Genomic DNA, 136,865 nt, shown 5'->3' with positions numbered 1-136,865 from the left:
ACTACAAACATATTTTAACCTGAGTGCCGATAGTCTACTACTTGTATTAAATTTGATAAATATGACCACAAAACCTTTCGTGAACCTCTTCTATTCAGTCCAAGCACAGATTTCTTTCATGAATTGATTTCTTTTTGGTGAATGCATGTGGACTTGAATTTGAGGGGCAGCTGAATTGAATGCAACACCCAGTCTGCATTCTTGCCTCCAGAAATTTTTAGACAATTTATACCAATAATTTTGTTACATGTAAAGACAAAATTCAAACGAAGCTTTTGCGTGGATGCCGGAATTGAAGGTGTTAGTTGAACAAATAAGTATTTTAAGAATTATCAGGGTTGAAAACAATAAATAAGGTCAATGTGTGGGAAAAATACAAATCAAAAGAATAAAATTTAAAGAAATCGAAATATTATATAATGCCAAATGGCATTGCTTTAAAAAAGGTTTTTCCACTTGAACTTCTTGACACCGTTATCTCCTTGTCCCAATATTTTCAGGCTTGTTAAATCACTCTGCAGGTGCTAAATTAACCTATTTGCATTGATACATCCTTTAATTTACACCCCGAGGTAAAAACTCGCAATACCATATTCATTACTACAAGCCTGCAACACAAGACAAAAGGTGCCAATTTGCTCATCTGAAAGAAGCAGTTATCCTTAGAGCCTAGTAGCACATGCCAATGTTTAGTAAACCAGGGCCTAACCCTGTGGAAGATTGTTCTTACTGTATCACTCAGGACAATGGCATTCATAGAGTACAAACCTGGTCTATTTCTGTCTCAGTAGTTAGGTTTCTCTCAGCATTCTGTACTTAACAGCATTCTGTACTTGTGCGCAATAAGGATTTTTTGATTAAAAAAAAGAAAAAGAAAACTATTGTGCATGTGCATCCGAATCCTGTTTGTGATGGATTAACATCACCCTGTGCTTCCATGCATCTTGCACACGGAATCTTTGTCAAATTTGTATAGCAGCCATATATGCACAATTATGTGTGTCCTTATGTCATCCTAGAATATAAAAGAGATAAGTGTGATAAAACCCAGCCTGTGCTCAGTCACATAACAGTAAACTGCACTGCATAGACTATAAACTATTGAAATGTGGATTTAGTTTTTTCCCCCCACCTCCAGAGAATAACCTTGATTTATCACCCAATAAACTACAGAAAAAATGTGTGACATGCGAACCCAAGACGGGCATTCTAAGAGTCTCTCCCCTTCTCCTCAAATTCAGAGTTTCTCTTCACATAAGCAATTTACATTCAAGGCTTCTTAGCAGGGTGCAGTGTGTGACTGAGACTGCAAAGCACTGCATTCTGCAGTAAGATTTCTCCAGATTTCTCAGTAATCAGCACAAGGACAGGTGAATGGCTCATTTATCAGCAAAAAATGTAACAATTAAACAGAAGTAGAATGAAAAGTAAATGACTTCTAAGGTAAGGAAAAAATGTATATGTAGCCATATCTGGAGACCAGATGTGTATTTTGTATTCTTGCTCTGCTTTATTCGAACAGTTAAACAACTGTATGAAATCAGATTCTTAAAGGCAAAGTTATAGATTTTAATTAAAAGTAGGTTTTGCCAGTTCCAGCAACTCTGTATTGTGTGTGTAAGCTACTTCTGATTATTGTGTAAAATTAGAGCCCTTAAATCATTTCCAGGAGACAGAAGGTCCTGTGGTGCTATGCACTTCTTCAGAAGTCTTTATAATGCAGCAGTCTAAACACAATGAAATAAGAAGGCAAATTCAGTTATTGGATCAAGAAATACAAGACCAATCTTACAGAACCCCATCTATACTGTAGCCCAGACCCTGCCACTGGATAATCAGAAACGGACTAGGAAAAAAAGTTAGAACTAAATAAAATGCAGGACATGTCTCATCTTGGTTGTGCATTACTCTTAGTCTGAAATCCTCAATTTAAGGAGTTATGACGACAATATATACTGAGTTCTACTGGCCCCTTCATTATAAAATCACACAATCCTAAGAAGTCATCATTTATGCTTTTTTTTAACTTTTCTAAAGAAACCAACTTTGGAAGGTAAGCTTTTTCATTTCAGATCTCAATGTTTCGCACCTGAACAGAACAGCATGGCCTTTGTTGTTGGCCACTGAGTAGAAGCCACTGTTGGGAGAGAAGTCGAGGCAGTGTGCTCGGTAGATAGTCTTCCTCCGGAACATTGGGAAGTTGGAGAAAACTGTAAAGCTTGGAATGTGGACCTGGAAGGGAAGAAAGAACAAATAAAATGAAATTAATATCATATTCATGAAGGCATCTAAATCCCTTAAAAAACCTTCAAACATCTCCCACAATTCCCACAATTGTGGCTCGAGCCGCTGTTGTTAGAGGTGTGTCTCACCAGCCGGGTAGCTTCATCAGCGGCACGGGAGGCGATGGCTAAAATCTCTGAGGTGGGGTTGAAGCGCAGTGAGGTGGCAGGAGTTAGCAGGTTCATCACAGCTTTGAGTGGTTTGGGAGCAGGGTCCTGCAGACAGGCCTTCTGGGAGTAGATGTTCACCACACCAGACTGAGAGCTAAAACACACAGTCAGGCACACCAAATTACACAAGCAGACTCAAACTGAAATACGACCTCAAAAGTGCCAACAGACCATGAGGGCTGTTTAATTCCAATCTCTTTGGGGTTTCCTCAGTGATCCCGAGGACACTGGTATAGAAGTGGTTAAAGAGACTCACCCACAGGCCACATACAGGCCTTCCCTGGACACAGCGAGAGACGTCCCCCTCACACAGCCATCGTCCACAAAGCGATTCAGGCATTTACTGCTCCGCACGTCCCAAACATACACCTCACCTTCCTCTGAGATGACAAAATGTGTGCGCATACACAAATATACACACAAACACACACAATCACAGTGCTTAACTAAAAACACTGGACCAAATTTACTGACCTAGAGGATGCTCGGAATTGCAAGGCTAACCAACAGTGCTTTTAACTGAAGCTTTCCGAAGTGGCAATACTTATCAAATGGACACTTTTTAACGACTAACTAGACACATTCCTTATATGATGCAAATATGTCTATCCCATAAAGAGTCATTTGCAATGTGTGGAGACAAATGTTTCATGCACATAAATAATTAAGAACTGAAACATCCCTCAGATTAAAGAGGCTCAGTAGTATAGTGGGAATATATTTAATTCACACATTATGTCTTATACTTAAAACACCTTTCTTATAGATTTTGAGGAGTGTCTTCCCAATAATTAACACTACAACTTCAGGTTCATGTATCACATGTATATATTTGATGTTAGCTTATTTACATCTTGTTTATTGATTGAGTGGTCTGTATCTGTGCTTGTTCTGTTTTTGTTTCATTCATGTCATCATAATCCAAAATCTGGTACACCTTTGCGCTTGTCACATTTGTGTTTGAGTCTGTATATCTGTACATTTCATAAAAAAGCTTTTCTTTCCTTGTGTTCTTAAGATGTTTATTTCTTCTAAGTACAAAAAGTTAGAATTTTTGAAATGTAATTTTCAAATTGCAAACGATCAAATGCTTGATCAACTTCGTTTAAAGAAAAACTACTTTGTTCATGTGTACCCTTAAAATTCCTACTACTTCTTTCCTCACTATTTCCATTCACCATGTTTATGAAGCGACTTTGGGTTTTTGTGAAAGGCACAATATAAATCTAACCTATAGTTATTATTTTTTAAAACAAATACAAACGAGAGACCTGTTCTCCCTGTTACATAAAAGCTGATCTTCTATTTCTTTTAGCAGTGACGGAGACCTGCAGCACATACCTGAGTGGGCGAATACTTTGCCGCCATCGGCGGTAAATGCTGTGGCGCACACGTTGCCGTTCAGCTTCATGCTTCGGACCACCTCCTTTGTCTGCAGCGGCCAGCAGAATACAAACAGTCGTGTGAAACTACTGGACTGTTTACGCCAAGTGTATCCTCATCCTTCCTTTCTTCCTACATATGGTGGCACAGCTCATGTAGCTCATATTTCACATTGTATGCTGCAAGGTTAGGTTGTTGTGCTTGTAAAGAACTGTGCTTAAAAACAACAGTGATTTTTTTCAGATTTGAAGAAGATCTGCTTTCTCATTTAATTATACTTTTATAAAACTTAAAACCGGGAATCAATTTCAATGTTCTGTAAGCAGCTGAAAAAGGATATTTTAGTGTTAAGGTTGCAGCTGAAGTTATAAAAATCTGGGGTGCCATCCTCAGGGATATTTGTGCTGGATGTACCTTCATAGTCATGAGATGGAGGAAGCCAGAGGAACCGGTGAGCAGGAGAAACTCGTTGTCTGGAGAAACCTCAAACTCCTTCACCCTCTGCTCATTCAGGCCTGCATGGGAAAGAGCCATGCTGCTTATAGAGGAGCTCACAGCAAATACAACCAAGCATACATGAACACATATGCACCAAAAACCAAATGTAACACAACCAAGCACAGCTGCAACACAATGCAGATGTGACAAAAATGTGACAAACACTGCCACACTACTACACATGTGTAGCTGTAATGGTCATGCATTAGTACCCACTACATACCAACTTTCTCTCTCTATTGGGGAAAATAAAAAACCTAAAACCTAAAGCTCCTAAAGGCTTTAACACTACAAAAAGTAAATGATACATGAGCAAGTGTCAAGCTCAGTCAAAGCATGACTCTGAAAGGATAAAATATGTGTTTCAGTTAAATGACTCAAAACAAAAAGATACAAGTCAGATATGCTGACTGAGCTCAACTCTAGTCCCAACTGCTTTGTGGGGTCACTACTCACCCTGAACAGAGGGAACAGGGAGAACTTTCCCCTCCATCATGTCATAGATGTAGAAGAGCTTGTTCCTCATGCCAGTGGCAACCACCTGCTCACCATTGGCACTGAAGCAGGCCTTATTCACTGGAAATTTCTCCAAGTGGATGCTTTGGATCTTGGGGTTACTTTTCCCATCAACCTGCAGGGCAAAGTGGGAATGTTAGAGAGAAACACTTCTTTCCAGCAACCCATGCACAGAAGCAGAAGTAGGACTGACATGGGACTGCCATCCATGCAGATTCATCTGGCTTAATGTCATAACCAATTGGCTTTGCTTAAATAGTGGGAATGGTGGAACCCTGTGGGGTTGTAGGGCATGCTACCTGGAAGAGGGAGATGGAGTGATCCAATCCTGCTGTCATGATGACCTGAGCAGAGGGGTGGAACTGCACAGTGGTGAGCCGGTCCTCACCCGGCTTCTCGTTGTTGGCGTTGAGGCACTTTTTCAGCTGGGCCATGAGAGTGTACTGTTAATATCCAGACTGTAGACTGAAATCCTTATAGAAACCCAACATGTCTCCAGGACACTTTGCATACTTTTGTGTACAAATGTATAAATGTGATTGTACATTTTTAAAAACTAAACGATGGAGAATTAAAATATGATCTTGGTATGTAGAGAGTCCTTTTGGATCTGACATGGTCGCATGGAAAGAGAGCAGTAATGGCTCTGACAGTCTCATGGACAGAGAGCAGCAATGGATCTGACTTGGTCGCATGGACAGAAAGCAGTAATGGATCTGACATGGTCGCATGGACAGAAAGCAGTAATGGATCTGACATGGTCGCATGGACAGAGAGCAGTAATGGATCTGACATGGTCGCATGGACAGAGAGCAGTAATGGATCTGACATGGTCGCATGGACAGAGAGCAGTCTAATGGATCTGACATGGTCGCATGGACAGAGAGCAGTCTAATGGATCTGACATGGTCGCATGGACAGAGAGCAGTCTAATGGATCTGACATGGTCGCATGGACAGAGAGCAGTAATGGATCTGACATGGTCTCATGGAGAGAGAGCTGTAGTGGATCTGACATTGTTTCATGGACAGAGAGCAGTAATGGCCTCAGGGAGCACTAAGAAACACCTCTAACCCAACACAAACTGCTATTTTATGCCTTTGGGTTGGATCTTAAGGCATACTAAAACCAACACCCTTCTTTCATCCACATTTCATCATTAAAGGTCATCTAAAGGCATTCTAAGGTATTTTGATAGAACTGTAATCCTGATTTGTTATATGTCAAAGGATGTTCAGAGGCTGCGACACCTTAATAATCCCTTTAGGAAGGCTTGTAGATGTGCCAACGTAGTTGCCAGTCTTTCTTAATATCTCTGTGTCCTCATCATCCTCTTCTTCATCACCCTCCTCCTCTTCATTATCTCCTTTGAAACAAATCAAAACAGAAAAGACCATGTCAGTTTTCTGAATAATGGTAACAGGAAACTGAGTGTTGTCTATACAGCTACCAGGAATGTCAAGAGAATAAATATTCATTACTCAAACAAATCAGGTGGAAAAATAAATATGCTTTCATCTAACACACTGCTGATCAATAAACATGGATAATCAATACTTACTTTTTTTCTTACTTTTCCTTAAACTGCTGTCAGCCCAAGATGGAGTTCCACCCATTGCTTTCTGGAACCTGTCAGAAAGTTTAAACGGCCTCTTTGTAATGCTTCTTTTGGGCATGGTGCATATCAGTTCATTCATTCATTCATGTTGTATATCGGTTCATTTGATAACGGTACTCACTGCTCTTTCAGTCGCTGCTGGAGCTTCTGATTGGTCATTCTGGATTCTGCATCGCTCTTCTTAAGGTCTTCACGAAACCGCTGTGTCATGTCGACCCTAAAGAACAGTCAGAAAGAGCCACATTGGACCTCTGAGGAAAAGAAAGATGCCAGCAAAATGTATAATGCAAGGTAAGAGAAGATGGCATGAAAATCACCAGAGAATGTATACTACTAAAATCAGACAACTCCCAATTTTGCTTACATCAACAAGGACCATCACCATCAACAAATTGTAAACTAAAATAAAATGGCAAAAAATGTCAGCGTAGTATTTTCGGAAAGTGACACTGTGTGCCCCTATGATGCCATTCAGGTTTGAGTCCAAGCTGAGCCATATGCCAGCAGTAGACCTCCTGAAAACATAACAGACTGAATCATGGTTGGGAGAAGAGGACACCAGAGTGTGAAATGAAGTGATGCACTGGAGAGCAGAGTGCCTGCATGTTCAGCCTATTCACTGTGCAAAGTCGAAGGATTAGCGCTAAGATCACACAAAGGCTCTACAGTCCCTGCATAGTTATGACGAGCTGCATGTGCTCCCAGCAGACTGACTCTATAAAGCACTTACTCTTCAATCACACCATCGTCTTCATCCTCCCACACAGCTTTTCTTTCTGCAGGACACTGAAGACGAGACTCAGCCTCTGGCTCCGAGTCTCCTGAAGCTTCGGCACTGCTGTCTTCCTCACTCCCCTGTTCACATAAGCAGAGCGCATCAGTAAGAGTGAAATCATGGATGGAAAACAAATCTGCTTATTTGGGATCAATAAACACAGCAAAATGCAGACTAACGAAGTGTGAAAGATAATCAGTGTTACAATAACATAGTATTTAATGTAACATACAAATTACATTTATATGTATTTATGTATACAATCGTATTCACGCAGATACGTATTTCTATTCTTTACGTATATTACCCTTCCAATAACAAGGAATCCTCACCATTTACCATTAAATCAGAATAACCTTTTTTTGCAGCAAGAGCTGTCTACAATGCAATTACATGCTAGATAACAAGTCCTCAAAACCATGTACGTAACTATCTAGTGCACAAAATTTAACGTTGAATACAAATTATATTGCAAAATCCCAGATACCCAATTTACGTCTGAAAGAACGTGTAGCTAGCTAACTAGCTAATGTGGAAACCTGCAAAAGACAGGATAATTACCACTCCAAGACGTTCTACCAGTTCTTCCTCGGCGCCAAAAACGAGATCTTCGAGAAGCTTTACGGATTCATCTTCTTCACCAAGTACCTTTATTAAACGTGTGTGTTTTTTACGTTTTATTTCCTCTTGTTTAAAATTCACAGGCTCCAAGACATTATCCAAAGTCCTCTTCGACTTTTTTTTGCATTTTTTAACGACAGGCATAAACGAATCCATATTCTCATAAAGTAAACAGGGGCCTTATTCAAAAATTAAACTATAATTGTGTTCATTGGTTGTCAAATGTTATTAGCGAGCAGTCTACTTGGCTAGTAGACACATGTGGTGTTTTCCAGCATGGACGCCGGAATTCGATTTCATAACCTAAGAACTCGGAAGAAGTTTTTTTTTCTTTCTTCTTCTTCTTCTTCTTCTTCTGGTGGCTTAGTGGCGAGGATTAGCCAACGAGCATAGCGCCTCCTACTGAACGTGTGTGTGTGTGTGTGTGTGTGTGTGTGTGTGTGTGTGTGTGTGTGTGTGTGTGTGTGTGTGTGTGTGTGTGTGTGTGTATGTGTGTGTGTGTGTGTGTGTGTGTACAGCCTAGAATAAGATAATGTGGGCAGCAGGACATGTATTCTTGTGTTTAACCGTCAGTGTACTTTTAAAAAGCAGGAACTATTGAAAGCGGTGGTATTTTAAGAAAGGCAGTTTTAAAGGAGCCATGCAAATTAAATGACATTAAACATTGAGATAATACTCATTAAAATGTAACAAAAGGAAGGAAGAATTTTTTTTATTGTGTCTTGTGTTCTTATTAAGAATAATTAATATGCTTGATTCATAGTTTAAATACTATTGAACTAAGACTGTCCATCAGCTCAAACTTCATCAGACCTATTCTGATTGATGTCCATTCATATTTGATTTCTCCTTTTGTAACCACATTAGTTACTTCCCTTTGCCATAAAAGCTATAACTCTCTGCTCAGATCCCAGGCTCTGGTTATAGCAGCAGAGGGTTCCTTATAACGTGTTAGTGATGGCACTGTCTCTGTGGTAGGGTAACTATAGTCTGTTCCCTATAGGGGAATGGTAGAATATTTCCCTCAATTTTCAGTAAATGTAAATGTCAATTTCATTTCCACATCTACAGTTTGTCAGGTTTTCTATAACATAGCATGAAGTTCCTGAACTTCCTTTTGATATATTTACATTTTCCATGTGCATGTAAATATGCAAATTATGCGACATCATCAATAACATCCCACAACCACATGTTTTAAGAACCATAGACCAGATTTTCCTTCTTCGGTTCCTTTTTTGGTTTCCACTCAGTGAGCTCTGAGATATACTCTACTCCAGCACTGGGTTAGATCTACACTGCACCATCCTCTACCGTTTTTCTATATGGTTTTGCTCTTTGGACTGTTAAAAGTTAGAACTAGCATTTGCTCCAAATAGTGAAATGTTATCTCCAGTATGTATGACAAATGGCAAGTGTCTTGTCAGTAATCTTGTCTGGAAAAATATCTGGAATAAATAATAATAAAAACATTATTACCAAATAAAACAAAAGATGTTTCTTATAAAATTCTAAATAAGTGTTAGCTAGTAAACCATGTTCTAACTATTTTTTATTAGATTGAAAAGGATGTTCATGAGAACTTATTCTGGATTTTTACCCATGCAAAAAAGCTTGAGATATATTTATGTTTATTTCTGTTATCATAAGTTTATTAAAAATGAATGAATACTATCTTATCCATCTAATTATCTTTCTATAAAATGTTCACATTCACAAATGTAAAGTAACTCCAAACCTGAATTTACATTTACATTTACATGTATCAATGTCTGTAAATAAATAAATAAACTTTAAAATATCTTGGTTATGGGAATGTGTGAAAATATGGTTCAATATGTGATTCTAATTTGTAAAACATCAGATTTTTTTTACACTGCTCTGAAAACAAAATCTGCATATTCAGCAAAAGAATCGGATTTGTGCCTTCAGCCTTGAAATGTGAATATAGGCTTTGGTCCAACTGATATGTAAATCATTACAAATCTAGAAAGCCGTCACGACAAAGGCCAGTGTAATCGCCTTAAATTCATCTGATGTCTGGAATTTATTATAAAAAAAAAAAAAAAAAAAAAAAAAAAGACACGTTGTGAACAATCCGCTTGACCATTTTCTTGAACATCTCCTGCGCCTCGGTTAAGCCCCGCCCATGTCTTATACCCGCCTACAAACCTTCCACAAACCTTTATAAGCGCTCTGAAAGGGTCTTTGATTTCCTTCGGTCTTTTCGGCTCTACAAATCAAGGTTTGTAATTGATGCGGTTTTATTCGTTTTTTTGGTCTTGATCAATAATCTGGGGGTTTACCTTCAGGCTAATTTACCCGTAGCTACCCGTAGTTAGCTAGCTAACTTCCATGTCTTTGTTCACACCATAGTCATACAACTATAGGTAATGTCCTATTGTTTGTACCAACAGTATAAGCACCGTCGCCCATCGGTGTGTGTATCGCATTTAATGCTCATGTCTTTGTGTTTGGGACTCGTAGGTTAGTTCGGAAGTTGCACTATAGCTGAATGAATCAGCGTTAGCCGTGCTAACAGTAGCGGTGCACCACGCTGCTGTTTTAAATGTGACTGATTGAACTCTGGAGACGTTCCGGTATGGTAGGATTTATCGAGTCTAGTGGTTTATGCATTCATGTTAATCCGAGTGGCGCAACTTTTTTAATCTTCCTATTTTTACCTTATGTGGAAATAAAAATGGCACCAAATGCAAATGACCGAACCCTAGAGATTCACTGCTAATTGATTTGACTAAATAAATCGTTCGGTTCCACATTTGCTTAATCTCCGTCATTCGTGTCTGATTAACTCCGGATGTTTAGTTTAGACTTCCTTGTCTTCACGGATGGAAGCCGACAAGATGACCTCTTCAGTAGTGTCAGGGGAGCATGTGGCAGCAGCAACATGGCCGCCAAGTCTTTATATCATATTTCTAGGCATTTAGGTTCGCTTTTTAAAAATCCAGTAGATTCAAGTGTGAATGATCAGTGGCTGCCGTGAACCGCACACTTAAGTATAGCCCTGCTTTATATAGAGCATGTTCTCAACCTATACTTGTGTGCAAGTGCTACATAAATACCCTTTGTTTTGATGAGGCAAGCTCCACTTCCCAATATACTAAATATTTTTGGCGTTTTTGTTTACAGTTAGAACTTTAATCACATTAATTGCAAATGGTGTAGAACGCTGATGGCAGTTGATCTTTCCACCTCTTATTTCATTCTTTCCGCCTTTTATATTTCAAAGCGGAGGCTTGGTGTTCGCGTTTGCTCGTTTAAAGCCTCCGTTGTCCCATCTCCAGCATTGCTTTCTGATGATGCCCATCCTGACTACTTCACTTAACGCTTAGTGTTACTCCATAGGTTCTGTTGCAACTTGTATAGAAGAGATTTTTCTTCCATACATCTTGGTATGGAATAGTGTTGGAGCATATTGAATGCAAGCTGCAAGATTGTAAAGCCACACTTGACTTAAAACACCAATTTCTAGACTAGTTTATATAGTGAAATGGGGTTTCATTTGGTAAGATTTAGTCTTTAACTTTAAACACTGCTTAATCTCATTTGCGAATATCTTTGAGCACCAGTCTAAAAATTAACACAATTAAAATCTGCATGTTACTACAGGATCATGGCTGCCAAAACTGAACGCACCTTTGTTGCAATCAAGCCTGATGGTGTTCAGAGGGGCCTCACTGGTGACATCATCAAGCGGTTTGAGCAGAAGGGATTCAGGCTGGTGGCCATGAAGTTCCTCCAGGTTTGTGGGTGTATGAGACTTAGCCCCTCCCAATGTATTCCTCTTATTCCAGTCTGCTTCACCTAAGCATTCCATACAGTACATGACTTAAATGGGTAGTGGTAGCTCAGTGGTTAAGATGCAACTTTGATTACAAGTGAAGCTGGTTCAAGTCCCACCAAGGCCCTTAACCCTCAGTAGTTCAAGTTGTACTGAGTCATAATTTTTACATTTATGGCCTTTAGCTGATGCTTTTATCCAAAGTGACTTACAATTGATTGTGTAAAATTTAAGCAATTGAGGGATAAGGGCCTTGCTCAGGGGCCCAACAGTGGAAACCTGGCAGTGAACCAGCAGTCTTCTGATTACAAGTCAAGTACCTTAACCACTGAACTACCACTGCCATGTAACTAAGTTGCTTTGGATAAGTGTCAGCTAAATTCTTTAAATGTAAATCCCAACAAACTTATCACTTGGCATTGACTGGGTACAGTAGTGGCATTGGCATTGACTGGGTACACCCTACCTCACTTCCTGCCTTCTTGAATCTGTTGAGTTGTTGACCAGGGGTCAAATGGTAGTGTGGATATGTGGGTTCTTGCTGTAATTCTGAGGGGTACTTGTGTGGAGCCACATATTAAGCAGTAGCTAATTACCATTTGCGCTTTAATCTGTTTACTACATAACTGAAAGGTGCAGTGGTGTAAAAGTACTTCTGAAGTTTACAATTCTGTGGTTTCAGCAAAAAATGCATGTCAATATCTGTTAACTTGCGGCTTCCCAAAATTGTTTAAATGTATTGCAGTGAACTGCTGAAGTGACAAATCCATACAAGTTTAAAAAGTAGACATCTATGCCATGTGTACTTGTATTTGCTGAGCTTCAGCTCTCGTACCATAAACACACTAACTAAATTGATTGTCAGCATTTATAGCATTTAGCAGATGTTTCCAGAGTGACTTTAAAAAAAGTCTCTTCTCTTAGAATGCATACAGGTTAGTCAAAGCTACCAGTGAACTACAGTTGCTGGATACAGGTCAATGCAGAGTCAGTAATGTCAAACTGCCTAGTCATAATTCTCACTGCTCTGCTTCATAATGGCTTAGTGGTTGCATATCCTTTGAAGGTTGTTCTAGTGACTTTATTCAGAACTGATCCATGCTGAGAATTGAACACTTTATGAAAGCCTGTTTTCCAACAGGCATCTGAGGAGCTGTTGAAGGAGCACTACATTGACCTAAGGGACAGGCCTTTCTACCCTGGGCTGGTCAAATACATGACATCTGGCCCTGTGCTCGCCATGGTGAGTCCTCCTAACTTCGTGCTCCATGTATTTTGCATTTGTAATGCATCAGTGAGTCATGAACGATTTGAATGTTCTAGTTAGTTTTGTGGTGATTGTAACCGTGTGGCTAGGTGTGGGAGGGGCTTAATGTTGTGAAGACATCAAGAGTGATGCTGGGAGAAACCAATCCTGCGGACTCCAAACCTGGCACCATCAGGGGAGACTTCTGTATTGAAGTTGGCAGGTAAGCTGGCCTGCTTGGATTTGCTATATTGCACCTCTGAAGTGAACTTTGAATTGTGATCTGGTGGCTTAAATCCTACCAAGTCACTTGGACACTTGGTTCTGTTCTGAAATGTTAAGTGAGTAAAAGGATATGGTTCTGTGGTTTTAGGAACATTGTCCATGGGAGTGATTCTGTGGAAAGTGCCAACAAGGAGATTGCCCTGTGGTTCAAGCCAGAGGAACTGGTGAAATATGAAAGCTGTGCCTATTGCTGGCTCTATGAGTAAAGATGCCCTGCTTGTATGTGGTTTTTCTGACTTAACCCTTCTTTCTGGACCATTCATCCCAAAATGCTGTAGACAAGGAATTTGTACCATTTGTTATGCCTGAAGCACTTACTGAATAAAGCCACATGAAATCCTGGAGTTGTTTGTGCTGCAGTCTTAACCATGTCACTTGAAGCTGTGAGCAGCAATGATGGGTCCAAGTATGTTCAGAGTTTGAGGGGCACTATAGTAGGTTCTTGGCTCATGAGTGGGTTTGGTACTGTGAGGTAAAGGCTCTGGTTCTTCACCTTAGAAGGACCGGTTCAATGTATAATGCATTGTATATTTACAGTTTGGAGCAGATGGTCTTGTCTGTTCTGACTTGCAATAGCACTTTCTCCCTTGAAGAAATCTGTACAGACTGCTATACTACTACTAGTCTAGATCCATCAGTGACCAGCTGACAAGATGTCTGTCCCACAGTCTGTATGACTAATTGTAAACCTCTTAATTGCACCTTTTAAGATGTGCTCCTACCCCAAGTGGGAAGTGAGTGTATAGGGAAACCAGGGACAAGATTTGATCAGAATTTGCATAAAAATTCAAGAGGTTGTCCACTACAGTGTCTTCCATTACCCTTTTACTTCCAATACCAAATGAAAGGTATTGAAGCCAGTAGGATCAGCCAAATCCAGTTGCCCATAGGACTTCAAGATGCAGCAAAAAATGTAAGTTTATTTAAAAAAACATCCATAGTTCTCTTTCCAAATACATATATATTTAGATTTATACATATTTGATATAGCTTAATAAACCTCATGTTGACAGCACATATTAATGGAAGCCAAGAACATAAATATAATTAGAACACTGAACTATAAAAACCTCCATCTTGATATCCCCATAAGTTCCATGCAAAATGACAGATGTTTAGTGTTACAAATCACTATATATCATATTGCAAATACAAGAATACAAATATGAAGGGTACTGATTCTCAACTATGATCACAGTTTCTGAAGTCATTCCAACTTTTTTTTAAACAAGATCACTTAAATATATTTAGCACCAGAATACAGTGTGATGCTGTTTTCACATAAACGACTAACAGCTTGCACATAGGTTGTGTCCATAGGTATCCATCCCATGTGTCTTGTTGATGAGAATACAGGATGTTGGTTAACACTGAACTGTCTGTGTGGGTTTCCTTTGTGCTGAGATGATGGATTCCATATTCCTCTATTAACATACCCCTGGGAACAGTGCAACCAGTGTGTTGGATTCTGCTTGCCTCATTGTATTACAAGAGTTTTTGACACAGAAATGCAATTCTGGTACACAGGCCTTTGCCTGTCAACAGTCACGCCATAACATTTTACAGTATTTGTCCATCTTTTGGTCTCTTAAGCACAGTTGGAAAAAGCAAACGTGAAGAATTTATCAACCATTTTCAAAATTTCAAAGCTAAGCAGGATGCACATAAATACAAACAGCATAAGAACAATTATCAGGGCTTTCAGACAGAGTAAATATTAACCTCTTACCCCTCACTGCTGGGTAATTGACCATGTATTAACCTTATTGCTGAATGGGAGGCTTAGTAATGTCTTCAACTGTCCCAACTACTATTCTTTCTAATATAATTAACATAACATTTAATCCACATTGAGCTAATAATTATCCCAACAAAACAGACATGTGGAATACACAATAATGGCCAAACAGAGACTGAGGTCAAATGTGCCAATACATAAAAAGAGAAACAAATGTCAAGCTTCTAACTAGAGAGAGCAGTACAGACAGATTCACATCTAAAAAACACTTTCTTTATCCTGCTATAAGCAAACCAACAAACCACAAACATGAGTTCCTGAGTGTCAGTTTGTTAACATTACTGATGTATAAATTGATTTAATGGTGTGCAGTATACCTACACATATATCTTTAATTTATGTAGTATAAATGTTTTCAGCTCTGAAATAAAATTCTGTTTCTGTATGCTATTTGTACATTTTGCAGATTGATATTTTTATATTTGTTTTGTTATTCAATATTGTAGTATTTATATAGATGATCACTCTTAAAATCTTTTTTATGCCTATAAAACATTACGATAGCACCTGCATTTGCATATTGTTTTTTTCTGACTACAAATTCAACCAGCGTTTGTGGCCAAATGCAGTTCAAATAACACACATGTGGTATGTAATGAAATTCTGGCCTGTAAAAAGCCAAAGTTTTGAACAATGCTCTTTACCCGTAAAACAATCAGCATTGTCTGAAAACTCTCTATTGTGGCCAACTGTTGACAGATGTTGTTCCTGTTTGAAGTGTAAAGTTGGACAGTCTCATATGTGGCTCACTCTACAGCTTGCCATTTGACCTTTTTCATACTTGTCTGAAAAGAATGAATACTTCTGTGATTCATACCACATGACAGTCATCAGCATACAAGAAAACACTGAAAAAGACACGACCCCCCCCCCCCCAAAAAAAACCCAGCTTAAATCTCTAAAGACAAAAATAAATGATTACTGTAAACACTATTTTTGATGCAAGTTCTTATATGGCTGCTGTTTAACACAAGCGCTTTGCGCTTTACCCATCGCTTGGCCAGCTAAATATGAGCTCAACAATTTACCTACAACTTAAACCCTTGTATCTCAAAAACAGCCTTCCAATAGCAATCCTATCCTAATAAAAGAGGAATTTAAAAGGGATTGTTCACAGTGAAACTGGGACAGCAAGCCTGAAAACTGGCACAGATGAGGATCTTTTTCATTTTAGTTAGTCTTCTGATTATCAGGACTGCTCATTCATGCCATTAAGCGCTGGGCTGTTGACAGACTGCAGACACAGGCAGTCGAGTGCGTCTCAAGACGTATGTCTTACGGTTCCTGTTTGAGGAAGAAGCTGTCAGAACCGTTGGTATCCAGTAGTGAGGCATTCTGGCGAAAAGTGATCTCGCCATCGGCCTTAGCCACAGGCTCCTCCTTCAGCTGGAGAACAGCAACTACATGGGAGGAACAATATTATTACTGTAAAAATGTGTTTTCAGTTTACTTTCTTAAATACAAGGAATGAATGAATGAATGAATGAATGAATAAATGAAAGTTAGAGGGGATTAAGGAGGCCAATGAAATGTTTTATGTCAAAATCAAAAATGGGACTTTAAAGGATATAGTGAATATAACAATGGAAAACCCTGATAGTTAAAAAAAAAAAAAAAAGACAGGAGAATGACAAAGGAGTTGTTGAATCAGGCCACTGGGCCAACCACAATTGTAAAGTCAAAACAAAGGCAAAATACAACAAACACTATTTGTAGTCCCACAAGAAAGCATCTGAACCCATTTACGTTGAATTCAAATTAACAACATTCCAAATATTTTTAACTTATATTGAAATTAACTTATATTGGAATTAATAAGTAAACAGCCCCTTGCCATTCTGTCAGTTTGGTTTGATGAAAGTATTACCTGTCACGCCAGCCCTGAGATGCACTTATGAGAATAATGTAACCATACTAGAACCTTTGCAACCCAAATACTGAAGACCTCACATGACATTCTTCTATTCTGTATCTACTATTTATGTGAAGTTTTTTTTAAATTCTGTAACAAGGAAAATTGGGTCAAAATATATAATTAAATATACAGGAATATTCACTAAAAAAAAGTAAAATATTAAATAACACACTAATATTATATAAAATATTAAATAATGCACTAATATTGTTTTTAATGATATTGACATATGTAAATTGCTAATGACTCTTCTTATTAAAATACTTAAACATTATTGTTCTTGTGATACAATGCCATGTAAGACTAAACAGTAAAATGACTAAGCAGTAATATAAACTGCTGCAAGGTAAGGACTACTGTGGAAAGATGCTTTTTGGTAACTAGACATGGTAATGGATGAGCATAGAGTCAATGGAATTACTCTTATCCTGTGTGTTTTCCAGGGCAGTTACCATAACTCCGCTTATGATGCAATTTGAAAGTGACATCATTAATTTCCTATTCTATAGGCAATTCCAAAATTACCATGTTTAAATTCTAGAACTACAAAGCAGTAGAAGAGGACACTAACAAGAGAAGTTCTCATTCAGTAGTTTTGTTTTTGAAGTTATGTTGCTGACTATTTAAATATGAGTTTTACGTACAACCACCATTTATTCACAGGTATGGTGAGATTCTGTTACATTTATTGTTCTTTTATAAAAATGACAAACAGGAATATTACCTCTTTTGTGAATTATGATTATGCTAATAACATTGTTGTATGCAGGAAATCCGATAATCAACAACAACTATGGAAACTTTGTCCAAAACTACCCCATTCAAGCTTTCACACCTGAAGGTAGATTCTTTCAAAAAGAAAACGTAATCATAATCAATCACACAGCCATCACAATTCAATAACAAATGTGTAATCTTTGTTAAATTAAATGTGAAATTTAAAGTTTTAAAACATTCTGAAGATTCTCATCAATAACTTAGCATCACAATATTTTCCCCAGCCATAATGTAATGAGTGATTTAGATATACCCACTACAGACCTATGTTTCTGTTGTTCAAGGATATGGAGCCATGGTTCCTCCACTTGCTCCCATGTGGATACCATGTTATAGATATCATGCACCAGCTCAATACTTGCCCTGCCCATCTTATGGCCTGAGTACAGCAGCAGAACAACCCTGCTCAGCCTACTGCCTTGGGCAGCTCCCAACCACAGCCCCTCTTTTCCTGGCCAAAGCACACCATGAGAGCAGAATGAGCCAGGCTAAGGGTACCATGGGTTTCGATGTGCAAGACCTAGGGAGCTTTGAGGCAAAATCAAGGAAACTGATAGAGGCCAGGAGCACCTGCAAACCTGTAGCATGCGAACAGGTGGATTTGACTAATGGAGACAATGACGGAGTTAAGCCTGTTAAACCTGCAACCCCTAAAAAACCCATGATGACGGGGGACCGTGAATTGCTGAAGGCACGCAGAAAGAGGGTCTGCAGCCAAAGCAGAAAGCAAAAAGGTCTTCCTGAACATGGTAAGACACAGAGGAAAGAAAGTTTTAAAAAGGTGAAAATGCGGGGAAAGAGAGAGACGGACGATGAAAAGAACACTGGACCAAAGAGAAAGAGAAAGGAGCAGGAAAAGACTAAGATAAAAAACAGTGCAGAAACATCCAGACCAACAACCAAACTGACGCTAGTTCAGTACATGAGGGAGTCCATCCCTGTCTTCCACAAGCTTGGCCCCAAATCTCCTAAAGGTGGTTCAAATGATAAAACAGGTAAATATCTGTCAAAACCATGCAGAACCACTGAGCCAAAGGAAGCGTGTGGACTGGTAAACAGGTCTCTAGGGGTGGTGCACATACAAAAGGATGCAGCACAGTGCAGCCCTAAGGCTTTTCAAGAGGATTTGCTGTGCCAGAGTGGTTGGGAGCCGTATGTGGACCCTGACCATGGTGTGGACCTGAACGGCTGGGACTTTACTTTGGCGAGCTTGATAAACCACCTGGGCTCTTCATCTATGATGGAGTAATTCTGGGAGGACAGTAGCATCCTTGTGAACTGTTTACACATCTGTTATTTTGTATGCTGTACATACACCTGAGCCTATACTCCAATACACTTTTATGTATGGCCAATAAAATGATACATAAATAATGTGCATCATTTTTTCCTTCATGCCAAATGAAAGCCAGCAGACTGTGGGCCCACCTGGTTTGTAGTTTGCACTCAGGTCTCTATCAGCAGAGGTGAGGGGCATGTTCCCAGGAGCAGATGATGGTGTGGGTGGTGATGGGTAATCAGGTGGAGTCATGTTCTCATCCCCAGACAGGTTCCTCTGTGTCAGGCCAATCACAGATAAATTGACTGGCCTCTTACCAATAGGAATCTTCCTTTCTGAAAATTGAAAGGGAGCTTTTAGTACTAAGCCTATAATTAACAGGGGTGTTATATGACTTTGCTGTTACATGGGGGAAAATTAACAACAACAAAATAATTTATTGAAAACTGAACGAGGGTATTCAGAGTGAGGATAATAAGACCACTAATGACTGATTCGACACATTGCTGAGATTGAGATGTTTCTGTCTATTTGGTTGTTATTACTGTATGATTAGTCTTTATAATAATGGAGACTTCAATGTAATAGAGTCAGAAGTCTTCATAATAATGGACTAAGCTGTAAGATGTGAGGCTGTGTAAAGCCCCATTTTAATCACAGTATTAACAGCCACTTCACAACTCCAAGACAGCTTTGAATCCAACAACTGAGAACTGTTTGCTCGACAGGCTACCCTCACCACAAATGCAGACTTGTACGAATGCACATCATGGTGCTTTTCTTCATTAACACTTATGTAGACAATGTTACAGTGGATAAAAACAAAGATGTTTCCAAACCAGAATCTGTGGATGAACAAAGAGGTCCAAAATGTACTAAAAGCCAACAACAATGGCTGTAAATCTGGCGATCCTGCAGCATATAGCACTGCCAGGCCAAATCTGAAAAAAAAGTCTAAAGGCAGACAGATGAGTGCATATAGAGGAGGACCTCAAGAGCGCTGATACCCAAAGTATGTGGCATGGCATCTGTCCCATCACTGAGTACAAGACAAACCCTACCTACACTGTGTCACACTGGCCTATGAGGTCAACACCTTCTTCACTCACATTGATAGCGGCAACATTGCGACTAACACGCATTCCGACCACAGCACTTGAACACATTCTCTCGCTGAGCACTTATGATGTATGGCATGTGCTGCAGAGGGTCAACCTACACAACGAAAAAAGAGCACTGAAGCGCTAGCAAAGAAATATTTGGCCTGTCTTTATCTCTGGAGTCAGCCATCATAGAGTCAGTGCAAAGAAAATCACCATCAGCAACCCGAACAACTATCACACAGTTGCTCTGGCACCCACCATAATGAAGTGCTTTGAAACACTGGTCCTGTCTCACATCAAAGCCACCTTGCCTGCCTCCCTGCACTCACAACAGTTCGCATACAGGAGCAACAGATCCACAGAGGATGCCATCTCCCTCGCTCTTCGCACTGGCCTGACTAACCTGGAGAAACCGGGCACATGCGTGATGATGCTATTAGTGGATCACAGCTGCACTTTGAAAACAGTCATCCCCAACATCCCTCATCATCAAATATAGCATATAGCATCTATTCATCAGCTGGATAGTAAACTTCCTGTCAGTGTGTCCTCAGGCAGCGAGACTGGACCCCCATCTGTGCTCCACAATAACTCTGAGCACTGCATACCACAGAGCTGTGTGCTGAGTCCCATCCTCTACTCCCTATTCACACATGACTGTGCCATCGTAAAGTTTGCGAATGACAATGGTGATTGGAGATTTCTCACAGTGATGACTCAGCTTACCAAGCAGAGGTGTGAAATCTATTGAGTTGTTGTGCAGGTAACAACCTCTCCCTTAAAACCACAAAGAACAAAAAGCTAATAATCAATATTGAGTATATGCTCCAGTCTTCATAATGGACGTGGTGGACAGCATGTTCAGCTTCAGGTTCCTGTGCATCCACATTTCAGAGGATATCACATGATTCACTAACACTACTGCGGACTCACTAACACAACAACGGATGTTTCCTGAGGACGTTGAAAAAATCAGGCCTGAGCCAACATCTGCTGGTGCACCACAGAGAGCATCCTCACATACTGCATCTCTCTGTGGTATCGCTCTGTGTGGTATCTCTGTAGTATCTCTCTGATGCACAGCAACTTATAGGAAAGCTCTGCAGTGGGTCATCTCCAGTGCTCAAAAGGTCATCACGGCTCAGCTCACAGACCTGGAGGACAGTTATAGCACTCACTGCCTCAGAAAAGCAGCCAGAATCTGGAAAGTCGCCACACACTCAAGTTATTTGTTTAACCCCCTTCCGCTGGACATCTAGACTGAGGAACAGTTCTTACCCCAGAGCCATAACCATACTGAATCACTCCCTCAAGCACCCTGCACAACTGGAGAACTGATACACCCCACATCAAACTCTTAAACACACTACACTAGACCAAAGCATGCACACGCATACACACTTACACGCACAGCAACATCTCAATAAGCTACCGAGTAATAGGAGGGCGATGCTGTCAGGACTGGTACTGTTTTGTAGTTGATATATCACACTATCAGTAACAGTAAATTATTAAATTATTTTTGCCCATTTGCGCTACTTGCTAATCTACACCATTTGCCTCTTAAATTAAGAATTGCTGCATAAAAGTTGTGCATTGCTACTAATGTATACATTTAATCGCTAGTCAACAATGATTTAGCTTCCTGCAAAAAAGAGCTTTATTTATTTTTGCATGCTGAATCAAAATGTTTTCAGATTTCTCTACTACCCATATTACTCATACTCTGGTATACTCATAGGTTATTATGTACTGTATGAATAAATGAACCTAAAATGTATATTTTATGGGTTTTGCCTGCATTTGGTCTCAGGAACATCCCTTTTCTGCATCCAGCAGTAGACTTCCATCACACAGGGGAAAGTGGAGCCCCTCCATGAAGGAAATCTACTGCTGGATGCAGAAAAGGGATGTTCCTGAGACCAAATGCAGGCAAAACCCATAAAATATACATTTTAGGATTACATCTGTATACATTTTAATTGTAAAAACAGTCTTGTTTATGAATAAGTAAAACATAAATAAAGTAAAATGTAATTGCCCTGTTACTTGTTGGAAAGTTGGAAAATTCTAAAAGCACATTTGAATTCAGCATAAAGTGTACTATAAAAGGTGCACCTAGTTTAGTTTGGGGGTGGGGGTGGGGGGGGGTGGGGGAAATCTAATTTTGTTGTCCAGTTAACATTCACTACTGTCTAAAGTTTGCTCTTTCTTTATTTAAAGTGTAAACATACTCCCTGATAACACCTAACAATTACACATTTTGCTATGACTGTACAATAGTTTGTATTTGTAATTGTTTGTACAGTCTGTAAATTAAAATGCATTTATACATCTTGTATGGAAGTTGCAAACTCCAGTTTCATTGTACTTGTGCAATGTCAATAAAGTTAGCTATTCTACTCTAGTCCAGAGTAACAATAACAATGTCAATGTCATCTCTTGCTAACGACACCACAGTTATTGCCACACTACTCTACAGTAAACTGTCACCCAACCATAATAACATATATAACAACTCCAAAAACTGCTGAGTTACATTTCCTATCATCCTACTGCCATTCCCATGATGCTCTTCAGATATGAGAAATTTTGTCATCATGACAGGCAGGAGGGTGTGCTGAAGACGTTCCTGTGACTGACTATTAAGACACTGTAAGCTGAAATTCTGCCCAGCCTGCTGCTAAACAACATCACTGGTCCTGCTGAAATCAGCACCTCATCTGCATATGACAGTGGGAAATTTACAGTGTGCTACCTCAGCAACATTAAACCTACAATAAATTGTTTCAGCAGTCAAACCACACTGTGTTTTTGGTGAATTAATTTAGTGACTAACTATTCAACGTCAATTTATATTTTGACATATTTCGACATACACTGGTGTCTATTATGGAATCCGTCAAACCTGTGCACCTGCTCTATGGACATTTTAATGCACCAATAACTACAAAATAATTGCAAATATGATGTAATTATCAGAAAAAAAACAGCTGTTTAAGCAGCTGTAAGGAAACATGCCCTTAAGAAAAGCACTATTTCATAACACAAACAAAGTAAATAGCATCCATGCACCAATCTATTTATAATTTGATCCACTACAGTGCCTGCTGTCTAGTGAAAAATGGTACTTTTACATCTTTTAATCACATGACAAAGCCCTACATAACCTCCATAGGAAAAACAGGGTGTGTGTTTGTATGCGTGCGCGTGTGTGTAGGAGGCACAGGTGACAGAGATATTGTGGCAGATGACCTACTTTTCTTTTGCCCTTTGTACTGCTGGGATTTCTTCTTCTGCTTTGTAACACTTGAAGAAAGTTCCCGGAATGCTGAAAAAATGAACAAAATGTAGAGCACTTCCTGCAAAATAAACAAACAAGCTGCAACCAATGGCGCATGTTTCTACACTGCATAGAATACCAAAATAGTACACCATACTGATTTTATGCCAACTGATGCCCTCTAAAGGGGACACCTCATGTGTGACATATTGATTTGGTGCAGTGCATATAATGTGCCCAAGCTATTGACCCATGCACTGATAGCACAGGCTCACTAAACTGCAACATAGTACATTTGTAAGGTTTAGGATGTGGCCGCAGTATTGCACTTTCTGATATCTGAATGCTGGGCTCGTTCCATGCTGTTTCTTTATTAAAAGCTCTTTAACCTGTAGGCCGTCAGGAAAACATACATATTATATAAAGTATGAAAGAATGTGTTAGAGTATTATGCATGTTATTCAACTTAGAGTCATAAATTACTATTTGCAATCATTTGCATTTATGTTTTTACATTTAGTTCATTGGGACATTATTGTGACCAAACTGGGTGACCACCAGTAGGAGCAATAACAGAATGTCCTGTAATAGTTGACCTCCATCTCCATCCTTTCCTTTTTTTGTTAAAACAGAGTAAACTATGTAGGATTGAAGCAGATTGCATATCGAGCCATAACACACACTTAAGAAGATTAAGCATGCTTAACAATGCTTGTAATATTCCAAATGCCTTGTCATTTGTTAACTGCCTGTAAAAATGAGTAAGCATGGGGAAAATCTCTCATTCACAGATGTATGTTAAGTGTATTATATGCTCATTGGAACCCTCTGCTGACTGCAGTGAACTTTGGGTTTCCCAAGGATTTTCTAGAGTTTAAGGCATTTCAGATCAAGTAGGGAATATTTTGTTCAGTCTTTCCCCCATGTTTCATTTCTTCCCTTCAGCTGTATTTTCCAAGAATGTCTCATTTTTCTCCAGTTTTTGTTTGTGAATTAACCACTGGCTAGGGGACCTTTCAGTCATTTGAATCCATGCAGAAAATGGCTCAGCTACACCACTTACAAAAGTGGCATTTATGTCGGAGGGATGATAAATCACAGCAATAACAGTCTATGTAGCATAGAAAAACCGATCAAGCTAACTAGCAAAACAAACTTCAATTAAACAAAAAATACTAAAGTCATTGCAAAAGCCAATAAATAAAACAGCAGCGTGAGAGCATTTTGCTAGCCAACAAATAGAACACAAAGACATTATGGACTTCAAATGTTATTGCTACTGCAAACGCGGAGGATGGATACATGGCAAGGCAAGAACACACAGAAATGAGTCTTTAAAGCAGAGCGGGCACTCAGAGAGGCACTTATATGGGCACTCACCCTGCACTGCGGGTGGCTGTAACTGGTAGCCAGTCAGCTGGCACCAGCCCACTGGGTAGAGGTCAGGTGACTCACAGTCCACCCACTGGTCATACTCATTCTCCCAGCCATCAAAGTGGATCCTTAGCAACCTGTGTACAATGCGTGTCACCGTGGCAACACACACCAGCCGGGGCTCCATAAGGTCCACTGCCTCCAGCTTCATTCCGGGCACAAAGCCGTGGTTGGGAACATCCTACACACACAGACAAGGTAAAGAGTGTCAGAGGCAAGGTTGGCAATGTCATACACACACACGGGAAAGACATTGGGCATTGCTACTGAACAGTGCACTCTAAGCATTAGATTACACTCTAGCAGTGCACTAAAAGCTGAGACACAATAGGTTCATTTTGAAAATGGTGCAATCCAAGCAATGGGCCTCATTATACACAACTAATGCTGAAACATGAAACTAAAGTGAGAGAGCTCTGTGTGAACACTGCTTTGAACTTGTAGATCCTCAGATGGGTCCTTTTGCTTCTCAGTCAGCTTAGTCACTGAATGGAAAGGAGTCCAGTTGTACCTTGTTAAAGAGCTTCACAGGAGCTGCCACCGAGGCTGATTCGCTGAGGTAGTCGAACCATCGAAATGGGAGTTTTGTGTAACCTGGGCAAGAATGTTTACTTTGCTTCAGCAAAGTCCAAATGATCAAACATGCTAAACAGCCATGCAGGTGTCACACAGACTAAATCGCCTGCTGTCTTTTTTTCCCCCCTGGTCAAAAAAAGATGCTTCAAATCTGCCATATTCAGGCATATAAATTATGTAATTAAACTTTGATTTTATGAGTTCTGTATGATCTAAATATTCATTTCTTAGTAAAACATTCTGAATTTACTCAAACATTAATGGAGTTCAGTAATGGCAGAAGTTGTTGGAGCAGTCACGAGCCTCGCCAAGCGGGCCATACCACGGGGGGGAGTGAGCTCGATGTTGTTGATTTCACAGAAACCAGCAGGGAAGATGGATGGAGAGGTGCTATGGTAACAGAACCAGTCTGAACCATCGGCTGCTTCAGAGCCGTCAATCCCGATCATAAGGTACCCATCTGCCAGGACCTGGAAGGGTGGCAGTTGGAGAGAGAGGATGGATAAATACAAGGAACTCTGACTGATCTCAAATTTAACCAAGTCTGGAGTAATTTACATTAGAAAAGGTCAAGAAAGGTTCTTTGATAAAAATGTCATTTTGTAGGACACAAGCCCTTTGCTTTTCAGTTGGACTGCAAGAAACAACTGTTTTAAACAAAATATTTGTAAAAGACAAAACTGAATTTCAAGGTCCATTCAGGTCCTTTAAAATGGCTATTCTTTTAGAAATAATACATTGTTTAATGACAACTACCCTAATAACATTTGCAATACAATTATTTTCCAGGTACTTTATAAGACTCTGATTAAATAAAAAAATTAATTCTATCATCTTTCATTTTTGATGAAAACATTTCAACAAGCTGAAAGCAGCTTCATGACATGGAATGACATATGCACATTGAACTCAAGAACTCAAAAAATGAATTCTGCCCATATTGTGCCATGTTTGAACAGTTGAACAAATACAGGACAGTGTTCCTTCTGCTGCCAGTCCAATATTTAACATGTGAAAAACCTGGCATATATCCAACTTCAAAATCTGAACAAAGAATTAATTCTCTAGCCATCTTGATGAGAATAACAAATACAGAGATTCATTTTCTTGGTGGGTTACAGGTCCTAAATCAAGAATTCTGCTGATTATACAGTATGTGGAAAGTCATTGCAAACACAAGAATAATGTTTCAGCACCAAACAGGATTAAAATGGCAACCTACTGAATCCATTATGGTATGGAGTTCAGAGCAGAACCAACACTGATCAGTGGTGCCTAAAGTGATCACTAGTGGTTAGAAGGGATCAACATCACCTACAGGGGAGTGATCAGTATTGCCTGCCTCTTTCAGCAGTGCCATGTGATGAGTCCTTACCTTCCTCACTGTGGCAACACAGATGGCTGAGAGATTAAGAGGATCTATGGCCTCAAGCTTCATATTATCCTTAAACCAGTCACCACTCTGATCCACATCTTTCACCTATACATCATGTACAGACGTTAATTCAACAGTGTAGATTTTCGTTAATCACTGAAGATGTTTACTATTAGCAGAACATCTCCTGTCACAGAAATGGTTGATCAGTAAATCTGACATACAGTGGACATAAAAGTCTGTGCACACCTGCTCAAATGTCAGGTTTTGAGGTGTAAAAGTATTAAACGAAGATAAATAATTTCAGAACCTTTGTGATACTTCTGTGATTATAGCAATGTATAAATTACTTTGAAAAAAATATTTAAAATCATATTTATTTACCAAGATCTTTTGGTTAAGTCAATCAATAAGTCAATTAGTTTGGTATATCTTGATCTAGCAGTGTTTTTAACATTCCCCTAGTAATAGCATTCTAACTGAGTCCATTTGGACTGGATGTAGATCTGGCCTCTGCCTGGCCCATTCCAAAAACCGCGATCCTCTTTGGTGAAGCCATTCCTTTGTCGATCTGGAGGTATGCATCAGTCACTGTCATATAGAAAGGTGAAATTCTTCTTGTCTTAATCGTTTCAGCCGAAGATTTAAGGTTTTGCACTATATTTTAACGGCAATTTGAAGCTCTTCGTGACTCCTTCCAACCTAATTAAAGCCTCAGTTAATGCTGAAGTAAAGCAGCACCGAAGCATGATGTTACCCCTTCCATGCATCACCTTGGAGATGCTGTTCATTTGGGGATGTGTAGCTGTTTTTTTTTTGGCACCAATATATTTTAGTATTATGGCCAAAATGTTCAACCTTCTGGAGAGAGACTGGATGTATTTTTTGTAAACACAGGGCATGGATTTTTGGTCGTTGTTGTTAGAAAATGCTTCCATTATGCCACCCTACCCCATAGCCAAAATATATAAAAAATTCAGATGAATGCTGTCGCATATAGGGAGCAACAAGTACTTTTAATATTGCTGTAGGCCTCTTCGCAGCCTCCCTGACCTGTTTTCTCTTGGTCTTCTCATCAATTTTAGAGGAATGCCCTGTTCTTAGTAATGTCACTGCCATATTTTCTTCACTTGTTGATCATTGTCCTGACAGTATATGCAATACCTTGGATATTCTTTTGTAATATTTTTTACCAATGAGATCCCAGATCCACTTTCTATGCTCTTTCGAGCGCATGGATTTTCTAGTTAGACATTAGCTACAAAGATATTGTCAATAAAATCCTACAGGAACAGCTGTGGTTAAACAGTCACTTTAATTGATGACAGCTGTACACAAATTAGTATTTAACATGAGTTTGAATATGACTGGTTGATTCTGAACACCACCACATTATAAAAGGGTTTGCTCGTGTGCTTAAGAAGCTTGTACTTATGTAAGCTTGGTATTTTAAGTTTTTCCCCCTGAAGCATTACTGGTTGTTTGTCATATGACATGGTTTTGAAACCTGTCATTTTAACAGGGATGTATAGACTTTTATATCCACTTTTTATATCCAACATAAAAACTTTCTAAAATATTCACAGATGTGAAACATCCAGAAGTATTACCTACATTTACAAATTTATATATAGAAATTATTTGCATCAACAATAGGCATTGGTTGTCTACAGAAGCATTCACAGATGTCTGTATATGTTTCATAAATAAGTTATACATGTTATAAATATTAACACATTAACACATTGAAATAATATGTAGGGGTCAAACATCAGATATAGCCAGTAATTACATAATTAGTATGAATAAGATGATAAGGACAATAATCAGTAATTTAAAAAGGCATTTCAACTGAAACCACAACAACAAAGCTATATTATTAAAACAATCTTTAAAAAGTGCCCCACAGTGTCTACTGCAGTACTTCACCTTAGCAAACAGCTGGCCTGGGGCATCCACCTGGCCCTCCAGTTTCTTCGACACATCTGTAATGACAAAAATGCTATTAGTTTAAGTACACAATGTACCCAGGAGTCATCTTGTTCCCAAGGCCAAAAGAAGAGCACTCATTTAGGAAATAGATGAGCACATTATTAAACCCTTCAAATGTCTCTTGCTTTCTGATATCAAAGCCAAAGTCTTTTATTTATTATTCATAAACAGCATATCAGAAACATCATACTGAAATTCTTGTGGTAAAGCTCAGGGTAAATTATGGCAGACTAAGGTGAAATAACAAATGTCCATTGGTCTAATGATTTTATTGCAACAGTCCATGATTAGGTTTCAGTCACCCCCCCATTACACATAATTTGTCAACTGTGATATTAAACTCACAGCTCTGTATGGTGGCCACCATGTCACTAGTTTTAAACAACAGACAGCCTTAGTCACATGATGATAAATAATAGGCCACTACTACTTTAGCAGTAGTTCACTACTCCGAGTTCTGAGTTGAACTGGCAATCTAGTTTCCTTATGCAGCAAAGCCAAATCATTGGCTCAGTGTCCCCCGGCACTACTCTGGGAGCCGAGGGCAACTGACCGGAACGTTTGAAGCGGTGTCCGATGCTGCGAGACCACCCGATGCTGTGGATCAGCGGGCTGTACATGTGACACCAGAAGTCGTCCGATCCATCTTGGCTCTCCTCGTAGACGAGACGCAAACGCCCACCGATCACCTGCTCTACCAAAGCCACCCGCGTCCGGCACAGGTGGGTCTTATCCACCACCTCCACCCTCATTAGCTTTTTAAAGGGAATCTGCATGCTCTCCTGGACCTGTGAAAGTGTGTGTGCATGTATGTATGCATGTATGTATGTGTGTGTGTATGTGTGTGTGTGTGTGTGTGTGTGTGTGTGTGTGCGCATGTGTGTGTGTGTGTGTGTGTGTGTGTGTGTGTGTGTGTGTGTGTGTGTGACAGAGAAAGATAAAGAGACAAACAAACACACACACAAACATAAAAGTGTAATTTGATTTCAAAAGTGAAAAACTTAAATGATTAATGCCTGTCCTAGATTCAGGTTATATAAGGCCCGAGTTGGAAACTGATGTTCTGATGATCTGCAGGTCAGTGTGCATTTTGTGTGTGTGTACATTTTTTGCAACTATTGATGATTAATGTGCTTGACTCATGTGACAAGACGTGATGGAAAATGATGGCATCCTCTGTTTTCCCTAGTTTGTTGCCAGGAGAATCACATGTAATGGGAACACAAGGGGGAAAAACAAGAACCCCTGGTAAACAATGAATGAGGACGATGTGTGCAAGGCTCAACTGTGGGGTCGCTCCGAGATAATCACCTTGGCAGAGAAATTGGATGGCAGCGTCTTGGCACCAGTGAGGCGTTTGACAAGGAACACCTTCCAGTTCGACACTTTGTGCTGAATTGCTATACGGAGGACAAAAGTATTCATTCATTCAGTCATTATATTTCTAAGAATTAGGGCACAACTGAGCCTCCAAAACAGTCAGGCAGTCCTCAGCAATCACCCTTTCAACCACACTGCCAGTCCTCAACTCTTAACAACACTGAAACACAGGCTCATTAACACAAAGCAATATGGCACTGGAATTATGTTCCATTTGCAATAGCGAGCAATACAAGTTAGTCATTGTTTCTAAATGGTTTGATTTCTGTGGTAACTGTAATTACTATAACTGAACAGAAGACGGTACTCTCTCTCTGCAGAGCTGGCAGTTGGTGACCCACTCATATACCCATACAGAACAATGAGCAGGAAATCATCTAAGCTTTTTTCATACTATGAACATGACACCTGGTTTAGTTTATAGAAAATTGCTACAACATAAAAAATGGAAAAACTATTATTTTGATATTGTGCATATAACAATAGACTGAACATTCCTATGGCATAAAAAAAAAAATCAACACTGCTAGAATATGTAAGCACAAGTACTACATGTTTTGTGAATAAATAAAAAAGGTTGCCTTAAAGGCTTTAGGTTACTCATACCTGCACAACATTTGAGCCAGAGTGAGAAAACAGATTTCATAATGTCTCTTACACAGCACCGAGACCTTCAGTCTTGGTAAGACTGAGCTGAAGCTTATACCTTTTAATATTGCTGCCACCCCCCTGACATCAGAGCACTAGAGTAGTACTGGTTCAGTGAGAAACAAAAATACAGGGATTTGGCATGTTAAAAGAAGTGAGTGTTTCTTAAGAGCTTACATCTGGGTGGTACTAGGGGCTTTCCTCCAGACGCACACCATCCCACGGGGTGGATGTCAGGAACACAAAGGTTACACCAGAAATCCTGGCCAGCATCACTGTCAAAGCCCTCATATCGCAGCAAGGCCTTGAACCCTGGAGCACAGAGAACAGAGCAGAGCTGAGAGAGAGAGAGAGAGAGAGAGAGAGAGAGAGAGAGAAAGAGGTGGCAGGTGTCCGGCTCAGACCTGCTGCGACACAAACCCATAAACTGCATCACAGTGAATAACTACAGCACAGGGAAGATCAGCTTTCCTCCACTCTGTTGAGGAATGGCACAAATCATTTTATAAGTGAATTGACTCAGATGGGGGAAAAGGACTCGTAAAATGTCTGAAGCAGTTTTCATTTTGGATTACGGAACTCATCTCCAATTTTCATTTTTCCAAGCAATGGCAATTTTGTCTGACCATTATCACTGACATATAAATTCATTTTCAAGAATGGTAGGAATATGTTTTTAGATATGAATCACCTCATTAATCTGTTTTATAACTCACTGACTCACACACCCTCAGGCTACAGATAATGCACAATGTCACTGTTCAATCTAATTTTAACTTTCAAGGGTTTGTTGGAAGCTTCTCTAGATCATTATTTTGCTATGGCATTTTTCACAAGGCTTCACAGATCAGTAGGTAATATAATCCTATCTTAATTATCGTTTAATCATATAATCCTATTTTAATTATCACTTATAATTATCACTTATAATTATAATATAATCCACTCAATTATTATTTATTTCAAATCCAGAACACCAGAGCACAAATACATTTCCAATGCAGAGTCCAATTTCTTAATGCTAAAGCCCAGAAGCCCAAAATAAACAGAACGAGCCTCAACTTCCAAACTTCCAGACCTGCCAGTTTGATGATGCTGGCTATCCAGTACACCTTCATGGGAAAGCTGTTGTCAGAGTTCAGCACTTCCACCCTGAGGCCCTCTGCGATGTCTTCCCACGAGGTCCCCATGGGAGCCTGGGGCAGAAGACAGACATCATGTTTATGGGAATGTTTGAGAAGAAGAAGAAAACAAAAGGTGTTAGCAGGCTGTGTTATAGGTGGACTTGCATGTTTGAAACAGCTGACTGGTGCCCCTTTGATGTCTCCAGTCCCGATGTAATCGCCCCAGTCAAAAGTGTCCTGAGGCACGGCTGATAGGAAACAAAAAGGTTAAATGGAGAATGGCATTTCTCTCTGGTTATAAACTACAAGTTAAACAGCACTGGTGTAGTTCATTAATAGCGTAATGTAGTGCAGCAATCTGAAGTCTGTGGGTGATATTACATGGCTGTCAGTCACCAATTGATCAGCTGTTGATTAAACACTTAAGAAAGTTGTAACACGAGCAGCCATGCAAGACATTTTTTCTCAGTGGCATTATGCTTCGGTTCCTCACAGGCATCACTGAAAGGAGAGAAGAAATGTGAACTTACCTGCCTTGGTCTTCACCTGGCTGTGCTGGTTAGCCTGATACTGAGCATACGCTGCTAGTTTGGCCATCAGTGGCTGCTTCTGCAGAACTCGAGCCTTTTTTGTTGGTGGCTTGCCCTGTGAAAGGCACAAATAGAAGTTTTGAAGATTTTGCTTAAGAAATCTTTTCATCACAAGCCGAGAGGTGGGCACAGTCATGCCATGAATGCAAGGAATGCTCTTTTGTTCTTTTTCCTGCTCAGAAGATGCTACTTTCTGCTTTCTGTGTAACACAACAACTGGACATAGAGGACATAATCTATAGATTCATGCAGATGGAGCAATTTATCCCAAATTTATCTGCCATTTTCTAAGAATTCCACAATTGTTCAAGTAATCGATTTGGCAAGTGTGGGATAGGGAACTAAACACCTCCCTTAAGATACTAGCATTAATCTGTAAAAGACAAAAAACTCTTTACAGATCAGGCCCACACAAGAGACAGTAAGAACCTGAACTAGAGGGCCTATCAAGGGTCCTGAGATGAATGGACAGTTCCAGTCACTGAGGAAGTCCAGTCAGATATTAGAGGTGGACAGCCTATTAAGAGAAAAAGAGACTGGTTCACACGTATTTTTTCTGCTGCTTGTCATGTCTCATGTGACCTGTCTTCTGCCCCTATGTCAGGTTCATTCCATTCTACACAGGTGATGGGAGAAACCATCATAAAACATTTTTTAGACAGTAGAGGCAGGGGCTGACTGCTGGCTGACTGCTGCATTAGTTTGAAAATGACACAACACTCAGTGAGCAGAGCTCTATATCTCTGTTATCCCAACTTTACATGCCTCACCACACTCATGTAGTGGATTAGTAAGTCACTAATGGCTTATTAAGTACTCATTACTGCCTATCAGTTCTGTGTCTCCATGTTAACTTAAAGAGGATGCTGTCTTCCTGCACTGATTACCATGTCTCTGATGAAATTATTAACGCCTTACATTTCTTCAACTGTTAATAAGGTAGATATTGATAACGTAGTTTGATTGTTGCATCCAACTTATGATGGACATGTCTCTGTCTGTGGAGCCATGTATTCCCTGCAATAACACCCATATATAATGCAGGATGCATAATTCCTACAGGAGAAATTAAAGGAAACTATATCTTAAATGCTAATGTGGCTAATAATGAATCAAAGATTATGGGGAACACAGCATTATGCAAATGAGGGCACGCTAACTTTTTGGCATCATTTTGCTAAAGTTCTCCTGTAAAGGCATGTCATTTGATCAAACCTTCCCTGTTTCCCAAAAACTAATGATCACTCATAGGTCTGAAAGCAACCTACCTGTAATCGGGCCAGAATGCTGGCTTTCTTAGAGTTGGATGAATAGCTCCTTGAGCACGAAACACTGCAAAAACGCTTAGTTTTGGAGTAGAAGGCGTCTCTTACACCGACCATGCCACACATCTCACAGGTAGCTAAAGAAGGTGAAAGCGAGAGAAAAAAATCCTGTAATTAAAACACATAAAACAATATTTTGTTTATAATAAAACAACGCAACAGCCCTCATCCCAGACCAGCCATTTGAATAAATAATTTCTTTTAACATTTGGACTTTAATATGTGCAATAGGTAGAGCTGTAAAAATATGACTGTGTAACTTTAAACATATATAAAAATAATGGTTTTTGACCTTTACCCCCATATAAATCTGAGGTGCTAGTTCTGAATTCTAAGGACTTAACTAAGGGAGGTTTATTACAGAACCAAAGAGAATAAGCAATCAGATTTTAATTTGCATGGGGACACCAAATACATGTTTATAAAAGTTAGGATAAACCTACCTTTGATATATAACTAGATCAAAATGTCTGTAAGATTAAAGGCATATATTCAAACAAGTGAGTCCAAACTGAGTGGTATGTTTATAAATAAAAAAATAAAATTTTATACACACACACACACACACACACACACACACACACACGATATATATTTAGTATTTTTTTCAATGTAAAATAAATAATGTTGACAAGTTTCAATCTCTTTAATGGCTCAGAAAATCAGCTTAGCATTATTCATGTACATTTTCTTCTGACAATGGAAAGTGGCAATGTCAAAGTATTGCACAGATCATTCTGCCTTCTGCAGAATTGATGATGATTCAATAAATATATTAGCTATATAGAGAGAAATCCTCCTGATCAGGGTTTTGAATGACATAGCAAAGCACCTCTTGCTGAAGAAGTACAAAAAAAGATGGAAACAACATCCATATTTGCTCCAACTATCCATAAATTGTGTTTTATTTAATTAAAGATTTTGTTTTATTTAAAGTCTTATTTCTTGAAAAGTTGTAAGAAAAGGATGCGTGCCTAAAGGTAAAAATGTGGTCATCAGTGATTATTTTCCACAAGTGATCACATCTGAAACCTGCCAAGCTGTGTGCAGGCGTATGCACAGGAGGATAGTACTGACACAGACCCATGCCAGCCTTGCCATCGGGGTATGTGTACACTTGTCCGTTGGTTTTGATGACGGGTAGGCTGGCAGGGAGTGGGCACGCATCCTCATCGCTGTCCTCTGAACTGCAGCTACTACTGGACCCCTCACTGCAGCTGTCGCAGCCGTCTAAGATTCCAAATGAGTCCCGCCTCTTCCTCTCCGAACACTCCTTCTGTTCCACCTATGGGCAATAGGGTGACAACAGAGTGTGTGTATGCATGTGATCTTATGAGTGAGAGTGTATGTGAGTGGATATCTGGGGTCACCAGCAGACAGCATTTTAGTTTTTGGTTTGGTTAGATGTTTTTAGTTTAATGAAATGCAGGTTTATCGCTGTATCATCAAGTAAAATGATCCTGTCTCTCTTTAACCTTGTGTACTTCACAACTCTATAAATATATATAAATATATATCTAAAAAGATATATATATATATAAAATATATATATAAAAAACATACACTTTCATATAATGCTGAACACGATCGTTTCTTTTTTGCACATGTAAGATTACTATTTTCTACCATTTTAAGTTGTTTTGTTCTTCTGTTTAAAATAATCTGTTAGCTCAGACACTGATGCCAAGCTACATCAATCAGAAGGAATTTCCATCAGCATTCTTAACACAGTGGTTTCCTCAGCAAAACTGTTGAACTCACCAAGCCTCTTTTAACCAGCACTACAGAGTTCCCCGTGCGTGTTATTCACAACATTAACAGTATAGTAAACCGGAATAGGTGTAATACAAATTGATACAATAATGATCCTTAATCAAATACATTTACTGACAACGAAGGTACACGTACCTCTAAAGTCATCTTTTTTCTCTGCATACCGACTTTCAAGGGAGACGTGAGTAGTATTTACTAAATGTTACATACCGCAGTGTTTCCCTCTACTACACGATACGGCTGTGCACCGCCCCCCGTTTTACTCGAGTCTGCTGCTGCCGTGCAGTTTACGCAGCGGTACATGTTGAAACGACAACACACAGACGGCTTGGTGACATTTATAGGGCGCATGTCAACTGTCAACCTTTGCACCACCAAATCTAACTGCAGTGCGGCTGAGTAAGGGCTCCTATATCTGGGCAGAACTGTGCCAAATTTCACGTTTCTCAAAACAGCGATCCGAACTCTTGTTTACTCCAGCGCAAAACGTGACTATATTTATATGCGAAGGTCAGCAACTTCGCGACGGCGGAAAAAAACCCCGTTGTTTTCCGGTGAACTCCTGTTTTACTACAGGCCACAAGCACACAGCTGACTTTACTAAGACACTACTATCACAACAAAGGCTCATAGAAAACGGCTTTAGACTGTGTGCAATGCAAAATCTCTGTGCAGTTCAAGGGGGAAAAAAACCAACCTTACCGGATCCCCAGCGTTTTCCATTAGCTTGTCATGCGTATCACTGCGCTTTAATATATTTGCAGTTAAGAGAAACCGAAATAAAAATATAACTAAAAGTCAATATGATCAACTACAGCTGCATATCAACAAAATTAACATATTGTTGAACACGCATGCGCAGTAGGCGCGCCTGGAACGTGCTCATTGGTCCATAATTTTGTCCTTTTCCCCCAAAATATATTTTAATTCATAGCAGAAATACTGACACCTCTCGGATTGGAGCATCGGCAGGTCAAACGTAGAGAACGATCTTAATGACTGAGATTATCACTATATTGGAGCGCTGTTCATCAGCAGACAAACGCAGTAATGACGTGTACTTTCGATTAGAGTAATCACAGGCATCGAATGTCTAAAGGCGACTGAAAAACTAACAACACTTTGCTGTAATTACATGACTGACTACCCATGACGAATAGAGAACCTAGGAAACTGGTCGCTGCTAGATAACTACCCGGGCGAATACGTTGTCTAGATGACTGGTTCATGCTTTTCACCAACTTATTACAGGCAAAAATATTATTTATTAGGCATTATCAGATTGAATTAGAACAACTCATCAGAAATTAAAAACCTGTGAATGTTTTGTGTTATAAGCAAGAGAAACCATAGCATAATCACAAACTGGGGGAAAATGTATAAAACTACAAGATTTATTTGCAAGAATTATAAGTCCTGTAATAGAAGTGTAATACCCATGAGTCTGTAATTGTTCAAGTTCGGTTTATTTGTCACATACCTAGTCATACACAGTATAACTCGCAGTGAAATGGTGGATGCCAAGCTACATCAATTGTTTGATTAGTAGAGTAGATTATTTTGTAGTATACTTGTATTAGTAAAGGGAATTGGATTCACACCCCTCTCATGGTTGTGAGTTGCAGGGTTTCTGTTAATTAGGGGCAAAGGTGTGGGTAATTAATCAAAAAAACACAGCTCTCACAAGGCCATTGTAGCCACAGGTTTTCACACATACCACACAGGAACACACTTGATTCCACTTGTTTTAATCAATTGGTCTTGGCCTTCAAGCAGTTGATTAATATCAGTTGTACACCTGCAGGACTGGAACAAAAACTTGTAGCCACAGCTGCCCTTTAGATAAGGATGAGACTGGACACTTCTGTTTTTTATATACAAAAATAAAGCAGAAAAATATGGCCACAGGATCAAATTCGGCCTAAAAGACACCACCTCTTTGAGGTGTCTGAGCCACACGGTTTTGTGCATTTGTCTTGAAGCTGTGACATGCTTTGACCAGTAATGAATGCTGAGTTGTCTAGCCACAACCCAATCAAGGGAATTGCGGAACATAGCCTGACAGTAGACATTAGCCTGGATGGATTATTATTATTATTATTATTATTATTATTATTATTATTATTATTATTATTATTAATAATAATAATAATAATAAATCTATTTAACAATTGTTTAAAAAAACATGGAAGGGCTGTGTATGAATGTGTATGACTTTCAAAGTGTTAAATGACATGTCATGCAAATTTGCCATCAGGTACACCGGTACAGTACTATAGTACTGTAGTGCAGCTTTGAGAAATAATTTGGCAGTGCCACTCAATATGCTGTAGATCTGAAGGGAAAGGAGACTTTGTGTTGTCTTATAAGAACACCTTAAAGTAGTGCATAATAGCACATAACAGTGCATTTTATTTTGTGTACAGTGTAATCTCATTGCTATCATAAGGCCTTAGTAGTATGACTTTGTTGTATGTCACTGTCTGTAGATAGCATTTGTGTTTATACTGGGATATTCACCTCTACAGATTGAAATGAAATCAATACTAGCAACTCTGAAACAGCCCTACAGCAGTGACTATTTCAACAAACTACCTTATTTAAGTAAAACTTAACAGCTATTTTATTAAGTTTGGAACAACAGGCAAACAGCATGGTGTGTTAACTATTCTGATAAATGCCTGCTGCATGCTTCATTTATGCAGCAGTTTAAATGGAAATACAGCATTGCTTTTAAAGTATCTATATGCCTGAACCCTTTTGGGAGCTTTCTGTTGACAAGGTCTCCAACTGGCTGACTCTGAAAGTAGAAACTTGATGGCCTGCTAGTGCTAGTGCCATTAACATAAATTTCTCTCTTTACTTCATTATAACTATAAAAAAAAAAAAAAAACATTTGGAGCAATGCATGAATGTATTTTTTGTTCCTGCAACCACCACCAGCCATAAGCAAATTGAGCCACAACCAACAAAGAAAATAATATTTACATTTGATTCATTTTTATGAACTGCATAGATGAAAGGCTTGCTCCATGACTCCTGTTACAGCTCACCAAGGTTCTGACTGTTTCTTCAGTCCTACTAAACACCTAACAATACAAAACACAAGGTTCATCAAACAATATCCAAAGTATGAACAGACTAGATATCCATCAACCACTGTCTCACAAGCCTTGCTCTGCCAAAAAATATCCATTGCATATTAGAGGTGTAAAATACTTTGAGGCATCATGAAGAATTGATCCAAAAGGTAGTGATTTAACTGATGAATGTTATAATTTTTAATGATCACTTGTAGTAATACACAATAACATCTATGCTCATTTTTAGCCAAAATAATATTCTCAGGCTATTTCCAAGCATACAAAACTACCAAATCCAGGCGTCCAGTATAATGCTGGCATAGTTCTAGCCAGAGACAAGGTGTGGCAGAGCATGCCTGTCATGGAAAAGCAGAGATATCATTAACTCAGTGTCACAATTTAAAATAGTTCTAAATCATACCAAAATTGTGGTGAGTGGACTTTTCATGTTGTATTGAATTATTTCCTAAAGATTCAAATTATAAATGTGGTGATAAACCTTACTGTCAGGTTAATTAGAACAGGAAAAACATATCAAATTTGCTGTGCTTTGGATTTTCTCATTGGATTATTCTCTGGTTGCTTAAGGTAGGCTCTGAGTTCACTTACTTTTGCCTTAGATTCTGTGAAATTCAAGGCTTATTGTCTGAACCTAGTTGTTAGTTGCTTGTTATCTGTAATTACTCACTACAGGTGTAGTTTCGCCCTGACCTTAGGTGTGAATTGAGGGGTGGGCTCAGCACTTATTGAACTGACATAAATTCGCACGACTCCACTACAGACATATATATCTGTAGCGGTAATCAACATCTGGGAGGGCTTTGTTTTTGCTCTCAATCAGTTCATCTACATCTCAACTACTGGACTTCACAAACTCATCTGACTATCTTCTTATATCTCAATCTTTAATCTCATACATCCACAAATCAAGCATCTGAAATGTGTCTCTCAATTCCTGTCCACATAGCATTGAGATTTGTAGGATATCATCATAGATCTCACAATCTCAGCAACTTCACTGACTCACAACGCTTCACACCATCACATATCATGGTGGCAGGAGGGCTCTGGAACTGCCAATCTTCTGTCCAGAAGGCTGACTTCATCTCAGCATTAGCATCCCTCCACTTCCTACACTTCCTGGCTCTGACAAAAACATGGATCACCCCTGAGAACTCGGCGACTCCGGCTGCCCTGTCCTCTGCCTTTTCATTCACCCATTTGCCGAGGCATTTCAGCTGGGGTGGTGGCACAGGTTTACTAATGTCTCGAGAGTGGTGTTTCACCGCACTTTTCTTCTCTACTCTTTCCATCTCCTCTTTTGAATTTCATGCCATTACAGTGTCTTTCCCCACCAAACTTCTTATCACTGTCATCTACCGCCCTCTAGGTTCCCAAGATCACTTCATTGATGAGCTCGACATCCTCTTGAGTCAATTCCCCATTGAAGGAAACCCATTCATTCTCCTTGGAGACTTCAACCTTCCATCAGTCAAGCTGCATTCCTCCTGCATCCTTCCGCTGTTGACAGCATTCGACCTTGCCCTCAACCACGCTCCTCTGACTCACAAAGTGGGCAATGTTCTAGACTTGATCTTCACCTGCACCACTACAACATCGGACATCCCAGTCACCCCCCTCCACCTCTCGGACCATCACTTTCTATCCTTCTCTCTCTCCCTTCCTTTTCTTTCCATCCAGTCCTCCCCAACATGTTCCTACTCCTTCCGTCACAATCTGCACTCCATAACTCCCTCTTCCCTTACTTCTACTATTTTGTCCACCCTTCCTCACTCTGACACTGTCTTCTCTCTCTTTGGATACAGTTACTAATTCTTTCATTTCTACACTTTCCTCATCAACGAATGTTCTGTGCCCTCTCTCCTCTGAACCTGCTAAATCCTCGCCACCTGCCCCCTGGCTAACAGAAACACTTCATTGCCACAGGAGAGAACTAAGGACTGCAGAGAGACGATGGAGGAAACCTCACCTAGATTCAGACCTCAGCTCATACAAGTCTCTCCTTTCCAAGTTCTCACTGGAAGTAACATCTGCAAAGTCATCCTACTACAGAGAAAAATTTGAATCATCAGCATCCGATCCATGCAAGCTCTTCACTATTTTTTTTCTTCTCTCCTGAATCCAACCACCCTCCTTCCTCATTTCTTACTCCAGAGGATGTTATCACCTTCTTTGTGGAGAAGGTTGCAGCAATCCACCAGTCCTTTTCCTCTGTTCCCACTCAACCAATGTGCATTACCCAACATCCAACTCTGACTTCTTTTTTTCCTCTCTCCTCAGATGAAATTCTTCAACTCCTGACTTCCAGCAATCTGACTACATGTCTGCTGGATCCAATTCCTTCCACTTTGTTCTAGACAATCGCAAGAGATCTGCTTCCTTTCATCTCTGTCATCAACAACTCCTTATTTTCTGGATACATGCCAACTGCATTCAAAACTGCCAGGGTGGTACCAGTCCTCAAGAAGGTCACACTTGACGACTCCAATGTTACCAACTACAGACCGGTATCACTTCTTTCTTTGCCCTTGAATGAGCAGTATATAATCAATTGTCTCTTTTCCTCACCCAGAACCAACTGCATGATCCCAATCAATCTGGCTACAAACTGGCATGTTCTACAGAAACAGCACCCATAGCAATGATGGAGAAACTTCATGCTGCTAAAGCTGCCAAACAGTCATCCATTTTGATTCTTCTAGCGCTTTCAGCAGCCTTTGACACAGTGAACCACAACATTCTTCTTTTTCTTCTCTTCAGGCTTGGTGTAACTGGCTCTGCTTGGAGATGGTTTCAGTCCTATCTAGAGGGAAGGTCCTCTCAGGTGACATGGAGCCACATTCAAACCATGTAGGTGTTCCACATGGCTTAGTATTAGGCCCCCTTCTCTTTGTATACATGTTCTTTTGATGTAATATCTTCTCATGGTTTTTCCTACCACTGCTATCCCGATGACAATCAATTATTTCTTTCTTTTCCACTCTCTGACACGCAGGTCTCAAGACGTATCTCAGCATGCTTGACTGACATCGCATCATGCATGACAGCCCACAACTTGAACCTCAACCCCAGTAAAACAGAGATTCTGTTCATCCCAGGTACTCCCAACCCTTACCATGACCTCTCAGTTTCCTTCGAGAATTCCCTGTTATCACCATCCGAAGCTGCCCTTAACCTGGGAATAACTGGACAACCAGTTGTCATTCTCAACTCATGTTTCTAATCTAACCCGGTCTTGCAGATTTCTCCTTTGTAACATACGAAGGATTCGGCCCTTTATCTCAGAGGAAGCTGCCCAGGTGCTTGTACAGTCTCTTGTGATCTCAAAGCTAGACTACTGCAACTTGCTACTTGCTGGTCTTCCTCTAAGAGTCATCAAACCTTTACAACTTGTCCAGAATGCAGCAGCACGACTGGTCTTCAATCTTCCAAAGTTTACACGTTACTCCACTGCTGTGCTCCCTTCATTGGCTACCAGTAGCTGCAGGCATCAGATTTAAAACCTTAATGCTTGCCTACAAAGCTAAAAATGGACCAGCCCCCTCATACATGAGGTCAATGGTCAAAGCCCGATCCATACCTCAAGTACTTCTCACCTAAAGTATGGCTTGGCTTCAGGACTCATGGACAACAAGCATCGAGACTATTTTCTGTCCTGGCTCCAAGATGGTGGAATGAACTCCCACTTGCTGTCCAGATAGCAGAGTCCCTCGCAGTCTTGTACTTTTGTAAGTTGCTCTGGATAAGAGTGTCTGCTAAATGCCATATATGTAAACATACACAGCACTATAGGGCAGTAGCAGAGAGCCACTGACATACAAAAAAAAAAAAGTAAAAACATTTTAAGTTATGGGTGATAACTACATAAATAAACATGATTATTTGGCAGTTTGAGGGCAGGGGTAGTTCGGTTGTTAAGATACTCCACTAGCAATCAGAAGGTTATCAATTCAAGCCACACCACTGTTGGGCCCCTGAGCAATACCCTTAAGCTTCAATTACTCAAGTTGTACTCATTTATAATTGTATGTCACTTTGGATAAAGGTGTCACCTAAATGGCATAAAAATATTGAATGGAAAAAAAATCATATAAAGATGTGCTACCATCTTAAAAAATAGTTATAAAAAGTAACATATATTAAGATGCAACACACCTACACTGATAAGTATATAGTAGTATAAAACTACATATTTGATATAATTTAGGTGGCCTCCACTCTTGTGTCCCAATGATGTAAGATTTTTATCTGTCCCTAAATCCATAACTCTGGCTAAATAAATAAAGCAATAAGAATGTTCTACTCTTCTAACACTTTTCAAAACTATATGCAGGGGATATTAGACCCACCACTTAATAATCTAATTTTTTAGGGCTCATGTCAGTCACAGGCCCTTCATCTCCCCATACAGTGCATACGAATATATGCGCAACATTCATAATTGATGATGCATAGATGGTTAACCAAGTGTTTCCAGAGTGTCTATATTTTATAAAAATATATACAGGTCGAATATAAGAATTTTGGCATATAACCTACAGCACCCACATTTAAACATTAAGTGGGTTCCATAAATAAATAGCTCAATATTAATAATATTAATAAAAATTAAAATAAAGCATTTTGGCACTTTAGGTCATAAAGCTGCATGTTTGTTCTGTCTCACAGACATTTTTTCTTTTGAAATATTATAGTTATTAAGTCCTCAGATAATTTTGCATAAACAGAAAACAGAAAATAGCAAAATACTGTATTTTGAACATCAGAAGGAGAGAATATTCATTATTTTCTGCCAATATTCATGAATGTTTTTATCTATTGCAAAAATGGCTGAGTGCAAAGTGGCAACTATGTTAGCAACAATAAAGCCATAAAAAACATGATTCTGAAGTTTCTTTTGCTATTCAAACATAATACATGTACCTGGACAGTTTATTTTGTTTTTGTTGTGGTTGACTGCTCTCTGCAAACCAAATTGCTCTTTCAGGACAATAATCAATCAATAAATCTATCTATCTATCTATCTATCTATCTATCTATCTATCTATCTATCTATCTATCTATCTATCTATCTATCTATCTATCTATCTATCTATCTATCTATCTATCTATCTATCTATCTATCTATCTATCTATCTATCTATCTATCCAATCTCACCAAACTGATTCATCACATATCCTTTATGTATTTTCAATTAAAAGAAGCTTGTTTAATCATTCATTCCTTCCTCAGTGCATTTTTGCAATACTACAGTTTAGCCACTAGTGCATTTTGCTGCTTGAACAAATTGTAAATAGTTCTTATCTAGTATATATGTGAATTTCTATTTTTTTACACTGTGCTTATTCTGTTCCTCCAGCAGTAAAATACAGATGGAAATGTTTGAAGTGGACTGGGATGAAGAAAATCTCCTTATACATCTTAGTATTAGTGAAAGTAATTTGTCTAATCTATCTTCAATGTAAACATTCCATGTGGCTTCATAGTGCATAATAGCTGAGCTACATCTCACAAACTAGGCTACATGGGAGTTTATTAAAATTAATGTTAATATTTGTAAAATCTAGTCACTAGAATGACTTTTTCATGCATTTCATCCACAACACCCCAACAATAAAGATATTAAAGAAACTTGGAATAGATCTCATAAAAAGGTTAAAAATAAACAAGGGGTAATTGAGCTTACGTCACTGAGTACACGTTTACGGTGTTAAATACTGTATGCTTCTAAAATAAAATATAGTAAAACCAAAACCTATGGGTCACTCTGGTTAGTTACCAAGAAAGAAACATCTAGTGCTGTGATTGAGAATGAACATGGTGTACGCCTACATATTCTGAAGATGGAGATACGATAACATCTTTTGATGCCATATTCATACAAGGGAGTCATTTAGGCCTACGTTTGATTCAGTAATAAGATGAGACTGAGGAGGGCGACTCAGTGATCTACTAACAGTTTGTTCTCGCTAATGATGACAAACTAACTAAAAAAGTGTCGATTTGTTAATAATACAACTATTATTGCAAAACGTTTTTTTTCCTTGACGTTAAATGCAACTGTGGCTATCCAAGACCACAAACTGTCGGCTATTCTTCAGATCCCCGGGCTTTTCTGAAATAGTAAATATTATTGCACGATCGGCGACCAACTCTCAGGACCAGTAAGCTTCGATAAAATAATGCTTTTGGTCGGACTGTGTTTGCTGCCACCTCGGACCTATTCTGCGCAGAGTGACGCGGCGAAGTGCGTCTGTAGCTCCAGCCCCACTCAGCCTGCAGGAAGTGTGCGGAGCGGACTGGGGGAGAAAAGACGGCGTCGTCGCTCTCGCTTGAACTGGGGGGCAAAAATTATTATGGCGAGCGAATGAACTAGTAATTTTGTGTGCAATCCGAAACGTCGTCAACCTGCTCGGTTGTTGTGCACATCTATTTGTCGGGTAAGTCGAGCATTTTATTTTTTATACCATCATTGAAATACAGCTCGTTTGCACAGATCTTTGTGTTGATTCAAAGCTTGCTAACTGGTCAGCTATCTTCTTTTAGCTAGCGTGCTAAAGGGGTAGCGGATCTACAACCATTTCCATAGTGATATATTATCGAGTTAGGAGGATAATGCCCTCAAGATAAAAAAAAGCTTTGAGCGACATCCGGATTTTACCTTTTTGTTATTTTAATGATTCCATTATATGTGGCCAGCTATATTTTCTACACCGTAACTTCCGTTTTTTTTCTTAGCATCGTGGGGGGTTGCTAGCTAGCTATGCTGTTAGCATAGTTAGCATAGCTAGTTAGCGGGTATCACTACACCCACAAAGCCTGCAGGGTGCTGTCCGGTAAAATTTCACATTTTAAGAGTATCTGCACTTAGTAGTTGCAACACAATGGAAAGGAAATGCGAAGCATCCTCTGCGCAAATTCTGTATTTCTAACGAATTATATTGAGATATTTCATTTTTCACACTTGACCTGGCTAGCAAGTTAGCCGACTAGCTAACGTGTTTGCACAGCGAATTGCATCCGACGAATCTCTAAAAGGAATCCTGTGGCTGGACATTTCCCTCCTTCCACGACGTACATGAACGTTAATGCTATTTGTTAAGGCGATTTTCGTTTTGTAAATGTACGATATATCCAGATTTCTGGTTTAGCTCGACGCATCGGCTCGACGCATCGGCCTTGACGTTGCCTAATTTGGGGAGTCGTCCATACAGGGGAAAATAACACGGAATGTCGGCGGCAAAGCAGGGCATCTGCTTTGTCCGAAAAAAAAAAAACAGTGTTGGCGGTTGTGAATCAGATAGATCAAGGTCACAATTAATATTTTAGGATTGCAAATAATATAGCGTTTGTAAGGTAATGCATGTTTCTGTGTCTTTGAGAATTTATATTCCGTTTCCGCCAGCGGTATACACGGTCGTTAAGAGTGTTTTTCCCGCAGTATTCTAGTGAAAAAACGGCGAGTGCTTGATGGATGAGTAACTTTCTGTATAATTTATTATTTAGTTATAATAGTTTACCCGAGTTTTAATGTTTCACAGCAAGCGCTCCATTCTATAATCTAAAAAATTGACCGTGCTAGTCGCTATTGAACAAATGAGAAAAGTAAACAATTGAATCTCCAGCCGCCAGTGCGCTTTTTTCATCTGTGGTTCGCGGGAAAGCACATTTTGAAAGTTAGACTTTCTGTCTTAGTGCGTTATCTCGGCATTAATATGAAACTCTTCGTGCTTTCAGATCACACATGTTTGTCAGCCATATGAGACATTTTAATCAAAAGCAAGTGTTAACGTTCTTTTTAGTTATAAAAGGTGATTCAAACCCCAGGTTTTAGTGTGCTTCAAACAGGAATGCAGGTGAATAGCATACTAGATAATGGTCCTTTATTAACTACTAATTACATTTATATTATTGGGGAGCTTTTGTAAAAACAAACTTTGTTGGGTATCTTGGCTAGCTAAATCTCCAATGGTTAAGATGTCTTGATAGGAGTGTTACCTTTTGTCTTTCCGAACCACACTTATGCTAGCTACATATTTCTGTAAAATTGTTAATTAATATGTGACTAATTATTGTGAGAGCAAATGTTCACAATGAAATGAATTGAAGCTAGTTTAATCTGTAACATCACCTGTATCTTCCTCAATTAAGCAGACAAATTTGATAAAAGTTTGGAATGGTTGATGCTCATAGTTAAACCAGTAACTCAGAAGGTATTAAAAGAAGAAAGTTGTTAAGTTTACTTTTAATTCATGCTTCTCTTTATTTGTATGCTATTGTATTAACCTCTTTGATCTTTTAAACTGTTAATGGGTTTCATTATATAGTTTCACAAGTCTAAAGTCAGAATTCTTTGGCTCTTGGATTAAACGTATTTGCCCATTGCTTTGCCACTCAAAATGTCTTGTCTTATACACAGATTTTGCATTTAAAAAAATGTAAGATGAAAATGCACACATCTGGATTTCTACAGATGTATATCTCTCAGTATACAAAATAGTGCCCCCCCTCCACAAAAAAGCCCACACCACCTGCATGAATTTATACACACTCAAAGCAGACAGAATAACAATATCCCACGACCTAGAATTCAACTGCTCATTCTAGCACTGCATATAATTTCCTTCTGAATGTAAACAACAGATGACGGGCGACGAGAGTGGAAATATTTTTGAGAAGCTGGACCCATCTGGCGTTTCGCTACGTGGATCTTGACATACTTGATGAGACTAACGCATCCAGATGGTGTGGAGACAGAGTCCACAGGTCAAGCTGCATAGCCTGAGGGCCTGGGGGGGGGTTTTCTGCTTTCACAAGGCCCACCCCCCTCGCCTTTACACTGCAGGCTGGATGTGTGCGTCACATAGGTGACATTACATCTGGAACACTGGAGCATTCCATGATGCTGTATTGTCACCTGCTATGTTTTAGCTAGGAATCCTATAGTTTATTTGGCTGTAACAGCAATATTAGAAAATGTTTAATTTTCAGCACTCCATAGTACTTTATTTATCTGCTGTTTGTTTGTTGATTTAATAAATCCATGTGTTTGTCCACATGAAAATATAAAATGGGTTTTTGTCATGTTTCAGGTCACATAGCTGTTGCAACTTGTGGTAATACAATAGCAGTTTTTTCTTTTTTTCTCTTTTTTTTAAACCCCCCCCCCCATGCTGCCATAGATGGCCTGTCAGCCATTTTGAGTTAAAAGGTCTCACAGTGAGATGTGGTACAACCTTGGCCCTGAATTTCACATTTAAAATTCAATATTTTTTTGTTCAACAAACACTTAAAAAAACCTTACAAATTAAGTACATAAAATGGCCTGGCCAAACAACCCTATAGGCTCTGAGGGCATCAGTGTATGTTGTGGGTGACAGCAGCTTCAGATATTTGATCTGGAAAGACCGTGACTATAAATGCACTGCAAAGGAAGAACCATCACAGGATTCGTCATTCTCTGAGCTTCTTCCTTAAAAAACAAAACCATGCAAAAATAAACCTAGTTTGGGAAAAGGAAAAGTGTTTTTGCCCAAGGCCCTGACTCCCAGATGACACAGGACATTATCACTCACTGTGTTAAGGCCTTACCCATCTTTACCCTTTAATAGGCTTTACTGAGGAGTAATGAAGCAGGGGCTTTTAAGGGGTTATGTACATTTAAAATTAACAGTGGGGGGTGTAAAAAGAAGCTTGTTATCTAAATTTTGATACTCTTGACATTATGGCAGCTATCATGTTCCATTAATTAAAATTATATCCATAAATAAAAGCTATTTGTACCATAAGCCATTTTTGAAGTGTTTTGCAGTTCTCTGTTTAACTGAGCAGAAATGCTCTAGCAGTGTTTCCTAATCCAGCCCTCAGGGACCCCCACACGACCCACATTTTTTTTTTTTATCCCATCTTCCATCACAGCTCCACCAGGTACTCAGATGTGCTGGGAGCTGTGATGGAGCTAAGCTGTGGACTGGATTGGGAAACAGCATCACAGGACTTTATGATGAAAGTACGTAGGCTTGGACTTGTGTATTCAAATGTGAAGCTTTGGGTTTGGACATTCTTAAAGCTGTTTTAAAAGCCTGCTTTTATTAATTTTTGTGCAGTCTGTTTCAAGCAGTTCAGTGCTGATGTATCTTATCATCGCCATTCAAGAAAAACCCAGTTGCTTTCAAATATCAGCCGTCCCAAGTTTGGTAGGTTCATTTTCCTATAGCATTAACAAGACTAGTATCAATTCTAAGTTTAATTAAATGTTTTTATTGGTATCACAACAATAAAAATATAATCGCTATCCTAAATGCTGAAATGGTGTGATATTTTAGTTTTTGAGTTATGTTGCTCATATCCTTTGAAAACCTAAGTTGGTAAGGGCGTCATATTACACTTTAAATCATGTGAAACACGTACACCGATAGCATTGAATTGTTGCTCATTATTTATAATTTGTGTTTTCCCATAAATCTGGCAATCGATGAAAGTTGATTTAATAAGTATTTACAGGAAACAAGTTCATTGCAATTCACAAATGCACAATTTGTTGTGATGGAGAGAATTCTGGAGGTTGTTAAATGAGTAAAAGATATTTGGGAGAGTAGTTCTTCAGACAGTGCAGATAAATACTTATTTTTGATGTTTTTGCATTTTTTGTTCATAAATAATTCCTCACATATTTGGAAAGCTTTAAATGAATGTAATTCAATTAGTTTTCAACAAATGTAATGCAGCTCTGGGTAATTCTTGGGGTTAAAGCTTCCTATGAGTAATGCACTCTGACATCAGGTAGGTAGGTAAGTAGGTTCTGATTCACAATGCTCTTATGGTTGTATTTTAATGCTAATCGTCAGGTGTTAGCTGTATGATATTGTTAACAGAGCTGCCAAGCTCATTGGGTGAATTTAACTGGCAGGTAAGTTACCATGGTTGTTGGCTAACCTAACTAACCTAAGTAGTGCTGACTTGCTGTATGAAACAGTAGCTACAGTTATTAGAGAACGGTATTAAGACCTCATAAACAGGGAGAGGCAACTTTTATTCTTTGCTCTTATATTCCCCAATTATTTGCAGAACAATTAAAATTCACAGAGACTTGCAGAGATAGGGCATGTAAAATGCCCTGCATTCTGACAGCTAAGGACAGTTAAGCTCCCTGGCTTGACAGCTGTGTTAATAGATCTCCTGCAAGGAGATTCTGTGAGGTAGCAGAATGTGTCTGGAAATTTGACCTCAAGCCTTTTTCACAGGGTGCAAGAATTTGCAGACAGATAATGACAGAAATGTATGCATAACGTATTCATTCATGCTGCAACAAGAACTGCTAAATATGAATGTAATTGTTATTGAATGTGGTAAATCAATACTGCTTTTCATTTCTAAGGTCTGACCTGTTGCAAGTTATCTGTGGTGTTCTGTGATTAGAGGACAGCAAGTATTTTCCAATGGCTGACATGTTAATATAGAATTGTTAATCCTTTCTGGACAAAGATTAAAAAAAGCAAAGCTTTAGAGTTTCGCCTTCAAACTGTACTTGCAATTCATCATTTAAGTGTTGACTCTTAAGATTTGCTACATTCCTTAAAAATAAAGAAAAAATTGGAAATGTAAATGTACTTTTACTTGGATTTGTAGTAATGGTTTTAATTAAATGTTAGTGATTTTTCATGCAGATATGACTACATATATTAATTTTTTCCTGGCCACTTAAACCCATGTAATGATTTAATGGGGGCAGGGGTAGCTCAGCAGTTAAAATACTGGATTAGAAGGTTGCGGGTTCGAGCGCAACCATTGCCAGGTTACCACTCTGGGGCCCCTGAGCAGCGCCCTTAACCCTTGTTTGCTCAAATTGTACTTGGTCACAATTGTAAGTTGCCTTGCATAAAAGCTTCTGCTAAATGCTGTAAATGTAAGTGTGTGTTGCAAGCTAAATCTCAGTCTCCCTCATAGCATTTTTTTCTTTACCAGTTCATTTTTGATATCAGACAGTGACACAATATGAAGTGTGTTGAACTGAAGTTTTCTAGGCCTTATGTGCTCAGATTAATATCTATAGTTGTCTGGTGCTGAAACCAAAGTTCACATCCAAATATCTGTGTCTTTTGTGTTCAGGTGCAAATAACGCAAACTGATATCGGCTGGATCCAGATGATGACTGCGCCAGTTTTATTTTATGAGGATTGTGTGCAAAGATGGTAGACTACCAGTACAGCAGCAAGCTGGCAATATATTTGACATTGTTTAGTGATCATCTTTTAGAAAAATGGCTGTTACTTTTCTGCTTAAGACCAAAACAAACTCAATGTGATTTAATTGGGCTTTCTGTAGTCACTAAATGTTTAAAGTTTTTAATCAGTTATTTAATTCTGAATAAAATGGCGCTTCCAGTTGTTTCCTTGCTAACTGTTGGTCATGTCCTGCAGTGCTATGTGAGGGGCAAAATATTCTGTTAAACATTTGCAGAGCTGCTTTAGGGGACCTTTCGTGTTTAAAGTACGTCAGTATGACCCTTATTGTAGCATACTACATACCAAGGCTGAACAATATATAGTTTGTTAATTGTTATTGCAGTGTCGTCCTTTGCAATTCGAATGTCCCAGAAGACTGAAATATGCAAATGACCCCTGTTACAAATCACATAACACTTTGCATGCCGTGAGTATCCTGTCCAGTCTTGTTCTGGCATTCCAGATGAGAATTGTTTGGGTTTTTCTCTGAATCATGGCAACATGATTTAAGTAAAGTAACCATTTAACCATCTTATATCAAGGGTTTACCTCTTAATACTTTGTAAAGAATGTCACCATTGCAATATAACATATAGTATAATCACATTGAAGTAGTATTGTTCATGTTGTCTGATGTATCGCATAACTTGGTAAATATGATTCCACTTGTGTTCTTTGGGGTCTGCTTTGATTGAAGTTGTTTTGATTAATTTTGTTAAGTGGTTCATCCCAGCAACTTGTGTGAATTATGCAAATGTATTTGTGGATAGTGTTCAGTTGAGTTTCACATAACAGAATTTAGACTTTATCATAGGTTTGTTTGAAGGGTCTTATTTTGAGCGAATGGTGCGGTTGAATTTTTGTCCCATCAAGCTCTAAGATCATTGTTGGGTGATGTTGAATTTCCTGTTATTTACCATGGATTGTGTGTGTTTGTGTGTTTCATAAATGGTAGCGCAAAAACATAAAAGATTGTGACTTAAAAGTGAGAGTAAATGGAAAAATATAAAATTTGTTAATACATGTTAATTTAGGCCGCCATAATTAAACTAAAGAAATCTTGAATGACAGCTACTTTTTTTTGGTTAATTTGCATTGCATTACAATCAAGTAGATTGAGACATTTAGTCAGTGGGAGTGTTGTGTGTCTTTTTCGATGCATCAGGCATTTTGGTGCATTTTGAGTAAGCCAGTGTTAAAATTCAAAGTTAAAAATTGATTTCTGCTTAGACCTATCTAATGTCTCACAGCTTTTAAACATGTTATGACAACACATTTAACAAAATATTATGCTTGATATTCATTAACCATTTCCAATATTTTATAAATTTAATTATGCAGTATTTTTTATTAAATAAATTATTATTGAATTTGTAGTTGTAGATGTTGATAAGACAGATTTCTATAAAAAGAATTTCTATAATGAGAAGAAATGCTTTCAAAGTCTGAAATAGGAATACATCAAATATACACTTGGGCGGGTTGGGGGTGGACAGTAACATAGATCATAACTTTCTTGGAACAGTCCCCTGGTCAACAGTGTTTAGATTTAGTTGTTTTTTATTATACAAGTTTTAAAAAATTTTTTTTAGTTAATTCTGTAATAAAGGTCTTTCACCTTTGATGCCCAGTTATGAAGTTCATTAGTCACTTCAATATTTGTGATTAAAAACTCAGATTGAGGTATTAATATGCATGTTCAGTATAGTGATGGTTCTTTTATCAAATAATATGAACAACTACATGTCAGTGTGACTATATGCATTAAAATAATGTTTTGATATCTTTTTGTCTCTTGTATTTTCTCAGCTCCCATCTGGTGCTCCTCATCTGTCCAGACGCTCTCTGATCTGCTGGGACCGAGTGGAATTGAAAGGCTGATTGGAGAGAATATCTGCCTCCCAGGTAAAATGGCTGATACCACAGAAGCAGAGAGCTGAGCATCACACATTGCCCCCTTTCTTCTATGTTCGAGGATCATTTTATGTGGACATTTCCCCCTTCCATTTCAATTTTCTCATCATGGCTATGCATGATATGAACCGTGCCAAGGGTTACCCTTGCAAAGAATGCGACATGATATGCCCAAGTACACCTAGCCTCCTGGAGCACATGAAAGCCCACTATCACCAAGAGGGGAGTGGCAGATTTGAATGTGAACAGTGTGGACGCATTTTCAAGCATGCCAGTAGTTTGGCTTCCCACAAAAAGTCCCATGAGATGGGCTCTTTCCAATGCCCAGTGTGCACCAGAACATTGCCCAATGCGGTGGCGCTGAAGAACCACCTCCGCATTCACACTCTGTCTCCTAGTGCACAAACTGAAGAGGAGAATGAGGATGGTGTTGATGAAGATAGGGATTATGGTTTAGCACAAGATCTTTCTGACACAGGTTTCCGGGGCCACCTGAACAGCAGCGGAATGATGACGAGCCATGACCACGACAAGCAAAAATCTCCAGGATCCGAAGATGCTTGGGACAGACCCTTCAAGTGTGACCAGTGTGACAGGACCTACCGTCATCATGGCAGCTTGGTCAACCACAAGAAGTCTCATCAGGAAGGCACTTACAAGTGTACCATCTGTTACAAACAGTTCAGCAACCTGGCTGCCCTGAACGCCCATGAACGCACCCATTCAAAGTTTAAACCCCCTGGAATGTCCATGGGAAACCTTGTGCCTCAGGTGTCGTCTGAGCCTCGACCACCTGCCCCCCAAAATGATGACCTGGCAGCCTGCTTTTGCCACCTCTGTCAGGTTTCCTTGCCCAACAAGAGTGACTTTCAGGAGCACATTCTGTTGCATAATGCTGCATCGTCTTCGCTGGGTTTGACGCGGAGCTTCCCTGGGATAGTGCCCCACAATCTCAGCACTGTCCGTTCCCCAGCAGTCAACCCTTACACCCCAGCTCTTGGTGATCCTCTTCCACTTCCTCCTTTACCTGACAAACGTTATGATCAGATGCTTGGCCCTCCTGTCAATAATCCAATCTATACCTGCGCTTACTGCGGGGCTGGACATCCTGACTTGGAGAGCCTGAAAATTCACTACCTAACCCATGAACCTCATCCTACAGCACATGCTCAAGAGGGCCCCTCTATTCTAAATTCAGATGGCTTGAGCTCCAACTCCCAACCATCTGTATCTTCACCCAGTGGGGAATCCCGGTCCCAGCAGCAGTCGTCATCCATTGATGATGGTGACCGCAGATTCAAGTGTCAAGAGTGTGGGAAAAGCTATCGGCATGCTGGGAGTCTTGTCAATCACAAGCGCTCCCATCAGACGGGGCATTATCAGTGCACAGTTTGCTGTAAAGAGTATCCTCACCTTGCAGCACTTCACAGCCACCTACGCAGTCACAAATCACGCCCGAATTCTCAGAGTCTAAGTTCAGAAGGTGACTGGCTATCTTCTGAGCCTATGACTGGGCTAGACTCACAGCAGAGCTTTGTGCATTCTCAGGATCAAGAGAATGGTGCAACAACTCCCATCTCGTTACCTGGCAATCTCGGTGATGCAGCCCACTTTGTTCCAGATGGTGGCCATAGCAGTGGCCTGGATTCACTGGAATTCCATGACCGGTTTGATGGCTCTCTTGCTCAGGGCAATTCCGGCCACTCTCCTCTGCCACAGAATCATCGCCAGGCAGATCGGCATATGTGTGCCGATCAGGGCAATATGTCCAATGGGTACATGGGCAACATGGGCTTCCACAGCTCAGGGGGTGCGTCTTTACCAGCTGGCAGTGCCAACCTCAAAGAAGGCAGCCGTCAAAGACGTGGACACGATCAGTATGGAAGTGGACAGGGCAGTGGCAAGAGAATGGAAAGCAAAGAGGATGACGGAGAAGTTTACCAGTGCACAGTCTGTGGGAACCATTATGCCAGTCTTCGGGCTCTTCGTAGCCACCTACGCAGCCATGGCGTGAACCAAGGTGCAGGGCCCTCCTCTGCGCTGTCCCCCATAGGTGAGCAGGAGTGGAGAAGACGGCAAGAAGGTAGCGAGGTCAACCTACTGATCTGTAGTACCTGTGGCCAGAGTTTCACCAGAAAGCAGGACCTGCTCAATCACCAGCTGGTACATGGACCTCCCCGACCGGATGGATCCACACAGGGCTTGGGGGGCAGCAGCTCTAATGCTAATGGCAAAATGGATGGAAGGAACCACATTTGCGTTGACTGTGGCATGTTCTTTGCAGATCGCCATCATCTGATCACTCACCTGTGTCCAGGCAAGGCACGAGGCGGAACGCTGAACAAAGACATGAATGGAGCTAAAGGGATGACTGGTGGTGCTGGGACCAGCAGTGGTGGTGGCCCTGTGGATCACCGGCAGATGACTGATTCTGATGATCGGCCACACAGGTGTGACCAGTGTGGAAGAGGTTACAGGCACCCTTGCTCCCTTCTCAACCACAAGAAATCACACAAGACTGGGGTCTTCCGCTGCCTTGTCTGCCAAAAACGCTACTACAACCTGCTGGCTCTCAAGAACCACCAGAGGACTCATTTTGACTTAAAGAGGTTAGCCAGCATTGCATGTGCCCTATTATACTCTAACTGTATAGTACTCTTTGCATACTTTGACTGTGTATGTATCATGAGTTCCCCACTTGTGATAATCCAGGTCATCACTGAAAAAAATAGATTTGAATCAAATTGTGAGTGTTAAAGCAATGTGTATAACTCATATTTTCATTAAAAAAAGGATGAGGGCAACAGTCATTTTCTCTTTCTCCCACACATGCACACATGCACTGAATCTGTACTTCATAACATCTGTCCCATTTGAGCTTTTTTGTGTAGTCATCTCTCTATGTGTAAGGTCCATGCTACGTGCACTGCATTGTTGTTGTTCCTTTTGCTATGGTGAATTTTGACATTGCCCTCTCATCTGTTCTGGTTTTGTGTGTTTCTCTGTGTTGCAGGCACAAGTGTGAGGAGTGCGGGAAAGCCTTCAAGATTCAGAAGCAGCTCATCAATCACCTCCGCCTGCACGAAGAGCACAGAGCAAAGACTGGGGTTCGTGACCAACGCGTCCAAAGCATGAACCAACACAATGGTGCACGTTATGAGGGGGGGCCGTCTCAGATGCAGCCGATGAGGATGGGAGACCCCAAGATTCAAAACCCACAAATGGGCCCCAATTATGGCCAACCTCAAGGCTTTAAGAAACCATATGCTGGGGCAAGGGCCCAGCAAGTGGATGATGGTAGTGGCCGACGTCCATTTGCCTGTGACCAGTGTGGACGCACTTACCGCCATGCCGGCAGTCTGGCCAACCACAAGAACCTGCACAAGATTGGCGAGTATCACTGCAATGTGTGTAACTCCACCTATCCAAACCGACTGGCCATGAAGAACCACCTCCGCATGCATTTCGCACTCAAGAAGTACACCTGCACTGACTGTGGCAGGGGCTTCAGGAACCAGAGACAGCTTGAAACGCATACTACCAACCAGCTCTGCAAGGACCTTCCTGGTCCCAGTGTGCAGCCCCCGCCGCCCCCTAGTTACGAGTGTAACGGTTGCTCTGAGGGGTTCTCCACGGCTACAGAACTGGCCTCCCATAGTTGCAGCGCCCAGCTCCCTTCCTCCTCTGCCTCTCTAAACAGCTCCACGCTGAGCATGGAGACAGGTGACCTCGGTTCCCCCGAGCGAGAAGAGCGACCCTTCGCCTGTGACCTTTGCGGCTGCTCATACAAGCATGCCAGCAGCCTGCTGAACCACAAGAACACGCACAAGACCGGCAACTTCAGCTGCTCCTACTGCGACAAACCCTACACCAACTACATGGCACTACGCAACCACATGCGCATCCACACTCAGAAGAAGCGTCACATCTGCTCTACCTGTGGGAAGGCCTTCCGGCTGGCACGCTTTCTCCGCAACCACCAGAGGGTCCACGAGGAGGGCCACACCCGCTTTGGCTGCCCCACCTGTGGGAAGAGCTTCCAAGGTCGGTCGGGCCTGGCCAGGCACCGCTGCGGGGACAACCAGGTAGGCAACGAAAGCGGGAGGAAGGCCACTTCAAGCACGAGAGAGGGAGAAGAGTGCCGGTTCACGTGAGTTTACGTCTGTTGTTCGTGATTCTTGAAGTGAACTAGTAAAGATCACAGGTTTTTACATGTCTATTACAGGTATATGATCTCCAATCCGGCTTCCTCGGGACCATACGCGTGCCGGAATTCGGATTTTTCTGAAGTTTGGACAGTATGATTAGTGGAGACCAGATAAGTTACCCCCCTTTGCTTTCAGTTAGCATTATGCTTTAGAATATTAGGCTACCATGATTTATTAGGTAAACTATGTACTGAATAGTTAGATGTGTTTTGTGTTGTGATACAATAAAGACGGATGTCTCCCTCAGTCCCTCCTTATTGTTGTCTCATTGATACTATTTGAAAAATTATGTGGTGTAGATTGCTGCTGTCAGAACTTAGCACTGTTTTTCATATGCTCATGTGACTAGCTGGTTAAATGAGAGAGCTGAGACTATTTTAAACCGATGTGATGGTCCCAGGCATATTGGTTGTTTTTGGCCTGTCAGCAACTAGCAGACCTCGTCATGGGACTTAAATCTTTGTGTTCCCTATCCTAAAATATTAGGAGATAACTCTCAAAGTTTTTAAAATATATATATAAAAAATCTTGTTCCTTAAAATCTACATACTATTACACATCGTGAATGTCATACTAACAAATGTACATTTTAAAGTATAAAAAAAAAACCAAAACGTTTATAGTAATACTTCAGGATATACAGTTTCTCATGACCAGGCTGGTGTTCAACAGGCTGTAACCAGTGCTAGCTTTGACGAACCATATTAGCAGTTTCAGTTAAATTGATTGACTGCCTTGTCAACGCCAAACAGAATGGGTTATTTATGAATTATGTTGGTAAAAAATCCATTCGGTTCCTTGCTTGGCATATTTTTTTAAGTTCTTGTCCAGATTTGGACAGTATGTTTTGGCAGCTGGATTCAAGATCATATACCTGTACTGACCTCCATCTAGTCCTTCCTTATTTTAGTCAATTCTGAACTTTCAGAATACTTACCTTCACATTAATCTAGGTCACTAATAAGATATTGTATAGAATGAAATGGTGAAAAAGAGATTTATCTTTTTTTCCTTCCTGTGTCTCGTCTCCACAGATGTGAGCAATGTGGCCGATCCTACCGGCATGCTAGCTCTCTCCTGAACCACAAAAACACCCACACAGTTGGCATCTACCATTGCGCCGTGTGCCTCAAGACCTACTCCAACCTGCTTGCCCTGAAGAACCACCGCCGCATTCATTCAGAGACACGCCGGCACCGCTGCCCAGAGTGTGGTAAGGCCTTCCGTGTCTCCTCCCAGCTCCAGAACCACCGTCGCATCCACCAGAAGGAGCGCGAGTTCGCCTGTACACTCTGCCAGCGCACTTTCCCCAGCCAGTCCAGCTTCCGCCTCCACCTGGAGATGCAGCATGGACGAGGTCAGAAGTCCTCGCAGCAGCACCAGCACCACCACCACCACCACCACCAGCAGCAGCTGCATGCGGGGGCTTCGTCTGGTGGTGGCTCTGACCTGAGCTGGGGCTCAGGCCTGGACCTGACGTTGATGCAGGCCCAGGGGCTCGACCCCAATGGTGTCCCCAAGCATGGCCCGCCCCACCATGGCCATGGCACCGGGCGAGCCACCGGCCACCAACAGCATCACCACCAGCAGCAGGTGCAGCGTATCCACGGTGACACGGGATGCAAGTCGCACGTGTGCGACCAGTGCGGGCGTGGCTACAGGCATGCCAGCTCCCTGCTGAACCACAAGAACAGTCACAAGGCGGGCACTTACTTCTGCAACTCCTGCCAGAAAGAATTCACCAATCTGATGGCATTCAAAAACCACAGACGCATCCACACAGAGCCCAAGCGCTACCAGTGTCCGGATTGCGGGAAGGCCTTCCGTGTCTCCACCCAGCTCATATGTCACAGGCGCATCCACACCAAGGAGAAGCCCTTCTCGTGCCAGCAGTGCGACAAGCGCTTCTCCAGCAAGTCCAACCTGCGGCACCACCAGAAGGTCCACTGGAACAGCTCGGCGCCCACCAGCAGTGTCACCATGGGCGCCGCCAACTTCTTGGGTATGCCCTCTGGGCCCTTTATATAAGTTATGGTGGGAGTTGGGGAAGAAGGACTGATATTGTTGTGGAGATTTGATGCCAAGGCTTCTGGAGGTGCCAAAAACACCCCTGTCCCCATTCTCTCACTCATCAGTCATCTCTACTTACCCTAGTGTATGAGTTGTGGCTGTGAGTCTTTTTTAATTTATTTTTGTTTTTGTTTTTGTTACATTTTTTTTAAAACTCCCCCCTCTCTTTCGCTCTCTCTCCTTCTTCCATTGAGCAGGTTGTGTCTAGGTTTAGAGGACTTTCCCTTCACCTCCCTGCATGTTCCCGAAGACTTTGGACAAAACAAGGATTCAGTAATGGATCAGGACATCATTTAAGACTGTTAGTCATAGGCTTGTGTGGCATTTGTAGCCCCTCTCTCTTGTTTGTCCTGATAGGAATGTGAGTCAGTGCCCTGCTAAATTGATCCCTCCCTAATCATAAAACCTTCAAAGATTAACCATTTTACACCGCAGGTGAGACTTGATTGGTAGAGGACTACAGATTTCACGTTTCATAATTCTCTTCATGATACCACTTTGAGCAGGGTTGACAGGAAGGGAAGAGAAAGTGGGAAGAAGTTCTGATCCAGTGTTGAGAGAGGGGTCACTGTAGCTGAGGACAGAGGTTTCATCCCATGTGATTTTTACCCCCACTGCTTAGGGTCAGAGCAGTAAGTAAAGGTTAGTGAGAGTCCCATCTGTGGTCTTGCATATTAAAATCATGTCATCCCATCTTCATCCTTCCCTTGGTCACCTTAAAAACTTTCAATATTTTCAATTAAACACAACTGACTGTTGAACTAAAAAAACAAAAACAGAAAAAACATTTAAAGATGTGTAGGAACTAGGTTGGACAGTGAATAGGTCGTATTTGAAAACTGACTACAGCCGCCATGTTGTGTAGAACTCTCAAAGGTGTTCTTTTTTTTTTTTTTTGTTCTCACTTTTGATGTTCTAATTTTTTTCTAACTTGTGTGTTTCTTGCAGCACGAAGATGAGCTTCAAACCTTATTATTCTGCAGATGACAGCATTGCGCTAAACGGGTTCTCTTCTTTGCGGCATCATATGTGTGTTCCCTCCTATAATTTCAAGATGTTGCTCAGAACCCTTATTTTCAAACACTGCGCATTAACTAGCTAGTGTATAGAAACAATAGGTTGTGCTTTGAAGAAAAAAAGAAAGAAAAAGAAAAACAGGGGAAAATGTATATTAATAGGCTTGTACTGGCATTTGGTTTACCTTGTATTGTATCGTACTTCTGACTGTATTATTTACAGGAAGACTTTTATAAAAGATCACTGTAGTATGCATTTTATTTATATTAACCCTTGTAACCGAAAACGCTAGTTTTAGGACTTCCCTGTTGTAGGAGCTGTTCCAGACACCTCTTTCTGTCTGTCTGTCTCTCTTTCTATTGCTCTTTTGCTCTCTCTCTCGACCCACGAATTCCTTATGACACGGAGTCGAGGATGACAGGACTCCTAAAGAACACTTGTTATAGTGACTGTAATCGCCATTTTTTTGAGGGGGGGGTCTCCATTATTTGTTTATGCTTTTAAGACTTACTTTCCCTTGTACAATAGACAGGGACCTGTAATAATGTGTGTTTTTGATTGCAGTTCGATGAGTGTAAAGATATCACTGTATTGTTCGACCCTCCTCATGTGACATCGTGACGATCCCCTCCCTCCAAAATCCCCCTTCACATGTCAAGATTGGATGTGCCTCAGTCTCATGCTATTAACCTCACACTTTTAAGGGATGGTTTTGTGAAAATTACAATCACTTAGGCAATCTTATTTTAACATTTTTGTTACATCCTTATGGTATCCCTTCTATTTATTAGTATCTTCTTTTTATTTAATTGCATTTGACTATTTCAAGCTCCTTGAACCTATAATACCAGGGACCTCTGGTGCTAGTAAGTCCATGTATTTGGAGTGAAAGTGAAGTTGTAAGGAAAAGTGATATGACTAGAGCACAGGAAGATTGTGTGTGTGTGTATATATATATATGTTCCTATAACCTAAAAATAGGGTGGAAAAAAAGTCTAAAGTATATAACAAAACTAAGTGCGTTAATTTGGGAAGGATTGACTGAACGAATATAAGAATTATGTAAGTTTAACCTTTTTGTTTTCCCTCTTTCATGCATATATATGTACTGCTGACTATACACTTTTTTTAAACTACATTTTGATAATTCATTTCCTAACAGAACTTGTTTGGATTATAACCTTAATGCTCTCAAGTAATGAAAATAAATAGCTGGTAAAAAAGGATTTGCTGCATATTTGAGTGCTAGTCTTGGTGTCCTGTAAGTGATGACGTAATACATTGTTTTATTTCTCTTTTCCTTTCCGAGCCCACATTGAACCACCATCTTTCATTTTGAAAAAAGCCATCAGAACATACCAGAAAGAATTTAACTTTAAGCTTTGTCAATTAAAACTCCTTGTAGGGGGTAGGTTTGTTTTCTTTGGTCATAAGTCAGTGTGTTTTGTTGAAATGTACAAAGATGAGCATATCATTAAGATCTTTTATACTGTCCTGAAATACTGTCAGCCTTTATAACAAGTGACCATTAAGTCATTGTCCTCAAACGATTTTAAAATGGCTTTTGGCACAAATAACCAATATACATTTCATACAATTTAGATAAGTGGTTCTTCATTTTCACATTTTAATTCGTCTGATTACACTCCTTTTGGTCCAAATCAAAGCAGGACTGTCTTCTCTGTACAGGCCTTCTCGTTGATATTGGAGGAAGTAGTTATGCATGATATAGTATGTTCTGATTTAAAATCTCATTGAGTACATATTCGAATTATTTTTAAAAGCTGGGGAATGCAGTGGGAAAATCATGTATAAAATATAAAAACGTATTTAAACGTGCTGAAATCCAGTAGGCGTATTTCATTTCCACATACCTTGCCAATGAAAAATCACGAACAAGAGGTCATTGATTGTTTTTCCTTTAACGCGTTTGTTTTTGCCCACCGTGCTGTTTTTGGTTGACCTACAATGCTTCTTGGACTGTATAAAAAGAAAATCGGTCGTTTATCACACTGGTGCTGTTCTACTATTCAAAAGAGCATATTCAATCATTATCGGATAGCTAGAAGCAAACTTACATATAACAGCCAAGCAAATATAAATAGTGGCATATACGCGATCCAGTTTCAGATCGTAACTGGTGTCCGACGTGTCCGATTTTAGTGGTCAAAGTCAAACGCGGGACAAGACACAAAACTGGCCCTGTGGAAAAAAACTGAAGAAGCGATGAAAGGATTATAACACAGGTTTAACGGGCCACTGCAAAGGTCAGAACAAATGAAAGTCATTACAGCTGGTCATCAGCCCATGGCCTAAGGAGGAAAACTAGGTTGCGTTTTACGCTGGTAAAGTGAATTAAAAAAAACCAAACAAACCGCAGCTTGCTATTTATGGCGAGTTCTTTTTCTTCGTGCTGTTTCCGTTTTTTTCAGCGGTACGTATACGCATCACAAACTCGTGTTTCACTCAGTTGGGCTCGTCTCCTTCGTCCGCCATACTAGTCGCTGCTACTGAAGCTCAGTCCCTGGCTGCCGTGTCGGCGTGACCCGTCTGTAAGATAATGCTAAGCATTTTTTCGATAGTAAAGACCAAAGAACACCGTCCTAGGGCTTTTTAAAAATTTGTTTGCTCCCTCTAAAGTAAAGTGCGCACTTGCTAACTCTACATTTCGCTTTAAATCACTAATCGTCATGCCAATTACATTTGACTGATAGCACAATAAAGCGCACTGATTAAGTTAACTGTTAACTCACCCTAATTAAAATTCACAAAATAACTAGATTATACAATTTACAAGCGTCGCTTTAGAATTACAGGTGCTTAGACGATATGTCATTTTATATAACATTTCCATACACATGCTAATTTTATGAGGGTCATTTAAATAGCCAACATACAAATACTATATTTTATTAGCAAATACTTCCTTAAGTCTATCTATTTGTGTTGTGGATGTTTGTTAGTCAGTTATGAAGCAGCAGGTTAAAATTCCTGTGAGGAAAGTTCATTCATACTCTGTGGAAAAGATCTGTTTATCTGGGCAGTTATGTAGGCCACCACACCTAATGTAGAACTGCTGCTTTCACACTCTTCAGTTATTTACAAAATATGCTGTTCGTTTTTGTGAGCTTCTGAAAAAGAATCATGGAGACAGACAGCAAACAGCATGAAAGGCCACAACAGCAGCTGCACACTGAACAATCCTTTTGTTTATTCATTTTTTGTTTGTTTAAATTCATAATGTCTGTTGGACGGGTTTTTTCATTTTTTTTTTTTTTAATTTTAACTTAAAATTTTGACACACTTATAAAAGACAGCATCTGCATAGAGTTGTCATCTTAAAGATCCATGGAGGAATGGGAGAGAAATATAGACAGAGAGAGAGAGAGAGAGAGAGAGAGAGAGAGAGCGCGCGCGAGAGCATGGGAATAGGAAGGTAGATACTGGCACATCACACTAACTAAACTGAACAGCAAACAGCAGTACGAGAGAGGGAGAAAGAGGGACAGATAGGTCATTTCTCTCTTCTTTTTTTTTTTTACAATACAGTACACACACATACACACACACACAGAAAAAAGGGACACAAGGTGCAATTCCAGTCAAAGTTGCAGCAGTCGATTCAACTCCTTATTTCTGTCCTTTGTGTTGATCTGTTTGTGTTTTTTTCTGCCCTGTCGCCACGCTCATCCTGACAGGGGAAAAGGCTGCAGGTGGCAGGCCAAGTGGCAGGAACTGGAGCGATTTTTCCTGGCTATTGTCTCACTCGGTCACCAAATCTGCTATGATTTATGATCGGGGTGCTTTAAGATCTCTGCATGGTTGAGCCCTTTACTTAATATTGCACAGACATTTTTTTTTTGGTAAATTTAAAAACGCCTGTCAGCCTGTGTTCTAGAACCACCAGTGCATCTTTAGTGAGTCAGAAGAGCACGTTGGGTTTCCCCAGACAGAGACCATCCTCTTTCTGATATGTCAGTCATGCTACTGTTGAAAATCTTATTTTAGAAATTATCCAAATCTACAAGACTTAAAATACATGCATCACACAATGTGCCTTAGATCTGCTAAATAGTTCAGACTTGACTTCTCATACGTGGTCAAATTCAGCTGTTGTGTAAAGCAGAAGTATCTGGCATAGCTAGAGATGGTGACCAGTGATTGCCACCACTGCACTGTTTTTTTCAGTTGTGGATGCTAGTAATGGAGGGAAGCAGAGTGTTTCGGCTGAAATTAACTGATTTTAAATTGAAGCCAGAATTTGCTGCAGACAAAGTGCTTTTAAAACAGAAACTAAAAGCGATGGGTGAAGAGGAGTAGCCTATCAAAGATGAGGTTGGGTGTTAGGGCAAAGAAATTGATCAACCTTTACAACTTTGGCAGGAACAATTTAAGTAGTTTTATACATAGACATGCAGGTATTTTTTCTCTCTTTAAATTATTTACAATAATTACAAGACAAAGATCCAGTTCAGTTTGACTAAATTGTGAGCATTCAATATTCAATATTTCTAATATTATTTTGATAACACAACTCCTCAGATTTCCATTAACTTTTACAATTATAGAATTTGTTACTTTTCATTGTTTTATTATCAATTGTCAGTTATTTCAAAATTCCCCAGTCTGCAAATATCAGGGCACTTTATTTTCTGATTACAATGAAATATTCATTTATTCAGAACAGGATACTTTTAGCTGACAATATTTATAAAGGTCATTTATGTGAAATCCCAGAGCCTCTTAATGACATACCCAGTCCTCCTCCACAAGCTAACACTGGACCATGGAAACACTGTCAGAAAGCATGATGGGAAATAGCAACTGACAGAATGACAAACTTAAGAGGAATAAATCTTAAAATATCTAAGGTTGTTGGGAATCCCACAGCTCAAAGCCAACAGTGTGATTTATATGAAAGAACCACAGCTGTCAGAAATGTTCAAAATAACCTACATATTGCATGTGATAAATATGGTATGAGAACAAGTGGAGATCTTAATACTGCAACTAACATCTGTTGGTGGGCTAATGAGACTCTCAACAACCTCCTTCAGCACTGACCAGTCTCAAAGGGTAACAGGTCATGCAGATACACAAATGCTTTCTCTATGTGCATCAGGCAAGTTGCATCAAGGTGTTTGAAGGGCTGATGAACTTATGAAGAACAGTTTGTTTAAAGGCAATAAAATAAATAAATAGAAATAGATAGATAAATAAATACACAAATAAATTAATAATTAAAAATGGATAAATCTTTCGTCCAGGTCAGCACCTATTTTTGTTGTTGTTGTTGTCTACGTGTGTTTCCAGCACAGAGAAAGCAATGCGATTGGCAAGAACATGGTAAAACATTATCATAGCATAGTAATAATTAAAAAAATTAATTAAATGAAAGGAAGGTATATTGTCAATAAAAATGATCATTATCATTAAGAATTATCACATTATCATTGTCACTGACTGAAAAAAGTTGTGGTGGAACATTTCTGATAAAAAAGTTTAAAATAAAACTGAAAACTTGTTGGCTAGTAGCAAGGCATGATAAAGAGGAGAGGAGTGTATTAGAAGGATATTCTGCTGGATTTCGGGATTGGCCGCACCCATTCAGAACCGCTTTCTCTTTCTTTTTGCTGTGGGCTCCTCTTACAGAGCACACGTGCAGGAGCGTAATGCTTTGGCTTTTAGTCTTATTACTTTTTCTTATTTTAATTTTTCTCAACACAAAACTGGAACTTAATAGCTACATACCACAGATCTGCAGATCCCAAGAAGAACCCCACACGTCTTGGGTATGGGGAGACCAAGGATTTCAGACAGACCCACTCATACACAAGCATGCACTCAGATATACTCATGCTCACACACACTCTCACACAGAAACAGCTTTTTTATAAATTGCGGGCTGGGGGTGGGGTATCAGACGCATGGTGTATGAGTTCCACAAATTACAGCCTCAGCACACAATCCACAATAAAAGAATAGTCTTCACGTAGAAACGCACATCACAAGCATGATAGTAAGTGTAGGATCCAGCAGGAGGGGGAAGAGCCAAGCGAACTGCAAGTCAGCTGCAACCCTGGAGGCCAGTGGAGCACACCCCCACAGGAGCTCTGCAAAGAGGGGCTATAGCTGAGAACATGCCCATAGGAGTTCTACAAGGGAGGGGCTATAGCTGAGGACACACCCAGCAGATGGGAACCGGAGTAAAAATCACCCCTTCCCGCTCGACTAACCCTGCCAACCTCCCAAGAGATGAAGAAGAAAGAAAAATGGCAAAAAGCCAAAATGGAGCACAGCATCTAAAGGTGTAATGATGTGGGACAGTGATATATATTTTTTTGACTGTAAAGTGCACACATGAGCAAGAGCAGTAAATCACCATGCAGACCAATGAAGCCAATGTTGCATGCCTTAACGAAGAAGCACTCTCCAGCCAACACCCCTTGCTAAAACACAACAACAACAGACGTTAACCCCATCTGCACCGTACATGTAGGTGATTGGACACTAAATACACAGGAGCCTCAAAGGAAACATGCTGGTCATTACTGGAATGAGCTAAGGGCTGGACTCCAGACCTTCTGGATTAGCCACTGTAAAACATACTCAAGTATAATACACAAATGCTGTATCGCCAGTTCTGTCTCCTGCTCAGGGTAGTTGGTCCTGTTTTGAAGGGAGGGCTTCTAGTTCAGATTCTGTGGGATGCTGGGAAATGAAATACTCATTTACAAATATGTGAATGTGTTTCGGTGCTGCCACAGAATAGAATGTAGACACATACAGTATTGAAGATCTCGCAGATCTGTCTGTTTTGGCTGAAGCCTGGGGACTGTTGTGCATGTGGTGGTTGGCATGAGTGAGGGCTTTCTACATCCATGATCTCACAATGATCCTTTAACTATCCTGAATAAAATGTAGAGGGGTTCACTCTATAACAATAAGCAGAGCTGAATTTTGGTTTTGGATTTAAGCCCTTGCATAAAAGAAATCTACATACACAACCACACTAGTTCTTTTTGTTAAAAAATGAACACTAACATATTGTGCAACTCAAGATTGTTCTGGTGGTGTTTGATCTACTCTCCCACCCCTAAACTTTGAACAGAAATGCAAACCTAATATTCTGAGCTTCTAACTATTTTCTATCGGTCAGTTTAGCATATTATAACAGAAAAGAACTGTACTAAAATACTAAATACTGGAATAGTAAGATGGTTATTATTACTACTACTATTGTTTTACTGCAGGCTGATACTTAATCAGCAACAGTTATATTCTAAACATGTATTTTAGTCATATATTTGTAAAACTTCCCTTTATTTATAGAATACATTGGAATTTATCCTCACTGTCTATAAACTGGGATCCAGAACTGTGTCATTTCTGTCTTCAGGATGCTTTCCCCAACTCAACAGTATCAGCACATATCTAAGTTCAAAGCCTCTATCCTCAGTAAGTAGCACCAGAATAAATTAGCAAGCTTCCTCTGGACAGAATCATGGCATTTCCTCAGCATTGCCTCGACCCGCAAACTCTATTCCATTCGGCACTACATCATCACATGGATAATCTGCCTCAATCCCTCCATATGTTAGACTTTATGAAGAAAAGTGAAGCATAACTGGAGTTACATATACAAACCCCATATAGTAATGTATATAAAACACACACGCACACATTTTTAGAAAGAACAGCAGGGGAGGCTAAAGTGTGCCGTTCTTGTTTCTCTTTGATCGCAGTTGAAAAGTCTAATTCAGAAAGCAGGATCCTCTCTCATTATCAAAACTGCATAGTTCAACTGTTTCCAAATTTCTGTACTTCCCATTCTCTCCAAACAGTGCTTCAGGAATATCTGGAATGCTGTAGTTAGTCTAAGAGACTTCAATGTTAGGAGACACACTCTGCCTTGCGCACTACAGCATGGAGAGTTGGCACCAGCAGATCAGTTGGTCAATGGACATATTCATAATAATGTTTGTGTGCTTGTTAAAGCTTGGATAATATTTTGAAGATGCTGTTGATACTAAGCTATGAGAGTTGCAGTTCTTAGAAGCTTTGACTTTGAATTCATTCACTGATAAAAGTGAATGACCTCCACCTATAAGCAGTCCCTCAGAACTCGAAGACCCTCCCAACGAAACCTGACAATTACAACTATTGTACCATTTACTCATATCCTCATATCTTTCCGGTCAATAGGAAAGTGCACTAATTGCTATAGTGCCATAGTAAAATCCATGCTCCACTTAAACGCAGTCTTTTTAGCGATTGTTGGCACTGCCCTGGAGACCCACATAAAATGAAATAAATGTTAAAAATAAAGAAAAAATGTAGGTTGTATTTCTTTACAGGTAGTTAACCCATGTGCTGTTTAATACATTTACATGTACAATTTATAAATAGAATGTTTATTGTGTATTTGAACCCTCTCTTTTTGAATATGCTTTAATCAGCTATTATGTAACATCTGGGTTTTTTGTTTGTTTGTTTATTTATGTTTTATTTTTTACCTTTGATTTTTAGATCCTACACAACCCCTTTAAAGAGCTTCCTTATCTCGTACTGATTGTAGTGGATGTATTTCTCTCAGTTTTGCTGCTTTCTTGGTCTGCGTGGAGATGAGTCTACATGCCAAATGTTCCTCCGATACTGGATGCCAAGACCACTCCCAAGATTACACAGCAGATGATGATCATGATTTTCTTCTGCAAAGAAAAGTGCACAAATTGAAAGTGAAGGTGTGTTACATTCAGAGATGCACTTCCTGTCATTTCACCTACAGGTTGCTGGTTCTGATTTTTTACATATATGCATGCATTCTAAGCAAATAGTCATCAAACAGTCATCAAATTTGAGAAAATGCTGATGTTCTTTTAAAGGTTCAGGGAGCAGTAAAACCGCTCCACACTCTCTGGACTGCCTGCACGTGCGTAATGATTTCACTGCTGCTGCATTTTTGTTTTGTTTTGTTTTTGTTTGTTTGTGAAAAATATGCAGATTTACAAATACAAACAAATGCATGTCACTGGAAACCCAACCCCTCCATCCATAGCAATGTCCTTCATGAGTGTGGGATGAATGACTACACATCGATCATGTGACCTGGGAACAGCGCTGCTATTGGTTTACGTGACAGAGTACAGGATGACCTAGGAGATGGGGGCGTTGCTGGCGTACCTTGCGTGCTTGGCTCTGGTACTTCACAGCCTTCTTAGTGTCTGACACTGCTCTTTCTACATAATCCACTGAGTGCTCCACGTTGTACTCGATTCTGTCAATCATCTCACCCTGGCAAACACAAAAATAGAACTCAAAATCAAATCAGCTCATACGCACACGTACATATAAACACACATGCATGCACACACTCACACACATACACGACCAGTTTGCATTACTATACTCCTATACATTATACACAAGCTTATGTCTTAACTCCACTTACCATATCTAAACTTTTCTTGAACCTTGTTCTTAAAAGAACAATTCAGCAAACAGTCAAATTTATATGATTTTCCCTTAATCCAAATGTTGTTCAGCCAAGAAATTCCATTGTCCAAATCTGACCTATTAACTTTGGCAGTGGATATAGCTGACATGTAAGAGAAACCTCTACCCACATCTTAGCATGTTGAAAGCAGTAAGGTGATATCATCAAAAGGGTGCAGCAGTCTATGTCAAACTTTACGTAACTGAATTTAGACTTGCTTAAATAGTTTCTTGTACTGTATGGAGAAATTTTGTCTATAACATTAGACAATGGTATGCTATGCTACATAGCTAATGTAAAGTGATAGCATCTATCTCGAATCTAGAATCATTTTTCTTTCATTTACATATATACATTTTTTTTAACACAACTGACTTTTTGACATAACTGATTATGTACAGATAAAGATGTATTCTGAGGCAAGTGTGTGACAACTTCAGCGCATGATGACTTCAACATCAACAGCTTATCTTACCTGTTAGCCACCAGTAAACTGGTGAACTTTAAACACTTGAACCTATGTGGCTGACAACATCTGAGGAAAGTGGAAAACTGTGGAAATGTGATTTTTCTGTAAACTATTTCTCTAAGCAAACACAATAAAATAAAGTTTTTTCCTGTATTTCAATCATGTTAATTCACACACACACGCACGCACGCACACACACACACACGCACGCACGCACGCACGCACGCACACACACACACACACACACACACACACACACACACACACACACACACACACACACACACACACACACACACACAAACAAACACAAACACAAATCTAGTTTTTCAGAAACAAATTCTGCATTTAGTTTGTGTCTGCAGTATGTACCTCTGGTCCTGAGGTAACCAGACAAAGGCAGGCCACTGCTGAGGAGATTATGCAAGTGTTAAAGAGAACTAACCAGTCAGCTGTCATCTCTATTACAGGACCTCCAGATGTCAGCGGTGCCTGAGTTTGATTAAATTCTGCAATTTATTTTGAGTCAGTTGGATAAAATTATTTCAGACTTGGTCAGGGATTGACTGAAACTGATATTAGTTTTGTTTTGTGAAGCATAATTAGAACATATCTGGCTAAATAAAGCATTTTTAAAATGAATTTCTACCTGTTATGTTGAAGATTTAAAAAACATCTAAATTCTGATTTTCTTTTGCTCAAACTGGGCTAATTTGAAATTCATTAGATGAAAAGAGGCCATTCTTTGAGCATCAAATAGCTTTAAACTTTAGTAATTTTAATATTCCTCTGAAATGGTAGCAAATCTAAATATTTTTAGCCTGCATATCAAATTAAGCATTAAGCATTTTGCCTTTGCAGTCATTCTGTAACTTCTGAAGTTTCACGTCAAGTGTGACATTTGAAGGTACAGTTCCAGTATGACACTACTGTCACAGTAGTATGGAGAGATAAGTGGCATGGAGATGTCTTTGCCAGGCTATTATTTGAAAGAATTTCGCTCAACACCTACTGGCAATACCCATATGCCAGAGCAGCATGAGTCACAGGGGCGTCAGACAGTAACCACAGACGGTAACAGAGTGGAAGCTGATGGGCAACAGGATGCCTGTACAAGGTTATTCTAGTGATGTTTACTCTGGATGATGTACCTGGCTCTCCACCAGCATGGCCATGTCCACAAACATGTCATGCAGCTCACGAATGCTGTTCTCTAGCTTGATGATCTCAGTGTGTCTGGTCTCGATCTCGTTTAGGGCCTGCTTAGTCATCTGGGAGTCCATTTTGATCTGCAGTCGGAGAGACAGCAGCCACGGTGGGGTAGAGAACAAAGGAAGGGCAGGTTGAAAACCTTAACCATTTTACCTGAACAGCAGATGAATGTGCTCTTAACAAAAAATAGAGGTTTTTGTAAAAAAGATATTCCATTAGTAATAGATGCCTGAGAAATGTGCTGAAAATGTTAAAGTCAAAAATATTGTGTAGCTCTGCAACAGAATGTGCATGTAAGGAGTTAGTGCAGGGTTCTTATTCGGGGCCAGTGGAATCCATTTCACTTACATCATCGGTGAAGACAGCCAGCTTCCCACTCTCCAACATGTCCTCTAGTTCCTCATTGGTAGTTGTTCTTCCAGCTGATCAAATTGCATTAGACACACAATAATGTTTATTATACATTTACATTTAGTGTCAATTATATATGTCTATACAGTATGTAGTCCATATACTTTATATGAAAAATATATAATATTAATATACTGTTTAGCTTCCAAGGTTGGAATCTTATTAACTTATTGCAAGAAAAGGTTTGTATGTGTTTTTTTGTTTTGTTTTTTTTTGTTTTGTGTGTATGTGTGTGTGTGTGTTTGTGTGTGTCTGTGTACGCTGTGAACCGAACTCACTGATCTCCAGCTGTCTCTGAATGCGATCCTTGCAGCGGTCTCTGTATTTGGACTGCGTGGTGTTGTACTCAGTCATCACCTCCACAAACTTGCGTGACAGCGTGGAGTGCTTCATGGAGGAGAGGAACAGGTTAAAAGGCTACAAGGTGGAGTGTGTCCTAGTTTTGTGGAGTGTGTCCTAGCCTCAGGGAGTATGTCCTAGTTTTGTGGAGTGTGTCCTAGCCTCAGGGAGTGTGTCCTGGTCTCATGGAGTGTGTCCTAGCCTCAGGGTGTGTGTCCTAGCCTCAGGGAGTGTGTCCTAGTTTTGTGGAGTGTGTCCTAGCCTCATGGAGTGTGTCCTGGTCTCAGGGAGTGTGTCCTAGCCTCATGGAGTGTTGAATATTGAATGAGGTCACTGAAACCATGCCCAAGATGCCCAACCTGCAGCCACAGCACAAACTGCTGTCTTAATTATGCTGCCACGGCAGCAGAGGGAGCTGATGAATTTGTGAGACCTTCCAAAAAAGATGACTATGTCCATTTAAAAATGGCATGCCACCATTTATAATGCTACCGGTTTAATGTGTTATGTTTTGGATATAGCTAGCAGTTACCATTAGAAAATTGTGTGTGTGTGTGTGTGTGTGTGTGTGTGTGTGTATATATATATATTCAAAATTGTGGTGAAGTACACAAGATTTCCAGAGAAACAGGGTAGTGCAGGGTACTGTAGTTAAAGATGCAGAGGTAGTCAAAATCTCTGAGTGTGGGATGAGTGACTACAAAATGATCACGTGACTACAGGTTTCCAGAGAAACAGAATAGAAGTGGACAAACGTGTTTCATCATATATATAATATGTGTTGCTGTGTGAAAGAAACTGAGATTATTCAGATTAATGAGGATAATGTAAGAAGCTAAAAGCCTCCATCCTGATGGCCTGTTTATAGCAAGAAAATCATGTCAGATTATGTCCAGCCTGATATCCCTCCTGTTACACAGTCATGTGGGAACTGCGACTACCACCCTCTTCAAGTTGAAAACAAAGAAAAACATTAATGTTAGAAATGTTTGCCTGCATTAAGCAACCATTAAAGTGTTGAGACTCCTGATTTACATTTTTTCACCACCTTATGTATTTTTGCAATAATTCAATCATTTATTAGCACACATTCTTTAAACTATTTGCATTCTTTACAATTCTTAATTTTTTTACCCAGATTCTATACATTTGCACATTGCCTCACCAGGTTTTTTTAACACTTATGTTTTACACTGACTCACCTGTGTTTTGCGGATTCGCAGGTCTGCCGATGATCTGTTCATTACCTCTTCCTGTTCGATACTTTGCTCGATTGCTGAGAAGAGGAAATCAGGCTAGTTACAGCAAATGAATGAGAGAAAACACTGAAAACAACCCAACTTGTCTTATTTCTTCTCTTCTTATTTCCCCGTTTCCTTGCCACAGACACATTTCCAGTCAGAACAATAAAAAGTCACCAAAATAACAATAAAAAGACAGTTGAATGAACAAAGCATAGGCTCCAAGGTTATTTATAGGCCTCTTGATGCAATTCTGTTGTCACGCATGACAAAATCTGTTTTTGTCAAGGTGTGGATCACACCAGGGTTTTGTGAGCTTATTCTGGGGATCTGATTCTTAGCAAGGGCCACATACCCTTTAATCTGTCCTCATAAGAGTGCCAAAATTAGATTGAGCCACTGAGGGCTAAGAGGGAACAATCATTCTGCATTTATAGAAGATAAATGTTGGTCGGATGTTTGATTGCAAAATATTAATTTATAATCATAATTCTCTGGTATATGGAAAACAATATCAAATTTTATCTACAATAATTGAAATAATATGGGTGTCTTTCTATGAACAAATTTAGATTTTAAAATGGCAGAGACTTGTTTTACACTGTGTCATACCAAAAATACCAGTATAGGGCCATTTTAAAAATCTTTGAGTCGATTCCAATCCATCAGTCTCTCAGTATTTTAGCATGATTTCGTTCATGAACTCTGAAATCAGCAGCACCACATTCAAAATCATCCTGACGCAACTCGGAGGAAACGGTCCCTTGAGACAGAGGCTGGAGCGTTGCAAAAAAAATTAAAAATTCCCGAATGAAGACTGCAAGTCAGCAGAATGCGGCAGGTTTCCTGGGGAATTTCAGAGGTGCAAGCACTTCAGGAGGAGATTAGTGCGGAGCTCCGTCTAGCTCAGTGCTGTAAGCACAGTGCTGCCCCTCTCCTCCTGCGGGGTCATGTCATGTGGTTGGGTGCCCTGTGACTAACCAGTAATTCATTTTCCAAATGTCCTTATAACCTTGTATGATGCATTCACATTATTAATGCAAATAATGCAGCAATTCATTACTGGTCATCCATCCATCTATCCATACTAGGCAGAAAAAGCTTTATTTGTTTGTGGGGGTGTGTGTGTGTGTGTGTGTGTGTGTGTGCGTCCGATACACACACATAATACCTTTATTTACAAGGCTATAGTACAATATAGGAACATTATTACTACGCCTATATCAATACACTATTGTGCTGTAGTACTACGATATAATTACTATTGCCTTTATATTTTTGCCTTTACAGTGATGTTCTTATTTACCAAAAAGAAACCCTATTTGGTAAAGTCTCAGATGTGGTGGACTAGTTTAGTTTAATATGGTGCAGTATCTGTAGCTCAGTGCAGGTTCCTGGTGGAGGCGTTTACTCTGTGGGTTGCTGGTTGAGGCATTTACTCTGGCCCTGAGCCTGCAGCTCTCCTCTGAAGAGTGATGACTCAGCTCAATTATACAATGACACTGAAGGCCTGTCATTGTAATGCACATTTTAACTAAACCATAGTGAAAGTCTGACTAAATATCAATAACGTTCTTGGGTGGTTTAAGAGATATTGATCAGAACTTGTTTTCTAAGCAGTCTTCAACAGGCAAGGGGTTTGATGGTTTAGTTAATTTCTTAAAGGGTATTTGATTTTACATCCAAATTTTAAATATGTAATACCATTTTACATCCAAATTGTAACATCTGATACCATTTGAGACCACATATTTATTTATGAGCTGTCTGGCATTAAATGCAAACATGCAGAAGTGCTGTCAGCTCAGAAGACATTGGTGCTTCAGTGACATTACCACATATTTAACAAACTCTGCATTAATGTCTGTGACCCTAGTTATTTAACCAATAATAATGCTATCTATCTATCTATCTATCTATCTATCTATCTATCTATCTATCTATCTATCTATCTATCTATCTATCTATCTATCTATCTATCTATCTATCTATCTATCTATCTATCTATCTAGAGAGAGAGAGAGAGAGAGAGAGAGAGAGAGAGAGAGAGAAGTACATTTCAGACTTTCAGACAGAGGACTTTCTAAGCAGACTACTGAACTGAAGCTTGTGCAAACTTAATATCGAACAACCAGTAATGGTAAGGCTATGGAAATAAACTAAAAATATGTTTCAGTAATGGTAAGATTACAGAAATAACTAAAATAATATTTCACAAATTATTATAAAATTAGGCTAAAGAGATAAAAAGCATCTAAAAGCATGCTGTGTCAGCCTGTGGACTCTCAGAAACTCTAATGGATACATTACCTTTTAATTTTAAGCGCACTTTATTGGCTGTCTTCTTGATGTCAGCTGTGAGATCCTCCAACTCCTGCTTGGTCTCTGATGTGTGTGTGTGTGTGTGTGTGTGTGTGTGTGTGTGTGTGTGTGTGTGTGTGTGTGTGTGTGTGTGAGAGAGAGAGAGAGAGAGAGAGAGAGAGAGAGTATAGGAGATGCAGACAGAAAGACACAGACAAGATCAGTAGGCAGGTCACTGTATTATTTAAAGGGGTGACCCAGGCCTACATTTCTGAGAACATATTTTATTTCTTGCAAATCATATTTTTTACTCTGTATGTTGTGTAATACTAAGTGTGATGTGATATGTGGAAAATGCATTAATTACCTTCTACCTGTTGTAATATTTATGAACAACACCAAAATAAGTGTTGCATCAAATTAGCCCCAATATGGTGTGACATTCACTGCAACAGCAGCTTTGCACTGGAGCAGACCCAAAAGTTCAGAATTCAAATGTCTGGCACTGCTGGCCCTATTAAAATTACTGATGGAATGCCACTTCTCCATGGCTCTGCCCCTTTTAAAGGTTTTAATCATTGGATATTTTTAATGAACTCTGACCAATAAACCACTGAGGAAAAGTCAGTGCTGACGGTGTAAAAAACACTTTTAATGAACAGAATAACCATGTGAATCATGGATAAAAGTTCTCCTGCGGATATTACTGTTTGGCACATATTATTATTGGGCAGCTGTTTCTATTCCCATGACATGATGTCATGCACTAGATGTACAAAGCAGAGTGCTTGCTCTACTGCCTCAGTGCTTTTTTGGTCAGCATTTTTGTCTTTTACAACAGACTGCAGTCCAAGTCTGATGGATAGTAGCTGCAGTGTGGTTGAGCTCTCACACATACACCTCTATCTCTCGCACATCTTTTTGGCTGTTCTCTCCTTCCATCTCATTTGCCAGCAACACTAATAATAATGTATATTAAGGTAAACTATATCAGCTATATCAAACTATATAAAAAGGTCCCAGCATTCCCCTCAACATTTGATTCTATTATATTATTTTTGATTCTATTATTTAAATTTGTAAGGAATATATGTAAGGGATAATGTATAGCTGGTCATTATTAAAAATAGCCTCACCATACAGCTACTTGCCAATGAAATCAATATGTGGACACTAAATAATAATTTGAATTTATTGTATTAGAAAGCTACAAGCTTCTGCTAAAGAAAATTCTCTAAGGTGACCTGTTACAGTAGTTTGTTATACAGTTCAGCTGTTTGTTATTCACCTTGACTGACCAATTAGATTCAAGTGTTCCACATAATTATCATTATTATACAGCATTAAGTTCCAACCTCACAATCTGAGGTTCAAATTTTATTTTACCCAGGTTGTTATTGCACCATACCTGTATCATTCCACTGACCACTGGTTGCTAAGTAATCCTTTACTCTAAGTTGCTAACTACTTTTATATTGGAAAATGTCAGTATAAAAAAACTTTTATATTGGAAAATGCCTATATAAAAAGGTTTATTATATTTTATAATATAATATAGGTATATTCAGTGTTCTTAATGCCATGGTACAAATGGGTTGGAAAAACATGGACTGTCTGGTGGGTCCTGAGAACTGTGTTGAGAAACACCAGTCTAGTCACAGCCATGATGTTACTTCCTTTTGTACTCTATTGCTGTATTAAACTCCAAAACTGGAAATTGGTACTACAGAAACAAGTATGGCTTTAATTACAGATGTTATCAAGGACAACAAACATATTACTATTATAGGTGAAATGGCTAAACCAAAAGGGACATATATCTGTTGTTACTGAATTAGCAGCACAAGTGTCCACACCATGTTCTCATTGTTACCTGTGGCTAGACGCTGACAGTCTGTCTTCTGATGATAAGTAATTTTGTGGCGCTTCAAAAGAAACTCTCATTATTTTTACTGCTGTTGTTAATCAATATGTAAAAAAAAATAATTTTAAAAAATAAGGTATGCTAACTAGATGAAAGGTGATCATACCGGCAGTAAGATGTGAGTGGAAAGACGTGTGGAGTTGTTTCCCCACACACACACACACGCATGCACGCACACCCACACAGACACACACACACACACACACAGGCAGGCCAAGTGATGTAATGACATATAAACATCATATAAACCAGTAGGCCAGTAATGTTATATAAACACCATGGCTGATGTGAGGGAGGGGAAAATAGTACCTTGTAGATTTATACTGTTTATTTATACTGTAAGCCCAAATCATAACGAGGCACTTATAGTAGTCCTGTTGTACTGAACTCTTATAGTAGTCCTGTTGTACTGAACTCTTATAGTAGTCCTGTTGTACTGAACTCTTATGGTAGTCCTGTTGTACTGAACTCATATAGTAGTCCTGTTGTACTGAACTCTTATAGTAGTCCTGTTGTACTGACCTCTTATGGTAGTCCTGTTGTACTGAACTCCTATGGTACTCCTGTTGCACTGAACTCTTATATTAGTCCTGTTATACTGAATTCTTATAGTAGTCCTGTTATACTGAACTCTTATAGTAGTCCTGTTATACTGAACTCTTATAGTAGTCGTGCTATACTGAACTCTTATAGTAGTCCTGTTGTACTGAACTCTTATATATAAATACTAAGCAAATACATATTCTCACAACTACTTTGGCCATTTCCTTTTTTGTCTGTTTATATCACACACATACAGCATTACATACTTATGCACACACAAACAGAACACAATGATCAACTACACACATGCACATGAATACTCTACATGCTACAGCCATTTTGCACTGCTGTATGCGTATGTATTGTAGTGATTACTGGAACAGGAGAATTAAACTGAAGAGGAGGACAAATGATGCCTTAGAGAAGCTACTGAGGTGCTGAACTGGAGTGAGTGCATCTTGCTTCATCAGAACTGCGACATGAGCAGTGTGTTTCTTTATAGTGTCCTCCTCATTAATCATCCTTCTCCTTTAGGGTCCGGCAAGAGTGATTAGCTCACTCAGATACAGAGATCCAAACACAACCCCGGCGGCCCTGGGCCTCCAATCCCAGTCCTTCAAGCAACTTGGCAGGAAGAAAAAAAAGAACAAAAGCAGAGATGCAATGGAAGAAAAAAACAAAAACAACAATAAAATAAGAGCTAGACCAACCCCCCAACCCAATACAAAACAAATTTCACATAAGTGTGCAGCAACTGAAATGGCTTGCTGATATCATGCAACAGTAGAAAACAAAAACACCACAGGGACACATCTAGAACGCCTTGGACCAGAGTGGCAGACGCGTGGCAAGTGTAGAGGCAGACGAGAGCTCATATCTGCACAGGGTAGTGCGACTGCATGGCAGCGGTTCAAAAGTGAGCTACGTCCAGGGGCTGTCACACGCATTCAGATGTCATGCACTGAGTTTAACCAGAGGAGAGGCAGGGTGGAGTTGGGAGTGCTGAAACTGTACAGGGCAAATTCAGTGTGAGAGAGACAGAGTGAAGAAGGGCAATGCCACCATGGGAGGGCACTAGAGGACAAAACTGGTGAACAGGAGCTGTTTGGTAGCCGGGTCTGGGGAAGCTTTCATATTACCTAACCAAAGTGTGTTCTCGACGTCAGGCATCCCAAAAAGCTACACAGTTTCTAGGTGTGTTTAAATGGTATTTGTAACTGCAGATCATAAAAACACATAACATGTAATGCAAAATTAAAATGAACGTTTTTTTTGTTTTTTTTTGGAGTCCTAAATATCAGTTATGGCCACTACCACACTCAATAATTCTTTCTATTTCATGACCTTGCTAGTGTTTGTGTCTATTTTTGTTTAACAGGAAACTAAGAAGATATGGTGCACAGGAACTGCTGTGTAGAGGAGGGGTAAAGTGAGCTGTGTGGGAGGCCTAACTCATAGATGATCAGTACTGAGGGAAACGCGGTGGTGCATCTGCCACTTACATATTACAGCATAAAAATAATTGAGAGAACCAGTGTTGAATTTGGATATGAGGAAGACATAAAAAAAAATTGGGAACAAAAACCGGTGTATTGTAGGACAAAGGGGAAAACATTTTTATGTGAATGTAGTATGCAATTATCATAACTTCATATGTTCCAGGACATGGAAGTACATGGAAAGGTCATTTTCAAAATCACTGAAAGAAAAAACACAAGACCAAGCGCTGTGCAAATGGACTATACTGTAATCTGCAGCTCACTGTCATACTGGTCCCTGTTGAGCTCGTCTGTATAGGACTAAATTCTGCATAATGATTCAGACTGTATTTGTGTTCAAACTTTTGAATTTGAAGAGAATGTGATAAATCAAAATGGACAAAAATTAAAATTTTTAATAAAGGACGATCAAGAAACATTTGCCATGTCGATCTAAGAGGCAGACCAAAGTGTGAAGATCCAAGTAACCTTTGTAAGGAAACAAATCAGAAATTCCTGAGTGGTGCATGTGACAGATGAAAGTGCAAATATTGGTGCAAATTGTGTGCATCTTGACCTTAAGAAGGTAAGTTAAGCTTGCTAATGACACAGGTACAAAATATTTGCTAAGGTTTTATTAAAACCTCCAAGTGTTGTGAATAAGAGGTGCAGGTGGATGCAACCCAGACTTGATTAGAGTCTCAAGCTGAGTAACTGTTAAGCACAAATGAAAAACAATACCAGCAATAAAACTAGATGCTGAAGAATCTTCAGTGCCCTACTAACCATTACATTGTGGACATTGTGTAAGCTGTGGGGAAGCATCAGTGAAGAGGAGCTAAAGGAGTGTGCCCTTGGCATACAGGACTCACTTTCATCAGGGTTGGGTGCTGCCAGGATGGCGCTGTGCTGTTTCTTCACCTGCTCCACATCCTCCGACAGCTTCTCGATGCAGCCGCGAATCTCCTCCACCTGCAGCAGAACAGACGAGATCAATATGCTTCGCCAGCTCCAGTAAAAAAATGGATATATAAGCAGTATTGTTTGTAAAGCGCCCTTCGGTTTGGGAAAGGCACTATATAATTGTAACTAATAATAGCAATAACAATAATTAACAGCTATAATGATTAGAAATTGTGCATTACAGATTTTGTTTTTATTTTAATCTAATCAAATCTTTTCCTTGATTAAATGGTATATGTGTGATTAATGTCATTATTTATTTTTTTATTAAGCTGTTAATAACTTGTTTAATTAAAATTAATTGTCTTTTATAGTTGTCTGCATGTGTAAAATGTGTAAAGCATCTTTAATTGTCTTGTGTATGAAATGTGCCACATAAAAAACCTGCCTGACCATTTAAGTTAATTTGGAGTAAATTTTGGAAATGACAGTGATGAAGACATGAGCATCAGCCATCTTTCTGGAAACATTGTCTCCTTTAATTGTGCTAGATGCTGAAAAGTTCAAATGTTGTTTTATGTAATTAGTACTATTACTTTATACCATTATCAAGCAACTGTACTTGGTAAAAATCCAAATATCCATATTATATGATCATATAACCATCAGGTTGCACCAAGGTATTTAAACACAAAAAGAAATATGCTTTGATAGTTAATTCAAATAAATGCATTTATGACAACAGCATCAAGTGTACAGGCCCATAAAAACATTATAATGTCTCTGTGTCAGTTACCTTGACAGATTCAGCTGTGTATGTAACCTGAGATTTTGTACCATGAAAGCAGGTTGTAAAAGGCTCTGTTTCAGTAACATTTGGCCAACCTTAGCAGGAACAAGCTTGGCTTATACAGATATTTCTTTCTTGCATTTTGCACTGTTGCAAACTCAGTAGCTACTTGTCATTCTAAAAGTGCCCCATAAACAGGGAGACTTCAGAGGAGCTCGAAGTTCAGTGATTACAATCATTTTCTGAGAGAAAAGATACAGCCATAGACAAAACCTCAAGGTGTTCGAGGATAAAGTATGAATTCAAAAGAATCTCTGTTGCTCATTGGACAGGTATTATAGACCATGTTGAAGTGACATTATGTGCTTACAAGCACATACTGGCCAGTCGATTTTTGACAATGTCCTTGTGTAATGTTGCAGTGTCATCAGTTTGGTCCTGCACTGATGGTTTCATTTTCTGCTTCCTGAAATCTGCCGCAGAAGAGGTTTCATGTGCGTTACTAATCAATGGGGAGGAATCCATGTTTAATTAATGCAAGATTAAACATATAGCAGGCTTTGTGCTGTATGCTTTGCCACTTCTGCATGCTCAACAACACATATTATGAGGTGTGAGATGGAGAGTTATACAGCACCAGGGTTTATTGTGAAATATAAAGGTTTTCAGAAATACACATATGTGATAATAGGAATGGACAATGCAGGAAACAGTTAAACAGTAAACAGCATCAGCATAACAGCTGCTGGTATGATATAATTCCTTAATGATAAAGTGCAAAGCCAATAATTAGCTGTAATGTGACTGAAATTCTTCTTTTATAGAAGCATTTTATTTTTATGATTATTGACAGAAAGGTGTGTTCAGTGAGGCCTGTTATCATCAGGACGGTTTAGTGCACCACCACAAAAGCAATTAGAAAATCTGGTGGTCAGCATACCTTCTTAGATGTCTGACCCAGTTGCTACGGGTGAACATGGTGTCACTAGGGCTTTTCATTCAGGGTAATCAGAGCCTAACCTGACTGTGTGTTTTTTTTTTGTCCTAGAACAGCCCAAGCCCAAATATAATGTTAGTTTCATTGGAATATTTGTTAAGGAGGTAATTAAATGTAAGACAAAGTGTAAAGACCATAGGGTAGTCACAAAATGGTTGACTAACAAACAAATCTGGTTAATTTAATACAGAAGAGCAGAAGATATAACTATACATACTATACAGAGATGACTTAAGTTTTCCTTTACACCAGTGCTTACCAACCTTTTTAAGAGTAAGACTGATTTTTGAAATCTGAACAATTTATCTATGATCTACGAGAATAAATGTTATACATAGGCTACATTAAAAAAAAACTATTTATGTCCTTTAAGCTTTCAGTTATGTAAAGATATACAGCTGGTACAGCTGCAACTCCAAGTGACTCCAGTTTACTTATGGCTGATGTCATCTTTGATTTTAAAGTCTCTGAATAAGAAGTCAGCAGTGACCATCATCGCCTCTTCTCCATCTGTGGACATTTTTTTAGTGTGTGTGTGCTTTGGGTAGCTAACATGAAAACAAACTTCAGTATATTTTTCCCCCTTTTCTAGAGATCTGGTAAAACATCTATTATTTTTGGGCTTTTAGTGAAGCTTTCATCTCTTTAACGTCTTTTGACCGATCTGAATTTGTGTCCTTGATTTTTGGATGCGCTGTTGAGTGATGGGGCTCCGTGGTAGTCTACCTCTTTTGGGCAAAGCTACACTCTGCTGACAAATGCTATCACACAAATAGTTTTGTCCTTAACAGCGGTTCATGGATCCTCATTCTCCTACTCCAGGTGAAAATTATACATCTTTTCTCTATTTTTTGATGGACCCATCCTCTTCCTTTTTATTTCTGAATCAATTTTGAGGAGAGAGAGTGAGAAAAATAGCTCTACTTAACTATCTTGTTAATAAGCGCTAAGGCAGATGTGGTAAATGTGATTACCACAGCAGTCTTATTACTCGTACGGCTGAAACGATTGACATGGGAGATCTGGGAGACTGACATGTTGATTGTGATTGACTGCATGGCGACCACTGCTTTAGACCAAAGATATACCTTCTATAACATAATTCCTAAAAATGAAGAACTGACTAGACATCTACCTTCAGACCTCCTTACTAGATGCTCTGTCCTAAACCTCAGATGTTTTCAAGTCCTAGAAATGTCCCTGGGGATGGCCAGAGTGTGACTGGATTTTTAGAGTTCACCAAAGCCATGAGCCAGTGATTCGACTCAGAAGATTTACCACACATAATGGATCACTTGGAATTTTCATATGACGCAATCCCAGAATGGACACTGTCTATGCTTTTAACTTTTATCATGTTGTTATCCTTTGCAGATATCCCGTTACGGGATTGTTGCATATGATTGTTGTTTTTCTTCACACAGAAGTGATAGCTAAAATTATTATTAGAGTGACTTTTGGTACAGACCAATAACTATCTAAAGTGGAATTCAAACAACCACATCTAACATAGTTCCATAAGACCTAAAACAGTACTGAATCACACAACCTCTGGTCTACCCCAGTTGTGTGTAGTCACAGCCATTCTGCCAGATGGTCAGAAGCTGAAGATGTGTCTAAACATGCAAAACCCTTTCAGGTAAAGAAGAATTAGAAAAAATTCACTGTCTTAATAAATATACACAAGCATGCAGTGTGAAGTTCATTTGGGTTATTCTTAGGATATGCCAACATGTGCAGTCTAACAGTTACATAGACTTGCTTTCTTGTACAAGTGTACAGTATAACAAAATGTGTCCCCAGCCAGATCTGAATTGTGCAGCATCATGGATGTATCAGTGTATTAGGACCCATTCCTCTGATCAGAATCACAGATGAATATACTGTTGATGTTAGAATAATAAAATTCAGTGTGCAGTTCATCACAGAGGTGTGTATTTATTATTTTCACAGTTCAGCATGGTCAGATATATGATATAAATAAATAATCCTTTCTACTGTTTGCATTAGCTTTTTAGAAAAAGGTACTTTTGGAATAATGTGACTCACAAAAGTAATCACACTTCTGAATGTCTTCATTAAGATAACACTTTCATCCAGATTCTTTTGTTCTTTTTGAAATCAGCAAAGTGGTATATTTAATTAGAGACCAAGCCTACCTGTTCAAAGAACTCATCCATGAAGTTTCCTCGGTCGATGTGGACAACTTCCTCATCGTCATCGCTGTCCTTAGCCTGCGACAAAGAGGAAAGCCGTGATGAACTCCTGCCAACGACAGTGCCATGGCTTGTGGAAGGGAGTTTCCTAGCTTCCCATGTCTCTGCCCTACAGCATCCATGTGGGTTTCAGCACCAGGTACCACTCGATCCACCATAATGAATCTGTTGGCCTTGTCTCCTGCATGTTTAACAGTGCAGATGTCTGTCCCTCTCTAACACTGTGCTCCATAACAGGACCTGCTACCTTTGCTCACTCGTGGCTGTCAGCGTTTCCCCAATCAATGTCATTTTGTCTCTTTCTTTATACTGCCTGTACAAATGCACATCATGTCTGCGGTTCTTTCCCTACTACACTGAAGCATCTGCTCCTGGTGGTACGGATTCACATCTCCAATGACCCATACACACATCTGCTGAGAACCCAACTTTCACTTTTCTGATGACCTGCCACCTGCCCATGTCTTTGGCCTTGCATTACTTCATTGTGAATCAACAATCTGATCTATAATATTATTAGTCCAATAATCAGCTGTTTCTATTCCAAATCTTCAAACTTGCAACTGTCTAAATCTCAAGAAAAAGAATAACCTGTCTAATGCATTTGGCTGCCATTTTACATAAAAAAGATAAGAAAATTAAGCAAGTGAGTAAATGGACTATGACTGTTTGTATTACTCGAGTATGTAACATGCTTGGTCCCTGAAGTGGAGTCTAGGCCCCACACATAGAGTACTTCCACGTCACCGCCTCACAAACATACAGAGCAGGAGCAGAGGTGAACAGCAACATACTTCCAAATGGCCCAAAGAAGGGTAGGGTGATGATTAATGCACAAAACATTGGACTTCTAGCTTCTATAAATGGTTGGCCTGGGTTTCTCTGTATAATAGAGGTTGATAAATGTGTTACAATATAGTGACCCTGAAGAGCGTTGTGTTCGCAAGGTAAAGAGGAGCTGTCTGGCACAAAACAGATAATGAACAAGCTCTCCTGCTGTTATGATGAGTACATTTAGGTAGCGCACCCTTGGCATGAGCAGTGAAACTGCTTGTACCTGAACAGTGTAGTGATGTTGTGTGGGGGAACCCTGGGATTTAAGATGGGTGACAATGCGGCAAGAAAAATGTCACATTCATATGTGATTCATGGAGAAACATATGTAAAGAATGTTCACACGCCCAGACATGTCAAAGGAAGCCTGGCCATGTGGGGGCTCACTGCAGTAGACTACGGGCGTTCCTTTCCTGAGTAATCATCGACCTCAGATCCTATGGCACCTAAACGTCACAGAGCCTCAGCTGCAATATTTGTTCATTTCATTCAAATGAACAGCATAAAAAGCAACTGTGATGGCATATAATTCAAATGGAGGGGCAGTGGAGGGAGCAGTCAATAATGTCAGCAACAATGGCATACAAAATGGCAGCTGTGTAGAGAACGATGACTCGAGGACGCTTCACTGTTGCTTCTCGCATGTTGGCTGGAAAATGGGGCAGTCTAGTACACTGATAAAGATCACATGTTGGGAGATGAGGGAGTGAGCATGATAAAAATAGCTTTGTGTGTGTGTGTGTGTTCGCTCACATATGGGTGTGGGGGTAGGGGAGAACTGCTAGGCTATGCTAGATTAGCTGTTTTACCATGTGGCTCTGACAGCCATGTGCAGTCACCTCAGCTCACTCTTCAGCTGTTAAATCTTGCCTTGTTTCTGCCCCTTACCAACTACACCAACAGCTCCACCACTGTGGTGGAGTCAGAACTGGCCCAAAATCAGCTACGCAACATGGACAGCAAGACCTTTATCCTCATCGCTGAAATAATTCAAACAAATACTGTTTACTCCGTGGGTCTTGACACCCAATAAGTCCAACATAATGATTCAAAATGGAATGCGACGAGAATGCCCAGTACACAAGCTAATATGTGATGATACTTCAGAGATTGTTTATAAGATGAGGTACTATGAATACCAAAGGATAATATTTTATTTGTCAACTTCTTTAGTCAACTTCCTACAGTACTCAATTATACAAATATACTTGTAAACACAACATCCACATTCACCTGTGGGTTTCAGAGGTGAAAAAGAATCACCTACATGAGTATATGACTCTCTTCTCCAGCTTTAAGTCCCTGCATGTCAAATGACCCCCCACCCTCAACATCCTCCTCAGCTCCTGCACTCATGTTTTACAGCCTGGATTTAGGTGAGTTTTTTTACCTCCCATTCCAGAGTGGAATTTTTCTATCCCCGCATCCATAATTCATGAGCTGAAAGAGCTCCTGCTTCCTCTCGGTCAGACACCATGGGCCCCAGGGCCCAATGTGCCCCACTCTGGCTAATGATGATGTAGACTCAAGGGGAAGGGCTTGAATAAATGTGAGTGGCTCAAGATCCTACACATTGCTTTTTATGACATCCTTGTTTTATCAGAGGTTTCAATGAAGCTCACATAAACTCACACACGCAGTAAGAGGGTCCTACATGCCATCTTCTCAGCACACCTCAGCCAGGTAAAAGACAGATGTGGTGCTTTGTCACACTGGCTTGGGACCAGGATGAAAACATGACCTGAGGGGTCAACCCCAACCCTAACCCTATTCTTCTGTAACCTCCCATCAAAAATGGCCATCTTAAAGACCTCTGCACTATCTACTTCCCAGTTTCAATAAAGCTGTGTGATGCATGCTCATACCCACATGCTCATACCCACTGGCCAGTGTACCTCAGGCTTTGATTGCTTTGTGTGTTTGACGAGGATGTTCTTTGACTTGTTCAAAAAAACATATGAACTTCATTTTAGAAAAAGTGTTCATGCAATGAGATAAAATTTGATTTTTAAGCATAATGAGTCAAGCAATAGTTGTAAAAGAAAACATACAGAATAGTGACATCATACAGTGATGTCTCTTCTGCAACATACATAGCTGAGATAAAAAAACCGTAATAGTAAAATATAATTATATAGAATTTTATATAATTATATAAAATATATTCATATACTATATAAAATATAATAATATTATATTGCAAATGTGCTACATACTATCTGGTGTGTGTTATTTATGTAACTGGGACTTTAGCGTTGTATGATGCCTGCACAGATGATAAAGTCAGAGGAGAGTGAGGACTTGCAGAAAATGCATTCTGTTCTAGGAAGACATTTTTGCATTTGGAAAAGGGTGAATATGTATAAGTAAGGACAGTGTGACACTGCGTGTGTGCATTAATGCACCAATATATACACGACAACAGTTCATGCCTGCTTGCTTATTTTAAGGGAGCACCACACATTATGAGGTCTAATTTCTTAACATATAATAGCCCAGTTCACTTCCATTTGACGTTTCAGTCATAATTAACCAGGCACTTGATTTCTCAAATTATTGTGCGCATTTGCACTTGACACGAATGCCTCTGCCGTTTAAGAGCTGCACATGACTTGCATCTATTCTGCCAGAGACCTCAAAGGGTCCTGCCTACATGTGAGGTCCAGTGCTGACATTAAAATCTCATACATGACCAGAGGTGTGTGTCTATTCTCCCACACTGCCTCTTTCACTATTGCTCACTGATCTGCCATTCTGGCCACCCAGGTCCATGCAACTCAAAGTGTGAGGTCATAGTAGTGGAGGCCTGTGCCTTCACTCTCCTCACAATTGCTAATGGCTGCTTGTCTGAATTTCTCATTTACATTAATAGTATATTCTCTTGCTCTTGCTTTCTTGATCTCTCCCTCTTTTCTTTTCTCCTTACATCAGACTTGCTCTAGCGCTCCCTCCCGTCTCTCCCTTTATCTATTTTTTTTTCTCTTCCCCTCTTGATCACTGCGCTCGCTCTGTTCCCTCCACACGTCCTGCAGCAGACCAGGTATGTGCTTGCCCGAGAGTCCCCCTGTGTAGCACAAACCTGTTCCACTACTGCCCCAGGCTGACGTTCCCTGCAGCCAATTTTGTGATGGTGGGAGAGGCCCAGTGGGGCTCCGTCCAGTCACGGGAGGGGCTTAGGCTGCAGGTTGGGAGCTGCTTCCTAGCTGAAAGAGGCCTGGTATGAACAGATAAGGTCTGGAGGAAGAACTCTGTGGCAGTAAATCTGTTCTACCCTGGACACGATCTGTTAGTCAGTGATCCAGACCCGCTGATTAATGCCCTATTTGACTTGGGAAGGATTATTTTACTAGAGAAAGGAATATGTGACAATAAAGATTTCAGAGATGGCTGTTTGGTATAGGCATGGCAAGACAACACTTCATTGGTGGTCAAACAGAGTACTGGAGGGCTTCACATTCACATTTGTCAGGATCCCTCTGTAATTAGATCGGAGGTCGGATGAAAGTTATCCGCTCAGAGACACACCACTTCCGATCCCACAGAGCAGACCACTGCCCCCCATAGCTCAAAAAAAAAAAAAAAAAAGATGAAACAAACACAGCCACACATCAGAGAACTGCTCGCGTTATGCTGTATTTTTGTCTTCCTTCTTTAACAGGTCTTGAATGGAGGATGACAAAATGCTCAGGATGAAAGGTTGTTAAATGCAGTTGATAGGAATCACATCATCAGAGAGGTGTCTTCACTCTACATTTTTATTTACAGAGGTTAATGGAAAACCTTGTGGATAGTCTTATCACTATCACTATCATCAATAGTGGAAAAGGACTTTCCTGTAAGATTCACCCTCATTTTTAGGGAGGTGTAAGTTTAGCTAATAAGTGGACTGGAATAATTTTTTTTACTGATTGCAATGTAAAGCAGGAAATGACCAAAATGACCAAAATTGACAACATTTGTTGTGGCTGCTTCTCCTGTGATTTTTGTACCTAGATGAAATAACATATGTATATTTTCCCTTGCCTTCTTGTTTTTTTTTGCTTGGGTAAAAATTGTATTGCTGACTAATCCCAGAAACATACAATTTGTAATCCCAGAATTCTATAGATTTGTAATCCTTTGCTGATGGCTAATAGATCATTAAAGTAAGCAAAGTTAATTACATGTAAAAATTGTTTTTTTTACTTAAGACATACAACAGAAGGGCTTTATTAAACATAAAACATATTAAGCATTTAGTAAAAGTATTTTATTTCTTGTCAGCAGGTTATAATTGTATTTGTCCTGAAAGTCAAATAGTGTTTAAAAGGAACCTCAGATATGTGCCACAGTTGTCCTCCATGAATCTCCTCATGCAGGAAGCAGAACAACATGACTGCAGTCTTCTCCAGCGATACCATTCATCAGTGTTGTAGATGGGATAGATATTCAGTCTTACTTGTGAAGCCATTGTAGAGTTTAAGGACATTTGGATGCCAGACACTATTAGATGACACAAAAGGGACTAAATAAAACAATGTCCTCTCTTTAAAGTGAAAAGCAAAATTAGGTCATTGCTGCTATAATTCATGCTATCACATTTGCATTTGGTTACAGAAAACCTGAATGTCTATATCTAAAATCACCTGGGTTAAAGTCTGTAGAAGAGTGAGAAACTCATGCATTAATTTTCAAATGTCCAAGTACACCCAAATCTTTTCTTTCACATTCCAAATATAAAGGCAATGACAGCATACCCTTCTGAAAGCTCTCAAAAATCTAAGCTGGAAAAGGGGAAATTTGCTGTCAACTGGACATAATGCGTAATAATAACAAACACACTCCACCACCAAAGGGTCCTTTTCACTGAGATGACTTAAAATCCTCACTTTAATGATTAAACCCAAATGCAATATTTTTTTCTTCTCTATAACAAGTGATGTGGGTATCTTATACTGAGCACCAGTCATTAAAGAAATCACTGTACTCTTCATGCTTGTCTGGTCTGGTTAAGATGAAAGAAGTTACCATGAAGTAAAACAAGGTAAGATGTAAACATGGCACAATTGAACATTCATTGGTTTCACATAGTCTAATGACAAACATTGTGGCTTCTCCATAAATAGCAGGGAGGCAATTATATTTCTGATGGTATCATAGGAGGTATAATGATGTTGTAGAAGATAGTTCTGAGGCAGAGGAAAGAACAGGACATTAACCTGACAATAAAACTTTCACCCAACAGGACATTAACCTGGCAATAAAACTTTCACCCAACAGGACATTAACCTGGCAATAAAACCTCCACCAAACAGGACATTAACCTGGCAATAAAACCTCCACCAAACAGGACATGAACCCGGCAATAAAACCTCCCACCACCAGGACATTAACCTGGCAATAAAACCTCCACCCAATAGGACATTAACCCGGAAATAAAACCTCCACCCAATAACCTGTCTGCATGCAGGGCTCGTGGGAGGGCATATTTCTATGCACATATGAACATATAAACCAAAAATGTATTGCTGAAATAAACTTAATAAATAATAATGTAATAAAAATGTAAATGTATAGTAAAAACGTATCAAAAAATTATTAATTGAAATAAATATACCAACGTGAATTCAGTAATTTACAAATGAATTCGCTACATGTGAGTTGTTGTCCTCCCCCCCAAAGAAGAAAGATGCAGAGTGCTGAGTGCACTTCCTTCACCCAGATTCATGACCCTAGCTGTGTGTCATTTAGAGGACTGCTGAGGTCTTCTAGATACATCCAGCACCGCCAGCCTGAGCCCACAGTGAGAGGGTGGTGTTCGCCCACGGACACGTGGGTACATCCCTTCTGCCACTTCATGGCTTAACCACACTGTCTGTATTAGGAATGCGTGGGCTTATAGTACAGGGTAGGAGCAGTGTTGTTTAAAATGAATGTTTGAGACAGTGGACGGCATGTCACTTCTTGCACATGATAATTACATTTATTTATTAGGCTGAACTATGACCGTGAAGCTCTCAGCAGGGACAAGGGTGAGGCCGAGGTTGGGGGTGGGGGTGTCAGAGAGAGGACACGACAAGAGAGAGAGAGTGTTGTAGTGGGGGAGGGTGAAGCAGGGAGCGAGAAAAGGGCAAGGATAAGAATCCACAGATCAAAAGAAAACCACAGAAGAAAATCCATAATTTCTTTCTGTGTAATCGCATAGAACATAATTAAGCAACATTTGTGCTCCTGAGTTTTTGCCTTCTTCATATCATGCATGGGCCTGTTTCCTAAAAGCTGAGCTATGTTGAGATCATCCTGGCCATTAAAGAGCATGTTCACACTCCTCTCTACTGCTTTTGGAGAACTGCACCCCAAAAGCCCCCCAAAAAACAAAAACAGTGCAGTGTTACATAAGCTGAAGGTGTGGGCAGAGCGTGCATGAAAGCCCATCTGAGTGAGGCGGTGCGACTCATGGCCTGTGAATGGCACACTCGGCCGGGCATGCACCCAGCTTTCATAAACAGCTGAGGTGGGTGGTGTGGAGTGTGGAGGGGGCTCGGGTGGGGATGCAATGGAACAGCAGTAGCGTTTTCTGCAGTGATGCAGCAACAACATCGTGACAGGCATCCCACAACTCTCCTAGAGTAACATTCACTAAAGGGTTTTAATGTGAAAGTTACATGACAAGAAGACGTTGCTGCAAATTTTGCTGTGCTAGTCAAGGACTTAATGTGAAATAGGGATTGAGGCTGAAAAGAGAGGGAGCAATCTGAAAGAGGCAAGAAAGTGGCTTAACATTTGGGTTAGGGGAGGAGAAGCCTTTAGTAAAGAACCTGTTAAAAGTGGCCTATGTGACACCACAAACAGACAGATCAAACAAACAAATAAATAAATAGAAACCCTGAAATTCCAAACTACAGACTTGTACAATGTTTTCTATCTGTGTGGATTTCATTTCCGTCAGGAGTGTATAAATATAACTCCAAACTTAACCAAAACCGTAATCTCTCCAGCTAAATTATAGTAAAAAAATGCATCACCTGCTTCATCCATGCTAAACAGCGAGATTCTTGTCAGATATGCACAAGCAGTCCAAACTGAACAAAACCTTGATGCTGTAATACCGTTTGTGTCTGGTCCTCCCACCAGAGTGCATGACGATGATTGAAATGTTCTAACGGCTTCCGTGAGTTATGTTAGGCCAAATGTAAGTGTGATCTTCGCTATACTCAGCATAAATGTAATCAGAAATAATGAGAGGCTTCATTAGCTTCATTTATTCATGCATTTTGCAGGATTTGTCTTCGGGAGCTCGCGCATGAATCTTTGGGCTGAGATGTGGGTCTTTGAGAACTGGGTGATATTATTTAATGTGCATGCATGCCCAAATTCTTAACTAATCAAAACCATGAAAGCTTTTTTCTCTCTCTCTTTTTAAAAATTTGTAGTAGTTGTTATTTGTTTGTTTGTTTTTAAGTCGTGTAGAACTGGACACCACATTGCGTGTACACATGTACACTACACACAAGCCTACAAGCTTTTAACACATTCACTCAGTGCTTGGTTCGATTTCAGGAACAGACAAATTCTCTCCATGTTGCATTGCAATCTTTTTAGTGTGAACCTAATGTTAAATTACAAGAAAAACATTTGGAGCACAAGAAATATTGACGGAGACTGGAAGTGAATAATGTGAAAAATCACAGCATCGCTCTGTAGATTAGTGAGGAGAGGTGTTGACTGTAACTGGTCACTGGAAGTATACAGCAATAATATATGGAGAGAAATAACTGGCAAGGAAAGTAGAAAGCTAAAATTAGCTGCTGATTTAGATTGACAGCTTATAGTTCACATGTAGACTTGAGTGTAAATTGGACCTGCTTGGGAAATCTGTATGATTGTATCTATATTTAATCGTTAATGGCACATTTTGCAAGATAGCTAGTTTGTTAAATTATACAACACATTATTAGCCCATATTGCTAACATCTCTACCTCCTCACAGACTTTAACAAAAAAAACAGAAAAACAGTTATCAAGAAAACATATGATGCCACATACCTCCAGAAACAGGTTTTTCTAAAAATGAATTTCATATTTGATATTGCTTTTACTAGGGAAATGGCGTTCTGTGAGCTGGGGGCATTGTGGTACTTCACTAGTAGTACAAAAACAGATCCTGCAGTGCCACAAGTCTCCACTAGAATTCTGCCCTGTGGCGCTCACTCCATGACAGACCAGTGCAGTCACATCTGCTGTTGACTTCATATCCCATCTGTCACTACACAAACACACACACAAACAGAGGGTCATTTTATTGCGAGTATTTGAAGCACTATCTCTGGGTTCCTTATCTGCAACAAGTAGCTTTGTTGGTTGTTAATATGATAAATTATTACTACACTTACATTGACAGGCAGAGAGCAAGTCAAACTAAATAATCCTCTCTTCAATCATATTGTATGCTGGGGTTATATCTGAGAACATATTCAATCCCCATTGAGGTTATGCTATTTAGTTTATGTGACAAAATAGGAAAAGTATATTAACAATTCCTGCGTTTTTGTACTGTATAAAGTATCCAAACCTGAATTACACAGATGATACGCTTACTTTGCTCTGTACCTTATCCTGGGATTCTGTGCAGTTTCCATTATGTAAAACTAGCCCTTCTACCCTAAGTACATACTGCATCTTTATGTATGCTCTATAAACACTGCCCTCTGAATCTTGGAGCCAGCGATCAATACACTACCTTGAGAATGACTAAGCAGTATTTCCAAATGTAGAACCACAGTGTAGTGGGTCTAATGGGTTACAGCGTTTATGTGGAACATGCATTTGAGCCTTACTGAAGCACGCTCATCAATAGAATGATATTTAAAGTGACAGTCGAGATGATTTATGACCATTTCACCTTCACTTTTTCAAATATCACTTCTTTTTTAATAGTCATTGTCCTTTAAACTGGATGTATTTCATTTTAAAAACAAAACTAAGCAGGGAAATACTAGCTATTTTGTACTAATTTGCATTGGAAAAAATACAGAGCTGGACAAAATAATGGAAACATTTTGGACTGCATTAATATGAAATAAATTATTAAAACAATATGGTCACTTTTTGTCTTCAGAACATCTTCAAGTCCTTCCTGAAATGCTGCCATACTAGTCCTGACACTTTGAGCATTGGGATAGGAGACCCTTCCAGAGAAAAATCATCCAGGTTGTTACATGATGAAGATAAAAAAAATCTAACACTCTTCAAAAAGGTTCAGTGATGTGGTGAATGGAGGCATCATGGAACACATCGGACTTCATCTCGTTGTTCATGAAACATCTCTCAAATTTATTGATCATGCAACATTATTAACTTGGAGAAATGGGAACATCATGTGGGAACAGTGTCTCTGTAAAATGGCCTCTGATTCCTTAGCCATTACACGACCATACAGACTAATGACAAGACCTAATGCCTCCCACGAGATGGCTGCCCATACCATTATGGATGCTCCATCATGTGTAAGAGTGCAACAGACACCATGGGATCAAAGCATCCTTTGGCTTTCTTTGAATGTAAACGCCCAAATGTTGGAAATGTGTGAATGATTACTCTTCAGTCCATATTGACTTTTTTTCCACTGCACAGATTTTTTGCTCCTTAGGTTCTATCTTTGTTTGCTAGACCTATAAACTAGTGGTGTCTGAACAGAAGCCGTACCATAAATTCCAGCTTTGTGAAGACCACTGTATTTAATTTGTGTTGACTATCTGTCTGCAGATTCTGTGGTGATTTCTGAGGCCATACTTCTGAAGTGTCAAGTGACTGCACTGCTAAGCAATAATTTGTTAATGCATGTGCTCCTCCTGTGCTGTATATTCAAATGTGGCACACAAATATTTTTTTAATTGTTTCCCTTGACAAATGAAAAATGTCACTAGTTTTGTGACTGATGCATGTATTATTTGGGCACGTGGCCTCTTTGTCACTGTATGTAGACAAATTCCTTTTATCCTGTACATGTTAACTAAGCCTAATATACCTCTGTCAAATTAAGCATTTGTAATTACTTCAAAAATAATGTTAATGTGATTTTCTCTGTATTTTTTTTCATCATATTAGTTCAATGCAAATCTGTACACTTACAGCACTCATCAATTTAACACTTATTTCAAGAAATCTTTAAATACAGTTCAAATTCAAGTTGTTCTAGTGATCTCAAATATAGAGAAAAGGAGTGTCACATGCCAAAATCGCTAAGCATAACAGCTCTACTCTAACTTTGAAATGATGCAATTGGACCTGTAAAGGTGCATCAGATGATTTCCCCCCTTTTCCTACTAATTAAAACAATTGTAATATGCAGAACATAATAAAAAATTAGCAATGGCATCAGCACGTGTAGTAGATTCCTGAGTAATCTTATTTTAAAAATCTTGTTTTGTGTTTACATTGACCTCTTGTCAGTCACATTTTGAGACACTGCCCAACACCCTTTAACCTGCCCCCATCTCCGTCTGTTGGGCTAAGATATCCAGTAAGCAACCAGCACTGCTGAATGCTTGTATTGTGAACCGAACAAAATAAATACCAAAAAAAAAAAAAAGAGTTGGACATATAATCAACAATGTTCAACAACAGGTATATAAACGTTATCTGTATAATGCATTGAACTGCATGAGTGACAGACTTTTCATAATGAATCAAGTTATTACTTAGCTCAGTTATGTAATGTGGGTGGGTGAACCACCTTTAGAGAAATATATGTAATACTAGTCAAAGGCATCAAACTCCCTTGCAGCTAACAATGCTAACTAGCTAACACAGGTAACTGATAAACACTTAGGAGCTCATTACAAAGAAATATTCGACAGCAAAGAAACACACAGCTCTTCCCACAGCAGCAAATCATTATGACCTGAATTCTAAGTATTTACAGATTTAGAATTTTACTATCAAGAAGCTAAAATTTCATAGTGGACAACACCACATATCAGAGTAAAATGCTAACACCATCACTCCCCCCAGATATGGGAGTCTGATGCCTGCTCTGGCCAAACGCCACTTCTAAACCAATAAGAATTCGTGAAGTACAATGGTAAAATGATTAGACAATACATTTCTCTGAAAAAAAAATAGAAATGTAATTGTGTGTCATCTTAATTTGCCAAGCAGAATAAATCTTCTTTGCCAGGCTGCACTGTAGCGCTCTCTTCATGCTCTTTTATCTAGGCTACTGCATACATGCACTCCACCCTGAGGTAACAGCTACCATGTGGTTAATTTTTGCAAGACTTTAACATCTTGTTAAATAACAAAGTATTATTAAAACACAGCCTACCCCATTGCTTGAAAGTGAGATTATGACAATTTTGGTAATCCTAGAAAACAGTAAATGACCTCTGTTGGCCACAGGAGATTTTAGAGGCATAGCTTTGTGTTCTTGGGTGGGAATGGAAGATGCATCGAAAGAGTAAAAAAAATCTTTCCAGTGTTTTGTGTTTACCTGCTTAGCCTCTAGAGGTACTGTTTCTTGAATCTTGACTCATGCACATTTAAGATTTAAAAGCAGAGTTCAAATGTGTATATAATTATAATGTCTAATGCTAAATTGAATAAACACACTGTGGATAAATATAAACACACCCACAACAACAGATGACGTTATACTCAGGTACTGAGTCTGGCTAATTACAAACCTTGATTTAAGTGCACAGACATAAAGAAAATTTGCAAAACCTTCTAACTCTTGTATCTGTTGTGAACAACATACTGTCAATTAGGAAAATTAAACTGCATTGACACTTTGAATAATCAATATTTCTCTACTGTCTAAGCAAATTTTGTGGCGGACAACGTAGTCAGCGAGAACGGTAGCCACATTTGTATCTTATCTCACTCTTTTCTCTCTCTCGCTCTCTCTGTCTCTCTCTCTCTGTCTCAAACACACACACACACACACACACACACACACACACACACACACACACACACCTGCAACTACCTTTATGCAGCGCCCTTTTGATCAGCCTACACACGTTAATCAGGGCAACATACTGTATTATATGAAGTTCCTTTTTAGTTATGACTCACACAACATGAATAATTCACAAATGTGTTTTACTGAGACATTCTGACAAATACCCAGCAAGACACGTGAGTACTTTTCCAAGAGACCACTCATACTCAAAGAACATCTCAGACATTTAAGAAGTGTAGCGTTTGTAGGCACAATGATCTTAACAGCATAGATGGCAGGTGTAGGTGTGGAGGCCAGTGCTGATAAGCAGATAATGCACACACTCAGACTCTGCAAGAGACGCTTCATAGTAGAACACAGAGAGCGAAAACACACGAGAGGTTATGGACTTTTCTCTTGGTGCAGGCAGAAATAAATGAAGTTATAGAAATACATTGGTTAGGTGGTCTTCCCACAACTGTTTTTATCATTACTAACAAATATATTGCTCAGGAAGTATCCATATTTTACTCCTACCCTCTCAGTGTATTTTAGTGCTCAACTGCTTGTTAGTGTAATCTCAGTATATGTATTCATTTCTTTCTCTGAAGGTCTTATGACTTCATCTACAAAGCCAGCTGAGTTTCCCCTTCTATTTACCAACATGCACAAGCTGCTACCCAGCAAGCAGGTGTCACTCGAGAGACGGAGCATAAACCATATGATGAGGCATTAAGCAAACCTCATCAGAAATGTATTTCACATGAACACACATGGAAATATGGTCCGGCTACAATGCCCACAAAACACATCAATGCTGAAAACAGACATCACCAATAATGTGATGATGTTACAGTGTTACATAGGTTCATAATTTCATGGTACACTAAAAAGCTTAAATGACATCAAAACCTTATGATGAGCTTTGTTATAATTTAACAACCATGTCTTAAGAGTAAAAAAACCCCAAAAAGCAAACACATTTAAGTAGTAAGTAAGTATGCTGAATCTTAACAATGTGTCACGATTAGTCCCTGCCATCTTCCGTGTTCCATGTTTTTCCTGTCTTGAGTATTTTAGTTCCATGCCATAGTTTCATTTTCTCCACCCCTCATTTGATTTTCCATACCTGTCCCTTGTTTGGTTCAGGTATTTAAGCCCTGCCTTGTTCCCTTGGTGTTGGCTGTTCATTGTTTATTTGAGTGGTTGTGTTTCTTTGTACTCTGTGCCTTTGTGTTTATCATAGCCTTCATGTTTCCTAGCCTTTGTTATAGCCTGCTTCCCCTGTTTGCCTTCGTGTGTTTTGCTTGTTTAATCATGTATCCCCATGCTCTCCATGGTGGCTCTATGACCCTATACTGCCCTAACGACTCTGATTTTGGATTTACCCATAATAAATCTCGCTCTTCTCTGCATATGCGTCCGCCTCCTTACCACACACCGTTACACAGTGTTTGTTTAAATATGTGCTCATCAAGGCTCATAGAGGCTCTTTTTCCTTTAGTACTGCCATTAAGGGTGGCCGAATATATCCATATTTTGGTAATGTTGTTTGCGCCAAACTCTTCTACTGCTTAGGAAGAACTCTATTCAACACGCATGTACTTCCAACAACTGTCTCCAACCGTGGGAGAAAGAAGCATATTAGGCAACAACCAAAGTCTCCAAAACAATACAAAATTTAACAAAAATAAAACAGAACATTGACTTCTAAACTACAGCTGTCTAGACAGGGTGCCCCATCTTGCAGAGTTGTAGCCTACTATCCTCTCCTGCACATAAAGCATGAAAGATATTCTACCTTGACGTCATTATTGTTTACAAAAGCATTATGCTGGGGCTTGTCCAGCACTAAATCAGACCAAACAACAGGCATTCAGTCATTCAGCTGGCTTTACCTCATAGGGAAGTGACAGGATTAGTGGCTTGCAGGACTGAGTTAGAAGGAGCTCAGAACACAACTACCAATATGGATGACGCTGAGATTATTTGGAAGAACATCTCACAAAGAAGGCCACTTTGTAAACCACTTTCTTTAAACTTAAACACAAACACACACATAAACACACAAAACCACTTTAAAAAGTGTAATTTTCATATTTACTGGGTCATCAAGCCTTTAAAATGCCCTCTCGGGAGTCCTCCTTAGCTATCATCGGCTGTGCTGCTCCCATGAGACTAGCACAGGTATAGACCACTGTCCTCTATTTTTATAACTCTTAAAGCTCAATAAACTGCTACAATGACTACAACTTCTGAGATTCTCACTGTGATCTGTTCTCAACCTACACCCCCTGCTTTCCCCTCCCCTGTGGACAGACATTTCCTTTCCCCCTGGGGTGACCACCTATGGCATTTCTCTGACCCGGTCTTGGACAGGCTGCCATTGTTGGACAGGCTGCCATGTTTCATCTCTCTGGAGACAATTAGCAGTTTTGCAAGCAGTGGAATTGGCCACTGAATTGGTCAACAGAAGGCACCACCCATACAGTGCTTGTACATACACCATTTTATGACTATATGGTTGGTCACATATTCCTTTGGGCATTAAATAAAAATGATACTTAAACAAAGCTGCATCCTCAGAGAATTTCAACTGTCTAAGATGGGAAAGAAGTTGAGCCATGATCACATTTCTACTATGCCAGCGGTTTTAAATATAGTATACCCACAGCTGCCAGTAACTGACTATGACCTTACAAAGCCAGCATCCCATAACCCCCTTGCAAGCATGCACTGTGTAGAGGCACTGCAATCACAGCAACATGACACTGCAAAATGACCAGGCATTTCTAATGAGAAATGTTTAAACCACAGTAACTTCAGTCTTAGAATGAGGTTTGGTTATTGCAACAGTTTTGCCTTAACTTTGCAATGTTTGACCAAATTGACCGGTATTCTGTATGTGCCCTCAAATTTTTAAAAAATATACAAAGGAATTGTTATTTATGATACACAGTAAAACAATAGCTCTATTGATGAGAGGCTCAGATATGGAGAGTGAGGCAAATTGAGAATATCGTACCTTTTGAGTATGAATTCTTTCAGGTTCTATATGGCATTTTTAGCACTTTATTTTCTACTGTTTTGTGCATTTTTGTAAGTTGTACTGGATGAAAACCTTTGCCATAAATTCAAGCGTCAATGGTATCTGATTAATTTATATACATTAGGTTATCAGTGTTTTATATATATAAATATGGATAATAAATGTCAACTTGCATATTACAAACCCATTTAGCTTTCTGACAATGAATAACGTGTTTCTTTACACCTCGGCTCTGTCTGATCCAGGATGCATCTGTTCTCTTCCCTTTGAGTGCTGTTGTCTGTGTAGGTTTACCCTTCATTCAAGGGCAGCCCAGAGCCTGGGGGGTGCGTAGTACTGCACTGCACAGTTGCACACTCCGAACAGGAAGCCCCCAAACAGGAAGTGGATTCTGATGACTGACGCCTATTCTCTACGCGTTGTCATGAATGGGATGGTGAGATCGCAGCCCTTCAGGTGTAACACACTCTACCTATGTAACTCTCAGCTGTGCATAAGCGCTTTAATGAAATGCACATTTCCCAAAAGGGGACGCTGTTCCAACAATTGCCTTGAGATTGTAGCCTGCATTATAAATGTTATTTTATGAGCTTTTTAATAAACTCACTTCTGACGTGGCGTTTAGACTGGATAGTGGAATTCACTGAATGGCAGGAATCCTTGTATGCACCATGTGCAAAAGAATGACAGAAAATCGTACCACATTACATCTCTGTAATTATTAATTTGCTTCTGTGGAGAGCAGAGGCTGATATGTCTTAAACGCACTCCAGTCTCCTGAAAGGCAAGGACCGACAACATCACATTGATGCTCTAAGTTCAGGGTATACTGTTACCTGATTATCCAGGCCTTCCTTCCAGTAAATACCTGATGTCAAGGTGCAGCCGTGCATGTTTTATAAGTGGTGAGGGTGATGAAATGGGGTTGAAGTCAGTATCTCTTGCAGTGAACCTTTCTTAAAGAATAGATTTGTTCGTGGTAAAGACAGTATTAGCTGTAATATAAAAAACACAGACAGATGTGTTGTATTAAATCCTATCAAAATTGGTATTAGTACATGGAATTCACTGCTCCCTCTGAATAGGGTCTTGGAGGGAACCTGCTTTTTGCCACCATTTTATCAAATCAAACCATAGCTATGGTCATGCAAAACCCTGGATGGCCTCTAACCTCATACCCAGGATATCTATGTCCTTAATCGGTCATTTATTTTTATTCAAAGCACAACAATGGCACCTAATGCAGGAGAATTTTAAACAGCACATATAAAACTGTAAAACCACTATGATCACTACTGCTTACTTTTCTATACATAATTTTTTTTTTTTTTTTTTTTTGCGATTTGGCACTCTCTAAGTAAAAACGTCTAGAATGTACTGTTTAGACTTTCCAAAGGCATTGAATCTTGTGCAGCAGAAACGAACATCATGTGTGCCAAACTGACTCAGACAGGCGACTAGCCTGAACATACCAGCAGGTGACAAAGGAAGAAAAGCACATCAAGAGAATAATGAGAAAGGCATAATCCCCAGTGTAAGTAAATCTACAAAGGGCAATCAGGGGTATAATAAATCGATACGATGCCCTTCTTAATATAATGTTTTTATTTAGTTTTAGAGACATAGAATAATTGGATTGTACTCGACCGCTGGCATCTCCACCCAGTATAATCAGCAAACAGTAGAGCAGAACACTAATGCTGCAGTGCACACCCACGTCTCTACATTTCACAAGTCCTCTCCCTCCAGGTCAGCGAGTCCACACGGATACAAATGCATTACAGATATGGACACGGCAGCAGAAGGAGGTTAAAATATAGTCGATCCTCTCTTCGTCTCTTCAATACGCATACGCGCGCCGCACGCATGCCCATAGTCCAACAATTAACCCGTAGCTTTTCCTCGCTGAAGAACGAAGTAGCGCGACCAATACGTCAGGGTGATGCTGATTACATAAAATGCGATTATTACCCAATCCTATAGCACCTGCTTCATAACTGTGCCAACACACAAACCACGTCTCACAATATCTAATAATGATGCTCTTATTCAGTGAGTGTTAAAATGTGCTGAAGGCATAATCTGCACATTTCGCGCGATTGCAAATAATCGATATCCCTGCAACGGCAAAAATTTCGCACACGTACATTAATTTCTGAGGTATGCTGCACTGAGAAGCCTAGTGCTAGATATTTTTTATTAGGTCCGGGTAATTAACAGTCTCCAGCGCCAACGGACTCTACTTTTATCAGCTGATTTTCTCCTTGCCGGTAGGATGCTCGCCTGTGCGTTTTACGTCTGAGGTATGCGTGCTATGCTAAATGTTTTCCCAGACCAACGACATTGTTGCGGCGAAAAAGCAACTAAGAACACCTTGTTTGTGCTAATGAGTTACGGCAGTGCGGTAAATATCGTTTGTGAACAGAAAGAGAGTTATTTCTCACACGCGCACGCACTCTGAGTGCAATGCACCGGGTTCAGGCGTTTCCTTTAAGATATTTCGCTGATCTCCAGAGAAGGGAGATTGGTGGAGGTTGGGCAACGCATAAAAGCCTGCAGGCCTACCTTCGGTATTACTTTAGATAACACTCCATCGATAAATGGCTTACGATCTCGAACCGTCATTCGAAAAAAGGGCAGCAATGTTGCATACAAGGTGCTTAAGTTAGGCAAACCCGGCAATACAGAATTTGGCCCCGGAAAAGACAGATATCGTCATATTGCCTATAAACGTGTCCAGCGTTCTAAACGTACGCAGTGGTTTCCACACGTGAGAATGCTTAAAGACCAACGCACAATGGAGGCAATACAAATTCACGTTACATTTTGCCACATCAAACTACTGTCTTGAACGCTTCCCCCAATCCCCACGTCTCATTTCTCGTTATGATCTTGCTTCTTTACACCCTAATTATAACCAACCTTCCAGGAAGGGGAAATTTTTTTAGAAAATTAAAAATAATCAATAGGACTGGAGAAACCAGACAGTGTCCTGCTCAAATTCACATAATTCCAGGCTGGAGGACTGATGCAGTGATTTAAGAATATTGTCAATTCGGGCATTGGCAAAGACTACATTTTGTTCTCCGCATAGTCCAGAATGGTATAGCATCTCCATTAATATAATAGGCAACGGGGATTTCTAGCGCTGTCTGTGCGAGAAATTATTGTCTTTACGTTTCTGGACTGCTTGCACATCGGTTTCAAACCAGGGCAGTCTATTTTGTTCACATCACGACACCTACTGAGATTTAAGATATTTGCCCAAATCACATTAAACTCTGCCGCCATTAACACCTGAACACAGGACGGGCTACGGTCGTTACCAAACGCTCTTAAATTCATAAGATGGACGTGAAAATCGAAGTCATCACTTAAAAAAGGCCCCACCATGTGTTCATATTATCTAAAACATGAGGTATCGGTTGACGTTGACGCCTGACTGCGGTGAGGATACGCAGAATATGGGAGGAGAGGGGTAATGGAGGAAACGGTAGAAATAGGCTTACGCTTCGTAGTTCCTGCGTACGATCCTTCATCGTTTCCCCGCCGTGCTGGCAAAAAAAGAGACGCTTGTGATTTCCGCTGCGTTTGTCTTATTTCCAAGGTTCAGACTCCTTTCGATTTTCTTTTTATTTAGATATTTAAAATAAGGGGTTTTGGCTATCCCCTGTGAGCTACCTCACCCCCGTTTTTCCTTTCCCTGTTTCCCTTTCACAGTGCTCGTGTGTCCTCCGTAGCGGTGCAGTGTCGCCCCGCAGCGCGCTTCGACTCCTGCAAACGAATGCGATTCGAGCGCGGTACTGATGCTGCAAAAAAAAAAAAAAAAAAAAAAAAAAAAAAAAAAACCGGCATAGGGGAGAAAGGGAGCGATGCAGAGGGATGGAGCGTTGTTGCGCACGCGCGGGCCGTCCTCTCTCCATCTCTTTCACTTTACCTGCCACCCCTCCACCCCTCCTTCCCTCCTTTATTTTCTCTCTCTGTGCTCAGTGTCTTTCCGCAGCGCGTAATCGTCCGACGCTCCCCATGCCAAGCAGGGAACTGTAGTTTGTCTTTTGCTGAATGAAAAACGCAGAGGGGCGGAACACAGTGCATTGCAGGAGTGGCATTTTGTATCTGTGTTATTCAAGAGTGCAACGTAGTTAAAGGCCTCCACAGGGTGGTATCTTCCAGGATGAAAATGAAATGAAGGATAGCTTAAATACTCTGAATGATTACGTCCTATCCCTTTATGAAGTATAAACACACACACACACACACACACACACACACACACACACACACACACACACACACACACACACACACACACACACACACACACACACACACACACACACACAGTATGTTATATAGCAGAGAAACAGGACGTTTCGAGCGGAGGTCCTTATATTTATGTAGAAGCTTCTCCTCCTGACCTCTAGATGGAGTCTTTCCCTAGTCATTAGTTCTGCTATAGAAGCCGGAAGTTAATTGTTATTCATTGTAATTCACAATCTGCTAAAATAATTACATTTATAATCTGTTTTCAGATTTTGATCTAAATGGTTTAAAGTGTATTTTGACATACACAGACTATTTGTCCTTCTATTTATTCTGTTATACTACTATGTACATTATTCTTTTTCATTTTGTAACAATGTTTCAGCTGATTCTGTGTTAACAAGCCAAGTACTAGCGCATTTTTTTAAAAATTTTGAGTTGTATGGCTACAGATATTGTGGTTTTATTTCTAATTGTTAGTAATTCACTTTTACCAGTAAGTAATGATAGTTTGTTATGCTGTGTGAAGCACAAGAGCTCCTTACTCCTAACTGCTGCAAGTGCAGAAGCCTGTATGCTGAATAAAACACTATTGTTACTGGGGTTGGCAAACACTCTTGGTGTCCAGTCTTTACCCTCTCTTTTTGTAAAACAGAAGGAAACGTGCTATAAAGGGTTGACTAAGAGTACAGATGGAACTGTGCATGTGACAGTGTCTCTAAATTAAACTGGGCCTTTCTCTATACTAAAACTAGCACATCCAATTACTTCCCCATACTTGCCAAAGCTGGATTCAGCTTTCTGCATCTAATGCATCATGCCTACTAAATCCCACAGTAGGATTTTTTTTTTAAATGAATTTTTAAAAAATGTTCTGACTATTCACATCACACGAACAAAAGAACAAAGCTTGAATCTCAATGTTACAGCAAACCGATGAAGAATACTAGTGTGTTTGTGTATAGAAGCCACAGGAGTATTGACTGGAGGGTAGGATGTGGTTATGCAGTACCTTGTGTTGTCAAAAATAATAAAACATTGTTGGACACAGTACACCGTAATACAATAATCCTAAATCAAGCCATAAGGTCTCATATTTCACCTGTGTGTACCTTTAGTGGTTCAATATTGCATATATTGCACCACTAAAGGCATAGTGGAGGAGTGTCTATAAGTGGAAGGTTGCTATGTGACCTAATGGAGTGATGATTATCTCAACAAATCAAATACTGCCATGTCATCTGGACATTCTGGTTATAATAATTAAGTAATAATTAAAATCTTTGTATATCAGTCTATTAAAATTTATGATTTTATCATAGAAATCTATACAGATTATCATAGAAATCTATACAGATCAGGCTCAATTTAAAGTATGTACAACACCAAATTTTCAAAGATGAACAGTAGACTGCACGCTTGCATAATATACATGGATAACCATGTTCACTGCTCAATTTTTTCCTGCACCATTTAGAAAAACTGCTTATAAGATAAAGCCAGATTGTCTAGAAAAAGAACCTAGTGCCCAAGGCTACTAAAGCAGTATTTTTCTATACTGGATACCACAACTATGAAAAGGAGGAGCCTAGAAGATTACACAATATTACGAAAGGTTTGTTAGGGAAAAAGCTTAACCAATACGATGATTACTGGTAAGGCTTAGTTCAGACAGTGGATATAAGTGATGCTGTGTGTTCTATCTAAGGCTAGAAAAATATATAGGTATAAAAGAAGTAGGAAACTGTAATCTCTGTTGAATGTACCTTGTGATATTAATAAATGGCCCACAACCCATGACCTCAACCTACTGTAGCTAACCTTATAGCGCAGATGGGGCAAGGTGATGACAGCCCAAGGCTCATGGGAGTACACATGTCATCTCATAGAGATAAATATGTAAAAAGAGCAAATGCTGTAAATGTAAATATTTCTTTTCAACAAAAAGAACAGATGTTAGTATAAAGGTAATTGCTTAAATAAATCTTCCAAAGAAAAAAAGGTGATTATGGACATCTTTAATGACATCAGAAAACATGCCAAGAAAATGTTCTCATATGTGAAAATATTGTATTGGCCCTTACTAATGACTTTCAGGCAAAAGGTTATTATGAGTAGCATCAATAACATTGATAACCAGACAGAAATTTTTGATATTTTCTATAGTCTCGTGAAATGCGCGATCATGACAAACTACAATGTACAGTATTAAAATATAAACAGAGGCTATTTTGCATAATGTACATGTAATCATATAAAGCAATAAATTCAATTATTACACATTATGATCATCACACATTTTTGTATTAAGCATATTTCTGTATATTTTGTATCTATGTTATTCAAAGACAAGCAATAAGAGTACAATGTAAATATGAATACTGACTTTTTTTTTAATCCTCAAAACTCAGAGGAAGGTCTGATTCTGCACTGCAGCATATACCCCTTGTAGCAAGGTGGGCCGATGGTTCTTCACCAGGTCTAGGTAGGTGAGTATGTCTGCTGATTCAGGTGATGGAGCATACGTATCGCAATACTGTCCTGTCAGGCTTGGCCCACAGGTGGCAGTGACAGAGACAGAGAGGGTGCCGTGCTTCAACTTGAAGCTCTGCTTCATATCTTTGCTTTGCTTAGGGATCATGGAACCTTTTCCCAGAAGGTCATCATCCCATTTATTATCACGGTCCCAAACCTCGAACGTCAGAGGCCTTGAAAGAGAGAAGATACAGGGAAGCATTTAGGAATACCAGACATTCATAGGAGTATTGCAGTCTGATGTTTTCAAATTCCCAAATCACAAAGCCTAAAGTCTTTATTAACACAATGGTGTTAATTTACAAAATAACTGAGGTCAGAAAACCTTTTATTGTGTATAACCATAGGTGGACTTCCCTGACATTCACTTTGCAGGGTTTATCTGCAATTTCAACCATCAACAAACTGCTTTTTATTACACAGCATATACTCACTTATTCTGTGTCAAATCCACAGTTCCAATATTAATCCTGTAGTTCCAGACGGGAAAATTGTTGTTCCAGATAACACCAGTTGTGTAACCCTGGTTCTCAAAGAAAACTTTCACATAGCCATCAGTTTTACTAAAGTAGTCTCCCCAAAGTCCTGCTGCTCTCACCACCGTCACGCTCAATTCTGCTATGCCTAACTTACTTGGACAACAGTTGGGGTTGACCCGTTGGTGGTTACTGCATTTGCATGCACAGTTGACACGATGACCATACTTGCATTTGCCAGAGCAGGATATAGGTATGGCATTTTTCATCACATACTCTCGGATGGCATTCTTCAGGCTGGCTCTTCTGGATGGGTCTTTGCTCAGTAGTATGTGGAGTGAGGTCAGGCTGTAGGACACCACACCTGGAACGTTCTTCAGTGTCTTCAGCCAGGTGTTGTAGCCGTTCTGCTTTTCTGACCCATCAAAGAGGAGGTCACCTTCACCCCCCTCACCCCCCAGCACCTCTGTGATGCGGTCGGAGAAAGAGCCACTGAAGCTGTTCTTTTTATCTAGTTTGTTGGATTTGCTTTTGCAGTACTCTACTTGCCCTTTGATTGGCACGGATTTGACGATGACCCCCGCCTCCATTGAGAGACAGTTGCTGACATCCTGGATGGACAGGCCGCTCATGGTGACCTGACAGGTACGAAGAGCAGTGGATGAGCGTACATAGCCGCCTAGGTTCACCTGCCGCAGGAAGTGTGTGCCGTAGGTGGTGAGGAAGTTCTCGTAGGCAGCCTTAGACTGGCTGTTGTAGGCTGCAGGAAGAGCTTGAACTGAACCCATGAATTCTTTGGTCATGGGGGGACTGGAATGAAGCCGGAAACTGAGAAGGTGAAGAGATATGACTGAGTCCAAGACCGATTTGGTTATCATTTATTTTATCCTTTCAAGAAACAATTATGCTAAGCACTTTTTTTTTTTTAATGCATTCATAAATTCTCCAGTCAAAAAGTATTAGGGAATAGAAAGAAGTTACATTTCAGCCACTAGAAAATAAGTTACATTTAATTTGTCATTCAATATTTCTGTACCTCTCCATTTCATGTGTTCAAAATCATATTTTTAAAAATGTATTTAATGTTCTTAGTTTTGAAGAAGGTGAACTGAAAGACTTTGTAAAACAAGCATTCAAACTCCCTTGATATTTGATCCCTGTATTTCTACAGTATTCTAGTTCATTGGTATGTTGGACTCTAACCTACTGTACTGTACTAGGATGTATTCTATGAGTAAATGACAAAGCACTTTTGTAAGTCGCTCTGGATAAGATGCTGTAAATGTAAATGTAAATTTGACAGCTTTTGACAGTGAACTAACTTAAAACCACACTTGCTGAGCAAGATTCTATTAAATACACTTCCAGAGTTTAGCTGTAAATGCATTTTTCTTTGTGTGCGTACTAACTAGTCACTTTCCCGTGCTTTCTAAAATTTATATGATTTATATGAGCTGAATGAGAAACTTGTTACAAAGGTGAGATAATTTTTTTTAGCAACAGTGAACAGTTAAAATTCATAATTATTTATTACCAGTGTGTTATAGCTATATAAATAATTTTGTCTCCGTTATTGAAGTTGACTTTACAGCCTGTAGTGCTAGGTCATTAGTTAGCTTTTGTTTTAAGTGATACCATTTCTGCTTCAACATACACACATACACACACACACATGCTCACACATGCACAAAATACTCACGAATAATAGCTGCAGGAGAACTTGTGGCTGGTGTAGGAGAACTTATCCTGAGAAGAATGGCTCTGGGTGAACTTGGCTGACTTGGAGTGCGTGCCCCCGATGGCCAGGTCGAAGCCTTTGGGCAGGTTCAGGCCCAACTTCCAGTTTGACTTGGTGCTGCTGGTGCTCTCTCTCAGCATGTCCCTGCTGGACTCGTACACCGCAGACCTGATGTTGCGTTGACACATCACCTTGATCCTCCAGTCCAGCACAGCGGCTGGTAGCTTTTGCTCCTGATTCAGAAGCTTGTTGTTACAGATGGTGCAGTTGCCATGTTCCCCGCCTGTCATGTAGTCCTTCACGTTCACCACGTAGGCACCCGTGGTCTTCATTTGCACAATGTTGAAGCCCTCTCCCACCAGGTTGTGGCCTGGCACAAATGGTGGTTTCTGGCACTCTGTGCTTGGGGCAGTGCGGCAGCTGGACGCCAGTGGCACAGCCAGCAGGAACAGGAGGAAGGCACGCATATGGGCAGCTTGAGCTAGAGAGCAGTGAAGAGAGGGAGAGAGGGAGAGAGGGAGAGAGGGAGAGGGCAACGAGAAGAGAAGGCATGGGAGGTAGACTCTCCTGCTGTATTAGTGTTTTATTATCAGTTTTATTATTGTTGTTCCCAAAAGGTCCCGACGTTTGGGAACATTACTTCTTATAAAGATGACGTTTTGAAACATAAATGTGTGATATGATAAATCTCCAAGATGTACAACAAATACATGACTGAAGAACAAAGGTGGATGAGCAGAATACTGTAAACAATCCTTGTATACCCTTTGAAGTATTTGCAGTCAGAATTTAACCTTCATCTCATTCATCCAGAAAAATAAACAAACATCACTCTTTCATACAAAAGATAAACCTTACAACCACGGAAAAAATCAAAAGTTAAATGGTCATTTAAGTTAAACGGTAAAACTGCAAATAACGTCTTTACCTTTTCTGCGTGCTTGTATGAATCCTCTAAGCTTGGACTTGAGAGCAGCTGAGGGATTTTTTCCTTATATACCCTGAGCGTTAGAAAAAAACGGACACAACATGACACAACACTGACACAGCATTTTAACACTTGTCCTCACTCTCTTTCTATCATGCACAGACACGAACATATAATTACATTTTTTTAAACAAACACATGCAAACGTAGGGCAAAAGAGTCATAATCAATTAGATATTCAATCCTGCAGCAGCTAATGCTCTGCTACCTAAAACCCCTCTCTAAGATATAAACATGGACATAAAAGTAATTCTACTTTGTTGCACAAATTAGCATAAGCCCTGTAGCCGTGCTTTGTCCTAGCAGGTAGATGCAAGGAGTAACACTATAGAAAACTATCAAATTAAATTTATTATTAAAATCATGTTGATGGTGATGTTGTCTAGAGCAAAAAAGAGAACAAACATCTGGCTTTTTTTCTCAGGAGGAATCAACAGTTAACTTTCACACTTTAGGTCTGCTGAGTCTGCATGTGGAGGACTGTAGGGATAGCACCTCTGACAGCATGCAAATTTTGCCACATGATTGACTACTTAATATAACACAGCCTTTTGAAACCTTCAGTAACACTTTACTTTTCACATCCATTGTTACAATTGAACTATACCACTGATTACAGTATAATATACCGTGTAAAACAATGTGTAATGCATTTCTACTTTGTCCCTACTCTATATGCTTTGATACTATTTTCTTTATGTAAATAGAGTATCAGTGCATTGTTACACAGTCTCATCCCCTTCCTTCATTCTAATGAGGTTATATGCACTTTTAAGGTCCAACCTGGTGAAATAATGGGTTCCCCTCATCTGCTCTAAGGCAGATGGGACCAGTGGTATGGAATAAGGATATTTTTCTGTGACACCATTTAATCCCCTGTAATCAGTACAGGAACCTAAACCACCATCCTTTTTGGCTATAAAGAAAAAGCCCACCACAGCAAGTGACTTAGAAGGACATATGTAACACTGCACTAGGGCTTTAGCAACATTCTCCTCTGTTGCCTATTTTACATTTACAGCATTTAGCAGGGGCTTTTATCCAAAGCAACTTACAACCATGACCAAGAACAATTAGAGGTTAAGGGTCTTGCTCAGGGGCCTAAGATTGGCAACATGGTGGGGTTTGAACTAGCAGCCTTCTGTTTACTAATCCAGCACCTTATCTGCTGACCTACTGCTGCCCCAGCAGGCCTGAATCTCCTATATAGAGAGAAGCCAGGGGAGAGTATGAGGTGGTGCACCCCCTTCCACCAACTCTATCGCACAGTCATAGGGTTGGTGTGGTGGTAGGGCAGCAGTTTTCCCTTGATTCAATTCATTGGCTAAATCTCAATACTCCTTGGGAATAATTAACTCCTCCACTGTTTCTGGGCTTTCTACTGAGGTGGTGGTGATAGTCAGGCAAGGGATAACACAACAGTTCTGTAAACAAAAGTCAGACCAGGCTAAAATTTCTGGGACATCCCATGACACATTAGGGTTGTGTTGATTGGACTTCTATCCAGGGAGCTGACTCTCAAAGAAGGGGAGATCTTCACCAGGTATTTGTCCAGACTCATCACTAGGTCCTCAGCAGCTCCTGATTAGCTGGTAAGAGCTGCAACATCAGTAACCAGTCCTTGGTGGAGAATCTCAACATCTAATATTAATGTATGAAAAACAGGTGGAGGGGAGTTACTCACCACCAACAGAAGGAGAGGGGTTACTCAGCACCTTGGCATGTGAGGGAACCTCAGCACACCTATGGGATCCACCCTATATGGCCAGTTCCTCCATTGTAAATACATAAATCTATCCAGAATCTCCATCTCTCTGATTTACTGATGCACATACTGTCAACTTGCATTTCTTCAATTTCCCTCGTACAGGTGTGAGGCATGTGAACGACCTCATTGGTGATTCTATTCTCTTTCATGCAGTAAGTGATCCAGACGTTTCAACAATGTGATAAGTTCATCTAAGACCTTAGAATCGAAAGTTGAGTGACCAGCCCTTGGGTTTGCCTCAACAATTCCTCAACCTTATTAGTTGTGCATAGATGATGCTCCAACAATTGTCCTTGGGCTGTAAGCAAATCAGTCAGATTTTGCAAGCTTTATGCATTTGCGAATTCCTCTGTCTGATTATATCAAGGACAGAATGGGAGTAATTTGCAGGTAAAATGTAAGGGCTTTATTGTAACAATGATTAGGAGGTCTAGAGTCAAAATGAAGAAATGTAACCTGGTCAAAAGCAGAATATTGTAAACTGTAACGTTGAATGGATAGGAGGCCAACGCATTTGTGGAAAAGAACGAGATTTACTATGGGCAAATCCAGAATCATAATAGTTTGAACAGTCCAGGGTCATAGAGCCAATATGTAAAGCACAGGAATACATAATGAACCAAAAGGAAACAAAATAACATGATAGCAGAAAAAGGGAAAGCAGGCTACAAAAACGAACACAACTTACATGAGTAGAGAAAAAGACTTACAGAGGTTTACGCTGACAAATATGAACAGCGACCACTACAGTGAAATGGATTCACAATAACCAGCGACAAGACAGCACAAACACAGGGATTAAATATATAGGCAAATGAGCATTAAACAAGACACAGGTGAAACTAATGAGGGAAGGAGAAAATTCAACTAAGGAACAGAACCACAACAAAGAAGTAAATCAAATCAAAGACATGAGACAGGGTAACCAAGAAAATAGGATGCTACGGACTGGCCAGTCATGACACAATCATATCCAAATTAGGGCACCTGTCACAGTATGGCTCCTCTCCCCAAACATCTCCTTGTGTGGGTGTGTTTGTCAATGTGGCCACGCCCTCCCTGTGTCTCACACCTGCTGCTCATTGTGTTGTTATCATATATGTACAAAAGTCTGTCCTTTATATGTTTGTGTTGTCTGTGTTTTATCCCATTAGTCTGTTACAACATGTATGTTATATGTGCAATAAAACGTGTGTGTATATGTTCAACCGGATTCATCCCCGCATCCTTCTATAACTTCTCATGTTACAGCACCAAAGAGACATAAATTATATAAACAGGCCTAAGGTAAGAATTCCAAAATAAACCACAGAAAGTTATGTTCAAAGCATAAGGCTCAGATATGCTAGGCAAACCAAAATAGGACTGCACACAAATATATAACAGGAGACCCTATATAGGCATATATAGTTGTGGTCAAAAGTTTTGAGACTAGCACAAAGTTTGGTTTTCACAAAATTTGCTGTTTCAGTTTTTATGGTGGCAATTTGCATTGCATTGCCTATTGTGAAGAGTGATCAGATGAATTGCAATTAATTGCAAAGTCATTCCTTGCCATGAAAATTAACTTAATCACATAAATTACTACATTCCAGCCACGTCATTTCAGCCCTGCCACAAAATGGCCTGCTAACATCATTTCAGTGATCTTTCATTAGCTCAGGAGAAAGTGTTATTGAGGACAAGGCAGCGGCTATCACTCTGTCATGCTGATTAGGAGAGCAGACTGGTTGCTTAAAAAAGGGTGATAGTGCTTGAAGTTTTCTTCTGTTAACCATGGTTACTGTCAAGGAAACACATGCAGTCATCATTGCATTGCATCATAAGGGCTTCACAGGCAAGGACATTGCTGCTTGTAAGATAGCACCTAAATCAACCATTTATTGAATTATCAAGAACTTCAAGGAGAGTGGACCGATTGCAGTGAATAAGGCTTCAGGGCACCCAAGAGAGTCAAGAAAATGCCAGGACCATCTCCTAAAGCTACGGGATCGGGTCCCCACCAGTGCAGAGCTTGCCCAGGAATGGCAGAAGGCAAGAAAAACATCAAGGACAGACTGATATTCTGCAGGAAGTATAGGGATTGGACTGCAGAGGACTGGGGTAAAGTTATTTTCTCTGATGAAACCCCCTTGCTTCTCATCCAAGGAAGTGGGTTTGATCAATATTTTACCCAAGAACACAGCCATGAATAACATCTTCCAAGATCAACTTCTCCCAACATTTAAGGAGCAATTTGGTTATGAACAATGCTTTTTCAGCATGACGGAGCACCATGTCACAAGGTAAGTGATAACCAAGTGGCTCGGTGAACAAGACATTGAAATTTTGGGTCCATGGCCAAGAAGCTCCCCAGATCTCAATCCCAGAGAGAACCTGTAGTCAATCCTCAAAGAGGGTGGACAAACAAACACAGAAACTGTGATCAACTCCAAGCACTGATTAGGCAAGAATGGATTGCCATCAATCAAGATTTTACCCAGAAGCTGATATCCAGTCTGCCAACTCTTAAAAAAGAAGAGTTAACACTGTAAATATTCAGTCTTTGCTTAAACTGGATGTATTTGTAAGTTAAAAAAAAGTTTTAAAACTTATGAAATGCTTATAATTGTACTTCATTATACTATATAAATATCTGACAAAAGGATCTATAAAAACGCAAACAATAAACTTTGTGAAAATCAAAATTTGTGTCAGTCTCAAAACTTTTGGCCAGGACTGTAGAACAGGTGGTTTTAAAACTCAGTAACTGGGGTTGTCCCAAAGGATTCTGGGAAATGTAACCCCTGCAGACTGGTCTGGGGCAGAGAGTATGACAGTCATAGTTCATATGAATCAACACTATCAATGAATTCAGTAACTCTAGTATACTCAAATAAAATAAATATCACAAGAACATGGTTTGGGTTAGGGGAGGGAGAACATGAGGTAATTGAAGGCTCATCAGAGACAGCATGATATCACCTATGGCAACAGTTCTCTTATCCATTTTTGTTTTGCTACAGACTGGAAACATGCATGAAAACAAACTGATTACTCTTGAAATGCACTAAGGTGTTCAAATGTAAAAAACCTCCTCAAAATAAATATGCTTCCCACATAAATCGCAGCGATAAAGCCATAACACCTGCCTTCCCTTATACACTCCAGAAATACTGCAAAAAGAAAATGGGGCAATTTTACTGAGTGTAAGAACACATATTTTTGTCAAGCTATGTTTTTTTTTTTCTGTGAAAAGTGAATGATTTTCAATTTTGACTTAGAACAAAAGCTGTAAGGCATCTATGTTTGATATGTTGGCAGATATAGCAAGACGCCTGAGACGTCAAGACGTCTCTTTAGCCTAATCCTGTTTCCTAAACATGTGGCCAACTTCCTCACCAGAGACCAGGAGTCTGTAATTTATATGCCAAAACTTAAACATAACTTTGTTCTTATGTGCAGAGACATACATACATTTGCAGTCTCTTGTACTGATAGTACTTTTCCTCAGGTCCCTCACACACTACTGGCAAGGAAACCAGTCCCTTTGCCAATACGAGAGCAGCCTTGGTCAAAAATTGCTATAGGCTTCATCACTGATCTACTCCTATCTGAAGATTATACTACCATCTAAGTATTAGTTGACCAGTTGAGATTTATCCCAACTTTGGGCTCTCCCCTCATCACAGGTATGCAGGCCTTTACGGAGAAGCTGGGTGTTAATGTTAGTCTTATGTTTGGTTATCATTCACATAGCAATGAACAAATTGAAAGAGTTAACCAGGAGTTGGGGAAGTTTCTTTACTGTAGAAATCACCAGCAGGATTGGCTTGCTCCATCCCTTGGGTGAAGATACCCAAGAAGTCATCCATCCACTTTAACTTTAATGTACCTCTTAACTTTACATCCAAAGCCTCACAGATTTGTCATTTGTCTCACTGTCTGTGTAATCTGTAATGGAGTTCTTTTCTCCTCTGCGTTGTTTGTGGTTCTGGAGTCACTGGGGCTCTTCTCTTGAGCCAAACATGTTCTTACACCATTCACATCAGCTTTTCTGTTTCTTTGACGAGGTGTCAAAGATGAGGTTTGCTCTTTTCTCAGTGTCTTGCTCCTTTCTCCTTTCTCTGAATATTATTTTGGTATGGGGCTATATACAACTGGACTCTGTACTTATGCTTGGATAAATCTGGTTACTTCTTACTCTGCCTCTGAACATCATCTCTCTACTTTATCAGCTTGATCTAGTACTGGATAGTAGCCCTTAAGAATAGATGATGACCTTGGCAGTAACTAATGAGGTTTCTTTGGCTGGTTTCACAGATCTTTCTCCTTTCTTTAGTCTTGTCTTTCCAATACTGTACAATCTCTGTAGAATCTATCATTTCTTTTCAGCCATCCCAGATTTGATGTGTTTTTTGCTTTATAAGTCTTTCAACTTGTTCAGTACATGTTGGATCATACATGCCACCCTCAGGCCACTTGGAAATGCCCTGTGTCTCATTAGTCCATTTCCTGCTTTATTTGATGATATATTCAGTTTATGAATAGTAGTGTTCACAAATTTCTCCATAAGGAGTTAGCATGGTGTCTAAAGTCTGTTCTGTCCAGCCTATACCTTTAGATCAGATTACTAGAAAGATTTACAAAAATACTTCTACAGTTTCTTGTTTTTCTCTTGGCTCTAGTTTTCAAAGTATTAGTCAATTTAGTCAATTTTCCCAGAACAAGTGTTCTTGTAGTCCATATCTCACCTATTACATTTTTAGGTAATTAATCTTGATTAGATAAACCACTGTAGGTGTTCAACAGAGATGTCCAAGATAAAATGGGAAATCTGACTTTAATTTTGTTTTTATTTGGGCAGTGGTAGCTCAGTGGTTAAGGTACTTGACTTGTTATTGGATGTTGCTGATTCAAGCTCCACCACTACCAAGTCGCCACTGTTGTGCCCCTGAGCAAGACCCTTAAACCTCAAATTGTACTCAGTCATAAATGTAAGTTGCTTTGAATAAAAGTGTCAGATAAATGTATTTGTAATAAAAAGGTCTAGAGAATTAGTTAGTTTCTTCACAGTTCCTACTTTCTTTAAAGTCTGAATAGTTGTGTCTCTAACCATGAACCAGAAATCAATTCTATAAAGTTAAACCACTGAGTAAGTCTCAGTTTCATTGTTCGTCAGTGGCTGATCCTCCTCCAAACAATTTTTTCTCTCTTAGTAGATTCCTTTTTGTCATGTAATGGATATTACTTGTACCTTATTTTGAGTGCATTCTCATAGTCCGCATGTTTGTGCAAGTGCTAACACTAGTGATAATGGCCAGGTAAGTGCTAAATGCAAAGACGGATGGAAATATTAACGTTAATGCTAAATGCTAATGAAAAGGTAAATGATGTCTGAGAAAGAGGAAGTGAGTGTGAACTTTTGGGGCTGACCCTTGACAGTAAAAAAAGAGATCAGCATTAATGTAACAAACAGTACAAACACAGCATGACTAAGCAAACCATGTAGCCACGAACACCACACAGAAATAAACAGCTCAGAAACTTAGTTTCTGTACACTCTCTCACACCCACATATACCAGAAATGCACCCAGGTCATCATCAGAGAACACACACACACTCTCTCTCACACACACATCCCAAGAATGCTAACAGACCATTAAGCTTGCGGTTTCTTTCTTTCTTTCTTTCTTTCTTTCTTTCTTTCTTTCTTTCTTTCTTTCTTTCTCTCTCTCTCTCTCTCTCTCTCTCTCTCTCTCTCTCTCTCTCTCTCTCACACACACACACACAGACAGCACATAAAAAAACTCAGCTCCAATAATTCATAGCAATTAATGCAAATAAAATCTATAAAAGCATCCAAATTAATTGGCAGCTATCAATTAGTAACATGGCCACAGGCCAACACAATATAATGTATAATACATTCACAAATCAATAACAATTAGTTAGGACAATTACTAAGTCTAGTTAGGACTTATTTGCACTCATACACTCACTTCCTCACATCCTCATAAAACCAAAATATACCATTTAATTTCTAGCTACTTCCCAACCCAACAGTACAACAAACTAACACAATACATTGACAAACATTCGATATGTACACAGAAAAACACAAGCACGTTTGCAGACAATATGAATTCTACAGACTGAGAAAAACTTATATAAAAACTTACATTTTAAAGAAGCTTTTATCCAAAATGACTTACAGTTATGATTGAATACAACTTGGGTAATTGAGGGCCTTGCTCTGGGGTCCAAAGTGGCAACCTTCAAGCAATGGAGCTTGAATTGGCAACCTTCTGATTATAAGTCCAGTACCACAACCACTGAGATACTCCAGTCTTCTCTGGAGTAGAAAGTATTGTATTGGGTTCGTCAACATCATGAATTTTAACTGCCTATGTCTGCACACATTTCTTAACAATTTTTTTTGCTAGCAATAAATTATGGAATTATCCATTGATCTTAAAAACCAATAAAGCTTTTACTGGAACAGCACACAATTATACTGCCATTTTAAATAACTTAAACTGTGGGTTTGATGCCAAGAAAATTCTCAATACACACACAGGCAAAACAAAATTTAACTCACTAAGCAAATCCGCACACCTTTACTGGAGTTAACTTTCCTGAATTACTGACAGATTAATGGCCATACACAACTGACACCAGTGCACAATTCACAGACCTGTCACCAAGCCAATAAAGGTTTTCACCTTGCCTGCATCATGTACTTCACCTGTCCTCAGGTCAGGAGGGGCTCATTATGTTTAAGCATTAATGTTTAGAATGTACTAGCAGACTGCAGTGACAGCGGAGTTAGTCATGACCTTATGCACAATTTTATTAAAAGGCTCTTCTCAGCCCTTTCTATGTTGGCTTGTGGATTTCTCTCATCCTACCACGGTAGGATGCAACAAGGAGCACTCCAGTCTTGAGAGGAAATTGTTTTTGTTAATCTTAAATACCCAAAATGTTTTGCAGAGGGAGAGCCTTCTCACTATGTCTGATTGGCTTGCCAGAATTCTCTCCTGATAACAGTTTCTCCCCATTGGCTACCTGCAGGTCAGCTGGCTGATGTAGCTACAGCAGACAGGACTTACATACTGGGTCAGAGTGACCTTAGTGAGGCCTATGCTCCCCCCTATCAGCATTAGCACATGATGTGTACTTAGATACGTACTCTGAGTTTTGTATGAGTTGGATCTATTAGGAAGTTTCACTGGCTCTTTCTTGCCTCTTGGTTTGTGTTAACCTCATTTCTCCCTGATAGCAGGACACAGCTCAGCACACACACACACACACACACACACACACACACAGCTCAGCACACTCCCGGTGCCCAAGGCCACTTGTAGTAACACACATGGATAGTTCAGTTCAGCGTGCTCTCTATAGACATTAAAAAACATAGAAACAGATTATTATATCGTATAACATTATAATGTGATATAAAATTAGGAAAAGAAATAGATTCTGATTATCATTCCACATAAGCAACATAATAGAAAAAAAATCTAATAAAACATGTTAATAAATGACTGATACTTTTCCGCATTTTTGGTTAATACAGTGTCAATAATTCAAGAAAGCAGTGCAAGGTCTATGGATTAAATACCTTGGAATTTTCATTTACCACAATCCTCTCTTCTTATCACGTGTCTACTTCCCTGCTGTAAAGTGCTGGATGGTATCCACTGCACTCATTTTTATGAAAATGCTTTATGAAAATGTCAATATCATGCCAAGATATTGAAAAGGTGCTATAGCAATAACTCACCGTGTGCTCTCACAGCAAGTCCTTTATACTGCAAAGCACTCAGTGGTTACCTATGTTTAGTGATTAGATTTCCAGGCCACTGAAGAGTGGTAACAACTCTTTATTTTATTTCTTATGCCCAATGTTACATTATTATGTATATCAGCCCTATAGTTTACAATTTATAGGCATATAGTTACAGGATACAGCCCATTTGATCCCATGCACAGACACCCTTTACCCCAATCATAAGAGTCTATATTTGACCACAGAACCACTGTTGACCATATGTTTAATTTTGACAGAGCAGTAACACTGACATGAAGTGACATGGTAGTGGCTGTTGTGCTAGTATGAGAGTGTGAGGACTAGTGTTACTGGAGGTTTTACACTTGTCAGTGTTTCTGCTGAGTTAAGAGTGACATACCACTCACAAATACATTTCTGTGTTTAAGAACTGGCCAGTGATGCTAGAAGAGCTAGAAGATGGCAAATATTAACTGTTGGTGCCAACAGATGAACTGTAGACTTTAAATGAAGGTGGGTGTTTCTGAAAGAGTGTATATGAGGAACCACTACTATGTTTGTTAAATAAGACTTTTTACAAATAAAGATAAATCTTTATTTAACATTATGAATTAAATGGTGATGTTAAATTTTTGGCGCCATTCAATGCAGAGATCCAAGTAATTGCAGACGTTTCACAAACTTCCTTTTTCACCGTCTTCCAGTTAAAGCCTGTGTGCGCTTTCCACAAACATGTACAGGCTTTAACTGATTGCAAGTGAGGTGATGTATATCTTGTGAGCCCATTGGACTAGAGCAGCGACCATGGTGCAGAGCCGAGCCGAGCCGCTGCCTCTGTGCTCCTGGAGGGGAGGTGCGAGAGTATAATTAGGATGCAGCATTTGCTCTTGGCTCCCCACACACAGGTCATAGAGGGCGCGGACAGCAGAGGGGAGGACCTGCAGTGCTTTTCAGACGGCTGTCTGGCTGTAGCTCAATGTGCCGAGCTCCTCACTCTCACCTCTGGCAACACAGCGAGGGGATAGCGTAGGTGAGGAGTGAGGTTCTTTAATGTGCTTTAATGGACTTTAATGTGCGCAATATTTACTAAATAGCATGGGCCTATATATGTGATTTATGAAAATGTAATTCTGTAGCAGTTCCTTAATTTTATGGTAAAGTAAAAGCAAGCCAACCACAAGGTTTTGAATTTAAGGAATTATGCTTTCATTTAAAAGTAGCTTCTATCCCTGTGGCCATTTGTTGACTGGCCACAGGTACAAGACTTACTATAAAGAGGTTTGACAGAGAAATGTTAACACAAACACATTTAAATAATGAATGAATTAATATTATTTATTGGCACATTTAAGCTTTCCCCCATCATTAGAAGCAGTTTTGTAGACTGGAGAAAAACTGAAGAGCTTTTTAACCCCCTTTCTTTGAGATAATATAGCATAACAATTTTGATTATTTATAGCATGCCTATCACATAAGACCTTCAATGGCATGAGGAAAGGGTTAACAGACTATGCTCCCTGGTGTCACAGTGGCATCTTAGCTAATGGCTAGCTGACTTCGTGCTACACATAACGTAACTGAAACGGTTAACCTCTAAACAGCAGCGGCATAACCCGTCCACAAGATGGTAGTGTGCCACAGGTTGAGAAGAACAAACAAACAACTCACCAGGGGTATGCCGCACTGATATTTCAGTTAAATAGCAATAACAGTTTCACAAATAGATGCATATTAAGATTTAAATATACAACGTATGACCTTATTATCAAGTCTAGTTAAAGTTTATTTTGGCTACATTTGATATTTTGGACTGAAACTTCATTTTATATATGTTAAAATAAAAAGTAAATATCTCATCCTAGGCTGAACACTGGGCTAACACTTGTTTATGTTTTCTAATTAAAAACTGCAATAAACTCAGCAGTTGCCTACCTCGCCCTCAGTAACAACAGCAGTATGTTTACACTATTAGGCAGCTCTACTCAGTACGACTTCTGAAGCTCAGAGAGCTCAGAGAGCCTCATCCAGCATGACCATCACACTTCAGCCATCACACAGTATGACCCCTGAGACTCATAACGAGGGGGCATCCTGAGCTTTCTGAGATCAGAGAAATCCAGCCCTTGGTCAGCTTCAGCTTTTTGGTTTGTTCCTGCTCCTCAAAATCCTGAAGCAGTTATCTGACCTAGGTGTGTCAGGAGCTGGTTAAAGGCCCTAGGAATTTATAAACCACTGCACTGGTAGACCAAGTACAGGCAGGCCAGGGAAATGTGGGAGGAGACCCTTAGACCCTCTAACAGGCCAGTGGTAGCTCAGTGGTAATATACCTGACTGGTTAATGTTGCTGGTTCAAGCCCCACCACTGCCAAGTTGCCACTAGTGGGCCCCCGAGCAAGACCCTTAACCCTCAATTGCTCAAGTTGTATTCAGTCATAACTGTAAGTTACTTTGGATAAAAGTGTGAGGTAAATGTAACAGGCCCCCAATTTAACATTTGCTTTCTGACACAGTACAATACTGGGAATACACCAGAATGTTAACCAAAAAAAAAAAAAAGCAATGTGTTTAATTATTTTAATTTCAAAATACAAAGGCCACGTGTCCTTTCACCCACAGGCCAGAAAGACAAGTGGAAAGATCAGACACAAATGGAATTACAAAAAACAAACAACCTCCCTCTACAATACTGTTTGCCTATCTGATAGTGTTTTATGTATTGTGTTGCATGTGATCTTAACTAATAATAGGCCAATATATCAACTACCCGTGGAATTCAAAGAGCTACAGAAAAACTCACCTAACTGAACGTTGTCAGAACTAGATTTGACACACACAAAAAAATCTCACCTTGCCTACGAGCAGGTCTTATGTGCTGCTACAACTATTAGGTTAATTAAATTACTGTGTGAACGTCCTGATAAAAAATTACAAACTAAATTTCCACTAAATGTGACTAAATCTGTTGATCATTTACTGCCTCTGTCGCAGTGTATGAAGTCACCTTGTGGGGGGGCGGGGGGGCGTGACGGAAACCACAAAAATAACGGGGAGGGAAGTCCACTTCGAAAACAAGTCTAAAATATCTCTAATTTATATACGTCTCAGACCGAGGCGATCTGGAGCTACAATATACCAGGCTGTTCATGCGTCTATAAATGTTCAGCAAACGTGGCCAACTAAACTTACAAGCACCATACAACAAAGGACGGAGAGGGTAATCATCCATGATCCCAGCTCCACCTTCCGGTTAGACGGTGAAGCTTTTTACCGTAGTGCACAAACAAAAGCACCTAATCTTTTTGGCTGGAAAGGGGACCCTCTCTTCTACGGTCACTTCAAAACAGCATGTTTCAGATTAAAAAAAAATAATAATACCGTCAGTCACACACAAACGTTTACCAAGATATTTACCGACTTTGGATGCACCAGTCCGGTACGATAATGTACACATGAATTTTATAGTTGATGCAGCAAACATTCAAGAAGGCCAAAAGATAAAACGATAGGCTATACCACGTGGATAGTGGCGCAGTGCCGATGAATCTTCTGAAACTTCAAAATACTGCAAAATCGGTCTGTTTTGCGAATAGCCTACAAATGTTGACCAATATCAAATACAACAGCAACATATTGCTGTATACTTGGACCTCGCATTACACAGCCCTACACAAAACAGACTAAAACTGCATGGAGGACAACACACACGGGCGGTTATGGTGTCAGTAGATCTGGTGTTTAGCCGCATTACGACAGTATATTATTTATTAAGACAATATGAGTTTACGAGCCGAAATAGCGTATAATCTATCCGCCGGGAGCTGCAAAAATATTACAAATGTCTCTGTGCTGGTAAGAGTGCTCTTGGCGTGCGTCTGCACGAAGAAGACTACGGTAGCATCGCACAAGGGGTGTATGCATATACTGGAGAGAGAAGATAGTTCTTCGTTTCAGTCAGTTTTATCCGACTTCTGAAATACATAATATTTACACTGAAGGGGAGAGGAAGCATGAGAGAAGTCTTCCAACAGGTCGATCGAAAACATGAACGGTGCTCTTTACATTTCGTTTTTCCAAGGTCAACTTGAATCTGCACTGGAACAGGTAGTGCAGCTGGCGGTTCAGGAAATAACGAAGACCGTCGGGGCCAGCTTGAATTTAATGCTGCTGGATGCGGCCACCAAAGATCAAGAGAACCAGCGGCTGAGGTCGCAGCTTCAGTCGCGGGGGCATGGGTGCGCGGCGAAGGGGAGCGTCAGCGACGCGTCCGGGGAAAGAGGCGACACGAACGCGGCAGACGAGGGAACAAAGCCCGAGCAACACACCCCGCGTCGGAGCACTGACTGCGGCTTGCAGACGGACTCCATCAGGCTTGACCAGAAAAGGCGAGCAGTTGGTAAGGCAGTCGGTAATGCTTTCGTGATATGGTGCTGTTAATGTGATCTACACGTCGCCTGGCCGCTGAGCTCCTATTTCTCCAACCTGACCGGATCGTTTAGTTAGTGCGTAGCTAGTGGCGAGGCTGAGGAAAACAGGTCATACACCATTTTCAGCGGAAGGAGGGGGACGTTCAGAAATTCTTATAAGATGCGCCAAGGTATTTTAAAATTGTTTATGGAACACGTGCATACTGCGTGTTAAATTCAAAATATAACAGCAGCACTCCGTAAATATCCAGTGGACCCATCTAAAAATTATAATTTTTTTCACGTTTAATTTTTGTAAAATGAACTTAAGAGCCGCTTATTTAGTTGGATCTAAAATACGAGGTCTTGCAGAATGGAAGCACCTATTTCTACAGAACTGGCACATGTTATTCAGTGCTTCATTTTGGAGGCGGGTTGACCACTGGTTGTTGTGAATGAGTTTTACTGTCACCCGCCTAAGCTCTTCTGCATGAATCCGAGTCAGCAGTATTCCGAGCTATGTCCACGCCGCAGATCCTCAAGGGTCGCTGGGGAAAGGACGGGTGTGTTGTTGTGCTCGCTGCCAGTGGCTGTCTCGGGAGTGACGCTATCGTCCAGCGGGTGTGTGTGTGTTTGTGTATGTGTGTGTGTGTGTGTGTTTGTGTATGTGTGTGTGTGTGTGTGTGTGGTGGTGGTGGGGGGGTCCACTGGGTGCGGTGGGTTGGTGGGGGCGGTAATAGCAGCTCATGAGGCAACACCACGAAACAACGTTAAACACAATATAACATGGCCCATCATGTTTCGTTTATGACTAAGGGGGGTTATCAGGATCTTGCATCGTCAATGCAGTACAAGAGTATCCAACATCTGTGACCATTTTTGTAATGAATTGAAATTGAGATCAGTACCTCAGTAGATCGAGACATTCTGCGGTGTTCTGCTAATTTGCATTCAGACGTTTCGCATGGAGTGGATCATTTTGGAGATGACGGACTTGTGAATGGGTGACATGTCATGCATATCTCAAAGGAAGCACAGCAGTCAGGCAGACCCAGCAGTGCATGTCTGGCACGTCTGGAAAGGTGACCCATGTAAAGCAGCACTCCAGCCTCATGTACAGGCATGACATCAGGGCGCTCTGTGAATGGATATGTTGACAGACTTGGACAGTTAATAAAGCCAAGATGGGCTTGGATAACGTGGGCATGTGGGCCTAGGTCTGTTCTGTATCTTATTTACCACAGCAGCAAGTTGGCCTCAGATCGGACAGATCGTATGTCTTGAACTCGAGTCAAACTAGAGCAGATTGGCAAAGCCACTATTCACAGGCTTCTCCCAAAATCAGTTTTAATCTCGCCAGCGAAATGACTGGCAAAAATATTAGTTGACGAAGGTTTTTTTTTTTTTTTTTTTAATTATTCAACGAAACTAGATGGAGTTTAATTTCGGCACATTGATGGCGAAATGGAAAACATAAGGTTACATGAAAAATATATAATCATCAATGAAAAATCTAGTAATGTACGTCGTGGCTAAATAGACGCACATCCATCACTGCCGGGAAATTCAGCGAGACAGTTACAACGGCAACACAATTTAATGGGAAAAAAAGCAATGACTCTAGCTAAATGAATGGGAACAGAGCCAGCGTTCAGTTTTCATGAAAACGATTAATGACCTGAGAAAATTCGCCAGTGATGTACTCATTTTTAGTTGGTCTTTTAATTTGTGTAGCGTCCTGTGGGGTTCCATGGACATTCAGTCGAGGTGGTATACTGGAGACTAGTTTTTAAAATTGACTTAATTTTATTGTGCGTTACTTTTTCAGGTTTTGGACACACTTTGTGTAGAATATTAATGAGACAATTTAGTGGTTATTTTCACATTGCCCTTTTTATATAGCTTTTTATTGCTTTATAAATTTATATGTTATGTTTTAAAATGTACAGTTCACGTTGTTCAAATTTCGAATAATATGACACTATTTTCGTCCGTTTAAACTATTTGCCATTTTAGTCAGAGTAAAATGGACTAGAATCAACCAGTATATTATGACTAAAAATAGACTAAATATCAAGTACATTTTTGTTAAAAGACAAAATCAAAAATGCATGGAAAAATGAACACTGCCCACAATTAACCCTCTTTCTAATCTCACATCATTTTCAGTATGAAACAGTTTACATATTAATTTGTGCTGTATTAATGAACAGTAAATGGACTCCATGGATACCAGGGCACTAGTTTAGTTTGTAGTGTGAGTATTTACGCTACAGAGAACACTTTGTAGCATTCATGTTTCCCTAAGGGATATTTTAACTTTCAGCCTAGTTGGTTAGGAGTATCCACTACATGAACAATGTTTTCTTATTATTTTTTACCACCACATTTCTGGGTAGTGTTTTAAAGGTGCATCAAGAATTTACTTGTGTTTAGAAGGCAAGTTTTTTCCATTCGTTGTCAGTGTAATTATGCACAATGCCTTGCAAAAATACATGGGCAGGGCAGGCAAAATATTTTTGTTATGACTTAACATTGACAATAATAAAATTACCTTGGGCAATTGTTTTGGCATAGTTTATCCTCACCTCTAAATAAGGGGCTAACAAGTGGTAAAGGTACTGACATCTGTTTTAGAAAGATAGAACTTGTCAGTGGGTGTGTGTGTTTGGGGGGAGGGGGGGAGTGTGGTTGTATGTTTCAGAGTATCTGAAATAACTGATTCTTCGAAAATAAATATTTATTTAATCAATTTAATCAATGCAAGAATTAAAGATGTTCTTGAGGAGTTATAAGTGCATCCTCTTCCTTCTGCTTAAGGTCAGCTGAAGGTCGTAATGGAGCAGGTACTGGAGTTCGCCGTGTGCGAGCTGACCAGAATAGTGGAGGACAGCTTTGACGACGTGCTTCTGGAGCTCGATAAGACGGAGCGGGAGCAGATGGAGCTGATGGAGCAGATCCAGGCTATGGCAGAGGAGCATGGCACGGTTTCTGCTGAGGCACAGGAGCTGGAAGGCAGGCCGGACTCTGCCAGCAGCTCGGAGGCGGCGACGCAGGAATCCAACAGGGTGTACGACAGGACGACAGCCAAGGAGCGGGGCAAGGAGCAGGCTGGAGACAACAACGGTAGACACTTTAGCAGTTCCTGCCATATCCTGTTTATCTATCAACAACAACGGTAGATACTTTAGCAGGTCCTTTGATTTACTTTCAGTAATTGTAAGACTGTGCACCTGTTGCTTGTTTGAGTCACTCTGAAACAGGGCTTGAAGCTCAACCCCCCTTCTGGTTATCTATATGCTGTTGGAAAAACATGAGCATCAATTAAATTTGACACGACGGAGCACAATAACGATGGATTACAATACAAATATACTACAACACTATAAAACATACTATAGTATAACAGCATTTTTTTATGTGGAGAAACTGCAATTAACCTATCTGCTAAATAGCCAACAGATAAAAATACATGTGTGAAAGCAGAAACCGTTGAGGGTTTGGTCTCAGTTTCCTCAGTGCTGGCTACAACCATGCTGTGTAAGACACTTGGAGGTCACCTCTTAGAGCCCATTGTGTTCTAGACTGCACATAATTGTCTTCTGTTTAGTCCTTAGGGTACACCTGCAAAGAGCAGCAATCAGCTCATGTTAGAGTTTGATTTGAACAAGGGCAAATAATCAGGCCATGTCATTCATAAAAAAGATTAGTAATAACCACAGTAACAATAATAAACTGCAGGCCAGGGCTGTTATGTATTTTATGTGCCATTATTACAGGTTTACTAGTCTAATTCTCAGTGGGTATAGATTAAAGCCTTATTTCAAACCAGCATATTGACATGGTTGGAATTGTCCAGCCAGAGCTGAGTTTTATAGATTTATGTTATTAACTTTAAATAAAAGCCCATAAAATAATTTCTGATCTGTTTTAGTATTTCTGTCTTAAAGCCCTGGCTTGTTTAGTGGTTGGCACATTGAAGCAGCACTATTTCTTTTTTGGCCCCAAATGAATAAGTGTACTGTAATAAATGGTGGTTCATTTAAAAATAGTAGGAACATTTCAGCATAGCAAGCTCAGAACACAGCATTCTCTGAGTTGTTTAATAGAGATTAGGCTTAAGTATCATCTGATCCTTGGCCTATGGCGTATTGTTGCATTCTAGCTTTTATGGAGATACACACTCTAAAATTAGAAGCTGGAGTTCCCCTCAAGATATATTTATCTTTCCCTGGAGGTACACTTAGTTTAACAGCATGGTAGTGATGCTACTATGCGGCACATTCTATATAGTGTATTTTGCAGTGACCTGTTCTGTGGTTGAGGACTTGTTTGCAGTTTGCATTAGAAGATTGGGAACAGCTGCAGCTGCCTTGTTAACCACATAACCAATGAAGCGAAAAATATAAACTTTCCTTGTCAGAGGCTATTGACCACAATTAGTGTTTGTTTATTATTTTAATTTTTTAAAATAAGTTCCACAGATATCTGGGTTTGCTCTCTGTGTGCTAATGTTTAACTTTATAGTCACATTCACCTGTTTTAGTAGAGTTTACTCATGATCAGCTCCATCCTGCAGGTGTTAATTAACACCGATTCTGTCAGAGCTTTAGCTCATATACACCACATCCCCATTTTTAGGAAATACTTCATACATGCAGCCTTTTACCCCTTTTTACCTGATGTAGTGAACTAGGCCAAAAGAGTGATTCATACGTTATTATAGCAATACCATTTTCATTCTTTTGAAACCGTATTACCCTGAAACCACCACTTACTCGATTGTTACTGACTTTAATGAACATATGTATGCACCATGTGCTTCATCTAGAACTCTTTCTAGCATCCGAGTACTTGTTAAAAAATTTATAACAAAGCTTGTTAATGTTGATTCAGTAGATCAGTAGGACTGTGATGCCAAAACAAATCACCATTTCACAAAGAGTGATTTTCTTGCCACATTTTAAATTGTTTGAAATTCATCTGTTCTGCTCCACAGGATCAGATTTCTTGTGTGTGTTCTGTTATATGGGGTGAGGCTTTAGGGGAAATTAATGGTGCACAGCAGCTGAAAGTACAGGATTCTTGCATTATTAATACAGCAGGCAATAAAACGTAAAAGAGGGTGTACAATCATGCCAGACAGAGCTCATTATAAAAGGTTTGGATAGGAGAGAAGAATGCACAAGTTTAAAATGAATTTCTTCCAGCTTTATTTGATCATGATATTTGTGACCACACTTCAGTGTGAAGTCAGTAAATATTTGAACAACACATTCTCAATTCCATGCCAGTTCAACAGTATTTCAAATATGTTTCTAAGGACTGATACAAGCCCATGGTATATCGTGTTATAGTGTATATCATAAGGGTTCTGAACTGAGTGTGATCCAGAAAAGACCTTAATGAAGCCATATTACTGAGAAAAATAGTAATCAGATTAAAACAGATGATCTCGGTGTCCAAACATGTCCAAGTTGATTGCAAAAAAGGACTGACAAGTATTTAAAAACTTGTACTACAAATAAGAAAGATATATGTCTGTTATTTCATTTGTAGAAGCAGATCTGTGCAGACCACAGCTTGCATGTGCTGGTTTCTGCTACGCACTGGTTTCTGGTTTCCTCCATGAAAGTTCCTTGGCAATAAGTGTGTAATAGATGCTTAGGCTGGATTTTAGTGATTGCTCTTAGCTCTGTGGTTAGCTGTAGGAACAGCAGAAGGTGCCAACTCTAAAAACAGAGAAAAAACATCCTGTATTTTTTTGCATTTTTTTGGTCAGGATCTCTTGAACATTTGGTTTCATTATCAGGATAAAATGGGAGAAGTTTCTCATCAAAAAATGGTTGCCAATTCCTCTACTCTTCGTCCCTTTATCTACGGTGTTTATGATGTAGGGCATGTGTGTGGTGTTTCTGCCTGTGGGGCGTGACTATGGTGTTTCTATGGTGGGGCATGTCCGGTAGATTCACTGGGGATGTTATTCTCTCCTTAGAAGGAGAAGGAAGCAGACAAACACAAGTTAACGAGACTTAGATATTTGTATATGTTTTGGGTAATTGTAATTATTGGAATAGGTTGTAACCTGCATAATTGTCTCCAGTACTATAGTAAAAGAGTTTTTTTTTCCACTTCTGAGACCTCTAAGAGGCATGAAATGAATTTGTAACCTTTAGTGTTTCATACCAAATACTTTTATATTTATTAATGTTTTTGGCTTTTATGGTAATGTATGCCTTTTTAAAATGTATATTGCTGATAATGGTGTATATCAACTCTAAAGTGTATATGAGTGTGCCATGATGCCCTTGCTTCCTGGAACTGAGTAGAGCACCTTCCCTGAGAGGTTGGAGAGGTTCACCTGTAAAGTGCTCTAGTACTTCAGAGTGGTTTATATCTCACATTCAGACTCATGTGTTAGGGATGGGAGATCTACACATGAGCATTAAGCCCCATGTTGCTTTGGCGACATGGAAGTTTGCAGCCAGCAAACAAAGTGAGCCCTAGTTGGTAGCAACTCTCCCAGCCACTATTTGCTGTAGCATAGCTGAGGTTCTGTTGTCAAAACTGCTTTGGAACTCTCAATTAGGCAAGCAAATTGAGTCCCTGCCCTTAGTGTTTCAGGTCTTGTTTTCATGTATTTATTATTTTTTCTTTCCTACTGCAAATTCCTGTGTGCACAAGCATATATAGATATAATGACAAGAACTGCAAATCTTGGGTTACTTGGTTCTGTTTATAACTAATGTAATATATAATAGTTAGATTATTAAACAAAAACTAAAACAAATTTCAAGCATAAATGAAAACCTTAACTGACAGATCAGTAGGCATTATTATGCATTTTATATCACATTTTCTTATGTATTATGTGTTCCTTTGTGCCAAATGGACAGCAGAACTACCAGAACTAGCTTTGTACAGCACTAAATATTGTCCCCTGCATGATCTTTTACTGCCTTTTTCTTGCCAGAATCAGACTCGGACAAACAGACAGTCATTACTGTCACACAGGACTGGGTGCCCATCCTGGACAAGGTGTTTGGTCAGAAGTGGTGCACTGACCTCTGGCAAATCAAAGAACTTAGCGGCAGTAAAGAGGAGCGTGCAGGGTTGGGGGCAGGGCTGGGGGCGGGGCTAGGGGCGGGTCCCATGCCCAATGTGGACAGCTTCATTAGGGAAAGTTTGGCATCAGCCTCCCAGAAGAGCGTGGAAGTTCGAGCAGATCAGGTACAATGGCTACAGGCACATGACGTGGATGTGTTGTCCCCGAACTCTGACCCCCAGTTTACTTCAGTAACGAGCTCTGTAGGTGAGTTACAGAACAATATATGCTGCAAATGTGAATTACTGAAATATTATTAACACTTGATTTATATAATACCTTTTAATATGTTTAATGCAGTTGCAAAAGTACTACAAATATCTTAAATAAGACTATCTTGAAGTCACAATGTCAAGAACATTTTTTTTTTGTGCCACTATATATATCTCTCCAGTCTAATTCAGAGTTATAGAATTTGGTGTGAGTTGAACATTTCTGTAGGAGTTGATTTAAGTCTTAAGGGAACAGTGGTAGGGATGCAAAGGAAATTTGTTAGATTCCTTACCAATATGGGTTAGAATAAAAAAAAACAAAACATTATTTGCCAGTTGTACATTTATACATAAACTAGCTGAATGTGAGTAAGTTATGAGTAAGGTTCTTGACATGCGTCGCACCCATAAAAAGGAGCATTCTATAGCAAAAATCTCAGTTTGTGCTTCAATTGTGAGATCTCCACTGCAGGAAGTGAGTCCCGTACTCTGGATTTTGTCTTTCGTGCAGGTGATGAGTTGAGGTCCCCATCCATGCTGCACCGGCTCCTCACACTCCCATCCCAGCTGCTGGAGGGCGACGGTGAGTCTGCGGATGGCTTGCCCAACCTCACCGAGCCAGAGGAGCCCTGCGCCACAGCCTCACCTGCTGCCGCCTCCGCCGTCACTCTCGAACAGAGCACACACCCCCTTCCCCGAGGGAAACTAAATAACGAGGATGATGAGGAGGAAGAAGAAGAGGGGGAAGATGACCCGAAGGCTCTTGGCACATATACAGACCAATCCTCCAGGAGCAAAGGTGGGAGGAAGGTTCACGTGTGCAAAGAATGTGGCAGGAAGTTTGGCCGAGTGCACCTGCTCAAGGCACACAGACAGGCACACAGAGAGACCACCACGCAGTGCCCACAGTGCGGGAAGAGCTTCTCCCAGCTGGCCAAGCTCCAGAGCCACCTACGGACACATTCAGGCAAAACAACATAAGGATGGATGGATGACTGGATGGCGGTAAGGATGGCGGGGGAGGATGGAGAAATGAGAGGAAAGACGAGTGTGGAGAAGGGTCCAGTAACGGCTTCCCAGAAGATTTTGTTTTATGGTTCTGTGTTGAAGTCTTAGTCCATTTAAGATGAAAGTGACAGCATGAGGAGCTTTTAGGTTTCTGGAAAATGAAGCCCTGAACTTTGAGACTCAAGCCTACTGTTAAGTAGACGGTACATAAAGAAATGTATACTAGGAAAGAGTTCATGTTCTCTATGCTTGAGTATTTTTATTTTTATTTTATTTTTTTTCAGTTGTGCTCTTCACTTTTTACCTCCATTTTGTTCTTTTTTTCTGGATGTTATTGAGAAAAAACGATGGACTTCACTTACTATGTGGCAAGTAGTGAAACGGCATTTCTCTATTTTTGAACATAGAATGTGCTTGTAGAAATTACTTTCTAAGAACTAGAACATAAGGGCATGTACAAGAAATGGAAGCAATTTTGAGACCAATTTATATTTGAGTTAGAGTTGTGTGTAGCTGTGACATTTCATAAAACTGTACAGATTTTGTATAAGAACTTGAACTTCCATGAACAGAGATTTACGATGGCATCCTGTAAAAACGAACGTGACCAGTAGCTTGTCTGGAACGATGCTATAAGCAGTAACTATTCTGCCTGTGCAGATTGTTAAATTTGGAATATAAACAGTGTGAGTTGAGGAGGACAACGCTGGAGTTGCCAGCTGCAAAGTTCCAGTTGCATTTTTTTCTTTTTTCTTTTTCCAAATGTGACTTCGTAACACACGAACCAGGGATTTCTAAGCGCTTCTCTTGACGCTTAACTTTGTGGCTTTTACTGGTGGTCTTCATTTACACAGGACTTGACACTAAATACCTCCACAGAAATAGACTCATTGTATCACACGAAGAGGATCAAAATGGCACGTCTCCACATGAAGAATTTCAGCATTGTAAAATTATCATTATGCTGATGACGAGGATCAGCACAAACTAATGGCAGAACTGGTATTCACATATCTGTGTACTATATACTGCAGAACTTTGATAGAGGGAGAAAATATAATCTCATTATAAACTTCTTGACAGTGGCAATCAAGTTCTCTGACCTGAGAGAAATGTATCAGGATGTTGATGCAGAACTCTCAACAAACAGATTCTGGAACATGACAAGGAATGCAAGTTAGAAAGTTAAAAGTACTTTACATTGCTGAGGGGGTTTCTTCCTGCCTTTCCATAGATGTCTAGGAGGCATGCACTCTCGACAGATTCCTCTGGCAATGTTCTGAACTAGCATTGTGTCTTCCTATTGAGATAGTTGAGATTGTGGATATTATTTGAGTGAATAATGTAAATGTATCTTCAACTCACAGCAGTGATTTTTCTAGCAACTCTGAAAACTTACATGTAGATGTCACAATGTTGGTTGAATCCACTTTCAACATGGAGTTCTGTTCAATTAAGCTTTCCCCTCCACACACAGGCTACAGCCTCCAGTGTGAAATGCTCACCCCAGGGGGTACCACTCAGGTCCTGGGGAGCCCAGGCATTTATTGGTTACCCTGCTCTAACAAACATTTGAATATGATAAAAGCTGGATAATTTGCCCATAGAATCAGGTGTGATGAATTTGATAGAAGACTGAGCAGCATGTCTGGGGCACTTCAAAATCATAGACCAAAACTGATTGAGCCTGTGGATCAAAGATGGGTAGCCCATGATGCCCTGGTTCACAGCAAACCGAATGAACATTCCTGTTTGGACATGCGTGTGGTTTTTTAAGACATTTAAACAATGGATAGTGTTAAAGCGCAAAGTATTCCTCACATTACTTACTTCAATACCTCATCACCAGAATTATGATTTGTGTGACTGCTAGAATAATAACAAAAAGAAGCCACTGGTCAAAAAGGAAAAAAAACAAAAAAAACAAAATGCATTGTAACTTGTGTCTTAAACAAGTTATGAATTAATGGATTGGAATGCCTGCAGTTATGAAATGCCTAAACTATTTTCTTGTGTTCATGTAACAGTGGAAAAGTTACAGATTATGATAAAGTTTAAATGCTTTATTTATCTTAAATTAATTAGTGAAAAGGCCCCATGAGAATGCCTTCCAAAGATGGGAAATAATGGAAGCATTAGGAATATAGTTCTTCCTAACTTGTCAGTTCTTGGCACACTGGCACAAATTAGTCCTGAAATCATGAATCTGATCTTCATGGAGCAGCTTTATATAACTTGTGTAGTGTTATGGCAAATTTATTAAATATGGCCATAACCAAAACAGAATCCAAACTGAGAAATAGTTGGAAATGGCAATTTTCAGTAATACACTTAAAAAAGTGGCCAGTGTCTGGAGTGGTTCCCTTAAGTTTGTTTTCTGCTTTTTATAGTGGCTTGTAATTTAATGCTTAGCATGTTTTCATGGTTTCATATTTTGTTCTAAACATGAGGAAAGCCATTCTTGCTTTTTTATTTATATACATTTCTCTAATAATCAAAAAAATCATACTGTAATTTAATTTCTCTTGATTACCCAGCACCCCTGAACAAAACCTACCTAATCTGTACAGCTGAAACAGAACCATAATTGTAATCATGTTTTTAGCCACACTTGACATTGTTTCAGCATGTTGCTGCCTTACTGTGCTCATGTTGACACAGTCTGACTACTGTTGTAAGTCCTGAGTGCTGCTCACTTCTTTAAGAGGTTTAGTTCCTTGATCTGCTGTATTCTGATGATGAAAATTATGGCAGTGCTTATGAGACTACGGTTAAAGGTGCCGTATGTGCAACCATAACTACAGTCAATTTTGGACTTTTCTGGTTGTCATGTTTTCCACAGTGCATCAGATAATTGTATGCTTTTATGTCCTCAAAATTTGAATTAAAAGTTGAAAATTACAGCAGTGCTTATGAGAACACAATTAAAGGTGCAGTCCGTGCAACCATAACTGCAGTCGGTTTTGGACTTTTCTGGTTGTCATACATTCTCCACAGTGCATCAAATAATTGTATGCTTTTATATCCTCTACTTGTTTATTAAAAGTTGATTTTAATTTGCCACTATGGGAAGGTCAGTTATTCTAGCTATAAGTTGCCATTAATGGAGCCAGAATTTTAAGGTATATCTCCTTACATTTTCCATGTTTCATATTTTTTTCTCTTGAATCTTTTTTGATTTCTTTTAAAACAAATATTTAAAGGCACAGGTCTGAAGTAAATATTAATCCATGTCTCAGATTCTAACAATGATCATCTTCCATAACATGTACCATGCACTGTCTCACCTTGGATCAGGTAGTCCAGTCCTTAGATTGCAATATACCCAAGACCAAACTGCAATATAGAGACATTCTGGAATGTTCTAAATTACTGTAATGATTGGGTCTATTTCTCCCTCTATACACAGTTTTGTAGCATGAATTTGTAGTGGAAAGATCTCTGAATTTTCTCTAGACGTGCATTATGTTTTTTGTTTGTTTGTTTTTTTTAACCTTTGGGTTAATCCATCTTTCAGTCAGAGGAGAGTGTTATTTCTTTTTTTAAGAATATCTGTACTTTTAATGCAGATGTCCTCTGCATACTTGACATAACTGGTCAACATGCACCATAACACACACATGGCCTTTTGTGGTTTTTCTTCTTTTCTTGTGTATGTCTGTATGATGCTTAGTTTCTTATAAAGCTCTTAGAAAATCTTGGTCCAGAATCGGGGAACATTTGATGAAAGCTTGCGATTATGTTTGTAGTGCTCTCAGTTGACCAGTGTACTTGTGTTCTTGTTTGTACCATGATGCAGGACATGCTTGTGGGTGTGGTGTTCGGATTGGGACTTTAGCAGTCAAAATGTAACCTATGGATTTGGCCTGGCTGAGGCATTTTCTGCGTGACCAACATGTACCAAATTGTGGGTGCTGTTTCTCCCCATCTTAAAACCATTTTGCACTTTTTTTCCCCATTTCACACAGCCATACCTCAGCATCATCAAATGATGGGAAAGCATGAATGTCATTATACAGGTGGCTCAGTTTAATACCTCAAAAATGATATATTTTTGCATGGATTTCTTGGATTTTAATTGTGTATTCTATATTTTACAAAACATTGGACTAGGCACATGCATGGAGCTGTTGGGAAGAAAATTATGCACAGGGTTGGAACACTGAATGAAAATGGGTATTCCATTATTTTGACTTTCTGAGCTCTTCGGTGCATTTTTATTTGATCTCTATTTTTTTTAGGCGTGGTGTAATTTTAGTCAGGACTATGCTGCCTGTGTGCTCTTCCTCCTGGCTTCCTGCAGCTGCTCTAAATCAGAAGTTCTAATCTGACACCAGCAATATCATGCCATTCAGGCATTA

General features: G+C 39.7%; 7 protein-coding genes across 26 annotated transcripts in view; 3 read left to right on the top strand and 4 right to left on the bottom strand.

Annotated features, from left to right (window-relative positions):
* Nucleotides 1-1,486: 1,486 nt before the first annotated feature.
* Nucleotides 1,487-8,167, bottom strand: utp18 (UTP18 small subunit processome component). The gene is made up of 13 exons (XM_027016114.3): nucleotides 7,805-8,167; nucleotides 7,199-7,323; nucleotides 6,590-6,685; nucleotides 6,412-6,479; nucleotides 6,101-6,216; nucleotides 5,150-5,275; nucleotides 4,791-4,965; nucleotides 4,251-4,351; nucleotides 3,795-3,885; nucleotides 2,710-2,833; nucleotides 2,373-2,547; nucleotides 2,090-2,232; nucleotides 1,487-1,727 (listed from the first exon to the last, which is right to left on the bottom strand). The coding sequence occupies exons 1-13, from the start codon at nucleotides 8,018-8,020 to the stop codon at nucleotides 1,703-1,705; spliced, it is 1,581 nt and encodes a 526-aa protein (XP_026871915.2). The 5' UTR covers nucleotides 8,021-8,167; the 3' UTR covers nucleotides 1,487-1,702.
* Nucleotides 8,168-9,955: 1,788 nt separating this feature from the next.
* On the top strand, nucleotides 9,956-13,541 carry LOC113581159 (nucleoside diphosphate kinase A2). The gene is made up of 5 exons (XM_027016113.3): nucleotides 9,956-10,109; nucleotides 11,495-11,627; nucleotides 12,808-12,909; nucleotides 13,023-13,135; nucleotides 13,286-13,541. The coding sequence occupies exons 2-5, from the start codon at nucleotides 11,499-11,501 to the stop codon at nucleotides 13,401-13,403; spliced, it is 462 nt and encodes a 153-aa protein (XP_026871914.1). The 5' UTR covers nucleotides 9,956-10,109; nucleotides 11,495-11,498; the 3' UTR covers nucleotides 13,404-13,541.
* Nucleotides 13,542-14,097: 556 nt separating this feature from the next.
* On the bottom strand, nucleotides 14,098-36,417 carry LOC113581135 (MBT domain-containing protein 1-like). Of its 5 annotated transcripts, none has more exons than XM_081704315.1 (17): nucleotides 36,267-36,417; nucleotides 34,874-35,081; nucleotides 33,740-33,873; nucleotides 32,412-32,526; nucleotides 32,047-32,129; nucleotides 31,836-31,953; nucleotides 30,935-31,069; nucleotides 30,041-30,129; nucleotides 29,283-29,517; nucleotides 28,667-28,722; nucleotides 26,738-26,842; nucleotides 25,685-25,832; nucleotides 25,298-25,380; nucleotides 24,733-24,967; nucleotides 23,329-23,400; nucleotides 19,116-19,301; nucleotides 14,098-16,395 (listed from the first exon to the last, which is right to left on the bottom strand). In XM_081704315.1, exons 2-17 carry the CDS (start codon nucleotides 34,881-34,883, stop codon nucleotides 16,271-16,273), a joined length of 1,929 nt encoding a protein of 642 aa, XP_081560441.1. In that variant the 5' UTR covers nucleotides 34,884-35,081; nucleotides 36,267-36,417; the 3' UTR covers nucleotides 14,098-16,270. The 5 variants fall into 5 exon arrangements, with proteins under 5 accessions (XP_081560441.1, XP_035384819.1, XP_081560432.1 ...); XM_035528926.2 differs by having other exon boundaries at nucleotides 36,272-36,417; XM_081704306.1 differs by having other exon boundaries at nucleotides 34,880-35,081; nucleotides 36,272-36,417.
* An 8,213-nt stretch (nucleotides 36,418-44,630) lies between these two features.
* Nucleotides 44,631-61,333, top strand: si:dkey-89b17.4 (zinc finger protein 646). 9 transcript variants are annotated; one of them, XM_081704195.1, is made up of 7 exons: nucleotides 44,637-45,114; nucleotides 48,593-48,683; nucleotides 48,781-48,870; nucleotides 52,708-52,803; nucleotides 53,291-55,421; nucleotides 55,826-56,962; nucleotides 58,055-61,333. In XM_081704195.1, exons 5-7 carry the CDS (start codon nucleotides 53,320-53,322, stop codon nucleotides 59,046-59,048), a joined length of 4,233 nt encoding a protein of 1,410 aa, XP_081560321.1. In that variant the 5' UTR covers nucleotides 44,637-45,114; nucleotides 48,593-48,683; nucleotides 48,781-48,870; nucleotides 52,708-52,803; nucleotides 53,291-53,319; the 3' UTR covers nucleotides 59,049-61,333. The 9 variants fall into 9 exon arrangements, 8 of the variants coding, with proteins under 8 accessions (XP_026871890.2, XP_081560302.1, XP_026871889.2 ...); XM_027016088.3 differs by having other exon boundaries at nucleotides 44,632-45,114; nucleotides 52,708-55,421; XM_081704199.1 differs by lacking the exon at nucleotides 48,781-48,870.
* A 1,963-nt stretch (nucleotides 61,334-63,296) lies between these two features.
* On the bottom strand, nucleotides 63,297-104,033 carry stx1b (syntaxin 1B). Of its 4 annotated transcripts, XR_014119049.1 has the most exons (12): nucleotides 103,743-104,032; nucleotides 89,575-89,743; nucleotides 84,371-84,445; nucleotides 80,394-80,493; nucleotides 75,586-75,660; nucleotides 73,237-73,310; nucleotides 71,974-72,082; nucleotides 71,633-71,706; nucleotides 71,224-71,361; nucleotides 69,291-69,401; nucleotides 68,624-68,818; nucleotides 63,297-66,220 (listed from the first exon to the last, which is right to left on the bottom strand). XR_014119049.1 is itself a non-coding variant. In XM_081704272.1 (11 exons), the coding sequence occupies exons 2-11, from the start codon at nucleotides 89,659-89,661 to the stop codon at nucleotides 68,738-68,740; spliced, it is 924 nt and encodes a 307-aa protein (XP_081560398.1). In that variant the 5' UTR covers nucleotides 89,662-89,743; nucleotides 103,743-104,032; the 3' UTR covers nucleotides 63,297-68,737. The 4 variants fall into 4 exon arrangements, 3 of the variants coding, with proteins under 3 accessions (XP_081560398.1, XP_081560408.1, XP_081560402.1); XM_081704272.1 differs by having other exon boundaries at nucleotides 63,297-68,818; XM_081704282.1 differs by lacking the exon at nucleotides 75,586-75,660 and having other exon boundaries at nucleotides 63,297-68,818; nucleotides 103,743-104,033.
* Nucleotides 104,034-106,505: 2,472 nt separating this feature from the next.
* prf1.3 (perforin 1.3) lies at nucleotides 106,506-110,320 on the bottom strand. 2 transcript variants are annotated; one of them, XM_027016093.3, is made up of 4 exons: nucleotides 110,174-110,320; nucleotides 109,207-109,726; nucleotides 107,466-108,335; nucleotides 106,506-107,204 (listed from the first exon to the last, which is right to left on the bottom strand). In XM_027016093.3, the coding sequence occupies exons 2-4, from the start codon at nucleotides 109,710-109,712 to the stop codon at nucleotides 106,904-106,906; spliced, it is 1,677 nt and encodes a 558-aa protein (XP_026871894.3). In that variant the 5' UTR covers nucleotides 109,713-109,726; nucleotides 110,174-110,320; the 3' UTR covers nucleotides 106,506-106,903. The 2 variants fall into 2 exon arrangements, with proteins under 2 accessions (XP_026871894.3, XP_081560337.1); XM_081704211.1 differs by lacking the exon at nucleotides 110,174-110,320 and having other exon boundaries at nucleotides 109,207-110,167.
* A 13,350-nt stretch (nucleotides 110,321-123,670) lies between these two features.
* Nucleotides 123,671-136,865, top strand: part of si:dkeyp-113d7.10 (uncharacterized) — a 14,310-nt gene continuing 1,115 nt past the window's right edge. Inside the window, exons 1-4 of one of the 4 annotated variants that reach the window (XM_081704253.1) lie at nucleotides 123,671-124,169; nucleotides 127,000-127,305; nucleotides 131,159-131,491; nucleotides 132,008-136,865. The exon at nucleotides 132,008-136,865 is cut by the window's right edge and continues 1,115 nt beyond it. In XM_081704253.1, the coding sequence (XP_081560379.1) occupies nucleotides 123,818-124,169; nucleotides 127,000-127,305; nucleotides 131,159-131,491; nucleotides 132,008-132,477 (1,461 nt within the window). In that variant the 5' untranslated portion in view covers nucleotides 123,671-123,817 and the 3' untranslated portion in view covers nucleotides 132,478-136,865. Of the gene's footprint in view, nucleotides 124,170-126,999; nucleotides 127,306-131,152; nucleotides 131,492-132,007 lie in introns of all 4 variants that reach the window. The other 3 variants (XM_081704252.1, XM_081704254.1, XM_027016098.3) reach the window with 3 other exon arrangements.

Source organism: Electrophorus electricus, chromosome 2, assembly GCF_041902795.1.
Source record: "Electrophorus electricus isolate QZ-2024a chromosome 2, ASM4190279v1, whole genome shotgun sequence".
Taxonomy (NCBI): domain Eukaryota; kingdom Metazoa; phylum Chordata; class Actinopteri; order Gymnotiformes; family Gymnotidae; genus Electrophorus; species Electrophorus electricus.
This window is presented reverse-complemented; position numbering and strand designations above follow the sequence as displayed.

Bases quoted from the DNA above. Each gene is read 5' to 3' on its own strand.
- utp18 (XM_027016114.3), bottom strand. From the start codon at position 8,020: ATGGATTCGTTTATGCCTGTCGTTAAAAAATGCAAAAAAAAGTCGAAG. The intron at 4,966-5,149 runs GTAGCATGCCCT...TTTGCCCTGCAG, and splicing joins ACTCCATCTCCCTCTTCCAG to GTTGATGGGAAAAGTAACCC. The intron at 2,233-2,372 runs GTGAGACACACC...CTTCCCTTCCAG, and splicing joins CTGATGAAGCTACCCGGCTG to GTCCACATTCCAAGCTTTAC.
- si:dkey-89b17.4 (XM_027016087.3), top strand. From the start codon at position 52,921: ATGGCTATGCATGATATGAACCGTGCCAAGGGTTACCCTTGCAAAGAA. The intron at 55,422-55,825 runs GTTAGCCAGCAT...TCTGTGTTGCAG, and splicing joins ACTCATTTTGACTTAAAGAG to GCACAAGTGTGAGGAGTGCG. The intron at 56,963-58,054 runs GTGAGTTTACGT...TCGTCTCCACAG, and splicing joins GGAGAAGAGTGCCGGTTCAC to ATGTGAGCAATGTGGCCGAT.
- LOC113581159 (XM_027016113.3), top strand. From the start codon at position 11,499: ATGGCTGCCAAAACTGAACGCACCTTTGTTGCAATCAAGCCTGATGGT. The intron at 11,628-12,807 runs GTTTGTGGGTGT...GTTTTCCAACAG, and splicing joins TGGCCATGAAGTTCCTCCAG to GCATCTGAGGAGCTGTTGAA. The intron at 13,136-13,285 runs GTAAGCTGGCCT...CTGTGGTTTTAG, and splicing joins TTCTGTATTGAAGTTGGCAG to GAACATTGTCCATGGGAGTG.
- stx1b (XM_081704272.1), bottom strand. From the start codon at position 89,661: ATGGTATCGCTGGAGAAGACTGCAGTCATGTTGTTCTGCTTCCTGCAT. The intron at 80,494-84,370 runs GTAGGCTTGGTC...GTTCTGCTGCAG, and splicing joins TGGATGAGTTCTTTGAACAG to GTGGAGGAGATTCGCGGCTG. The intron at 72,083-73,236 runs GTGAGTCAGTGT...TCCTCCATGAAG, and splicing joins TGCGAATCCGCAAAACACAG to CACTCCACGCTGTCACGCAA.
- prf1.3 (XM_027016093.3), bottom strand. From the start codon at position 109,712: ATGCGTGCCTTCCTCCTGTTCCTGCTGGCTGTGCCACTGGCGTCCAGC. The intron at 108,336-109,206 runs GTGAGTATTTTG...TCACCTTCTCAG, and splicing joins TTCTCCTGCAGCTATTATTC to TTTCCGGCTTCATTCCAGTC. The intron at 107,205-107,465 runs GTGAGTATATGC...CTCTCTTTCAAG, and splicing joins GTGGATTTGACACAGAATAA to GCCTCTGACGTTCGAGGTTT.
- LOC113581135 (XM_027016074.3), bottom strand. From the start codon at position 35,731: ATGCAGAGAAAAAAGATGACTTTAGAG. The intron at 33,874-34,873 runs GTCAGTACTATC...CACCTTCTTTAG, and splicing joins CAAGGCTGGCATGGGTCTGT to CTACCTGTGAGATGTGTGGC. The intron at 26,843-28,666 runs GTGAAGTACTGC...CATGATGTATAG, and splicing joins CAGGCCAGCTGTTTGCTAAG to GTGAAAGATGTGGATCAGAG.